The sequence below is a fragment of the Salvelinus namaycush genome, chromosome 19, assembly GCF_016432855.1.
Source record: "Salvelinus namaycush isolate Seneca chromosome 19, SaNama_1.0, whole genome shotgun sequence".
In the NCBI taxonomy this organism is placed as follows: domain Eukaryota; kingdom Metazoa; phylum Chordata; class Actinopteri; order Salmoniformes; family Salmonidae; genus Salvelinus; species Salvelinus namaycush.
The window spans coordinates 33,089,405-33,233,583 of NC_052325.1; the positions used below are offsets into that span (position 1 = coordinate 33,089,405).

At 40.6% G+C, this 144,179-nt stretch overlaps 2 protein-coding genes across 2 annotated transcripts; one reads left to right on the plus strand and one right to left on the minus strand.

Moving 5' to 3' along the window:
* Window positions 1–17,187: 17,187 nt before the first annotated feature.
* Window positions 17,188–44,769, plus strand: LOC120063809 (PTB domain-containing engulfment adapter protein 1-like). The gene is made up of 12 exons (XM_039014114.1): window positions 17,188–17,264; window positions 33,832–33,893; window positions 35,512–35,583; window positions 37,040–37,138; window positions 37,278–37,415; window positions 37,658–37,798; window positions 37,950–38,036; window positions 38,184–38,411; window positions 39,917–40,049; window positions 40,290–40,384; window positions 43,026–43,036; window positions 43,998–44,769. The coding sequence occupies exons 1-12, from the start codon at window positions 17,237–17,239 to the stop codon at window positions 44,017–44,019; spliced, it is 1,116 nt and encodes a 371-aa protein (XP_038870042.1). The 5' UTR covers window positions 17,188–17,236; the 3' UTR covers window positions 44,020–44,769.
* A 1,693-nt stretch (window positions 44,770–46,462) lies between these two features.
* LOC120064346 (collagen alpha-2(V) chain-like) lies at window positions 46,463–113,371 on the minus strand. The gene is made up of 53 exons (XM_039014861.1): window positions 113,133–113,371; window positions 70,619–70,843; window positions 70,373–70,392; window positions 70,206–70,271; window positions 69,819–69,872; window positions 66,688–66,780; window positions 65,348–65,425; window positions 65,089–65,133; window positions 64,940–64,993; window positions 64,529–64,582; window positions 64,355–64,408; window positions 64,205–64,258; window positions 64,045–64,098; window positions 63,667–63,711; window positions 61,627–61,680; window positions 60,883–60,927; window positions 60,747–60,800; window positions 60,427–60,525; window positions 60,298–60,342; window positions 60,059–60,157; window positions 58,088–58,141; window positions 57,775–57,882; window positions 57,471–57,524; window positions 57,268–57,366; window positions 57,135–57,188; window positions 56,746–56,844; window positions 56,588–56,641; window positions 56,429–56,482; window positions 56,195–56,248; window positions 55,984–56,037; window positions 55,794–55,838; window positions 55,585–55,683; window positions 55,375–55,482; window positions 55,054–55,107; window positions 54,586–54,639; window positions 54,446–54,499; window positions 54,278–54,331; window positions 53,711–53,818; window positions 53,562–53,615; window positions 53,367–53,420; window positions 53,003–53,164; window positions 52,540–52,647; window positions 52,311–52,418; window positions 51,345–51,398; window positions 51,100–51,207; window positions 50,797–50,850; window positions 50,384–50,491; window positions 50,095–50,148; window positions 49,889–49,996; window positions 49,419–49,719; window positions 48,988–49,169; window positions 48,321–48,563; window positions 46,463–47,326 (listed from the first exon to the last, which is right to left on the minus strand). Exons 1-53 carry the CDS (start codon window positions 113,221–113,223, stop codon window positions 47,180–47,182), a joined length of 4,488 nt encoding a protein of 1,495 aa, XP_038870789.1. The 5' UTR covers window positions 113,224–113,371; the 3' UTR covers window positions 46,463–47,179.
* Between the last annotated feature and the right edge of the window lie 30,808 nt (window positions 113,372–144,179).

Sequence of the window (144,179 nt, forward strand, 5' to 3'; positions counted from 1 at the left end):
TTGGATGCAACTCAGCATTCTTTGTCCTCCATACACGACGAGTTGAGTTTTTACCAAAAAGTTCTATTTTGGTTTCATCTGACCATATGACATTCTCCCAATCTTCTTCTGGATCATCCAAATGCTCTCTAGCAAACTTCAGACGGGCCTGGACATGTACTGGCTTAAGCAGGGGGACACGTCTGGCACTGTAGGATTTGAGTCCCTGGCGGCGTAGTGTGTTACTGATGGTAGGCTTTGTTACTTTGGTCCCAGCTCTCTGCAGGTCATTCACTAGGTCCCCCCGTGTGGTTCTGGGATTTTTGCTCACCGTTCTTGTGATCATTTTGACCCCACGGGGTGAGATCTTGCGTGGAGCCCCAGATCGAGGGAGATTATCAGTGGTCTTGTATGTCTTCCATTTCCTAATAATTGCTCCCACAGTTGATTTCTTCAAACCAAGCTGCTTACCTATTGCAGATTCAGTCTTCCCAGCCTGGTGCAGGTCTACAATTTTGTTTCTGGTGTCCTTTGACAGCTCTTTGGTCTTGGCCATAGTGGAGTTTGGAGTGTGACTGTTTGAGGTTGTGGACAGGCGTCGTTTATACTGATAACAAGTTCAAACAGGTGCCATTAATACAGGTAACGAGTGGAGGACAGAGGAGCCTCTTAAATAAGAAGTTACAGGTCTTGCTTGTTTGTAGGTGACCAAATACTTATTTTCCACCATAATTTGCAAATAAATTCATTACAAATCCTACAATGTGATTTTCTGGATTTTTTTCTTCTCATTTTGTCTGTCATAGTTGAAGTGTACCTATGATGAAAATTACAGGCCTCTCTCATCTTTTTAAGTGGGAGAACTTGCACAATTGGTGGCTGACTAAATACATTTTTGCCCCACTGTACATACAAAGTAACACAGTTACAAATTTAAGATGACAGAAGTTCAAATCAATTCAAATGAAATTTGATTTGTCACATGCGCCGAATACAACAGTTGTAGATCTTACAGTGAAATGCTTACTTACAAGCCTTTAAAACAATGCAGTTTTAAGAAAATACATATAAAAAAGTAAGAGATAAGAATAACTAATAATTTAAGAGCACCGGTAAATATCAATAGCGGGGCTATATACAGGGGGTACCGGTACAGAGTCAATGTGCAGGGGCACCGGTGTCGAGGCAATTGAGGTAATATGTATATGTAGATAGAGTTATTAAAGTGACTATGCATAGATAATAACAGAGTAGCAGCAGCATAGAAGGGGGGGGAAATGCAAATAGTCTGGGTAGCCATTTGATTAGCTGTTCAGGAGTCTTATGGCTTGGGGGTAGAAGCTGTTTAGAAGCCTCTTGGACCTAGACTTGGCGCTCCGGTACCGCTTGCCGTGCGGTATTAGAGAGAACAGTCTATGACTAGGGTGAATGGACTCTTTGACAATGTTTAGGGCCTTCCTCTGACACCGCCTGGTATAGAGGTCCTGGATGGCAGGAAGCTTGTCCCCGGTGATGTACTGGGCCGTACTCACTACCCTCTGTAATGCCTTGCGGTCGGAGGCCAAGCAGTTGCCATACCAGGCAGTGATACAATCCGTCAGAAAGCTCTCAATGGTGCAGCTGTAAAACCTTTTGAGGATCTGATGACCCGTGCCAAATCTTTTCAGTCTCCTGAGGGGGAATAGGTTTTGTCGTGCCCTCTTCACGACTGTCTTGGTGTGCTTGGACCATGTTAGTGTGTTGGTGATGTGGACACCAAGGAACTTGAAGCTCTCAACCTGCTCCACTACAGCCCATCGATGAGAATAGGGGCGTGCTCATTCCTCCTTTTCCTGTAGTCCACAATCATCTCCTTTGTCTTGATCACGTTGAGGGAGAGGTTGTTGTACTTGCACCACAAGGTCAGGTCTCTGACCTCCTCCCTTTAGGCTGTCTCATCGTTGTCGGTGATCAGGCCTAGCACTGTTGTGTCATCAGCAGACTTAATGATGGTGTTGGAGTTGTGCCTGGCCGTGCAGTCATGAGTGAACAGGGAGTACAGGAGGGGACTGAGCACGCACCCCTGAGGGGCCCCCATGTTGAGGATCAGCGTGGCAGATGTGTTGTTCCCTAACCTTACACCCTGGGGGCAGGCCGCCAGGAAGTCCAGGATCCAGTTGCAGAGGGAGGGGTTTAGTCCCAGGGTCCTTAGCTTAGTGATGAGCTTTGAGGGCACTATGGTGTTGAACGCTGAGCTGTAGTCAATGAATAGCATTCTCACAAAAGTGTTAATTTTTTTTGTGGAGTGCAATGGAGATTGCATCATCTGTGGATCTGTTGGTGCGGTATGCAAGTTGGAGTGGGTCTAGGTTTTCTGGGATAATGGTGTTGATGTGAGCCATGACCAGCCTTTCAGAGCATTTCATGGCTACAGACGTGAGTTCTACGGGTCAGTAGTCATTTAGGCAGGTTACCTTATTGTTCTTGGGCACAGGGACTATGGTGGTCTGCTTGAAACATGTTGGTATTACAGACTCAGACAGGAAGAGGTTGAAAATGTCAGTGAAGACATGTCATGCCCTGGCCATAGAGAGGTTTTTATTCTCTATTTTGGTTAGACCAGGGTGTTACTAGGGTGGGCATTCTAGTTTCTTTTTTTCTATGTTTTCTATTTCTTTGTTTTTTGGCCAGTGTGGTTCCCAATCAGAGACAGCTGTCTATCGTTGTCTCTGTTTGGGAATCATACTTAGGCAGCCTTTTTACCCACCTATGTTTTGTGGGTAGTTCTTTTCTGTTTAGTCTCTGTTACCTGACAGAACTGTTCGCTTTCGTTTTGTTACTTTGTTCGAGTGTTTTTTGATAATAAATAAAATCATAAACACTTTTCACGCTGCGCTTTGGTCCACTCCTTCCGACGACAGGCGTTACAAGACACTTGCCAGTTGGTCAGCGCATGCTCAGAGTACACTTCCTGGTAATTCGTCTTGCCTAGCGGCCTTTTGAATGTTGTCCTGTTTAAATGTCTTACTCTCATCGGCTGCGGAGAGCATGGTCACACAGTTGTTCGGAACAGCTTATGTCCTCATGCATGTTTCAGTGTTACTTGCCTCGATGTGAGCATATCATTTATTTAGCGTAGGCTCGTATCACTGGGCAGCTCTCGGCTGTGCTTCCTTTTGTAGTTTGTAATAGTTTGCATGCCCTGCCACATCCGACGAGCGTCAGAGCCGGTTAAGTATGATTTGGTCTTAGTCCTGTATTGACGCTTTGCCTGTTTGTTGGTTCGTCATAGGGCATAGCGGGATTTCTTATAAGCTTCCGGGATAGAATCCCGCTCCTTGAAAGCGGCAGGTCTAGCCTTTAGCTCAGTGCGAATGTTGCCTGTAATCCATGGCTTCTGGTTGGGGTATATACGTACAGTCACTGTGGGGCGGATGTCCTCGATGCACTTATTGATAAAGCCAGTGACTGATGTGGTGGCTCCTCAATGCCATCTTAAGAATCCAGGAACATATTCCAGTCTGTGCTAGCAAAACAGTCCTATAGTTTAGCATCTGCTTCATCTGACCACTTTTTATAGATTGAATCACTGGTGCTTCCTGCTTTAATTTTTGCTTGTACGCAGGAATCAGGAGGATAGAGTTATGGTCAGATTTGCCAAATGGAAGGCGAGGGAGAGCTTTGTACGCGTCTCTGTGTGTGGAGTAAAGGTGGTCTAGAATTTTTTCCCTCTGCACATGTAACATGCTGATTGAAATTAGGTAAAACAGATTTAAGTTTCCCTGCATTAAAGTCCCCGGCCACTAGGAGCGCCGCCCCTAGATGAGCGTTTTCCTGTTTGCTTATGGCGGAATACAGCTCATTGAGTGTGGTTTTAGTGCCAGCCTCGGTCTGTGGTGGTATGTGGACAGCTACGAAAAATACAGATGAAAACTCTCTAGGTAGATAGTGTGGTCTACTTATCATGAGATACTCTACCTCAGGCGAGCAAAACCTTGAGACTTCCTTAGATATCGTGCACCAGCTATTGTTTGCAAATATGTATAGGCCCCAGGCCCGTGTCTTACCAGAGGCTGCTGTTCTGTCCTGCCGATAGAGTGTATAAGCCACCAGTTATATGTTCTTAATGTCGCCGTTCAGCCACGACTCGGTGAAACATAAGATATTACAGTTTTTAATGTCCTGTTGGTATGATATACGTGCTTTCAGTTCGTCACATTTATTTTCCGGAGACTGACTGTTAGCTAGCGGGATGGATGGCTAGGGCAGATTAGCCACTCGTCGCCTGATCCTCACAAGGCACCCTGATCTCTTTCCGCGAAACCTCCGTTTCCTTTTCCAGCGAATCACGGGGATCTGGGCCTGGTCTGGTGTCTGTAATAGTGTATCCCTCCCGTCCGACTCATTAAAGAAGAACTCTTCGTCCAATTTGAGGTGAGTATTCCCAGTTTTGATGTCTTGAAGCTCTTTTTGGTCATAAGAGACGGTAGCAGCAACATTATGTACAAAACAAGTTACGAACAACGCGAAAAAACAAACAAAATAGCGTGGTTGGTTAAGAGCTGATAAAACAGCAGCCCTCCCCTCCGGCGCCATTTTCACAGTTCTGTTCCCATCTTGGGCAAAGGGTCGATCAAACCCATTATAATGACACTGCGATAGATGAAAATGTTCTCTCCCCGCATTTGGTTCACCTCCAGTCCAGGGTTCCCTCCTAAACTACTGCTAATTGCCAATTAGGTTTCCTCCTCACAGTGTTTACTTCTCTCACATTCCTCCCTCATTATGTTCCATAGCAGAGCAGCCAACTAGACAAATTATTCCATCAAGAAATAGCAGCCGATAACCCCTCCGCTACATCAACTCCATGTAATGGACACTAACATTCTCTGAGAATTCTGTATGCAGACCTACATTCAATTTCACTGTTCTGGAAGTGGTGGATTAGCCTTAAGCTTTGGACACAACAGCTGTGTATTGATATAATAAGACAGTCCCAGCAGATGGTGGTTTTGCCATTAACCATAAGATGTTTTGGATGTGGGGGAAACCAGTTGTTACGAGCATTCAGGACTGCTTATGCTGCTGGATCAGCATGCATGACCTTGGGACAGCTTGGGAATTGGCCCTGGGAAGTGGATGACTCTATCTGATTGGCTGTCATGTTTTATTGTTGGAGGGAGATGCAGCCAAATCCCTAGTGACCGTTGGATAAAGTAGTGTTTTCTAGTTTCTATCTAGACAATAAAACAGTGGTGAAAAGTACTTCAGTACAAATACTTTAAAGTACTACTTAAGTAGTTTTTGGGGCATCTGTACTTTACTATTTATATTTTTGACTACTTTTACTTTTACTCCACTACATTCCTGAAGAAATTAATGTACTTTTTATTCCATACATTTTCCCTAACACCCAAAAGGACTAGTTACATTTTGAATGCTAAGCAGGAAATTGTCTAATTTGTGCACTAATCAAGAGAACATCCCCAGTCATCCCTACTGCCTCTGATCTGGCAGATTCACTAAACACAAATGCTTTGTTTGTGTTTAGTGATGTCTGAGTGTTGAAGTGTGCCCATGGATATTCATAAATAAAGAAAATAAAGAAAATCGTGCATTCTGGTTTGCTTATTATAAGGAATTTGAAATGATTTATACTTTTACTTTGACTTTTGATACTTAAGAATATTTTAGAGATTATATTTACTGTTGTACTTAAGTACATTTAAAACCAAATACTTTTAGACTTTTACTCAAGTAGTATTTTACTGGGTGACTTTCTTTTTTACTTGAGTCATTATCTTTTAAGGTATCTTTACTTTTACTCAAGTATGACAATTGGGCACTTTTTCCACCACTGCAATAATACATGACACAGCGTATTATTTGAGCAACTCTATGACATGTGCAGAGGACTAGTGTTGGTTTGCGTTGCGAAGGACTAGTGTTGGTTAGCGTTGCGAAGGACTAGTGTTGGTATGTGTTGCGAAGGACTAGTGTTGGTTTGCGTTGCGAAGGACTAGTGTTGGTATGTGTTGCGAAGGACTAGTGTTGGTATGTGTTGCGAAGGACTAGTGTTGGTTTGCGTTGCGAAGGACTAGTGTTGGTATGTGTTGCGAAGGACTAGTGTTGGTTTGCGTTGCGAAGGACTAGTGTTGGTATGCGTTGCGAAGGACTAGTGTTGGTTTGCGTTGCGAAGGACTAGTGTTGGTATGCGTTGCGAAGGACTAGTGTTGGTTTGCGTTGCGAAGGACTAGTGTTGGTATGCGTTGCGAAGGACTAGTGTTGGTATGTGTTGCGAAGGACTAGTGTTGGTTTGCGTTGCAAAGGACTAGTGTTGGTATGTGTTGCGAAGGACTAGTGTTGGTTTGCGTTGCGAAGGACTAGTGTTGGTATGCGTTGCGAAGGACTAGTGTTGGTTAGCGTTGCGAAGGACTAGTGTTGGTATGTGTTGCGAAGGACTAGTGTTGGTATGCGTTGCGAAGGACTAGTGTTGGTTTGCGTTGCGAAGGACTAGTGTTGGTATGCGTTGCGAAGGACTAGTGTTGGTATGCGTTGCGAAGGACTAGTGTTGGTTTGCGTTGCGAAGGACTAGTGTTGGTATGCGTTGCGAAGGACTAGTGTTGGTATGCGTTACGAAGGACTAGTGTTGGTTTGCGTTGCGAAGGACTAGTGTTGGTATGTGTTGCGAAGGACTAGTGTTGGTTTGCGTTGCGAAGGACTAGTGTTGGTATGCGTTGCGAAGGACTAGTGTTGGTATGCGTTGCGAAGGACTAGTGTTGGTATGCGTTGCGAAGGACTAGTGTTGGTATGCGTTGCGAAGGACTAGTGTTGGTATGTGTTGCGAAGGACTAGTGTTGGTATGTGTTGCGAAGGACTAGTGTTGGTTTGCGTTGCGAAGGACTAGTGTTGGTATGTGTTGCGAAGGACTAGTGTTGGTTTGCGTTGTGAAGGACTAGTGTTGGTATGCGTTGCGAAGGACTAGTGTTGGTTTGCGTTGCGAAGGACTAGTGTTGGTATGCGTTGCGAAGGACTAGTGTTGGTTTGCGTTGCGAAGGACTAGTGTTGGTATGCGTTGCGAAGGACTAGTGTTGGTATGTGTTGCGAAGGACTAGTGTTGGTTTGCGTTGCAAAGGACTAGTGTTGGTATGTGTTGCGAAGGACTAGTGTTGGTTTGCGTTGCGAAGGACTAGTGTTGGTATGCGTTGCGAAGGACTAGTGTTGGTTAGCGTTGCGAAGGACTAGTGTTGGTATGCGTTGCGAAGGACTAGTGTTGGTATGTGTTGCGAAGGACTAGTGTTGGTTTGCGTTGCGAAGGACTAGTGTTGGTTAGCGTTGCGAAGAAGACCGCAGATATTTGAGTTTGCAGGACCACGCATACATAATGGTCCACAGCTTGTCTGTATGCACAATATCATTGTCTATGAAGTTTGATTTCAATACATTTTGTACAATTGAACAGAATCAACAGTTGGCTCAGCTGTCAAAAATGGTCTCCCTCCTAGTATTTATACTTTCATTTTGCTTGCTTTATGTAAGGACATGTTTTTCAAGAAGCATAGCCTGCATCCATGTAGAACTATAGTTAGAAAGACCGCGTGACTATAAGCTAGCTTTCCTTTTTCTGCTTTGTGTGCTCTAGTTTGTGACTGTGACATGAAGACCTAACACAACCTTTCCTGCCCTGTAGCACACCATGGTTTAAAACAAATGCTCAGCTGAAACAGCTGAAGCCTTACCTCAAAGATGTGCTTGCAGTTTTCAGGAAACGGCTGGCTTTGTTGACTTACGTGGAAGACTTAGACTGGGGGGTGGAAAACAAAATCAAAGCCCAAATGCTCCTGGTCACTTTATGTGGAAAATATGTACACAGGTTCCTGCATAAGAGTATAAAAACATGTTTGTTTGCTTTCTTAGTGTAGTAGAGTATTGTACAATGTAAACTGCTCAACCAAAATATATCTGCAGTTCACGAAATGTCTCCCGTGTCTGTGGTAAACCAAAGTGTAAACAGATGGTGAGTGTGTTTTATTGTTGTACCTGCGGTTGATGTCATGGCCATGCAACGTGTGATGACCGAGGGAGTGTACCAATGGGTTTCCTGACAACTGGCCTCTTATAACCAAAACATTGTTTGCACTCTAGAATTAGACTCAGCTAACATTTCCGGTCTTTATAAAAATGTATATTGTTTATTCGCCAGTTACACGACTCACACTTCGACTTAGACACTCTGGCCTTTCGAGCTGTCTAGAAAGCGAGACCTTGTCTTACAGGGCCGTACACAGACCTTTCAGGGGGCAGGTCCTCAAACTGAAAAAGGGCACCCCCAAAACGACTTTCATAATTCATATCTCGAAACGCAAAACATACCAATTGCCTCTGTAGCAAAAAAAAATACATTATGGAGCATAGGCATAATGACAACACACTCACTCATCACAAACTGTAAGTGTGCCTCTTAAGTTCATGATTGACGTCGGGAAAAGAGTGTGGGCTATCATCTGATCATTGATGTTGATGATTGATGTAAATTTGCTATTTAGCAGCTCAGTGTTTTGTTTTTACTGATTGTGATTTATCTTCAATGCTCTTAAATAATAACTTCATAATATAATATTTATAATCTTCTAACTTAAGATATATTGGCTGGCTGGCTGGCTAGTGGTTTGCGGGATATTTTAGAATATGATGGTTAGAGTCTAGACTACCAGTTTTGCTGCTGTCGACTGAAGAAGAGAAGGAGTTGGGTTGGAGCGAGCTCCTATCTGTCTTTCTGCCTCTCTCTGATGTGCGTATCAGCCAACCAGACTGATATTGATATTGATGATGATGTTAATCAAATGTTATGCTGCAGTGGCAGTAGGGCTGGGAATTGCCAGGGACCTCACAATACGATATTATCACAATACTTAGGTGCCGATATGATATGCTTTGTGATTCCTATGATTCTATATGTATTGCGTTTTGGTTCTGTGATTTTATTGCGATTCGATGTTCCAAACATATTGCTCACCATATTCCTGCTGCAGCAGGACAATTGACAGTCAAGAGAAAATTAATTTTGATCAGTCATGGAAATAAAAGTGCTGAAAACAAATTGGCTCCCTATTTAAAAAGAAGATGGAGAAGAAGCTATGAAGAAAAATACTAGAGTTTGTCCAACTAGTCCAAAAATAATAGTGCGATGCTTTCAAAACTATACGATATATCGCAAAAACATTGATCCCGATATGTAACTGTATCCACCATCACCATGTGGCAGTACTTAAAGCTGCAATATATAACTTTTTGGGCGACCTGACCAAATTCACATAGAAATGTATGTTATAGGTCTGTCATTCTCATTGAAAGCAAGTCTACGACGTGGTAGATCTGTTCTATTTGCACTATTCTATGCTTCCTGTTCTTAAGTTGAGTTTTTGTGTCTTTAACTTTCGGTTTTATACACCAGCTTCAAACAGCTGAAAATACAATATTTTTGGTTATGTAAAATATATTTCAGAGCGGTTTAGATCGTACACTTACCACATTTAGATGTGCACAGTATTCCAGATAGTAGCTCATATATAGGTCTTATTCGGGATAAGATGTTTACATGCAACTTTGATATCCCATTCACGAGTATCCCTGTATCCATGAATAAACAGAATATTCCTCATTTAAAAACATATTGTTAAATGGAATACTAACTGAAATACGGACACTGACTAAGCCTATACCTCTCACATGTAGCATAATATAAAAATAACTCCTATTGAAATTAGGAATTTCTTGCAGTGAAATTATACAACAAATGTTAGTTTTTTGTCCCGGTAAAAAGTGTGAAAAGTGGCAATCTTATACTGTAGTGTTGGGTGTAAATGTTATTTGGGTCATAGTCATTTATATTTTTACTCATAGATACAGTATTTTTGACTGTATCAGGGATATGTATGTGGTGAGACACTAAAGGTTCAGTTAATCATGAGATCTTTTAACTTTACAGAGAAGGTGCGTTGGTGTCAGCGGATCTTCTAATGGCTGTAAATTATTTCCATACGTGATCTTATACTTTGCAATGTGTTGAAGGGTCTCCACTTTGAGAGCTGGAAAATGTCTGCCGAAACCTTTTAACACTCTACCTCACCCCAGCTGTCCATACAAGATCGAAACATGAAATGATGGAGGGCGAAACAGAGAAAAGCGTTAGGAAAATAAAGTGTGAACAGTACCTCAGAATCCTGAGAACAGGTCTCTTCCTGTTTTAAATTGTACTCAGAAATCAGAGACCTGGGAACTCCCAGCCAAAACAATCATGGCAACACCTTGGGGCCTGTATTAAATCAAAACCAATACACAGGATTCGGGGGTAGATCAAATCCAACATTTTGTTCCCAAGAGCGAGAAGGCTTTTAACATGCAATTTTGTTTCTTTTTGTTTCACACTGTGAACTGGGTTTGTTTTCGAACCTGACTTGCTGTGCAAGAATTCCAGGAAACCTGGTTACCAGCTTTGATTGAATAAGGACCCTAATGTCAGATAGCCTGGACCTCTCAAAAATAAGAAACACAATGGTTTTTGGTCAATGGTGTTTGTTTGTCAGTTTCAGCGATGTGTTATCCTGCCTGATGAGCAGTTCATCTCCAAGCGTTGAATAAGACATGGAAGTGTCAGATTTCACAAAGGTATAGCACAGTTCAAGCTGCTAGGATCCACTGTTCCTACGCTTAAGTATTTCTACAGCCGCAGTGGAAACACTTTTTCACAGGATATTGTCTTCGCCAATTCTCAAAATGAAGCATTTTCTTTTGCTTTTTATAGATTCAGGGTTTCTTTTCAGGCTCATTACATGGTGATTTGAATATCTAAAGACAAAAAGATATTGGCATGTCTCTCCAAAAGTGATATAAGTCAAAGAGATTTACAGTTTGGACTGAAACCACTGGAATGTTATAGGTTACCTCTGGTATGTTTCCTCTTTCTTTAGGAAGCAGTTATTTTTGCTGACGTTTTTTTAACATCCTCCCAGAAAAGTTAGCAAAAAACTACTTTTGCATAAATTGTGGGTGGAGGTATTTTGACTCTGAAATCCAGCTATCGTGTTTCTGTAAAAAAGCCCTTGTTGGAGTTTTTCAAACCCATCATCTCCTCTACTGCAGTCCTGAATGTATCTCCATCTGGTCCACAGCTGAAAACTATTAGACTGTGCTTGAACTTCCTTCTTCTCAGTATTCCACACGGTTTCAAAGCAAGTAAGTCACTTTTATTTTGGTCCTGCCGCTTGGTCGTCTTTGCATGTTTCTGTAATACCACTCTAAAGCCACTCTCTTATTTTCATTCCTCTTGGCAACAGAGTAAAGGATTGCTGTGCCTGGTTTAGGTTCCCGGCTGATTCAACTGTGGAATGTTGGGTTAAATTAATAAACAGATTGTTTTGGCAATGTCTAACGTGTTGCGCTTAGCAAGCTAAATTCCAGAGTGGGTGAAAGCGAGTGTAGAAACAAAGAAGCATTGTTGTTTTCCGAGCGGCATTATGTTAGGGGACTGCATTATGTTAGGGGACTGCATTATGTTAGGGGACTGCATTATGTTAGGGGACTGCATTATGTTAGGGGACTGCATTATGTTAGGGGACTGCATTATGTTAGGGGACTGCAGTGCGTGTTTTCATCTCATGTCAAATGCTAGATGCCTTTCTATGCATATGGCTCAGATTAGCGGCTGCTAGAGAGGCTTTTATAGGGGACATCAACTTTTGGGTTTTTCAACTTTTTTTTTCTCCATAAGGTGTCACATGTTTTCACACTGCTTTTTGTTTGCGGGTTGCTTTTTGGGCATGAGAGATGACTTGTTCCTTGGGGTCAAAGTAGGTATATTTTGTTTCCCAAAAGTTTGTTTCCCAAGCTAAATTCAAACTGTTTGAGTTACTGGAGTTGAATTGCGCAACTGACAGCGTGTTTGTCTGAGCAAATGGCCAATGATAAACCTCGTTAATGAGTTTATGCCACGCTTAGTGAAACATTTGCTTATAAGTGTTTGCCTCATTATGTAGCAGTAATGCAAAATACATGCATTCTGGTATGTTATTAGTGTTGAAAGATTGAATTGATCGTTGTTGTTTTAGTCTTTCAAACATTGCGCTTTATATGTTTGCACATCTTTGCTCCCAACTAACTGTGTTGTACACTGATCGGAAGCTGTTTAGCCCCTAAAGTGTCAAGTGGCATTATTTATGTTCCATTTGCTTTGATAATCAGACCTGATGGTGTTTATTCACTACTGTAAGTGCGCCGAGGATCAGTGGTTCTTCAGATGCTTTTGGCCATGTGAGCGTATTGTAAACTATGGTCTTTGGCGTTCCTCGGGTGCAATCCATTCCTTCTCACTCTTAACACTCTCGGCTATAGGCTATGTTACAAGCATGCTCTCAGGGAATTTGAAACCTGAGCAACGGCCTGTGAGAATAAGCATTACTCAGACTGCCTGATTCTCCAGACGGCTGTGTATTACCGCAACCGTGGGCTCAAACATGCCTGACCTCGATGCTCACACAGTTGCACTGCAGATGGTAAATAGCAGTGGGGATGTTTGAGACTCTGTGCTAAGACTGGGGATACGGTTCTCCCAAGACAGGGTGAATCACCAGCCCAGGAAGCCATTAAAAAGAGCAAACACAGCTTCTGTCAATCATAAGGAGTGACATCACAGCCAGGCATACACAGTCCAACACTATAGTAAGAAAACATCCACTGTTAGAGGGTATTGCAGTCTGCTCCCCTATATTCCCTTAGTGGTTGCTGTTAGATATAGGCTAGCACTTAATTGTGCCTCTGGATAATTATATTTTGCAGTCAGTCTTTTGGAAGAAAGTTATTGCTTTGAATTGGGTTGACTGATATGATTCTGCTGAAATAGTGACTCCAATTGAGTGTCGGTCATGTGTATCTTAGTCCTGACGTATTCAAATGAAATGGTGTAGTAGTAGGCATTATAGGCAGTAATGCGGCAACATATTGGCATGAACAGACAGCCAACAAGGAAAGGGGGAGAAAAGGATATTGGCACTTGAATAGACAGATACAGCCACTTACTCCAGCTATCCATGGCACATTATTTTGACGGAGTTCTCACCTTTAATGACATAATACTGCAGTGTGACTTGGAAGAGTTTTGGGAAAAAGGGAATTAGGGCTCACACCATGCTGTAAGTGTGTGTTTGAATACACTGTAAAGTGTAGCCCAGTTCTTAATCAATTGACTTGAACTTGAATATAGCTTTATGCATGCTCAGTTTAGTGCACATTTTTATTTATTTATCGTGGAAGGGATACTTTAGGTTTAATTTGATTAGTTACGGTATTATAACGTGGTGCCCCAGGCCGTGAGTTGGTTTAAGGTTAATCCCTGAAACAAATGACTTCCTACAGAAGTAGGTCGAGGTGGAAGTTGTTATTATAGCTGTGGTCTATGGGTCTAAAGTCCTATTGGTTAAGATCATGATCAGGAGAGAGAAGGTACAGGGACAGCACTTAGGGAACACTTCCCCTTGAGCATTGGTCTACAGAGTAATCAATCCATACGCTCCAGTGAATGATACATATGGTTGTCCAGGTGTCCGCTGTTGATCGTAGTAGGCTGTTATTTAAAGGCCCAGTGCAGTCAAAATCATGATTTGCCTGTGTTTTATATATATCGCCACACTGAGGTTGGAATAATACTGTGAAATTGTAGAAATGTTGATAATGCCCTTTTAGTGTAAGAGCTGTTTGAAATGACCGCCTGAAATTACAGCCTGTTTTGGTGGGATGGAGTTTTGGCCTGCCTGGTGACATTCCCCTCCCCACTCAGAACACTCCCAATCAGTCCTAGCAAAATTCTTGCTTGAGAAATGTATCTTCGCTAAGAAGCTATTTTTGTTTCTTTTTGACCATTTTAATTTAAAACAATCACAGTAAGGTACTAAATTGTTACTCAGAAATTATTTAATTTCATATCGGAAACTCCAGATATTGAATGGCTGTTTCAATCTACCACTCCTAAATTAGACTAACCATAATGAATCATATTCCCCTGTTAATCAGGACATCACCTGCTTAAGGCCCTTAAAGACTGTGTAAAAAGCAGTTTTGGTACCATTTTCATCATGCTCGGGATGATATAAATAAGTGACTTGGCGCTAAGCCTATTGTTTATGTCTAACGTGTTGAGATGTGCAGAAAAGTTGCCCTGTCTCCCCTCAATTATGGACATGGCTGCTGTCCATGTTCATTTGACTCTGCATTGCTCTGAGGCGGGTACAATATTTGTCCGTAAAAAAACAAACACAAGCTGTCTTTTTAAGCAGCAAAGCTATTCTGTTTTGGCATACTGGTTTGGAAAAATCCCAATCGACACTCTATAGCTCATTTCAGTTGAACTTTGCCCCCTGAAGGACCCTTATAGATAGAAAGAAAACATCTCCCAACATCACAATGTGGTTTTAGATCTTTGTGAAATAAAGTTGTCTCTGTGAAAAATAAATCATAATAATTGCATGTCTAATTGCATCATCTTTTTGTCTATTTGACATTATCCATTTGACATTATCCTAGTATCCTTAGCTACATAGTTATTGTAGGAAGCTTGTTGCTATGTAATTACAGAAATTAAAGAGGTGTTGGTGCTATAGTTCTGTTTATGAAAGGAAAATAGTTTTAGTTTAATGTGGAGGAATCATGTTTCTCAGTGGCATGCTGAAGGTGTTACACAATAGTCAGTCAGAGCAGGCATTTCCATGTGGCGACTCACATAATGTCATATAATGTCATAACAATAAACTGTCAACCACATATAATACAGCATATCTTAAAGCTAGACTAATTGATATGGGTAATGCTAAATAGCTAATTTCAGTTTGTGAATTATATCTCTCAAATAGGACAGATAAGACATGGGAACACTTGCAATTGCTTTCTGTCATGTTTATGGATGAGTAATACTAAAGCTTTCGTCACAGTTTCCAGCTCACAGTTCACATCCGTTAACTTTGAGACTACTCTCTGCATGGAGTAAGGAAACATTACTGCTCTCTGATTTCTATCGCTATTAGCACATTTTATTATTGTACAACAGCTCAGTCTCTCAGGTCTGGTTGTCAAATAGCATGTTTGTGTTCTCTCTTCAGACTCCTGCGTTGCGTGAGCCCCAGTGTAGTTAGCACCACACCACTCTTTAAAAAGTAGCTCTGAAATCATAGACCTATTCACAGAGCTAGACATGTGATTTTCTCCCCCGCATGTAAGAGTCATTATATCCTGAATGTTGCAATGTTCCTCTGCATATGTCAGCGAATAAAAATGTCCTTTCTGAAGTTAGAGTTTGTCTCAACTTATGAAAAGAGAAATGCCTGGAACTACTGTCTTTAGCTGGACTATTGTAAGCATTTTTATATACAGTATATGTTACATATTATATCTGCTAGTGTCACAGAAGATGGTATAGCACGTGTTTTAGTATGTTCTTGGCCTGCTGCAGTGTCAAATAAAATACATCACCTTCAGGGCCTATACAGTACACTTACTCATCCTATGCAACCTCTGTTGAGCATCTGATTAAGGTTACTAAAGTATATGCCTGCCATGAACTCTTCAGTGTGATGCGTTACACACAATGGTCAGTGTCATCCTCATTGCAATGCATACAATTCACCATTGAAAGAGTACTGTAGCCCGATGCGACATTTTCCATCTAGAAAGGAAGGTCTCATCCTTCCGTTGTATCGAAAGGATACATAACAAAGACAGGAGCCTTAATTATTTTAAAGTGGACTTTTCATTCAAGTGGACATTTCAATTATATTGTTTTTATTGACAATGGCTCGTATGTCTGGACAATAAAGTAATTTGTATCCTTGGAACTCATCTGAGGTATTCCATTTGTTTCCTTAGCAGAAAATTTGGAAATTGGCCTTTGGAAGATACACCAGAACCAGAAATGATCAATAACCTACCTTAATGATCAACTCAATGCTTCCTCATCTCGTGATTCTCATGGTTTATCAGAATATATTTGAAGCACATATAGCCTACCTAATGAATAAAGAGTTAAATCAGTACTTCATTCTATTTAAGTTTTATCAGAGTGAGAGGTTTTGAAGGAGAAAAGATTTAAGGAAAATTAAGTGGAATTAGAAATGAGTTTCTACCTTTTTCTGAAATCACTTTAAAGCAAATGATAAATTGGCTTAGAAGGAACTTAATCACTATATATAAGGAAAGAGATAAAAAAAACAGCAACTGTCAAAATAATTGAGTCAACCTATTCTGAGGCAGAACTTACTTACTTGGCTATCTGTATGAGAGTTGGTTTTAGAATTTAAACCAAAAACAGTTGATAGCCTATGTGCTGTTAATGCCTTATTGCATGCATAATGTGTTGGCTGCTCACCTGATGTTTCTCACAACATCTTCATTGATACACTATGTTGGAGTTTTTTGGGGGGAGAGATTGCAAGGTTGCAACAAAACAATAAGGTTTCCTTCCTTCTTGCCATGTACCTTTGGTATTAAAAGGTGTCACTTGGTTGGGATTATCAGTGAATGGTCAGAGATAACATGTAGATAACCAAAGTGTGCCATGCCTATTCACTGTTCATACATGTATATCCAGCAGAGAATATGACAGCATATAACTCCGCTTTATGTGAAGGTTAAAACGGACTTTTCTGATATCAGAACTGATGTTTTGCTACAGTAATGCATCTACTTTGGTTTGATTTATTCAAGCAGCCATCGACAAGCATATATCGCCATTCTCCCAGGAAGATTAGACTGTAATGCAACATATTGTGGCTGAGAAAAATGTAAAAGTCTTAAAACCTTTTCCAGAAAATGGTCTCAAGCAATATTCACTGTTACTACGAAATCGACCAGCAGTAGTAGTCTTTGTCATGTTTGGTGTGCTAAATTGACAATGACAAATTATCCTACTAACAAGACTAGCCATAAAAAAAAATGGTCACCTCCCATACTCAGATGGTAAATCACTTTAACCCAAAGGTAAATACAACGTGTTTTACTGGTCGGTTTAGGTTTTCATTGGCGCATATTCTGACTGACTAAACATTAGCTTTCTGTGAGAGGGTGGGTTTCCTAAAGCAGAGGCTGACATCTGGCCAGTTGTTTAGTAAAATTTTCCAGGTTTTGTTTGTTGAAGGACTGAGGTTTTAAACGATTCTAAAACTCTGTTTTTTTCCCTCCTGAGGTGGAGTATTGGCAAATACACAGAAGGGACCACAAAGACGCAAGGTTTTCCAGTATGAACCGGGCCTTTAACAGGAAAAAAGGTAAGCACTCAGACAGATTTTAGTTCTGTTCCCCATCTGTAAAGCCCAGTTTCTCCACGCCGTCGCTCATATTATGATTGTGCATGTTCGGTGAGCTACTTGTTCTTATACCTGGAGATAACTACGTAATCTACATGTGCACTGTCGTACTGAAAATGTCTGACGCAACCACTGCGGTTTCGCGACAACAGCTTTACGTATTTGCCATCTGTCCTACCACTCCAACTCCCTCCACTCGCATGAATCAACAGACCCGGAAATGTCCAAAGACCCTGCTGGACAATTTTTGGGCCCAGGTGGCCCTGAGTGTTCATATGATATTTCAGTTTTAAAATTTACCTCAGCCCTGTCAGGCACCCATGAGGAGATAAAGACTTATCAGGTTAGGCAGATCTCTACTCCTGGTTCAGATTAGATTTCCCTTTCATGGACAATAATAAAATACAGCTTGGTGCTAAGGTGCTCCACTACTGCTGCTACTGTCCTTTTTTCATAGGTTTTACTTTCTCATGAATCTAAGTTGATACTTTGTCATATTTTAAACTCAGACTCTGGAGGGCACGTTTAGGGAGTCTGTTGAAAGATTGGGCATAACAGAGAAGTAATGGCTTCACAGCTGACACAGAAAGTAGTCAGTGAATTAGACACTGTGGCCCCGGTTACCATTCCCCATCTCTCGCACTGATGGGCCCACAAATGCTTCCATACATACTTGCACACAGTCCAGTTCTGTGTGATTGTAGAGAACTACAGAGGCGCATCCAGCCATCTGGCATAAAGAGGGCATTAAAGCCTTTTAAGCGAAGGACAAAGGTCCCTCCGAAACCTCCCCGAACACAACCAATATTTTCCACCAGACCGACACAGAACACAGGGCTTTTGGAGACAACCATTAATTACCAGAGCATTGCTCATAACTGATTAAGAATAGGGCTAGGTATGGAAACACAAAAGAGGATGACAGATCTAGTTGCTCTAAAGTTTCTTATCCAGATTATAATTTTATTTTCCAGGTCTCATTACGGTGCATGACTGTGCAGATTCATCGCTAGCTATTCATCAATATGTTGAGTCGATATTGTACTCTCAGCACGCATGCATTTGTAGTGGTTATTAAAAGCCTCCTGTTGAGATAGAATGTTTTAGCACAGATTCTTCATTTTACTCTTTAAACACTGGGACTTTCATCCTTTCACAATTGCATTTGGGAATTAGCATTATTGCATCTATATTTCTATAGACACTATATTACACTATATTTCTATAGTGTCCTATGAGCAAAGTTGCTGCAGACCCGTGTCAATCACTTTGTTATAATTAGTAGTTAGAAAATATTCTTTATTTCTTCTACGTTCCTTCATCCTATATTTATTCATTTGAACTGATGACAAAATGTGGTTGTAAAAAGAAAGAAAACTAAGTAAATTACTGTTCCTCATTCACCTTAATATGCAAGTTATTTGTTTGGTCTGTCTGGCTACATACTGAGCATAATTTTTGTCTGACGTTATCTTGCTGTTCCTATAAGGCATTGATGAATTCCAATTAGATTACTGCCTCTTTTCATACAGTGCCTTAAAGTATTCGCACCCCCTGACTTTTTCCATATTTTACAAAGTGGGATTAAAAGTGGATTTAAATGTCTTTTTTTGTCAAGGATACACATACACAAAATGCTGCAATGTCAAAGTGGAAGAAAAAGTATAACATTTGTAAAAAAAAATATATATATATACATGAAAAATAAAACACTAATATATCTTGATTAGATCAAATGTACAAATATAATTTTTAAATACAGGGCCTTCAGAAAGTATTCATACCCCTCGGCTTATTCCACATTTGTATGTGTTAGCCTGAATTAAAAATTTATTAAACCAGCGTTTCTTAAAGTATGGGTCACGACCCAAAGTGGATCGCGGACTTGTTAATGGTGGGTCGCGACGTAAATGTATAATTAATTAATGAATTACTGGAATTGATTTGGCCAAGCGCAACTGCGCTCTCGGTTTAGTGTGCTCTCTGTTTATCAGCGGTCTCTGCTCAGTTTGGGAGCTGCGCAAGTGGGAGAGGTAGATATAGATGCCCATGTGCTTCGCTGTTTACCGGATCTTTTTTCTGCAGTTTTCTTGAAGATCACTCCGCGACCCACACGCTGCAGCGATATCGTTCAAGCCACTGACTTGTTATTCCCACTCGCCATCACTCACCGCTGTCATGAAATGGACTCATGCTAGCCACAAGTTCTGACTGAGCTCAATCGTCATGAAACGCAAACACAGTGATGACTTTTTGTCTCTTTCATACAAACTTTGAGAAATAACGAGGAGCGCCCGTAATGTGTTTTGTGTGGGGAAGTGCTTAGTAATGATTCTCTCAAAACGAACAAATTAATAAAACGACACATCCTGACCAAACATCCAGGCACAACATGACAGTAAACCCAGGGAGTTCTTTCAGAACAGGGCAGAATGCTTCAGTGCTTTGCAAGTGGAAAAGTAAGTCAACTAGCAAGGCATTGTTGTCATTTTGTAACAGGTGATGATAAGCCGAAATAAGGGAGTACAGTCGTGACCAGAAGTTTTGAGAATGATACAAATTTTAATTTTCACTGCTGCTGCCGTTTGTATGATGGCAATTTGCATATACTCCAGAATGTTATGAAGAGTGTTCAAATTAATTGCAATTAATTGCAAAGTCCCTCTTTGCCATGCAAATGAACTGAACCCCCCCCAAAATATCCACTGCATTTCAGCCCTGCCACAAAAGGACCAGCTGACATCATGTCAGTGATTCTCTCGTTAACACAGGTGTGAGTGTTGACGAGGACAAGGCTGGAGATCACTCTGTCATGCTGATTGAGTTCGAATAACATACCGGAAGCTTCAAAAGGAGGGTGGTGCTTGGAATAATTGTTCTTCCTCTATCAACCATGGTTACCTGCAAGAAAACACGTGCCGTCATCATTGCGTTGCACAAAAAGTGCTCACAGGCAAGGATATTGCTGCCAGTAAGATTGCACTGAAATCAACCATTTATCGGATCATCAAGGAGAGCGGTTCAATTGTTGTACAGAAGGCTTCAGGGCGCCCAAGAAAGTCCAGAAAGCGTCAGGACCGTCTCCTAAAGTTGATTCGGCTGCAGGATCGGGGCACCACTAGTACAGAGCTTGCTCAGGAATGGCAGCAGGCAGGTGTGGGTGCATTTGCATGCACAGTGAGGCGAAGACTTTTGGAGGATGGCCTGGTGTCAAGAATGGCAGCAAAGAAGCCACTTCTCTGCAGGAAAAACATCAGGGACAGACTGATATTCTGCAAAAGGTACAGGGATTGGACTGCTGAGGACTGAGGTAAAGTCATTTTCTCTGATGAATCCCCTTTCCGATTGTTTGGGGTATCTGGAAAAACGCTTGTTCGGAGAAGACAAGGTGAGCGCTACCATCAGTCCTGTGTCATGCCAACAGTAAAGCATCCTGAGACCATTCATGTGTGGAGTTGCTTCTCAGCCAAGGGAGTGGACTCACTCACAATTTTGCCTAAGAACACAGCCATGAATAAAGAATGGTACCAACATATCCTCCAAGAGCAACTTCTCCCAACCACCCAGGAACAGTTTGGTGACGAACAACGCCTTTTCCAGCATGATGGAGCACCTTGCTATAAGGCAAAAGTGATAACTAAGTGGCTCGGGGAACAAAACATCGATATTTTGGGTCCATGGCCAGGAAACTCCCCAGACCTTAATCCCATTGAACTTGTGGTCAATCCTCAAGAGGCGGGTGGACAAACAAAAACCCACAAATTCTGCCAAACTCCAAGCATTGATTATGCAAGAATGGGCTGCCATCAGTCAGGATGTGGCCCAGAAGTTAATTGACAGCATGCCAGGGCGGATTGCAGAGGTCTTGAAAAAGAAGGTTCAACTCTGCAAATATTGATTCTTTGCACCAACTTCATGTAATTGTCAATAAAAGCCTTTGACACTTATGAAATGCTTGTAATTATACTTCAGTATTCCATAGTAACATCTGACAAAAATATCTAAAGACACTGAAGCAGCAAACTTTGTGAAAATTAATATTTGTGTCATTCTCAAAACTTTTGGCCACGACTGTACTATCTCTCATAGTAGTAGATGTGAGTTTTTCTTTCAAACAATTCCCTGGCTTTGTAATGTTACAGAGCTAATAGCTAACGTTAGCCAAAGCAAGCTAACTAGCTACTGATAGTGCAACCCTAAGAAATAGTACAGATGAATATGAAAAATTAAGTCTAGGTTGGAACTGTTGCTTTTATTCTGAACTGGAATAAACTGATTGAAGCTGATGCTTTTTGACACTCACACAGTTCAGGGTTGCTCATCTGCAGCAGGAAGCAGTCTCCTGCCTGACGGAGAAAGCAGTAGATGTTCTGATCCAGTTTGGCACCACGTACCTATGCAAGTCAGGGTTGGCATTTCCATGTGGTGGCTCACGTAATGTAAAATAATGTCACAACAATAAACTGTCAACCACATATAATACAGCATATCTTAAAGCTAGACTAATTGATATGGGTAATGCTAAATAGCTAATTTCAGTTTGTGAATTATATCTCTCAAATAGGACAGATAAGACATGGGAACACTTGCAATTGCTTTCTGTCATGTTTATGGATTAGTAATACTAAAGCTTTTGTTACAGTTTCCAGCTCACAGTTCACATCCATTAACTTTGAGACTACTCACACCCCTGAGTCAATACTTTGTAGAAACACCTTTGGCAGTGAGTGTTTTGGGCTAAGTCTCTATGGACTCACTGTGTATAGTAATAGTGTTTAAAAAAAAGCAGACATTGAATATTTTATTTTTATTTATTGAACCTTTATTCAACTGGGCAAGTCAGTTAAGAACACATTCGTATTTACAATGACGGCCTACCCTGGCCAAACCCTAACCCGATGACGCTGGGCCAATTGTGCGGCGCCCTATGGGACTCCAAGTCATGGCTGTTTGTGATACAGCCTGGAATCGAACCAGGGTCTGTAATGTTGTTTCTAGCACTGAGATGCAGTGCCTTAGACCGCTGCAACACTCGGGGAGTATCCCTTTGAGCGTGGTGAAGTTATTTAATACACCCAGTCACTACAAAGATTCAAGTGTCCTTCCTAACTCAGTTGCCGGAGAAGGAAACCCCTCAGGGATTTCACCATTAGATCAATGGTGACTTTAAAACAGTTACAGAGGTTATTGGCTGTGATTGGAGAAAACTGAGGATGAATCAACATTGTAGTTACTCCACAATACTAACCTAAATGACAGAGGGAAAAGAAGGAAGCCTGTACAGAATAGTACAGAATAATCCAGGTGTGCACAGCTTTTTGAGATTACCCAGAAAGACTCACAGCTGTAATCACTGCCAAAGGTGATTCTAACATGTATTGACTCAGGGGTGTGAATACTTATGTAAATTAGATATTTGTGCAACAATGGCCTATAGGTGGTGCTGTTATAAGCTGTTTCAAACCCTCATATCCACCGCCCGGTTTGACCTAGATACTTGTAAGTATGTAGGTGTCTTTCCTCATGCTTAACAAATTTGCCTCAAGGACCAATTAGAACCAATCTTGGACATTTTTGAAAACCTTTGAAAAACATATTCTCATGAACCATAAGTCCAAATAACACCAATTTGGTATGTAGGCCCATGGTACATCTCTTAACTTCGTTTGAGAAAAGCTAAGGGATTGGTTAAGAGATGGCTGAGTTATTGATAAATCAGGAAATCTGATTTTATGTGTCCATTTAAATCCTTTGTAAATTGACTCCATAATGGCCTATCAACTTGAAACATTTAGGGTCACCAAAGACATTACCATGAATAACCATGTTAAGTTTGGCATTAATATTTTTAAATGTAAGGAACTATTAACAGTTAACTTTTTTGACATAGTAAACCTAATGCTTAAAATAATCATATTAGATCTTCTCATGGACTAATAGTCAGATTCACTCCAAATTTGGTCTTTGGACACATCACAATAGTCCCTAAAGAGTTTGAGAAAATAACGTTGATGCATTTGAAGATGAAGTTAAATGCTAGAATATGCAAAAAATACTTATATTTTCTTCTCATGAAGAATTGCACCTAATGAAAGATAGTTCCTACACAATAGTGCTTGCTTTGTTATCCAACTGATCGTGTGTCCTTTCTGCCATCCTGTGAACCCCATTCATTGCTGCTCGCAGCTATATTTTCAAATAATATTTTCAAATACCTGGGTTAAATGCAGGGGAGTGTATTTGAATCAGTGTATTTGAGTATTTTCAAATACAATGTACTCTCCAAGTTTATTTCTAAATACATTAAAATACCTGGATACTTACTTCGAATTTACAGTGCCTTCGGAAACTATTCAGACCCCTTGACTTTTTCCACATTTTGTTACGTTACAGCCTTATTCTAATATTGATTAAATGTTTTTTTTTCTCATCAATCTACACACAATAGCCCATAATGACAAAGGAAAACTGGTTTTTAGAAATTTTTGATAATTTATTAAAAATAAACTGAAATATCACATTTACATAAGTATTCAGACCCTTTACTCAGTACTTTGTTGATGCACCTTTTGCAGCGATTACAGCATCAAGTCTTCTTGGGTATGATGCTACAAGCTTGGCACACCTGTATTTGGGGAGTTTCTTCCATTCTTCTCTGCAGATCCTCTAAAGCTCTATCAGGTTGGATGGGGAGTGTTATTGCACAGCTATTTTCAGGTCTCTCCAGAGATGTCAAATCAAATCAAAGTTTATTTGTCACGTGCGCCAAATACAACAGGTGTAGACCTTACAGTGAAATGCTTACTTACAGGCTCTAACCAATAGTGCAAAAAAAGGTGTCTGTGTGTGTGTGTGTGTAAAGAAATAAAACAACAGTTAAAAGACATTTGAAAATAACAGTAGCAAGGCTATATACAGACACCGGTTAGTCAGGCTTATTGAGGTAGTATGTGCATGTAGGTATGGTTAAAGTGACTATGCATATATGATGAACAGAGAGTAGCAGCAGCGTAAAAAGAGGGGTTGGGGGGGCACACAATGCAAATAGTCCGGAAACCATTTGGTTACCTATTCAGGAGTCTTATGGCTTGGGGATAAAAAGCCTTTTTGTCCTAGACTTGGCACTCCGGTACCGCTTGCCATCCGGTAGGAGAGAGAACAGTCTATGACTGGGGTGGCTGGGGTCTTTGACAATTTCTAGGGCCTTCCTCTGACACCACCTGGTGTAGAGGTCCTGGATGGCAGGCAGCTTTGCCCCAGTGATGTACTGGGCCGTACGCACTACCCTCTGAAGTGCCTTGCGGTCGGAGGCCGAGCAATTGCCGTACCAGGCAGTGATGCAACCGGTCAGGATGCTCTTGATGTTGCAGCTGTAGAACCTTTTGAGGATCTCAGGACCCATGCCAAAATTTTTAGTTAGTTTAGTTTCCTGAGCGGGAATAGGCTTTGTTGTGCCCTCTTCACGACTGTCTTGGTGTGTTTGGACCATTCTAGTTTGTTGTTGATGTGGACACCAAGGAACTTGAGGCTCTCAACCTGCTCAACCTGCTCCACTACAGATGTTCAATCGGGTTCAAGTCTGGGCTCTGGCTTGGCCACTCAAGGACATTCAGAGACTTGTCCAGAAGCCACTCATCAAATCAAATCAAATGTATTTATATAGCCCTTCTTACATCAGCTGATATCTCAAAGTGCTGTACAGAAACCCAGCCTAAAACCTCAAACAGCAATCAATGCAGATGTAGTGTGGTGGCTAGGAAAAACTCCCTAGAAAGGCCAAAATCTAGGAAGAAACCTAGAGAGGAACCAGGCTATGAGGGGTGGCCAGTCCTCTTCTGGCTGTGCCGGGTGGAGATTATAACAGAACATGGCCAAGATGTTCAAATGTTTATAAATGACCAGCATGGTCAAATTATAATAATCACAGTAGTTGTCGAGGGTGCAGCAAGTCAGCACCTCAGGAGTAAATGTCAGTTGGCTTTTCATAGCCGATCATTAAGAGTATCTCTACCGCTCCTGCGGTCTCTAGAGAGTTGAAAACAGCAGGTCTGGGACAGGTAGCACGTCCGGTGAACAGGTCAGGGTTCCATAGCCGCAGGCAGAACAGTCAACACTCATGTGTTGTTTTGGCTGTGTGCCTCGGGTTGTTGTCCTTTTGGAAAGTGAACCTTCACCCCAGTCTGAGGTCCTGAGCGCTCTGGAGCAGGTTTTCATCAAGAATCTCTCTGTACTTTGCTCCATTCATCTTTGCCTCAATCCTGACTAGTCTCCCAGTCCCCGCTGCTGAAAAACATTCCCACAGCATGATGCTGCCACCACCAAGCTTCACCGTAGGTATGGTCCTCCAGACGTGATGCTTGGCATTCAGGCCAAAGAGTTCAATCTTAGTTTCATCAGACTAGACAATCTTGTTTCTCATGGTCTGAGAGTCTTTAGGTACCTTTTGGCAAACTCCAAAAGGCTGTCATGTGCCTTTTACTGAGGAGTGGCCACTCTACCATAAACGCCTGATTGGTGGAGTGCTGCAGAGATTGTTGTGTTGCAGATATTTTTTGCTACCCTTCCCCAGATTTGTGCCTTTTAAAACCTTTTTTGCTTCATCATTATGGGGTATTGTGTGTAGATTGCTGATATGTTGTTTAAAAAAAAAAATCTAATTTAGAATAAGGCTGTAATATATCGAAATGTGTGAAATGTCAAGTGGTCTGAATACTTTCCGAAGGCACTCTATGTGAAAATATTTGAAGTAGTATTTGAACCCAGGCCTGGTGTCAATACAAGCAATTCCCACTGTTCAGACTGCGTTAAAATTAGGTTGTTTTAACTCATTGTATAATGCAGTATGTGTATGTATGAAAGACACCTAATTATCAAAGTAGTGCATGTGATTCATCAAACACATTGCAAGTGTTTTCAACGCTGGATACAGTACTGTATGTGCGTTTTTCTTTTAATCCTACATCCTTGACCATACCAGAATCAAATGGTAGGTTTGAAATTGCTATCCCCAAATAATAATAATGAAGTATGCAGATATCCCTTTAAACGGCATAAGCCGCATGTGGCTAACCCGGTCATGCTAACCTTAACCTTTAAACTAATGAGGTGCAAATTTAAATAATACACACATCTCTATGTCCACCAGCAACAATTTTCAGGGTATATGATTCTATCATCCATGCAAAGATTTCCTAAGACTTTGCAACTTTAAACTCAACAGGTAAAAATATACTTGTGCCTCCAAGTGAAACAGGCTATCCTGTAGTCACCAGGGGCCAGTGGCAAAGAGACACTTTTGTGTCTGATGATGACAGAGAAATAATTGGGTACAAATCTCTCTCGTCAATTTCTTTCCGGACTTGTGCATCCAATTACCAGTCACTGAACATTGAACGACAAGACTGCTGTGATTTAGAGATAAATGAAAGCAAGAGGATGTTTGGAATCACCAAGGAACCATAGTACATGTCTGGCTGCACAGTTATGTCCCGTTGTGAAGCCTTGTGTTCAACTGACCAAATGATTATGCTTATCAAACTATTTGATGTTTTTGTCATTGTAATACTAGTATCATTCTGGTACAGGTTTGGTTGACAATCTGGAGGTGACAACATGGGGGCCTTTATTTCTGTGTTTTGTTGAGTTGATCATATCTAGCAAGTGCTGCCATGAGGGGTTTTGATCATTTTTATCACCTATGTTTATTCCTGATGCCCGGAGATAAGACTGGGTGGTCTTGTGATGATGTTGGATGCAGCTTTCCTGGAGGAAGATGATCAAGGAGAGTTGGAGACTTGCAGAGCAGTAATAAAATAGAATGTACTGTACAGTCTTGGAAAAGTGTACAACAAAAGATAGGCTTTGGTGTATGTTGATGTTGTGCATAAGCATGCACGCATGCGCACACACACGCACACACACACACACACACACACACATACACACACATACACACACACACCACACATACACACACAAACACATGTCCATTTTCCAGGAAGGAAAATAATGTATATAGGCTAACTCAGAAATAGCTAAGATTTCAGTCCACAATTTGTTTTATTCAGCATTGATACTGTGAGTGGGGCAGTTTTGATCCTGATTCCATGTGCTATTCCACTTCTGAATTGGAATTGACTTCAGTCCTTGTAACAATGGGCTTTCCATATAGTGAATATAATGTCAAAATTATTCATGGTGCTCAGAGAATGACCTCCTTTGAAACAAGGGTCACATTATACTTATTAAAATATGTCAGTTTGACTTCCTCAAAGAGGCATCATAAGTGTTTGGATTGACCAGGAAATATATGTTTATGTAATCATCAATGCATTGGGAGTAAGGTATCAGGGCAGTCCACCAGATTGTTTTATATCCATTGAATGACAAGATGGGGAGGATTAGAAACAAAGAAATTAAATGTGAGATTGTGTACACTCGCAACAGTATTGGGGCATACTGTATATCAACTACTATTTCCCTTGATTTGTCATTTGGAGATCAACAGATGAACTCACTCGTGAAGAATTTGTTTTAGTGGTTACCAGAGGCTTTTCAATTTCGCTGGACCACCTTGGCAGTTAATATCCAGACAAACTGTAAACCAAAGTATCAGAGGTGCTAAACCATTTGAGTTTAGCTTAACTCATCTGACCAGCAGACAAATGAGGCAGCTGGACAAGTAATATAGGGAGCTGTGCCTTGTAAAAATTATTGACAACTATTATATGCTTGCTTTTTTATGGGGATGGAAGACTGATTGTACTAAATGTGTTTGGGGCCTGTTAAGTCCAATTTTATTTGGAATGCCATTCATCCCAGAGATGACAAAGTATACCTGTAGATACATGTCAGAGGTCATCTATAAAATTATTATATATTTTTTTTCAACAGAGCTGTTCCCTATAAACCATTTGGGTCATTCATTATACAGCTACTGTCTTTTCAAAAGCTGCTTTTTCTTTGACAGGGAAATTATTAATGAGCATCTCTCTGGAAATGGTTCCCTCAAAGGGCAGTGCCTTAATGTCTTGTGACACTTATGAATGTTACCTAGCCTATGACATTTCCCTTAGCTTTAGGTGTGAACCACTGCTTTTTGTCCAAGCACTACACAGTTGATTCAAATAAATAGGAAGTTTTGATTATTTAAATAGGGCAAAAAGCAAAATGTGCAACGGGGTGGGGGGGGGGGGGGGGTCATGACCAAATTTGGGGAAACCCTGAGAAAACGGACTTGACTAAGGGTCAAAGCAGCCATGCAAGCAGTGGTTCACATCTAAAGCTAAGGGAAATGTCATAGGCTAGGTAACATTTGTAAGTGTTACAATGACATTAAGACAGTGGGAACCATTTCCAGAGAGGAGAGATGCTCATTAATAATTTTCCTGTCAAAGAAAAAAAAAGGGGGGGGAGACCGAGTTTGGGGAAACCCTGAGAAAACGGACTTGACTAAGGGTTTGCAAACCCAGCAAACTCATTGTCAGTTTTGACTCGATAGAATGCAGTGTTGAATTACTGTTTCCTGCATTGAACAACCTTATCGAAGCGATTGTGCTGCAATCACTGTACCTATACAGTGTATGCTAATTAGGTTTAAGCTTACAAGGTGTTTTTAGAGGGCTTTCTCTTGATTGAGCAAATCAAAGTTGTGCTCTTCTCACTCTGACCTTTGAGTCTTCCTCTGGAAGGATGATGATGAGTAACCTTTGGGATAATGGAAGGCTTTACTCTTGTAGCTTCAACAAACAACATATGTTGAAAATGTCTAAATATGATTCAAAATGGCCTTGAGATCAGTGCAACATATATATAAAACCATTATTGACTGTTGAGACAAAATTCTCAGTATCTTCATTACCCTCAGGTGATGATGGTTGGAAATCTATGTGCAAAAGGAACACAAGGACGGTCTCCACTCTGTCCTATTCACTGGCAAATACGCTCCCCTCATTGTATTGCATTGTTGGAGGAGGTCCATTGTATTTTATTTTACCTTAATGTTTAACCATTTGTATCTGTCCGCTCCATTTAATTAAAACGGATATCTAGAGGCTTTAAATACTGCTGGAGGTATTTTAGACTTCAGTCCCCCGGAGCGTACTGATCGATCCAGCTGAACTCTAAACGAGACAAATGGGTGATTAATTGGACATTGTTTTGCTGTATGAGCCGAGTGCTGGCAATGGCTAGCCTGGCCCATGAGCGATGCATTGCTGCCGTCCCAGATAACATTACCTGTGTAATTCATTAAAGTGAATATATATAGAGAGGAGATAATGAGCTCAGGCTTGGGCTTGGTCTGTCTGGAACTCCAGAAGGCTTTACTACTAACTGTAGTTCTGAAAATGCACTTGTTTTAAGTTCACACAAAGCACTAGCTTTGATGTACTATTATTGTTTGATTACTTTCAAATACTTTGAAATATGTTTGATTGAGCGGGTCTGCAGTGCCAGATGGGCAGGGGTTGTACTATTTGGAAATTACAGTGGTGTCATTGTGACAGGCAAGCTCAATAAAGCACATCTAAAATATTTGAAAGAAAACAGATACTATTTTAATCCAGCTCTGTATTACTGTATCATATCTTTACTTGTGTGGTGCTGTATAGGCAGTCAAGCTAGCTATATGAATATGCTCAGTTAGTTTTTTTTTGTAGGAATGAAGCATTGAGATGCATCATCCCCTGTAGTCTCCATCAGGCACCTTTTTTGAAATGACATGTAAACTTAAAGCTGTCACTGATTCAGACTGTTTAGGACACACACGCCACATGAAACGGACCTTCAGACTCTCAGACGCATCCTCTCATGCCCACAGCGCTTTATTTCCCCCGTCAACTTGTTTCCCCCCGGTGCCAATCCATTTTTTGAGCGATTGTACAGTCCGCCTTTTGCAGCTTTATATCAAGTGGGCACGAGAGGTGGGGACGCCTCTGTTAATCAAGACTGGGTGCTGACGCATAGAAAAAGTGTCTGGGCTCCCTGCCTTCTCTGCTGCAGTGACTTCTGGACCTGCCCCAATTCATCATAGTTAGAACTTGGGGGGGGGGGGGGGGGGGTCGGTTCGGTTATAAAAAAATTATCACAGTTTTCGATTTCGGTTTCTATTTGAAAAATAATTACAACATTAAATGCATTATGAAATAAATACATCAAAAATATTTGAGCTTTTAAAAACCTGTCTGGGATAAGGGGCAGTATTTTCACGTCCGGATGAAAAGCGTGCCCAAAGTAAACTGCCTGCTACTCGGGCTCAGAAGCTAGGATATGCATATTATTAGATTTGCATAGAAAACACTCTGAAGTTTTTAAAACTGTTTGAATGATGTCTGTAAGTATAACAGAACTTATTTGGCAGGCGAAACCCCGAGGACAAACGATCCAGGAAATAAAACATTTGAGGTCACTCTCTTTTCAATGGGTTTTCATTGAGAATCTAGAATTTAAAGGCAATTGCTTGCAGTTCTTATCGCTTCCACTGGATGTTAACAGTCTTTAGAAAATGGTTGATGTTTTTCCTTTGTGAAATGAAGAAGTAGCCCTGTACAGAACGAGGGTCGAGGGAAGTGTATTGTTTGATGGAGCGGGCGACCTGAAAAGCACGCTCCACAATGTTTTCCTCCGGTATTGAACGCAGTTTATCCCGTCTTAAATTTTATCGATTATTTACGTAAAAATATACCTAAAGTTGTATTAGGAAAGTTGTTTGAAATGTTTGGACAAAGATTACAGGTAACTTATGAGATATTTTGTAGTCATGTTACGCGATTTGGAACCAGTGTTTTTCTGGATCAAACGCGCCAAATAAATGGACATTTTGGATATATAATGACGGAATTAATCGAACAAAATGATCATTTATGATGTTTATGGGACATATTGGAGTGCCAACAAAAGAAGATCTTCAAAGGTAAGGCATGAATTATCTTTATTTCTGAGTTTCGTGTCGCGCCTGGCGGGTTGAATTATGATTGTCTGTCTTTGTTTGATGGGGTGCTATCCTCAGATAATAGTATGGTTTGCTTTCGCCGTAAAGCCTTTTTGAAATCTGACACAGCGGCTGGATTAACAAGAAGTGTATCTTTAATCCTATGTATAACACTTGTTTCTTTCATCAATGTTTATGATGAGTATTTCTGTAATTTGATTTGGCTCTCTGCAATTTCAACGGATGTTACTTGAGACAATGCATTACTGAACATAACGCGTCAATTTAAACTGAGGTTTTTGGACATAAAGAGGGACTTTATTGAACAAAACAAACATTTATTGTGTAACATGGAGTCCTGGGAGTGCCACCAGATGAAGATCATCAAAGGTTAGTGATTCATTTCATCGCTATTTCTGACTTTTGTGAGCCCTCTCCTGGCTGGAAAATGTCTGTATGGTTTTGTGGCTAGGCGCTTTCCTAACATAATCGCATGGTGTGCTTTCGCCGTAAAGCCTTTTTGAAATCGGACAATGTGGCTGGATTAACAAGAAGTTAAGCTTTCATTTGGTGTATTGCACTTGTGAATGTAGGAAAGTTAAATATTTATAATATTTTCTTTTGAATTTCGCGCTCGGCCAATTCACAGGATGTTGTCGAAACGTTCCGCTAGCGGAATCCCTAGCCATAAAAGGTCCCAAAATAGTGAACATTCAATTGACAAAACATTGAAAACATTCCAGTGTCTCTGTCAGGTCCACATTGGGGAAACATCAATAGAAAAAGAGGAAGTTACTATAAAATAATAAAATATTTCAGTTGTGTATATTACGTAGTTTTTATTTGACGACTTTATTATTTTAAATATTTTTTGGTCATCTCATCTCTGCTCAGGCAGTAACAGCTTGTCAGGAGACAACCATCTAACGTTATCTCTGTGCTCCTAATACCATCTTTGGGTCCTACGTAGCTAGTATGCTGCAGAGCTGTCTTACAAAATAATTTGACTAGTTCTTCAAAGTACATAAGACATACTTTGAAGACTGCTTATTACCAACTACCAATCGGGTAGAGCAACTTCACAGACTGTCTCCATAACTTTCATTGTTGTGTTGTGTACATTCCTCTCACATGTGGTCTCTGTGTAGGCTATCAGTCTCTGTCCAATCAGGGAAGAACAGGCACAATGGATTATGGTCATTCTAGTTAATTGCCACGTTTCTGTGCTGAACTAGCTTGAATATTTCCCTAATGAAAACTACAACTCCCTTCAGCCCACCGACCTACATACCTCTTGTCTTAATTTATCTTGTGAAATATTTTATTTCTCTCTAGAGAAACGGCACATTGAGCTCACATAAGAACAAACTAAATGGAATTCAAGTAATTAAACCGACTTTGGTCAATTAGTTGTTTGATAACCAAAAATCCCCAGAAACTTTGATTAATCGCTCAGCACTACCCTGAGGCACTACCAGGAGATTGATCTCACTCATTCACTCTTTGATGATATGTAGTATGGTGGTTATGGATAGAGCTAGTGTTGTGTCACTGCTTAGCAGATGGGTCAGCTGTGTTGGTCAGAGATGTTGTGGCTATGGTATAGGTACTTTCATTCACATCATTGGCTTGTTGGGAAAGGTTCTATCTAAATGACCAGGCCTCCACAGGTTTAATGCTGTTCAAGGACACTTGCAGGTATACTTGTTTTGCGCTTCATTCAGACATACAGCCCCTCCAGAATTTATTCACACCCCTTACAGCCTGAATTTGGATTAAATTGAGATTTGTTTTCACTGGCCTACACACAATACCCCATAATGTCAAAGTGGAATTATGTTTTATTATGACAAATTAATAAAAAATTAAAAGCTGAAATGTCTTGAGTCAATAAGAATTCAACACCTTTGTTATGGCAAGACTAAATAAGTTCAGGAGTATACATTTGCTTAACAAATCACATAAGTTGCAAGGATTCACTCTATGTGCAATAATGGTGTTTAACATAATTTTGAATGACTACCTCATCACTGTACCCCACACATACAATTATTTGTAAGGCCCCCAGTTGAGCAGTGAATTTCAAACACAGATTCAACCACACAGACCAGGGAGGTTGTCCATTGCCTCACAAACAAGGGCACCTATTGGTAGGTCAGACATAAAAAAACAGACATTGGGTATCCCTTTGAGCATGGTGAAGTTATTAATTACACTTTGGATGGTGTATCAATACACCCAGTCACTACAAAGATACAGATGTACTTCCTAACTCAGTTCCTGGAGAGATTTAGATTTTGGAGCTTCAGAGGCTGAACCTCAGTTATGAATAATCGTCTTAAATAATTGTATTATTCGACTGCCTTTACAATGTAATTCCCATAACTTTAAGTTGGCCGTAGCTGTTTCCAAGGATGGTTAAAGTTACATTTCTTTATTTTGGATTTGTCTTAGATTCTCTTGATTCGTTCTTTATATATATATATATATTTAAAAAAAAAGAACTTTGATTTATATCAGTTTAAAAGATAAATGACTTTAAACACATTTGTTGTATTTTTAAGTGACACGAGACCCAACTGTGATATCTCTTTTCAGATAAATCCTGGATGCACACTCCAGAAGCTCTGGCAAAGCATTACATACCCTACAATGCCAAGGTACGTATCATGACCTCCCTTTCCAAAGCAATCAAGATCAAGTTCCCTCACAGGTTTTTGGAAGTTAGATGAAAAATACTTTTTACCTTTCACTGATTCAGATTGATGTTCAGCATACCACCATGCATACCTATTTACAGGTCTCACACCTAACCAAGGCTTTGAAAAAGTCATGTTTACTTGGGAATAGTTCTCTGATTGTTTTCTGTTATACAAAGTTTTTGACTTTGTCAAAAAATAAAACCCTTTCAATGAAGCTATTGAGTTTTTCCCTAGCTCTGAACAAGGTGTCTGCTTCACACTACAGTCAAAGAGTAAACACACACACAGGCAGCCTAGAAAAACTTCCTGACTGACTGCAAAGTAAACACAACAGTAGATTTTGACTGGAAACCCACAGACCGTTACAAAACAACTGATTTGTTTAGTCTTCTCTGTCTTTGTTATGCTGCACACATCTTAAAGGTAAACTCCCGGGAAGAGAGTCTCCCATCTAAAGGTGTTTTCTGCTCTACTTCACCCAAAGACTCCCCTCATATTGGAGGCAGAGCGCCTGTCGGTGAACATCCAGCAGCTCCCGAAATGTCTTATTGAAGTGAACCGAAAAAAGGCTAAAGTAGAAAGTCCAAACTGACACATCTGCTGCCGCTCAAGACTGGAACAGCAGAGAGGAGAGCAAACCTTACGTCAGGCAGTGGATGGGAGTGAGGTGCAGCAGAGAACAGTACCTGTGCCAATAACCTTCCCAAGATGATGGATCACCCCAGGCTGGGCTTAGACAGTGGAACAGCCTCTACAGTCCAGCAGAACAGAATGCATAGGTCAGGAACATCCCATGTAGCGTATCTGTCATTTGCTGCATCCACTTGCAGAACCCGGCTGCGCTCATATGTGTCCTTGAGTGCGGACAGCATTTGTCACGGCGGTGCAAATGCTGACACCATTTGAATACAGGCCCATCCGTCTTTCCGCTCTATTGATAGGAGGGTGAAGTGTCGTTTTTAGCACCGTTTGCCCAGATTTTTGGCATTGTTTGCCCATTGTGTACCCACTGTGTGTTCTGTAGTGGAATTAAATCATGAAGGAAGTAAGTGGATACAGTGTCAGAGACCAGTATATAGTATGGGCTGAACCATTGATGTCCATGGTTTGAATTTTTAAACAATTGTTGCATCTTATTATGTTGATGAATGAAGAATCTTAGGAAACCTTAAATTGCTGTATTATTTGATATTACTCCCCTTGTCATGTTGAAACAACCTGGTACCATTACATTGGGAAACACTAACGGGGAGAGTACAGAGTCTCCTTACTAAACCAGGCAAGCCATATTGAGAACAACTGTTTCTATGGACAGATGGAGTTTAGGTCTGAAGGTCCTTGGCTCCATCTGTTGGATAGCAGCAGTAGTGCTGCCCTTTTTGGGGGGGAGGGGCGAGATTCCTGCAAACCCCTCCTATAATCTGAAGCCTTTTTTTTCTCTTTTATACAGATATATAGAGACACTGTAAGGCATTCATATATACTTTAACAGTCTTATAGTGCATTGTGACTTAGTTCTGTATAGCTGTATGCCTAAAGTAAAGTGACACTTTATTATTTTCCCTTTTTATTCTAGTTTCTTGGAAACACAGAAGTTGATCAACCGAAAGGCACAGAGATTGTTAAAGATGCAGTTAGAAAGTTAAAGGTAAGTTAGCGATACACTTTTTTCCCCTTGGAAACCTGAATTAAAGCTGTATTACATCACTTTTTCATCTAGGGGTCATGGTGAGTATATAGACGGTCCCCGAAATTGGACCTCATTGGACAGAAAAGTGCACTCCAGGGCGGGCCTCTCTATGCCCACCAGCAACAGCTTAGAAGTTAGGTCAGTTTTGATTTCCACATGTTGATACCCTAAAACTCAGGATTTTGCGGTTAACTGTAATCAGATCAATTTAACCATACTGTACATTCTAGCCAGAATCAGATAAATGTAACCATACTGCACATTCTAGCCATAATTCAAGGTATACTAATAGCAACTATCTTCCAAGTTATACCTTCATTTTGAGGTCTGAGGATGTGAGAAGGAGCATGTAGCATGTTGTAGCCAGGAATTTACTATAGCATGAATCATAATTACTTAATAGTCTACTAAAAAAGACCACTACTTATAGCTAACCTCATTTTCGTAATCTTTAGAAATATAGTTTCCCCCAGCTAGAGTTCAGCCAGCTTTGCCGCCACCAATCTCCTTTGCTCTGCCTCGTTCTGCTCTCAGCATGTCAGCTAATCTGGTGTTTTCTTCTGTAATCATTTCAATTGTCAAACCATTCAAGGGGAAACTTATTTTCATACCCATCCACCCTTCTGTTACTTCGAGGTATTGAACACTTTGCTGTCAGGCTGTTCAGTGAATGGGTCATGATAGTTGAGTCATCATTGGCCATATCTTTGACCATTGGTCAATGCCAGACCCAATCGGTACAGCACACTCCAATTCACCCTGCCCCATCTCTCTTTTGATTCTTTCCTTTCTTTCTTTGTGTGCTTCTCCCTTTATTTTCTGAACCTTACCTTAACACCACTGCCAATGGATCTCAAGTGTGGAGTTCAGGTCAGACCAAGGTAAGATCATTGAATACAGTCTTATTTTGGGGATTCTGCCTCTTGGTATGTTGAACTCCACACTTGAAAGACTGTGATTATAGTATTTGTTTTCTTCTTTTTTCGCTCTCTCTCTGTTGTCTCCATATGTAAATGAAAGTGCTTTTGTCATATGGCCATAATCAGTCTAACTTGATTATAGGGTTTTCTGGACAGGTGAAACCATTTTATAGCATGAATGATCAGTCAGATTCATGTACTCAGAAAATGAGTGTGAAAAAAAGCTCTGATTGCACAATTTACATTCGTCCTAATTCAAATGAGTATTGCACTGTGTTGGAAGAATGCCATTTTCTAATTTACTTTGGATATCCTTTTTCGGTAAATGGGGCTGGTTATCATTATTTTATGATATCATGTTGATATCATGACTTTCACCACTTTCAATAAAAGGCTACACTTCAGAATGAGCTTGGGCAAGTTGGAGTACCATGACCATCAGACTGTAGCTTTGATAAGTGAATTCTAATGTTTCTACTCTCCCCTCTCTGCAGTTTCAAAGGCATATCAAGAAGTCAGAGGGACAGAAGACCCCGAAAGTGGAATTGCAAATATCCATTTATGGAGTAAAGATCTTAGATCCCAAGACAAAAGTATGTCCACATGACATGGATACTTTTAATAAGTGCTCCAAGTTTTTTTAATGCATATTATGGAAGCATTCGAGTGAAGGCCTATCAAGGAGGTATTGTTGTCTTAAACCGAAGCATTTGTGTTTCTTTTTATTTTCAGGATGTCCAATATAACTGCCAATTGCATAGGATATCCTTCTGTGCAGATGACAAGACAGATAAAAGGATATTCACCTTCATCTGTAAAGACTCAGAGTCAAACAAACACCTCTGCTACGTGTTTGACAGTGAGAAATGTGTAAGAAATACAAACTTTGAGAGTTAACAACTTGAGTTCATGTTCTATCTGTATAGATCCGGCTATATGTGACAATCACTAGTCAATTATGAAGATAATGACCTACAATTAAGAATTGTTTCTGGTGAATAATCGATGCAAATGTATAATTATGTTCAGAACAATTGTTCCTATGCAGTTCGAAATACCATTTTATAAGAAGTTTTGTACAAAAACTCATGGATGATGCTGTTGTCTTCCAGGCAGAGGAGATAACACTCACTATTGGCCAGGCATTCGACTTGGCCTACAAGAAGTTCCTTGAGTCTGGTGGAAAAGATGTGGAGACACGGAAACAGATAGGAACCTTACAGAAAAGAGTACGATTCAACTGTTGGACAAGTGTGATATGGGAGAGACTGTTCCTTCTTATGGGATAGGGATTGGATATACACTACACCCCCATTCAATAGTATTGATGATAACAGATTATATTTGTATTGAAGGTAGGCAGCTAAAGATCAATTCCAAAACAAGCATCCTTCTTTTTCACAGATTCAAGAACTGGAAACTGAAAATTCTGAGCTAAAGAAGCAGCTTTCGGATCTGGAGGAGCAGTTGATGATTGCTCCTGTACCACCAGTAAGAACTGCATGGACATCCTTTCCGGTCTCTAGACTTCCCTAAGTAACCCATAATACCCCAAACAAGATGTTTGTCATGTTCTGTGTGAACTAACTAGCCACTTTCAGTCTTCCACTAAATCTTCTGCATGCAATCTCTTCACAGCTGCTGCACATAAACTCTACTAATGAGGCCTACATGCTCTCAAGGCCCTCCTCGCTCTTCTGGTGTCATAATCTGACGTCCTTCTCGTGTCTTGAGATCTCCTCGGTCACACTCACCCCTATGAGCTCGCCAGAGTCCAACCTCTCAGCAGGGCTACTAACCCCTCCTCCGGCTAAATTCGCTCTCCTTCCAAAGACTGCCAACGGATGCAGCATCCCCCGACCTCGCGTACTGTACAACTACCTTTCTCCTCTTGCCTTTTATTTCATTCTTAATACATTTTTAGTTTTCTTGATTTTATTTCTTTCTTTTCTTATTAACAATAGTTCATTTTAACTCGTATACACTGAGTGTACAAAACATTAGGAACAATTGCTCTTTTCATGACATGACTGACCAGGTGAATCCAGGTGAAATCTATAATCCCTTTTTGATATCATTTGTTAAATCCACTTCAATTAGTGTAGATGAAGGGGAAGAGACAGGTTAAAGAAGGATTTTTAAGCCTTGAGACAATAATGAGACATGGATTGTGTATGTGTGCCATTCAGATGGTGAATGGGCAAGACAAAATATTTAAGTGCCTTTGAACGGAGTATGGTAGTAGGTGCCAGGCACACCAGTTTGAGTGTGTCAAGAACTGCAACGCTGCTGGGCTTTACACGCGCAACAGTTTCCCGTGTGTATCAAGAATGGTCCACCATCCAAAAGACATCCAGCCAACTTGACAAAACTGTGGGAAGCATTGGTCAACATGGGCCAGCATCCCTGTGGAATACTTTCAACACCTTGTAGGGTCCATGCCCCAATCAATTGAGGCTATTCTGAGGGCAAAAGGGGGTGCAACTCAATATTAGGAAGGTGTTCCTAATGTTTTTTATGCTCAGTGTATATTGTAGAGTAGACAATGCAGGTACATAAAGTATGCTCATTAATATTTCATCAACTTCTAAGTCTTATCTCAATAAGTTAGATTTTAAGTCAGACTGTAGTTCTAATATATCTTCATAACTCTGACTTCAGAATATACAATGAGCTTCAAAACTATTGGGACAGTCACACATTGTTGTTTTGGCTCTGTACTCCAATACTTTTGATTTGAAATGAGACAATGACTAGTGTCAGCTTTAATTTGAAGGTATTTTCATCCATATTGGGTGAACCATTTAGAAATTACAGGACTTTTTGTACATAGTCCTTTGTACATCAAAAGTATTTGTACAAATTCACTTATATGTATTAAAGTAATAAAAAGTTAAGTATTTGGTCCTATATTCATAGCGCACAATGACTACATCAAACTACAGTTGTTGGATGCATTTGCTGTTTGTTTTGGTTGTGTTTCAGATTATTTTGTGCCCAATAGAAATGAATGATAAATAATGTATTGTGTCATTTTGCAGTCACTTTTATTGTAAATAAGAATAGAATATGTTTCTAAACACTTGTACGTTCATGTGGATGCTACCATGATTACGGATAATCCTGAATAAATCGTGAATAATGATGAGTGAGAAAGTTACTGACGCACAAATATCATACCCCCCCCAAAAAAATATAACCTACCCGAATATTACAATGGTGAGAGGTTAGAGTATAGTGCTGGAGTACAGAGCCAGAACAACAAAACATTTGTCATTGTTCCCACTACTTTTGGAGCTCACTGTAGCTCAGAATAATGCTTATTTCATAAGGGACTAATTGGAATGAACCAATTCCCTCTACACTCACAGGCTGGCAGCATCTCCTTGAAACCCCAGACATCCACAGATGTTTTTGACATGGTTCCCTTCTCTGCTGTCACACCCCTGGTGCCAATACCCGCAAGCAACGGCACACCCCCTACAACATCTCCTTCAGACATGAGTGAGTACACTTCTCTGGTTACTTTACAGTTTCAGGATGACAGTGAGATTAAAATTAGAATTCAACCACACACAGAATAGGGGATAAAACACAGGTCGTGGTCATTAGGGAGAAAGTGTTTTGGTTACACTATGAGAACATAAACAATGCCTACATAATAAATATGTGTTACCAATGAAAGCCCATTTAAACACTACTACGTTGTGGCATCTCCAACAGTATCTTGTCTCTCCCTTACAGGTAAAGACCTTTTTGGTGCAGCACCTTTCGATCCGTTCACCTGTGGGCAAGCCGACTTCCCCCCGGACATCCAGTCCAAGCTGGACGAGATACAGGTGACTGCATGTCTGTGAATGATCTTAAGCTATTATAAAGGTTTGGAGAGTAGACCTTCGTCCTAGTAGCGGGGCCCCTACCCTCTCAAGTTGATATAGTAGGAGAAAAAACCCTTAAAAGATTTGGTTGAGTGCTAGAGAGCTCATATTTTTTTACGCCCATTCAGCATCCCTCTTAAGCCATAGACCCACCAATTTCTTTAAGAATTGACATGTACAGTTGAAGTCGGAATATTACATGCACTTAGGTTGGAGTCATTAAAACTCGTTTTTCAACCACTCCACAAATGTCTTGTTAACAAACTATAGTTTTGGCAAGTCGGTTGGGACATCTATTTTGTGCATGTCATTTTTCCAACAATTGTTTACAGACAAATTATTTCACTTATAATTCACTGTATCACATTTGTAGTGGGTCAGAAGTTTACATACAAGTTGACTGTGCCTTTAAACAGCTTGGACAATTCCAGAAAATGATCTCATGGCTTTAGAAGCTTCTGATAGGCTAATTGACATAATTTGAGTCAATTGGAGGGGTACCTGTGGATGTATTTCAAGGCCTACCTTCAAACTCAGTGCCTCTTTGCTTGACATCATGGGAAAATCAAAAGAAATCAGCCAAGACCTCAGAAACAAATTGTAGACCTCCACAAGTCTGGTTCATCCTTGGGAGCAATTTACAAACACCTGAATGTACCACGTTCATCTGTACAAACAATAGTATGCAAGTATAAACACCATGGGACCACGAAGCCGTCATACCGCTCAGGAAGGAGACGTCTTCTGTCTCCTAAAGATGAACGTACTTTGGTTTGAAAAGTGCAAATCAATCCCAGAACAACAGCAAAGGACCTTGTGAAGATGCTGGAGGAAACAGGTACAAAAGTATCTATATCCACAGTAAAACGAGTCCTATATCGACATAACCTGAAAGGCCGCTCAGCAAGGAAGAAGCCACTGCTCCAAAACCGCCATAAAAAAGCCAGACTACGGTTTGCAACTACACATGGGGACAAAGATCGTATTTTTTGGAGGGAGGGAGGGACTGGTGCACTTCACAAAATAGATGGCATCATGAGGGAGGAAAAGTATATGGATATATTGAAGCAATATCTCAAGACATCAGTCAGGAAGTTAAAGCTGGGTCCTCCAAATGGACAATGACTCCAAGCATACTTCCAAAGTTGTGGCAAAATGGCTTAAGGACAACAAAGTCAAGGTATTGGAGTGGCCATCACAAAGCTCTGACCTCAATCCTATAGAAAATGTGTGGGCAGAACTGAAAAAGCGTGTGAGGGCAAGGAGGCCTACAAACCTGACTCAGTTACACCAGCTCTGTCAGGAGGAATGGGCCAAAATTCACCCAACTTATTGTGAGAAGCCTGTTGGAAGGCTACCCGAAACTTTTGACCCAAGTTAAACATTTTAAATGCAACCAACTTGCTACCAAATATTAATTGAGTGTATGTAAACTTCTGACCCACTGGGAATGTGATGAAAGAAATAAAAGCTGAAATAAATCATTCTCTCTCCTATTATTCTGACATTTCACATTCTTAAAATAAATTGGTGATCCTAACTGACCTAAGACAGGGAATTTTTACTAGGATTAAATGTCAGGTATTGTGAAAAACTGAGTTTAAATGTATTTGGCTAAGGTCTATGTAAACTTCCGACTTCAACTGTAAATGCATGGCGAACCGTCAGCATGGTCAACTCCTCCATTATCTCAGCCAATCTCCCTATAAAGCTCTTTCTCCTTGGCTAAACTAGGCTCATGATTGATCTTTTTTATTCATATTTACAGATCCCATACAAGTTTGTAATTAAGGCACATGAAAGTTCACTTTTTCAAGTAGGCATTTCTGCAACAACAACAAAACGACGCTACTGTGAAGTAGGTACTAGCGTCATCTGCCCCCGTCGGGCAGGCATGTTACATTTATCATTTTAATCTAATCCTCATTCACTTCTCTATATTCCTTATGGGATATACTCTAAGTATTTTGTAACATCAGCCATGGGATTTTAGGGCTTGAGTGGAATATCATTCTATATTTTAGCTATTTCAAAGCAATTGTTACAAATTATTAGTTGTCACTGATTGATTACAGATGAAAAAAATTGTTGTCATCGAAGCAAAACAACAACTGTTAGTAGTTGTGTTAAGGATGCGTGAGTAATAATATTATATTATGTTCCATTTTATTGAATAGGCATGTTGGGCTTTTTTTAACACATTCTGTTGCACCACATGAATAGGTACTTTTGTTAATAACTGTCATTATCATAGTTGGAGCATATCCTATCTGTAATTACAAATACAATGTCAGTTTGAACCGCAATGCTCCCCGTCTTTTACATAAATGCCCATGCTGACTGACTGAAGCGTGGGGGTTGTTTTTATATTTCAAACTCTTTGTTTTATTTACAATTGCACTTTGGGAACCTAGCATCCAGATGCAAATTGCTATCTGCAAACCTTTACAATAACCTTTCTGCATGATTATGGGATTCTACTGTAGTTCCAGTAGGAGGCAATGGTTTGCTAGCATGCTGCTAAGCATCTCTTTCTTCTCCTTCCTGCCTTTTTCTGTCTTAACTATTGGTTTCCATATATTTTTTCCCCCTTTTGCTGCAGCGTCAGAGATGGTTTGTACCTTTACACTATTTTGACCCATAAGAGCCCTTCTTGTGGCTGCCGGTACTGTGACTGTGACCTTGTCATCGTGAATGAATGTGCATGTGTTCAGTTTGACTCTGTTGTATACTCTGCATACAGTCCGTCCGTGAAGTACACCCAGCAGGCTTTTTGAAACGTCACCCTTTCATAATGCTGTACACATCTATTGTATGGAGTTGAAGTTACATTTGCCTGTAAACAATGTGATTAATAGCATTAACCTTGTTTTAACTTGTATCAAGATGATGCATATGAGTTAAAAGCGGTTGGCTATGGAAGTTTTACTTTTCTCAGTCAGTCTCTTTTATTTGATCTTTCGTGTCAACAACAAAATATGAATAAATAACAAATCTGATCTAATACTGTGTTGGGTGTACTTGGCTGCAACTAGTATTATCTTTGTCCATCGTTTTGCAACTGAAAATGTGTGGCAAATGTGAAATTGCTTGTCAATCCGCTTCATCATATTTGTATTACTTGTTGTCTCTGGAACATTCTAGGGTAACATAGGGTCAGATTTATTCAAAGCCCTGTAGTTCTTATTTTCTACATCCATAGGTCAGACAGATTCTTGTGTACTTTGCGGTTTATATATGATGTTTCTACATTTATTTAGAGGGATTTGGACCAAAGCTTCCTCAGAACTTGTCATTTTTCGGACTGCTTCTGAAAAGGACTTGGGCATTCTAGATTTCATATCCCCTAACCATTATTTTGTAGACTTGGATGCATGCTATTTTGGATCAAACAAGAATAAAAACTTGGGGCCAGTATGACTCTTATGTACAGTGTCTTGGTTACAGTTTGCTGACTTTGAGAAACTTTGTTATTGATTATATTGACTACCTCCGTTTGTTATCTTTCCTCCTTTAGAGCAAGTTGACATGGGATAGATTCTTTCTAACAGCCGTTCTCCCCCTTGTTTTACAGGAGGGGTTCAAAATGGGACTAACCCTAGAGGGCACTGTCTTTTCTCCTGACCCACTAGACAGTCGCTGCTGATGCCAAGTAGACATGTTGCTTTTACATACTGTTAAATCATTTGTATTAAAAGTGCCAAAATTGGGTCTAAAATTCAAGATGCCAATGTTCTTCTCATCTTGAGGTTTATATGTATTTGCATTTGAATTTGGTTTTAGAATAATCAAAGGTATATTCAAATCTGATATAGAAAGCACTATTTTTGTAAGAACTCACATGGGAAGGAGTAGTTTTGAGACCTCTTGCTTGTACAGGCAATGATGGGTGTAAATAGTATGTCCAATGGTACCCTCTGTGGCCGAATTTTCTTATGTGTAGAATCAGTTTTATTGAATATACACCACTTAGAACGACGCTGTTACCACATTCTTATTTGTCTGTCAGACATGACTTGCTTATCATCAAGTCACAAGACACGTAAATGTAGTCAGTCTTGTATTAACACTCATATACCAAACTCTCAGCTTGCCCTTCATTTGACATATCTTCTATGTTCTTTTTACTCATATGTATCTTTAGTTAACTGAAATTCATTTATTCTGATAGTTTTGTCCGGACATCGGATTTAATAGTTTTATTGTCTTGTTAAACATTTATGTATGTATTGCCGTTTATTTACTTTCTTATGATATATATCAGTATCCTCTTGCACCAGAAAGCACTTTTGAAAACCTCTGTCCATATACAGTACTATATACTTGTTATTTTACTTTGTATGCAATATGACTTTGCTGTTACAGTTATTAAAGAAAACATTACGGCATCAATTATCAACACTCAATCATTTTTTTATGTTATACAATGAATAAACATGATTTGTTTTTGTAATTTTAAAATGTTATGCATTTAAAAATGTATATATTTGATATGTGAAAGTCTGCGAGATTAAGTGTGTTGGGTAACACTTTACATTCAATTTGTTACATAGTAATTTTGTAATGGTATTACTAAAGTGCTATGTAACAACATATTACAATGTTACTAGTGTAATTACAGCATTACTACAGAGGTATAAATAAAGGTAAAATAAAATAAAAAGTATAAGAAAAGTGCAAATTAACATATTAACATGTTGGGCATTCTGAATATGTACTGGGGGTGTTCAAGCATGGATCTCTACTGATGGATAGGCATCAAGAAGAAACGAGCCTATTGTTTGTTTTCTTGCTAGGTGGCATCACACTGACAGTAAGTAAGACCGTTTTTCAGTCGCTTGTATACATACTTATAAGACTTGATGAGCATATCAATTTAGGACATTCTTTCCTTCACTCTTATTAATTATGTATAAAGTATATCATACAGTATTATGCCAGCTTGATTTGAAGCTTCTGTACCCCATCAAGTACCAAGAGCTTGGGGTGAAGAGAGTTGTTGAAGCATGAAAGACAAAGGATAGTTTCGCTTTTTGAACACTTCCATTGGTCCTAACTTGTAAGCTTTGCCCTTTTGTGTGCTTACTGAAAAAATGAATTATATAGGTATAAACTGTTATAGTTGTAAGCATCAAAGGTGAGCTGCGGAAGATATTGTTCCAGCTTCCAGCAACATTCAATACTAAAGAATGACTTATAAACAAATAAACTTTGAAATGAAAACAAGCAGAACAAAATAATTTCAATATTTATTTCAGTGGATGGAACTGACTTGATTCCAGGATATCTTATTGATCTGCCTCGGAGATGGACCTATCAGCCACCAGAATATTTACAGTTTGGAAATATTTAATAAATACTATCATTATGGTAAGTTACCTCAAACAAAGAAATCAGAAAGTTGATGAAGGGGGAAAAAACGCAACTAAAAAGGGACATGAAGCAACAAGACAATGGACATAATACATTTATAATTACAAAGCTAAATATATGTTCAATCCACATGTAATCTGCCTTCAGCAATATTTAATTTATCTCTGTGCAAACAAATTACTTAGTAAATGCAGTCAGGCACAGCTTTACCTAAAAAGTAGGACCGTAGCTAATTAATGTGACAAGAAAAGAGCTTTGGGGATGGACAAGCTTTTTGTTTAATTTGTTGCACAGCAAAAATACATGAAGCAAATAGGCTTTCAAGGTCATCTTATTGAATGTCTCAAAAGCTGCTATAAAATAAAACTAAGAGAAAGTGACTTAAAGGGCAACATGCAGAAAAAACATTACGCACTTGTAGTGTTAAAATGATCATGAATTTAAAATATAACACACTCAAAGTTTTAAAATGACCACAAATTAAATTCTTCTTTCACAATCACCACACTTTTCAGGAGACACCGATTCCATCTCTCCATCTTTATTTTTAGCCGCAAACCCTATCATGTACCGTAGCTGGGAGAGGAGCACATGATCACCACTTACAGACAGCACCAAACCTGTGGCATCCCAGTTTGTGTCGACGAGGTAGCTAACACTGAGGAATCGACAGTCTGGTTCGATCTTTAATTTGTATTCAATGGAGTCAGTACAGAGTTGATAACTTGGATACAGACATCAGTTGTATTAAACTGTCTTTCAGTTCTGGAAAGAAAAAACAACAATGTATGCCAATGAAAGCATTTAGCTGAATTAATTTCCTCAATAGCACCATAAACATTCATTTGACATTGAAAACACTTTATACATTTTTTAAAAACGAATTATGTAAAACAAAAGGTTAGGAAATCTAAGAGGTGGAATATACCATTGTAGTTATATTCTTGCAGAATGAAGCTCTCATCTTACGAACAGCAGTTAATGACTACATTTTTGGTAAAGCATTCATATTTGTCAAGGACTTTTGGCAGCTTTTTATCTTCGTTCCATAAAACCTAATATTGTATCAATGCACTGGATCTTTGTACCTTGGCATGAACTAAATGTAATTACAGATGAAACATGCTCATACTATATTTCTCAAGTGCAAGCAAAGTTTCTAAATGTTGCTTGCTTACTCTTTATTTCTCCCAAACATTCATCTAACGTACACGGGGCGAAAACATATCGACTACGATGGGTAATGGTTGGAAAGGCACAATAAATATCTTGCTACGGGGCGAGAATAGTCCACCAGTACTTGTATGTACAAGGCTGATCGTGTCAGCTGTCAGTTCAAGAGTCTCTGGATTCTCTTCAATGCATCCCTGTTGTTGTTGGCTTTTATAGGAAGCAAACCGGCCCAATATCGATACCAAACTCCTGATTCGAACCACCGATGTCCACAGGGGCCATATCCATGATGGGTAGTCTGGCTGTTTTCTGTGTCCTGTACTCAAACACTGTCTTGCCCCATTTACCATTGGATTGCTTTAAAGAGAAAGAAATTACAACGGTTCAATTAAGATCTCAGAAAGTCACTGTTTCCAGTGAGGACCCACCCTTACCAAACAAATATTAACAAATCATGTGAAAAAACTTGGTTTTCAGACTACCACAGATGTGTGAAGTTTCACATGTATGTTTTTTCCGTCATGTGGAAACTCCCCCGCATATGAATAATTTTTTAGACTACGCTATGGATGCAAGGACTGACCATCCATCAAATTAAAATGATAGTTTTACCATGTTTTTAGGCTATACAGTGGTTGTTTACGTTTACTTTTACCAAATCATTCCCCTAGCCCAACAGTGGAAACATTGCTACTGCAATATGTTAACACCATCTTTTCACATGTGAGGAGAATAACATTATTTCAACCCTACATGTGAATCTGTAATTCCACATGTTAAAGTACGATTTTTAGATGTGGATTTTTCTTACATGTGAAACTGCAAAAAAAAAGTACTTTCACATGTGGAATTGCAAGTTCACATGTGAAAAACAATCACGTGGAAGATTTTCACATGTGAAAGTGTGATTTGCACATGTTTTTTAAAATGTGAAACAGCAAATGTTTTTCGTGTGATTTTTACGTGAAGTTTTTTCATGTGAAAATGCAGTTACACATGAGAAAGTGAGATTTTCACGTGAATGTTTTTCACATGTACTGCTGCATATCCTATTTTCACATGTGAAAGTTTTTAACATGTGAAACTGCAAATTTCACATGTAAAACTGCAATTCACGTGTGAGGTGAAAGCATGTTATTCTCTTCGCATGTGAACTCTAATTTTAATAAATGTGAAAATATGGTTTCACATGTGAAATTTAAGCTCAACATGTGAAAACAGCTATTTCACATGTGGAAATACAATTTCAAATGTGAAACTGCAAATTTGACATGTTTTTTTGTAAGTAAAGATTGAAATGTTTCAGGAACCAAACTTAAACTGCCACAAAACATCTATAGAAAATACTCACTCCACAACTGTCCTCCACCACGGTGTATCTGAAGCGGTTGTTTCCCTCTGCCTTGAGCTCCAGGTCATTCGACCCCTTGAGGATGACTGCTTTCTTTAGGTTCCCAGTCACCTCATCCTTGTAGCCCACTGTGTTCTTGCAGTGGTAGGTGATGGTCTGAGAAGCCTCTTTGGAGAGCAGACGGATGAATGTCATCTGAACGGTGACCGAGTTGGCAGGTTGATCTTTGTTACCATAGGTGAACTGCAAAAACACAAAAAGAGAAAACAAAACAGTGGCAAATGATGAACTCACTTTTCAGATACATTTCAATATGATGTTATCAGCAGTTATCGGTCAGGTCGTAGTTATGTACATGTGTCACATTTACATAGCAAATATTATCTGTGATTGTCAAATGTGTGTCTATTACTAGATTTAGTCTTCAGACTTGCTTTACAAAGAAAGTATTTTTCCTCAGTAATACCGCACTACCATTTCAAATACTTTTATCCCATAATTTTGGTGGAATGCATGGAAGCAGAATTCCCACAGACTTCCGAAATTAAACCACTGAAGGGGAACATTTTGAATACCCAGTGATCCAACAGGTCCCAGAGCAGTTTCCTTTCTAATTAGAACGCTAATCACAGTAATAAATTATTATTGTGGTGAAAAATTGTCTTACTTGTGTTCCTCTATTGATATCAGCTCCAAACCACACAGGCTTCTTCCTTGAGGTGTTCCACCATACTTTCTTAGGTATGCTGGCGGGGTTGGCCGAGATGCAGGTCTCTCCAGTCTCCATATTACAATGTACTTTGATAGCATCCTCTGAGCTTCCTTGGTTTGGATCAACCCAGTATTCACCTGGAATAGAGAAAGAGAGTATTGTCCCACAATTGTCCCATCTGCCCTGGTCTATTGACTTCTTTTACTAAAGATATGTTTCTAATGTGATTTAGGCATCCTTAGGGGTAGAGGTTTTGCCAAAATACACACCACCCCACATCACATGAAGCAATGGCTGCATGATAAGACATGGTCTGAATACTGAAAAACTACAACAAAAGAACACCTCATTGATGTACTTCCCACCTCATGGAAACAACAACTCACCGCTTTTCTTCAGTGGGTAGCATTGCTTCAAGTCCTCACAGGTCCTGGCCGGGTGCTTCCTGCTGCCGTCGGGACTTTTCATGCTGTCGATCTGGCTGCTGAGGGCCTTCAGAGTGGCCTGAACACCTGGATCCAGCTGCTGAGTGGCATTGCTGTTGGGCAGAGCCTCATCCTCATTGAACTCTGGAAGAGGGGGTCCAGCATCATAGTCATGCATGCCGCCAAATAGGTCATCCATGGCAGCTGTGGGGGGTCCGGGAGGCCCTGGAGGACCATTGGGACCAGGCTCTCCGGGAGGTCCCTGCAAACCAAAGAGTTATGGTAAATAGAGAGTAATTACAAGGTGTGAACAAATTAAGTGTTTTGACATTGTGTGCCAAATGTTAATGATGTTTGTGCTGACTTCCCAGGAAATGTCCATATCAGTTGTCCATGTAGGTGAAACGGTTTTGAAGTGGAAATTTACATGCCTCAGGTCCGATTTCGCCACTAATTCCACGGGTTCCAGGAGGTCCCATTGGTCCAGGTTGTCCGATGTACCCTTCTTTTCCTGGGGGTCCAACTGGTCCAGGGGGTCCCTATTATATCATACCATGATGAAGATCCATTATAATGAAATAAATACATTATGGTTGACAACATGGACCATCATTTAACAGTCTGATATGATACCTACTCTTTGACCGCTTGGTCCGATGATTCCTGATGCTCCCTGCTCTCCTGTTGTACCCTAAAAATAAAGGAGTAAATTATGAATACTGAGATTGATATCAACTTTAAAGGGTACACATACACTCATTGTTAAAAACATTAAGGACACCAGCTCTTTCCATGACATAGACTGACCAGGTGAATCCAGGTGAAAGCTATTGTGCAACTCGATATTAGGAAGGTGTCCTTAATGTTTTGTACACTCAGTGTATATAAGTTCTACTCAATTAAAGATAAGTATTGATTTGACATACAGGTGGTCCAGGTAGACCCTGCAAACCGGTGAAACCTCTGTGTCCTTTCTGTCCTCTCTCTCCATGGACTCCGAGTTCACCCTTATCACCCCTTGGTCCTTGTGGTCCCTGTTGTTTAGAACGACACCATGCAATCACATTTTATGGGACGCCCAATGAAAAACGAGAAAGCTCATTTCTGTTTGTGGTTACGTGTCACCATACAAATATGCAATGGGCAGTTCTCACATGAGTCAAGCCTAATGCTTTAGTAGTCAAAACCACAGCGTGCTGTGTTTTCATTTCTGTGACTGCTCATTTCTATTTGGACATTGAATATGTTTGACCATAAAAAAACATTTATTGGTGGTTTAGGCATTAAAGTAAAAGGAAATGATAACCATTGATCATGTATATGTGTATGATGGTCTTACCGTTAACCCTCTCTTTCCTGCTGAACCAGGTGGACCGTTTGGTCCTCTGGAACCCTGTGTATGAATAGGATACCAACATGAGTTAACTAGATATATATATTATTTTATGTTTATTTAACCTTTATTTAACGAGGCAAGTCAGTTAAGAACAAATTCTTATTTACAATGACAGCCTTATGTCTGTATATAAGGAACATGTACACATTGTCAGGACCCTTTTCTTTTTCTATCTTATCTAATCTTGGGATTCTCATGTATTGACAAGGAAATTCCTTACATAAATGAAAAGGGCATATTACGTACAGCGTCTCCTCTCTTTCCAGAACCACCGGTGGCACCGACTGGACCTGGAGTTCCTGGTTGTCCTGGGGTCCCAACCAGACCCTCTGGACCATGGTCCCCTCGATCTCCCTGTTGAAATCATCGAAATCAGAACCTTTAAATGTATATGCTACAGAAGGTTGTAAGACATTTGTCTTGCTGTTTCAACACGGTTGGTCAAGCACCATAAACAATACGAGACATTCTGGACACATTGTTGCACTTACCCTTTGACCAATGACTCCACCTTTGCCTGGCGGCCCATCAGATCCAGCAGGACCCTGGAGGAAAACAACATATTGTGAATAAATACTGTAACCTGTACGAAATATGTGAGGAATAATCAAAGAGGGGCTATGCGTTCTATGGAAAATAATGAACAACGTGGAAGGTGTGTTCCATGGCGCGCTGGCGGACTGGAACAACCTTCCACGGAGTTGCATTGTTTTGATTATTCCTTTTATACCATGGCTATAATTTAACATATTTGCCGCTACAAATATGTTCATTTGCATTTAGAAATGTGAACATCCACTAAAGTAGCTAGCAAATTTACTATATATTTCTACAGTAGTTGCCTTGGTAACCAAACAAACAGACTTGCTAGTTTAGCTAACCAAACCATCAGTCCTTGCATGCTATTATGAAAATCGAATTCAACAATGCCAATAATGTTTTAAATGTGACTTTTGCTTTCAAAAGTAGCTCAAATAGAAAATGTAAGAATGAACTATAGCCATTGAATTCTACCGTGCTGATATACCGTGCGTTATAGAGAATTATAAACTGGGTGGTTCTAGCCCTGAACGCTGATTGGCAGACAGCTATGGTATATCAGACTGTATACCACGCGTATGACAAAACATTTATTTTTACTGCTCTATTTACGTTGGTAACCAGTTTATAAAAGCAATAACGCACCTCAGGCGTTTGTGGTATATGGCCTCGGGGGTTTGTGGTATACTCCGCGTTGTGTCGTGCGAAAGAACAACCCTTAGCCGTGGTATATTGGCCATATACCACACCACCTTGTGCCTTATTGCTTAAATAATGCACGCTCTAGAATTCCCTTTTAGCCAATCAGAAATGAGTATTCGACAATGCCATGGTATAAACTATCTTACTGCTAGCAACAAGAGGACAAATAGTGAAGTGAAAAGTTTTGGCGAAAAAAAACGTAAGGGGAAACTTACATCGGGACCAGGATCACCACGAGGTCCGTTGGCACCAGGAGAACCGATTGGGCCAGTGGGGCCTTTGTCTCCCCCAGGTCCTGCAGTCCCCTGTTTTCCTGGAGGACCCTACAAACACCACAGGGACAATGGAATCATGAGGAGCACTGTGTAACATGCAATGTGGAAGCAGCTCAGATTGCGGACACATTAGTGGGATTCAAAAAAATGTGTAGAAATCAGAACATACTGCTGGTCCTGGAAGTCCCAGCATTCCACGCTCTCCCCTCTGACCAGGAAGACCCACAATGCCTCTCTGTCCTGTTGTTCCGGCTGGACCTGGAGGTCCATCAGGACCCTGTGGAAACAAATCCAGTTGATATTGTCTAGATATTGCTATGTAACAGGGTTATGGTCGATCCAATTCAACAAGACTCAAACTCCAAATTCAGTTCAGTTCATGAATTGGATGATTCCTGATATTTTTGTTGAGTTTTGTTTTTCTTATTTCAATTCATATCCTGACTTAATGGATAAACTATTATACAGCAATGTGTTTCTGTACAAACAGTTCCTGAGCTGTACTTTTATGTTCTAACCCGGCAAGAACACATCCGATCCAACTTATCAAGGACTTGGTGATGTGCAGCCCTTGGGATTCTCCCAGGAATGGAATGAGAAACATTGTTATTCAGCAAAACGTAATAGTTTACCGTGGGTCCATCTTCCCCAGAGTCTCCTTTGTCTCCTGAGCCCCCGGCTGGTCCTGGGGGGCCTCTTTCTCCTTGTCTTCCAGGGGATCCATTCTCTCCACGAAGGCCAGGAGGACCCTCTTTCCCAGGGGAACCAAGGGGTCCGGCCTCTCCAACTGGACCCTGTTACAAAGAGAATGTTGTTTTGTTACTGTTGTTGTTATTCTTTATCTCTGAGAATAATATGAAGTGTGTAAGTAACGGGTGATCAGTGGTTATAATTTTTGTATTCAATAGTGATTGGCATATTGAAATGATAGCTGGTGGCTACTTCCAAATTGATACATTAACCAATAGAACCAATAGTGGTTTGATGACTACTTACAGTTGAGCCTGGTGGTCCAACCCTGCCTGCAGATCCAGGGAAACCAGTGGGGCCCTAAGAGTGAAAAGATGAGAAGATCCACATGGTTACTATTCATTACATGGTTATATACTATCTGTACCACGTGTCAATACCTGGGCACAATTCGGTCACAGTCCCAAGAGGCTTTGGTCATAATTCATAACATGAACTTACAGGTGCACCCTGGGTTCCTCTTCCACCCTTCAGTCCAGCCACACCGACAATACCCTACGGAGAGATGAAGATTGCTGAATGAGATAGTTCCTCCTGTTTAGTCTGTTGTCTGATAATGTAGCACAAGATAATGTAGCTTGTTAACTCACAGGAGGTCCATGGGATCCAGCCAAGCCCTGAGGCCCTGGAGAACCAGCATCACCCTTCTGACCAGGCTCTCCAGGCTCCCCCTTGACTCCTGGTTGACCATCGGGTCCCTGTATAAGAACAATAACACAACAAGCATGAGAGCTGGAAACAGCCCAAATTCACTACTTTTCTTACTAGAAAGCACAAAAGGGGGTCTAAGAATATGAGATTATGAAAAGCATTATAGAAATTGTACAAATTATTATTATAGTTATTACAACATGATACACTGATATGATATGCAGTACAGATGTAGGATCTTAATTTGAGCCACTTTTCTACAGCAGGAAAATAATTCTGCAGCAAGAGGAAATGTGAATAATTATGTGTATTATAATTCATGGACATTTCTGTAGGGGTTGATACAATTTTCACAAGGGAAAATGTATCGCAGGAAGGTTCTCCTGCAACAGGGGGATCAAATTAATATCCTACATCTGTATGACATGAATTGTTATGATCACTATGACTCAAAGAAAATCTGTTTGTCGTCTCATAGGCATGGGTTACAGAAAATAATGACTTACGGGTGGTCCACCAAACCCAACAGGACCAATAGGACCAGGTTCACCACGGGGTCCCTGGTGGAACAGAATATAAATCTAGCATTACAATGCCATAATACCTGATATGATCATTTCAAGGTAAATGTGTCATTGTATACTTTAATACTCAATGTCCAGTTGTCCACTCACAGGCATAGCTCTTGATCCATGAGGCCCGGGAGGACCTTTAGGTCCAGCTTCTCCCTGCAATTACAACAAGTTTTAGTTCTACCGTAACAACAAAAGATGAACTAACTAATAATTTTAGCTTTGGCAAACTATGTCTTTACTTTTTCACCGCTAGGTCCATTGGGTCCGGGTGGGCCGAGAGGACCAGGAAGACCCTGAGGTGAGAGAACATATTTTTAGGGGAAATACATTCATACAATTTTTGACTTGAACAGACAATTGTTTCTCTGACAGAATATGCAGCAACATGTTTCCAAGCTGACTCTTACTGTAACACTCCCCTGTAAAATAACTCATCCATTATAAAAAAGTGTCTTTTTTTTTTACAACCCTTAAGGTCAGAACTTTTCCTGTTCTGATACAATCACTGCATGCCAGCAGTGCTTGCCAACTGTATGAATAAGCTTGGTGAGAACCTGGGGCAAGCACTTTTCAAATGAGACAAATCTGCTTTCTGTCTTCACATGATCAAGACACAAAACTATTTGTCTTAGGCCAAAATAAGAAATGACAAAATGTGTGTTAGTGTTACATTGAAGTGAAAGAAGTCACGTGTAAATTTGACTCACTCTTGCGCCATCATTTCCAGGTGTACCTTCTGATCCCTTCTCTCCACCAGACCCCTAAATGATGGAGAATGTCAAATGTGAAAATCCGACAGTTAATATTATTTATTGTGTTATCATATATATACACAATTGTTTACTTCAGTCCCCATTAGCTACTTGTTATTTCAACAATAGCTACTTCTTGGGCTCCACACAAAAGAAACGGTAGAAAACAATCTTATAAATACAGCAGACGGAAACAAAGACACTGAGATAAATATACATAATCTCCCATGGATATGATAGGATGAGAAGCTGATGATGTAGTGTGTGAATACTTACTCTGTCACCTTTAGGCCCAGGAGAACCAGAGATCCCTCTCTCGCCAGGCATCCCCTGAAGACCAGGAGGGCCTAGGTCACCAAGACTACCAGTGGGACCAGGACTACCCTTTGGAGAGAAAAAAGCAATGGGTTCATATTCCTATCCAATACACATAACCCTCCATAGTGGCTCCATATTACTATATCTCTATACATGGACAACAAATACCTTTGGTCCATCGGGTCCTGGTGCTCCGGGGATTCCCTTGGCTCCAGCCAAACCGTGAGGTCCGAGTTCTCCTCTCTCCCCTGGGATTCCACGCTCTCCCTGTTAGACACAAAATGTCTGTCAGTCATGCTGTGTCTACTGCAATACTACATTGTATATATGTGCAATATATTCCATATATATTGATATTAGTAAAATGATCAATGTACCCTTGGTCCAATCTGGCCAACAGCACCTCCTTCTCCAGGGATACCCTAAACAAGAGAAAGAAATTCATACTCCATCGTCATGATGTCACAAATGAGTATTGCATCCCAAGAAATAGAGGATCTACAGTATTTATCTCATTAGATATAAACTTCAGCTAATTCAAACAGTGCAAGTGTTCATGAAACTCACCAGATCACCTGGTTTTCCTGACTCTCCAGGAGGGCCTGGGGGTCCAGGTAATCCCTAATACACAAAAGCATATACACTTTAGATGACGACAACAGTGCCCAGTTGATTCAATCATCCCGTATGAGTTACAATCTTTGTTGCCACTTTCAGTGAGCAACTGCTGCTAGTGAACATCATCCATGCATCTATGACAAAATCCAGAATGACCTACCTGGAAACCATTCACTCCAGGTGGTCCCTGTTCTCCTCTTTCACCTGCAACGCCCTTCAGACAAAGAGAGAATCAACATTTGTTGAACATGAAGAGTATGTTATGAGAGAGTATACTTTACAAATCAGATGTGCAGTGGCGTTACATAATATTGACTGATAGGAAAATGCTGTACCAAAATGTCAGTACGAGATATGAGTCATAACGACAATCAGAGACAAACAGTTGACTTACCGGAGGGCCAGCGGGACCGGCAGGGCCAACTTCCCCATCTTTCCCAGGGGGACCCTAGAAAGGAAGTCATCATTAGTAAACGTCCTCATGAACACAAGTTTCCCCATAAACATGTATGAGGGCAGAGGTAATTTAGTGCTCATTGACATCCGTACTCACTCTTTGTCCTGCCACTCCCAGAGATCCTTGTTCGCCTGTCTTCCCTGGGTCTCCCTATGATTTGAAAAGACAAGAAGTCATTCAAGTAATCATGAGGAGAAAGGAAAAGTTTGAAAGCAAGACATCTTGAGAAGGTTAGCACTTCTAAAGTTCCTTACGTTAAAGCCCTTTGGTCCAGGTGTTCCCATGGTTCCTGCAGGACCCCTGGTTCCAATCGACCCTGCTGGTCCTGGGCGGCCATCTTCTCCTGCTGGACCCTTCAGACAGAGGGCACGAAAACAACTCTTACCTCTGGCCTTTCATTCAGTGCTATGACTACTGATACCAATGGTCAAACTCGAAAATAGGTATTCTCCGGTCATTGATCACCTGACAAATAGCCTGTTGGTCTAAACCTTGTTTGTGTATCACTGAAAGCATTAATTTAAGAACACTTGTTGGAGAGGTGGCAATCACTGAGTGCATTACCTTTTTCTCTACAGTTGTTATTTTTTGTTCAGCTCTGACCTAAATTGGATGTGTGTAGACACTCTTTTGTCAACCTTACCAGTGGTCCTGGTTTGCCCTCTGCTCCCTGGACTCCTGGAGTGCCAGTCAGACCCTGCAAAACAGACAAAATGATGAGCTTCAGAAACAAAGACAACAATCTTGGAAAGCTATTCATGATATCTTCACATTACCCGTGCGCCTGGGAGGCCAGGTTCGCCAGTGCGCCCGGGATCCCCTCCGGAACCTTTAGGCCCAGATATGCCAGAAGGTCCACGATCTCCTTGAGCACCCTTCAGGAGAAACATATTAGTGAATTATGTTCGGGATGGGGCTCCTGTCCTAAGAATCCAGTCTAATGACCACCGATGTAGCTGTAATAGATCTCTGTCTGTACCTTAGGTCCAGGTAATCCATCAGCACCAGGGAAACCTCTGTTACCAGGAGACCCCTGCAATACAAATGCCCATCCATATATGAAATGAAGACACATACGATATACCAAGATTACATCTATGACACAATATATTTTCTGCATAGGGTTGAGGATATCAATGTCAGCTAAATCAATTGGATTATGAACTGGGATAAATTTGAGATGGACGACTGAAATCCATCGTGAGAAGTCATAAGTTATAGTCACTGACCTAAATCCTAATCATCTAGAAGTGTTCAGTAATAGGGGCCAACGGTAGACTCACCCTCTCACCAACAGGACCGAGTGGTCCTAGTGAGCCAGAGTCACCCCGAGTTCCTCTCTTTCCCTCCTCCCCCTGCGGCCCGATTACTCCTTGGGAACCAGGGGGACCCTATGAATCAAAACAAACTATATTTAACATTTGTTTAACCATCTCAATACACTTTGCTCCATTTATGACAGTGTCTGAATTTCATTCAATGGGAAATAATGAGCATTTAGACATCCAAGTATTGTACAATATAACAAGTACTGTACATAATAGCATAAATATTGTACATATTCTCTGTGAATGGTCACATATTATTTAGGCTTACAGGTTCTCCTTTGGGTCCGGCCTCTCCTTTGTACCCAGCTATACCAACATCTCCCTGAAAAAAAGATGAGAGCCATAAATATACTGTATCACTATAGTAACATTTTATTCTGCACCTGAGATAATGAATAATGTATCATAAAATGAAAATCAATATTACCATCTTGTCAATCAGTCAAACAATTGTTCTGCAGTAATGGTACATTAGTTAGGTGATCTGGGCCATATTATCTGTGCTTTGATAAAGTCACGCATGCATGTCATAACATTGACAGTGTATGTATACATCTACAGTGGGGCAAAAAAGTATTTAGTCAGCCACCAATTGTGCAAGTTCTCCCACTTAGAAAGATGAGAGAGGCCTGTAATTTTCATCATAGGTAAACTTCAACTATGACAGACAAAATGAGGGGGAAAAATCCAGAAAACCACATTGTAGGATTTTTAATGAATTTATTTGCAAATTATGGTGGAAAATAAGTATTTGGTCACCTACAAACAAGCAAGATTTCTGGCTCTCACAGACCTGTAACTTCTTCTTTAAGAGGCTCCTCTGTCCTCCACTCGTTACCTGTATTAATGGCACCTGTTTGAACTTGTTATCAGTATAAAAGACACCTGTCCACAACCTCAAACAGTCACACTCCAAACTCCACTATGGCCAAGACCAAAGAGCTGTCAAAGGACACCAGAAACAAAATTGTAGACCTGCACCAGGCTGGGAAGACTGAATCTGCAATAGGTAAGCAGCTTGGTTTGAAGAAATCAACTGTGGGAGCAATTATTAGGAAATGGAAGACATACAAGACCACTGATAATCTCCCTCGATCTGGGGCTCCACGCAAGATCTCACCCCGTGGGGTCAAAATGATCACAAGAACGGTGAGCAAAAATCCCAGAACCACACGGGGGGACCTAGTGAATGACCTGCAGAGAGCTGGGACCAAAGTAACAAAGCCTACCATCAGTAACACACTACGCCGCCAGGGACTCAAATCCTACAGTGCCAGACGTGTCCCCCCGCTTAAGCCAGTACATGTCCAGGCCCGTCTGAAGTTTGCTAGAGAGCATTTGGATGATCCAGAAGAAGATTGGGAGAATGTCATATGGTCAGATGAAACCAAAATAGAACTTTTTGGTAAAAACTCAACTCGTCGTGTATGGAGGACAAAGAATGCTGAGTTGCATCCAAAGAACACCATACCTACTGTGAAGCATGGGGGTGGAAACATCATGCTTTGGGGCTGTTTTTCTGCAAAGGGACCAGGACGACTGATCCGTGTAAAGGAAAGAATGAATGGGGCCATGTATCGTGAGATTTTGAGTGAAAACCTCCTTCCATCAGCAAGGGCATTGAAGATGAAACGTGGCTGGGTCTTTCAGCATGACAATGATCCCAAACACACCGCCCGGGCAACGAAGGAGTGGCTTCGTAAGAAGCATTTCAAGGTCCTGGAGTGGCCTAGCCAGTCTCCAGATCTCAACCCCATAGAAAATCTTTGGAGGGAGTTGAAAGTCCGTGTTGCCCAGCAACAGCCCCAAAACATCACTGCTCTAGAGGAGATCTGCATGGAGGAATGGGCCAAAATACCAGCAACAGTGTGTGAAAACCTTGTGAAGACTTACAGAAAACGTTTGACCTCTGTCATTGCCAACAAAGGGTATATAACAAAGTATTGAGATAAACTTTTGTTATTGACCAAATACTTATTTTCCACCATAATTTGCTAATAAATTCATAAAAAATCCTACAATGTGATTTTCTGGATTTTTTTCTTCTAATTTTGTCTGTCATAGTTGAAGTGTACCTATGATGAAAATTACAGGCCTCTCTCATCTTTTTAAGTGGAGAACTTGCACAATTGGTGGCTGACTAAATGCTTTTTTGCCCCACTGTATATGGTACATGAATGAAAGGACCTCCCATGAGTAGAAAATTACTTCTATACAAAGTAAACGGACGCCACATTACCAGTTGACCTTTGATCCCAGGCTGTCCAGTGCTTCCCTGAGGTCCGGGTGGACCATGGGGGCCGAGGTGACCCCCGGGACCCTGCACACCCATAGTACCCTACAAAACAACAGGAATATCTCTCAATAGACATCAATCTTGATCGTATGAATCTAGCTATGCTATGTGATAATACAATTATGTTGATAATACAATTATGTTGAAAATTAGGGGGACTAGATTCATGATAATATACGTACCACTGGACCCTTAGTACCTGGGCCCCCGTCTGTTCCTGAAGGACCCTAAATATAGCAAATATATCATATTAAAAGTACAGCACAATGATGTTTAACAAAGAGAGTAGGTGTTATAAATAAGACCCTTACTTGTTGGCCAGTTGATCCTGCCCTGCCTTGGTGTCCTGTCTCGCCCCTCTGTCCCTGTTGCCCCTCGGGCCCCCGCACTCCTGTGGCACCAGGTTGGCCCTGGAGAATAGAAACAGAAATCCTCATTAGTTCATTTTATGTACATAGAGTAGTCCTACATTACCTTATTAGTTAGCTATATACTGCATGTTATTAGGTTGCATTTACAACATTTTGCATACACTGCTACATATACAGCCTCGGAAGTTACTATTTAAATCACATTGATTTGAACATGTATTGAATACTTAATGTTCTACTTGATAGTCTACAGTACTTGCCTTCATTCCTGGAATTCCTGGATAACCTGGGGGACCATTGATACCTAATGGACCCTGCAAGTATAATACCAGAAAATTGAATTAACGAATAGCTCAAATGCTGTATTATATTAGTAGCAACTGCAGGCCAACTTACCATCGGACCAGATTTACCAATGTTCCCAGGAGGACCTTTCATTCCCTACAATCCAAAAAATAAAATAATTATTGGATTCACACAGAATACAGTCTACAATTACAATTCTTGTAAAGACATGCATCGGAAATGTGTATCGTGTGCACTTGTCAAATACATAATATATATTTGAAAAAATAATTGAGGACTTGTAATGGTGTGAGTGGATGTAACAATATCTTGTTATTTTGAGTCATTACATTTATACTCTTGTATATAAAAATGAGCAATACAATTGAGAATGATATTAACCTTAAGATCTAAGTAACATAATAAAAAAAATGTCCATCAAAATCCGACAGTTTAAGCTAGAGATACTTTTTGCATGGGCTGCGTCTCAAGGATCCACCGCATCCACCTATGTCGGCCTTCTGCATCTGCTTTGGAAGGTGGTCGAGCTAAAGTGGTGTTTGTCAGACCATGAGACATCCCGAAAATCGGTCTTCTCACTAAAACGTCTGTGGCGTCCCAACAGACCACTCTATAGATGAGACTCTCACAAACACGATGGTGTTCTTCATTTTGCTCTACGACCCCACAAGCCCCACGGGACTCGTCTAAAGTCGGTAATGCTGATGTGCCAGCTTCTGTCTGTAGCGTCTGAACCGTTTGGGCTATGAACTGAAATGAACCCACTGTCGAAAGAGGAAACTCTCACGAACAAGATGGTGTTAACCCCCCAACTTTAAGTGTTCTCATTCTTACCGGCACTCCATTTGCGCCTAAGCGACCTCTCTCCCCAAGCATGCCTCTAGGGCCCTAAAAGGAGCAATTAATCATGATTACTTTTAGTGTGGCAGAGCAATAAATATATGAATGTATTGACAAAATTACCATTAAGCAATAAACATATAAATGTGTTGAAGTTGAAAATAGGTGTTAATTGGCAGAGTTGATACACTAGGAATAGTCCTGCAAATAACAAAAGATGCTACAAACAGTCCCATGTTATTATTATACTTTTATTTATATGGGGGATCAACTGAGACCAATGTCTCATTTGCAGTAGAGCCCTGTTTTCAATACAAAGAAAAAAAACACACATACAGTGCATTCGGAAAGTATTCAGACCACTTGACTTTTTCCACTGTTTTTACATTACAGCCTTATTCTAAAATTGATGACATTTTCTTCTCTCATCAATCTACACCCAGTTCCCCATAATGACAAAGCAAAAACAGGTTTTTGTTTCTACAACTTGACCAGGCCATGAGGTCGAAGGAATTGTTCGTAGAGCTCCGAGACAGGATTGTGTCGAGGCACAGATCTGGGGAAGGGTACCAAAAAATGTCTCCTGCATTGAAGGTCCCCAAGAACACAGTGGCCTCCATCATTCATAAATGGAAGAAGTTTGGAACCACCAAGACTCTTCCTAGAGCTGGCCGCCCGGCCAAACTGAGCAGTCGGGGGAGAAGAGCCTTGGTCAGTGAGGTGACCAAGAACCCAATGTTTGCTCTGAAAGAGCTCCAGAGTTCCTCTGTGGCGATGGGAGAACCTTCCAGGACAACCTTCTCTGCAGCACTCCACCAATCAGGCCTTTATGGTAGAGTGGCCAGACAGAAGCCACTCCTCAGTAATAGGCACATGACAGCCCGGTTGGAGTTTGCCAAAAGGCACCTAAAGGCTCTCAGACCACGAGAAACAAGATTATCTGCTCTGATGAAACCAAGATTGAACTCTTTGGCCTGAATGCCAAGCGTCATGTCTGGAGGAAACCTGGCAGCATGGTGGTGGCAGCATCATGCCGTGGGGATGTTTTTCAGCGGCAGGGACCATTTAGGATAGAGGGAAAGATGAATGGAGCAAAGTACAGAGAGATCCTTGGTGAAAACCTGCCCCAGAGCGCTCAGGACCTCAGACTGGGGCGAAGGTTCACCTTCCAACAGGACAACGACCCTAAGCACACAGTCAAGACAATGCAGGAGTGGATTCGGGACAAGTCTCTGAATGTCCTTGAGTGGCCCAGCCAGAGCCCGGACTTAAATCCGATCGAACATCTCTGGAGAGACCTGAAAATAGTTGTGCAGCAATGCTCCCCATCCAACCTGACAGAGCATGAGAGGATCTGCAGAGAAGAATGGGAGAAACTCCCCAAATACAGGTGTGCCAAGCTTGTAGCGTCATACCCAAGAAGACTTGAGCCTGTAATCGCTGCCAAAGGTGCTTCAACAAAGTACTGAGTAAAGGGTCGGAATACTTCCGTAAATGTAATATTCCATTTGTTCATTTTTAATACATTTGCATAAGTAAAAAAAACAACTGTCTTTGCTTTGTCATTATGCGGTATTGTGTGTAGATTGATGAGGAAAAAAATCTATTGAATCCATTTTAGAATAAAATAAAAATTGTAATAATTCATGAATTTAAGTATACCTGTTAGTTAAGCACATTGCACTGTTTATTTTAGACAGCTGAAAGAAATCTATCCAAAGGTTATGTACAGTACAGGCATGGCTCCTCATCATGGGCTGCATCCATATAGTGCCTTTCAATGCTTGTCTCCTTTCATTCTTCTTCACTACACTATGAAGAATCTAGACTGGTCAAAGCTAACACTAGGTAGGCATCCACCATTTTGCTTTAACCTATCTTATCTTTTGTGAACTGTGCAGACGGAGAGGAGTCTTCCAAAGAACCAATAGATCCTTATCAATAAAACATCACAATAAGGTTCAGTGCATTTTGTCAGTGACTGCATAAGTTGCTAGTACACAATACTGTACATTTGAAATATTTTCCACTTACCATAGGGCCAGGTGTGCCAATCGGACCAGTGGGACCTAATGCACCCTAAGAGATCAATTACAAAAACATTGCATTCATCAATACATGCTTTTCAAAACTTTACAGTATGCATATACGTAATATCTACTGAACAAAAATATAAACACAACATGTAAAGTGTTGGTCCCATGTTTCATGAGCTAAAATAAAACATCCCTGAAATTGTCCATACGCAGAAAAAGCTTATTTCTCTCAGATTTTTGTATATTATAGACTCATCTATATAATATCTATATGAATATCACTGTCATATCATGACAGGAAATGACTATGATGTCAATATGAATCATAAAAACATAGTGAGTGAGTTATAGATATAACATCATATAGATGCTGTACCTTAGATCCTACAGTTCCAGTTTCACCTCTTAGACCCATTGGACCTGCGTGACCCTGAAACAACAAAGTGTTATTTCTCCATTAGTGGACAATAATGGCGTGACACATGAGTTCACAGTGAGGTTCTTTGAATGTTTGTTGGGGGGGGGGTCATACTTACTCTATGGCCTTTCAATCCAGGAGGCCCAGGTGTCCCTGGAAATCCTCGAGCTCCCTGAAATACATGGTATTTTAGTACAGTTTCAATACAGTATTCCAGTCATTTTAGTCATCATTTCAAGTTGAACACTTCCATTGATATATAACTTACCGCTGATCCAGGGAATCCCATCTCTCCCGAATTTCCTGATTTTCCTCCTTCTCCCTAGGATGACATCATAATAAAAGAGTAACATGGCCATTACCACTAGCCCACTAAAACCATGTCTTTGATATGCAGGGTGGCGTCAGTACTCCGGCTGAACAGAGATGAGTGTTTACTCACGTCTTCACCCGGCTTTCCCGGTGGCCCTTCAGGTCCCCTTTGTCCAGATGTACCCTACAACAGAAGAGAATTATAAGACCTTGTATAAAGGGGTTATACATGCTTATGACAAGTCCTACAATGCATTAGAACTGCATCATCATTTATTATACCTGTCTGCTTTATGAAAAGTGTGACCAGGAGATGAAATAGTCAACATAAACAGTTGCATAGAAATTGTGTCCACAACAATGTATGCCTTCTGACATTCTACAGTCTGTCAGTTTTGTGTTGTTTAAGAAGATGAATGTGACTACTGTGGTGCCAACATGATTCAAGGTGTTATCCTCATAGACACATTGTTGAGAATTGTTGCAACAAACAGGGAACACCTGACTAGAAACATGACATGTGACAAGGAGAATGTCATACCATGTGACCTGGATCACCGACTTCCCCATGGGGTCCTTGCGGTCCAGCATGGCCCTGAGAGAGAGAGTGAGAGAGAGAGAGGTTGGTGAACGGCTAACTCCAAATAGAGTTGTTTGAAATGATTTCTTCATGGGTTGCTTTTAACTTACAGGGTTTCCATTTGGCCCAGGAGGTCCTCTTGCTCCTGCCTCCCCCTAAAACACAGATGACATCAATGCACTCACAATCATTATTGGTAAAAAAGTATGGCCCCACAGACTCAACAAATAGTTGTTTCAAACATACATTAACATCATTAAGATAAAAACATTTGCTACATCACAAAAGTTTAATTATCCAAGCCATAGCAAAGAAATATGGCACAAGAGACTTAAGTGACCCAAGATAGTGTCACTGCACCCTTCTTACACTAGTTCCTTGCACCATGGCCGTTTGGCCGGCAGATTTCTCATCCCCAAAGCCTCCAGCCATCTGAGCTCCCAGTCCCTGGAGAAACAGAACCGTGATTTAGAGTATTGGAAATGCAATCTGCAACTCAGGGAACACTCAGCATCTCAATGGGACAGCTAACAGTCAGGGGGGCTGTCCTGTCCCCATACAATGTTTCTCAATAGGTGATAATCAATCTGCTAATGTTTTATGGTTAGGTTCGTTCATGCCCCCCCCCGATCCCATTATCACCTCCCCCCACCCCACTCCTCTACTTCACGCCTGGTATCAACTGCTGCCTCATTAGTCAGGTGAAGCTTCCTGCCATCCAGGATCTTTATACCAGGCGTTGTCAGAGGAAGGCCCTAAAAATTGTCAAAAACTCCAGCCACCCTAGTCATAGACTGTTCTCTCTGCTAACGCATGGCAAGTGGTACCGGAGTGCCAAGTCTTGGTCCAAAAGGCTTCTTAACAGCTTCTACCCCAAAGCCATTAAATATCTGAACAGCTAATGAAATGGCTACCCAGACTATTTGTATCCCCCCTCCCCACCCCCGCTACACTGCTGCTACTCTCTGTTTATTATCTATGCATAGTCTCTACCTACATGTACATATTACCTCAATTACCTTGACTAACCTGTGCCCCCGCACATTGACTCTGTACCGGTATCCTCTGTATATAGCCTCGCTACTGTTATTTTAATGCTGCTCTTTAATTATTAGTTATTTAAAATTTTTCTTATCTATTTTTTACTTAACACTTATTTTTCTTAAAACTGCATTGTTGGTTAAGGGCTTGTAAGTAAGCATTTTCTCTGTTGTATTCTGCACATGTGACAAATAAACATTTGATTTGATGCAGTCAGTCTCTCCTCAACTCTTAGCCAATAGAGACTGGCATGTATTGTATTTATATTAGCCCTCTGATTACAATGAAGAGCAAGACGTGACTCTGTTCTGGGTCAAACAAGGACATTCCTAAGTGACCCCAAACTTTTGAACGGTAGTGTATATTTAAGCAATAAGGCACGAGGGGGTGTGGTATATGGCCAATTTACCACGGCTAAGGGCTGTTCTTCAGCATAACACAACGTGGAGTGCCTGGATACACCCCTTAGTAGTGGTATTTTGGCCATATACCACAAACCCCAGTGCCTTATTGCTATTATAAAGTGGTTACCGTAATTGAGCAGTAAAAATAAATGTTTTGTCATACCCGTGTAATACCACAGCTGTCAGCCAATCAGCATTCACGGCCACCCAGTTTATAATTCACATTATACATTGTTTATGAGGGGTGGATATTGTGGTACTTACCCCTGGTGGACCCTGGTTTCCTGCAGGTCCGGGTTCTCCTGGATTTCCAGGCACACCAGGCTCTCCGTCATATCCTGCTGCTCCACGTAGCCCCTTCAATTAGATAATGTCATGTTAATATAAACAGAACGAAGCAAAGCATTACAGGTTCATACGGTGTCATTCATTATGTGCCAAATCATAACTTGACGTGAGACCTACATTTCTGCTCAAATCATGTATTGATATCAGTGAGACTTGAGTTACGGATCTCCATTTAGGTTTAGTAATATATGTGTAGACATTCATATTGCCTTCTGGTTCTAAAGCATGTTTTCTAGTTGATATGCAATGACAGTGGATGATGAAAATGGCCACAAATGAGAGAGAAAATGATTACAGCGTATGCTGGACAAAACCGATAAATTGAATCAAGGGTGTTAAACATAATATGAGAGGCAGACCAGCAACATATGTCATAAATCATAAAGACTAATGTTGTTTTGCTCAATAAGATTCTGCTTAATGTATGCCCTCAATATGATCAGCATTCCAATGAGGGCAGCATATACATTCATCATTTATGTTTTTGTTGTGTACTGAATTTAAACAAAATACATACGTTTGCGGAATGGGTCTATCGGAATGTTTTCTAATGCTAATGTATTGTCCAGTTTTGTTTGCGCAATCTCTTGATCATCAAGACATAATTCATCAAAGAGACAAATCTCCAGAAAGTGCACAGCACATCAACTTGAACTATCTTCAAGTCATGTAGTCGCCATTATCTTTGAAGACATTGTATTATATTTAAGCATGACAATGAAAGCCATTCATAAATTAATCCATCTAATTCTATTATAGTTATCACATAAAGTAGTTGCTTCTCTGAAATATTCTAATTCAATAGTGACTAAGTAGTAAGTTTATTATCATGTCTCAGCTTGATTAGCCTCAAGAAAAAAATTAAGGCTATGCTATACTTTAAAAAAAGGCTTGAGGGGGTGTGGTATATGGCCAACATACCACGGCTAAGGCCTGTTCTTATGCACAACGCAAAGCGGAGTGCCTGGATAGAGCCCTTAGCCGTGGTATATTGGCCATATACCACAAACCCCTGAGATATCTTATTGCTATTATAAACTGGTTACTAATGTAATTAGAGCAGTAAAAATAAATGTTTTGTCATACCAGTGGTATACAGGCTGATATATCACGGATATGAGGTCATGAGCGCTCTGGAGCAGGTTTCATCAAGGATTTCTCTGAACTTTGCTCCATTCATCTTTCCCTTGATCCTGACTAGTCTTCCAGTCCCTGTCGCTGAAAAACATCCCCACAGAATGATGCTGCCACCACCATGCTTCACGGTAGCGATGTTGCTAGGTTTCCTCCAGATGTGACGCTTGGCATTCAGGCCAAAGAGTTCAATCTTGGTTTCATCATTTAGGTGCCTTTTGGCAAACTCCAAGCGGGCTGTCTTGTGCCTATTACTGAGGAGTGGCTTCTGTCTGGCCACTCTACCATAAAGGCCTGATTGGTGGAGTGCTGCAGAGATGGTTGTCCTTCTGAAAGGTTCTCCCATCTCCACAGAGAAACTCTGGAGCTCTGTAAGAGTGACCATCGGGTTCTTGGTCACCTCACTGACCAAGGCCCTTCTCCCCCGACTGCTCAGTTTGGCCAGGCATCCAGCTCTAGGAAGAGTCGTGGTGGTTCCAAACTTCTTCCATTTAAGAATGATGGAGGCCACTGTGTTCTTGGGGACCTTCAATGCTACAGAAATGTTTTGGTACCCTTCCCCAGATCTGTGCCTCGACACAATCCTGTCTCGGAGCTCAACAGACAATTCCTTCGACCTTATCTCAGCTCACTGGTCACCATAGCAACACCCACCCATAGCACACGCTCCAGCAGATATATTTCACTGGTCATCCTCAAAGCCAACACCTGCTTTGGCCGCCTTTCCTTCCAGTTCTCTGCTGCCAATGACTGGAACCAATTGCAAAAATCACTGAAGTTGGAGACTTATATCTCCCTCACTAACTTTAAGCATCAGCTGTCAGAGCAGCTTACCGATCACTACAGCTGTACACAGCCCATCTGTAAATAGCCCATCCAACCAACTACCTACCTCATCCCATATTTGTTTTTGTTTTTCTGCTATTTTGCACACCAGTATTTCTACTTGCACATCCTCATCTGCACATCTATCACTCCAGTGTCAATTGCTTAATTGTAATTACTTTGCCACTATTGCCTATTTATTCCCTTACCTCCTTCTCTTCTTTTGCACACACCGTATACAGATTTTTCTATTGTGTTATTGTGTTTGTTTATCCCATGTGTAACTCTGTGTTGTTGTTTTTGTCACACTGCTTTGCTTTATCTTGGCCAGGTTGCAGTTGTAAATGAGAACTTGTTCTCAACTAGCCTACCTGGTTAAATAAAGGTGAAAAAAAAATACATTTAAAAAATGGCTTGGTTTTTGCTCTGACATGCACTGTCAACTGTGGGACCTTATATGTGTCTTTCCAAATCATGTCCAATCAATTGAAATGATCACAGGTGGACTCCAATCAAGTAAATGCGTGTCAAGGATGATCAATGGAAACAGGATGCATCTGAGCTCAATTTCGAGTCTCAAAGCAAAGGGACTGAATACGTATGTAAGTAAGGTATTTCTGTTTTTTTTTTATTTATACATTTGCTAAATGTTCTAAAAACCTGTTTTTGCTTTGTCATTATGCAGTATTTTGTGTAGATTGATATGAAAAAAAGTTATTTAATCCATTTTAGAATAAGGATGTGGAAAAAGTCAAGGGTTCTGCATACTTTCTGAATGCACTTTACCTCAAACGTCTTTCCCAAATCAATCAACATTTTTATATAACAGTCACTGTGTTGACTGCACAGGTGGGTCCACATGGATCATACTACTTCTGAGGTGCTGTCACATAAAAGGGATGGGTAATCACACTATTGTTTTAGTCCCAGGACAAGGAATGATAAAGGATTTGAGATTTGGCAAAGATCCAGTTTGAATCAAAACGCTTTTTTTTGTCAATGTGCCAATGGAAATAATTATGCAGTACAGAACTCAAGCTTTGCTAAAGCATAATGGATTTGCTCTGTGAGTCATGTTTGGAACGTACAGGTCTTCCTTTCTGTCCTCGGTCCCCTCTGAATCCTGGCGATCCGGGAGGCCCCTGTTTTAGGACAAACAGATGAAAAATTCACAATAGCGTAGACACAATAATGTTCCTCCATAAAGCCCATGATAATATCATTACTATGGAAACAGAGTAAAGTCATTCCGGATGCTCTGTCAAGTACAGTTGTACTACACAGGAATGCTTTCAGGTCAAGTTAAAGGTAACTGTTCTCTTCTGCCATCTAGTGTCGACTCAAAGAGTTTTACAAAATCAACAGTTAAAGCTATATGCACCAATAAAGCTGTATGTTGTTGAATCGCAACAAAGTTCCATATCATAAACTCAATTTATAATAGACTTTGAAAACAAAGTGACCTATAAGCTTACCATAGGCCCAGGACGACCTCTGATCCCAGTCACCTGTGGTACTTCTCCAGGTTCTCCTTTCTGACCCTACAAACGAAGAGCAAGAAGACAGACATTGCTCCACCGTTTAAATTCAAGTAGTAATACGATATTATAAAGATGTATCACAATGATATACTAAAGCTTACCCTGTAGACTCTGCCACCATCTGAAAATGACAGAACATAACAGACATAAAGAATCATGTCACAAAAGCATCTAGTCTACGGAGTGGAGTTAATTCTTATTTTCTTCATAGCGAAGCACTGGGTTCACACGTAGTTACATTAGTAGTTACACATTCATGAACAGTTCACACTGGGTTCTCTCGTAAGAAATGTTTTTCATGACTTGGGGTCACAACAAATTTTAGGTCACGCTTTCTAACCACTCACCGGGTCTGCCATTGCCACTGGTGTCTGAGCCACCCTCGCTCTGGCAGATGGGACAGCACTCGCCCTCGGGGATGGTCACCTTCTCACAGTTGGACAGCTCATCGCACTGGATCTCATCGCACAGGACGGAGCCGCTGTCGCACACGCAGATCCGACATGGCTCTGGTTTCCAAATGTCTCGGTTGGTGTACACCTGGCCGTCGACCGTGCAGCCCGCGTCATCTCCTGTGGAAGGCGGGACCGACAGGACAGGTCAGACAAAGGTCAGAGGTCAGCCATGGAAAGTCAAACTTAATGCCCCCCTTCCTAAAAATATTTTCTGAATGCCAGGATATAAAATGAAACAAAATAATGGCAATAGGAAAAAGAAAACTCATGCTCTACAGAAGTGGACGACAAAAAATATTAAATACTTAGGATGCTTAATAAGTGACAACAAACAACAAATATATAAAGATAACTTTATCCCATTTCTCAACAACATTAAAGCAGATCTAATTGAATGGAACATACCAAGAGTGTGCAAGGCTGTCATCAAGGAAAAGGGTGGCTATTTGAAGAATCTCAAATCTCAAATATATTCTGATTTGTTTAACACATATGTGTTATTTCATCGTTTTAATGTCTTCACTCTCATTCTACAATGTAGAAAATAGTCAAAATAAAGAAAAACCCTTGAATGAGTAGTGTAGATGTTCTAAAACATTTGAACGGTAGTGTATATGGAGACTTTAGTGACAAAAATAAGAGGTTACATATATGCAATTAAAAAAAAAAGTTTCCTGATCTTTCTTAAATCTCTTAGATATAGGATAGACACATAAGAACAAACTTCCTTTTGGGTCTATCTGTTGTTTCATGTACTTCATCTGTTAATTGATGCATTTATATGGTCTAATAACAGTAAGGTCAAATAAATGTTTTCATCAAATCATTTTTGTATATATTTTTTTGATACGTCAAGAGGTCTTAAAATTCAAAATCAAATAGCAAAAATATCCTTGGTATGACCGTCTTAAAACAATTCCATATAACTTAGTAGTATTTTGGACTGACCAATGTAGATATTTTCAAATAAATGCAACTTGAGTTTCATATCACAGTTTTATTTGAAATCTTTTGGACATCAGAGCAATCTTAAGGGGATCCTATTTTATTCAGAAAATGATATTCATATGATAGTTAAGATATAAAAAACCTTGCAGAGAGCATATCCAACTGACAATCTCTTTGAAAAAATATAAACTTTTGGCACTAATACTAAAAATAACTGATATTGCACAAGATGGAGGGAATGTTGGAATATACTGTATCTAACAAAATTACAGCGAAAATGTAAGCTTAATCCAGTATAAACTAATGTGTAGAACTGAAGAGACAAAATGCACAAATTCTACAGTACAACGGCAGAGTCATGTCTGAAGTGACAATAATGCATCCATTATTTGTCCGCGGTCAAACGACCACCCCTCATCACTGTCAAACTCTCCCTAAAACACTTCTTCTAATCGACCTGGCCTGGGTATCCTGGAAGGATATTGACCTCATCCTGTCAGTTGAGGATGCCTGGTATAAATAAGCATGCCCCTTTCAAAAAATGTAGAACTAAGAACAGATATAGCCCGTGGTTCACTCCAGACCTGACTGCCCTCGACCAGCACAAAAACATCCTGTGGCGTATTGAACTAGCATCGAATAGTCCCCGCGATATGCAACTTTTCAGGGAAGTCAGGAACCAATACACACAGTCAGTTAGGAAAGAAAAGGCTAGCTTTTCAAACAGAAATTTGCATCCTGTAGCTCTAACTCCAAAAATTTCTGGGACACTAAAGTCCATGGAGAATAAGAGCACCTCCTCCCAGCTGCCCACTGCACTGAGGCTAGGTAACACTGTCACCACCGATAAATCCACGATAATCGAGAATTTCAAAAAGCATTTCTCTACGGCTGGCCATGATTTCCTCCTGGCTACCCCAACCCCGGCCAACAGCTCCTCACCCCCCACAGCTACTTGCCCAAGACTCCACAGCTTCTCCTTCACCCAAATCCAGATAGCAGATGTTCTGAAAGAGCTGCAAAACATGGACCCGTACAAATCAGCTGGGCTAGACAATCTGGACCCTCTATTTCTAAAATGATCAGCCGCCATTGTTGCAACCCCTATTACTAGTCTGTTCAACCTCTCTTTCATATCGTCCGAGATTCCTAAAGATTGGAAAGCTGCCGCGGTCATCCCCCTCTTCAAAGGGGGTGACACTCTAGACCCAAACTGTTACAGACCTATATCCATCCTGCCCTGCCTTTCTAAAGTCTTCGAAAGCCAAGTTAACAAACAGATCACTGACTATTTCGAATCCCACTGTACCTTCTCCGCTGTGCAATCCGGTATCCGAGCTGGTCACGGGTGCACCTCAGCCGCGCTCAAGGTATTAAATGATATCATAACCACCATCGATAAAAGACAGTACTGTGCAGCCATCTTCATCGACCTGGCCAAGACTTTCGACTCTGTCAATCACCACATTCTTATCGGCAGACTCAACAGCCTTGGTTTCTCAAATGACTGCCTCGCCTGGTTCACCAACTACTTCTCAGATAGAGTTCAGTGTGTCAAATCGGAGGGTCTGTTGTCCGGACCTCTGGCAGTCTCTATGGGGGTACCACAGGATTCAATTCTCGGGCCGACTCTTTTAATTGTATATATCAATGATGTCGCTCTTGCTGCGGGTGATTCCTTGATCCACCTCTACGCAGACAACACCATTCTGTATACATCTGGCCCTTCGTTGGACACTGTGTTAACAAACCTCCAAAAGAGCTTCAATGCCATACAACACTCCTTGCCCTCTAACTGCTCTTAAATGCTAGTAAAACTAAATGCATGCTCTTCAACCGATCGCTGCCTGCACCCGCCCGCACGACTAGCATCACTACTCTGGACGGTTCTGACTTAGAATATGTGGACAACCACAAATACCTAGGTGTCTGGACTGTAAAGTCTCCTTCCAGACTCACATTAAGCATCTCCAATCCAAAATTAAATCTAGAATCGGCTTCCTATTTCGCAACAAAGCCTCCTTCACTCATGCTGCCAAACATACCCTCGTAAAACTGACTATCCTACCGATCCTCGACTTTGGCGATGCCATTTACAAAATATCCTCCAACACTCTACTCAGCAAGCTGGATGCAGTCTATCACAGTGCCATCCGTTTTGTCACCAAAGCCCCATATACCACCTACCACTGCAACCTGTATGCTCTCGCCGGTTGGCCCTCACTACATATTCGTCACCAGACCCACTGGCTCCAGGTCATCTATAAGTCTTTGCTAGGTAAAGCTCCGCCTTATCTCAGCTCACTGGTCACCATAACAACACCCACCCGTAGCACGCGCTCCAGCAGGTCTATCTCACTGGTCATCCCCCAAGTCAACAGCCACTTTGGCTGCCTTTCCTTCCAGTTCTCTGCTGACAATGACTGGAGCGAATTGCAAAAATCGCTGAAGTTGGAGACTTATATCTCCCTCACTAACTTTAATCATCAGCTATATGAGCAGCTTACCGATCGCTGCAGCTGTACACAGCCCATTTGTAAATAGCCCACCCAACTACCTACCTCATCCCCATATTGTTTTTATTTACTTTTTTGCTCTTTTGCACACCAGTATTTCTACTTGCACATCATCATCTGCACATCTATCACTTCAGTGTTAATTTGCTAAATTGTAATTACCTCGCTACTATTGCCTATTTATTGCCTTACCTCCTTACTCCATTTGCACACACTGTATACTGATTTTTCTATTGTGTTATTGACTGTACTTTTGTTTATCCTATGTGTAACTCTGTGTTGTTTTTATCGCACTGATTTGCTTTATCTTGGCCAGGTCGCAGTTGTAAATGAGAACTTGTTCTCAACTGGTTAAATAAAGGTGAAATAAAGAATCCATGCCTTCTGGGAATGCTATAATATCCAAAAGTTATGGGTAGAGTTAGAATAGTTGGCTGTCAGAAGTATTACAATGTAAATGTAATTTTTATCCACCTGTCTGCATAATTTCAAGATATGGCATATGAGGGAGCAGTGAGAAACCTCATGGGATGGACTATACTTTTCCCATCAATCATCTTGAAAAAATGCATACTTAAAAATTGGAAATCAACCAATCCTCCATCGTTAACACAATGGAAAGGTCAAATCCTTTATTATCTAAATGTAGAAAGTGGATGGGCGACAGAGAGAAACAAAACAGTGCAGTTTGAGGCCATCTGGCGGAGAGCGATGCAGGCCCTGGAGATGGGAAGGTGAGTATGGGGGTCTGGGTAGGTGTGATGTCGTTGATGTTTGTGTGTGTCTGTGTGTTGTCATTTGTATGTGTATGTTTTGTATTTTTAAAGAAATATAAATAAAAAATATTATCTAAAAAAGTCAAAGTGAGTAACTCAAAGGAACTTTGATGGTAAAGAGCATATTAGGGAGATCTGCTTTCTGTGTAAAAATGTATGAGAACAGGGACAGGAAGAAATTGAACGCTCAAAATTACACCACTGCTCTTGAAATTCACTTTAAAGATTATGTGGTGTCATTTTTCATTTTTACAATATGTTATAGCTAAATGCTACAAATCATGGCACAGAGGATGGCACAGAGAGATGGCACAGAGGATACCCAGTTCTGGGTTACTATTTTAAGATAGGCTAGATGTTAAATGTTGAAAAAGAGAAAGTAACATGAAGACACTCGAGCAAAGCCCTGGTTAAATGTTATACTTCAGACATGTTCTCATAGCTCACTTCCTATTAGCTTTATAATAGATTACAGGTTTCCTCCCTAGACCTTGACATCGCTAAACCTTCTGATTTCTTTGCTATCATGCAGTATCACTGACAACAAAATTAACACAAACCCAATTGGACACTTTAAACACAGAAGAGTTAATGCAGGGCCTCCTGAGGGGCGCAGTGGTCTAAGGCACTGCATCGCAGTGCTTGAGGCATCACTACAGACCCGGGTTCGATCCCAGACTGTGTCACAACCGACCGTGACCAGGAGTCCCATAAGGCGGCGCACAATTGGCCCAGCATCGTTCGGGTTAGGGGGCTTTCCTTGGCTCATCGTGCTCTAGCAACTCCTTGTGGCAGGCCGAGCGCCTGCAGGCTTACTCAGTTGTCAGTTGAGCAATGTTTCCTCTGACACATTGGTGGAGCTGGCTTCTGGGTTAAGTGGGCGGGGTTAAGAAGCGCAGTTTGGCAGGTCATGATTCAGAGGACGCATGACTTGACATTTGCCCCTCCCGAGCCCATTGGGGAGTTGCAGCGATGAGACACGACTGTAATTTGATATCATGAAATTGGGGAGAAAAAAGGGGGTAAAAAAAAGAACAAATAATAAATCAACAACAGTTAACTGTAACGGTGTGTTAAGCATTAATGTGGAACATATCTTTTCCATTAGGTACTGGATAAAATCTCAGTTCAACTGCAGGGAAAAGAGGGTTCTGGAAAAGGTGACTGTCGGTTATAGTAAAATCGCCCCACTGTCAGACATTAGCTAATTTCCTCCAAACTAATTCCTCTAAAGCTTGACTTACAGGAAAAAAGAAAGACCCAGACACCAATGAAAAATGTCTCTGCATGCAGTTGAAGTCGGAAGTTTAAAGACACCTTAGCCAAATACATTTAAACTCAGTTTTTCACAATTTAACATTTAATCCGAGTAAACATTCTCTGTCTTAGATCAGTTCGGATCACCACTTTATTTTAAGAATGTGAAATGTCAGAATAATTGGAGAGAGAATGATTTATTTCATCTTTTATTTCTTTCATCGCATTCCCAGTGGGTCAGAAGTTTACATACACTCAATTAGTATTTGGTAGCATTGCCTTTAAATTGTATAATTTGGGTCAAACGTTTCGGGTAGCCTTCCACAAGCTTCCCACAATAAGTTGGGTGAATATTGGCCCATTCCTCCTGACAGAGCTGGTGTAACTGAATCAGGTGTGTAGGCCTCCTTGCTCTCACACGCTTTTTCAGCTCTGCCCACACATTTTCTATGGGATTGAGGTCAGGGCTTTGTGATGGCCACTTCAATACCTTGACTTTGTTGTCCTTAAGCCATTTTGCCACAACTTTGGAAGTATGCTTGGGGTCGTTGTGCATTTGGAAGACTCATTTGCGACCAAGCTTTAACTTCCTGACTGATGTCTTGAGATGTTGCTTCAATATATCCACATCATTTTCCTCCCTCATGATGCCATCTATTCTGTGAAGTGCACCAGTCCCTCCTGCAGCAAAGCACCCCCACAACATGATGCTGCCACCCCCGTGCTTCAAGTTTGGGATGGTGTTCTTCGGCTTGCAAGCCTCCCCTCCCCCTTTTTCCTCCAAACATAACGATGGTCATTATGGCCAAACAGTTCTATTTTTGTAACGTCAGACCAGAGGACATTTCCTCAAAAAGTATGATCTTTGTCCCCATGTGCAGTTGCAAACCGTAGTCTGGCTCTTTTATGGCGGTTTTGGAGCAGTGGCTCTTCCTTGCTGAGCGGCCTTTCAGGTTATGTCGATATAGGACTTGTTTTACTGTGGATATAGATACTTTTTTGCCTGTTTCCTCCAGCATCTTCACTAGGTCCTTTGCTGTTGTTCTGGGATTGATTTGCACTTTTCGCACCAAAGTACGTTCATCTCTGGCAGACAGAACGCATCTCCTTCCTGAGCGGTATGACGGCTGCGTGGTCCCATGGTGTTTACACTTGCATACTATTGTTTGTACAGATGAATGTGGTACCTTCAGGCATTTGGAAATTGCTTGAAGGATGAACCAGACTTGTGGAGGTCTACAATTTTTTTTCTGAGGTCTTGGCTGATTTCTTTTGATTTTCCCATGATGTCTAGCAAAGAGGCACTGAGTTTGAAGGTAGGCCTTGAAATACATCCACAGGTACACCTCCAATTGACTCAAATTATCTCAATTAGCCTATCAGAAGCTTATAAAGCCATGACATAATTTCCTGGAATTTTCCAAGCTGTTTAAAGGCACAGTCAACTTAGTGTATGTAAACTTCTGACACACTGGAATAGTGATACAGTGAATTATAAGTGAAATAATCTGTCTGTAAACAATTGTTGGAAAATGTACTTGTGTCATGCACAAAATAGATGTCCTAACCGACTTGCCAAAACTATAGTTTGTTAAAATACATTTGTGGAGTGGTTAAAAAGCTTGAGTTCTGTACTGCATAATTATTTCCATTGGCACATTGACAAAAAAAAGCATTTTGATTCAAACTGGATCTTTGCCAAATCTCAAATCCTTTATCATTCCTTGTCCTGGGACTAAAGCAGTAGTGTGATTACCCATCCCTTTTATGTGACAGCCCCTCCGAAGTAGTATGATCCATGTGGACCCACCTGTCCAGTCAACACAGTGACTGTTACATAAAAATGTTGATTGATTTGGGAAAGACGTTTGAGGTAAAGTGCATTCGGAAAGTACTCAGACCCCTTGACTTTCTCCACATTTTGTTACGTTACAGCCTTATTCTGACAATACCCTATAATGACAAAGCAAACTTTTTTGCAAATGTATTAAAAATAAAAAACTGAAGTATCACACTTAAATAACTATTCAGACCCTTTACTCAGTACTTTGTTGAAGCACCATTGGCAGCGATTACAATCTCAAGTCTTCCTGGGTATGACGCTACAAGCTTGGGACACATATATTTGGGGAGTTTCTCACATTCTTCTATGCAGATCCTCTCCAGTTCTGTCAGGTTGGATGGGGAGCTTTGCTGCACAGCTATTTTCAGGTCTCTCTAGCGATGTTCGATCTGGTTCAATTTCGGGCTCTAGCTGGTCCACTCAAGGACATTCAGAGCCACTCCTGCTTTGTCTTGGCGAAGGTGAACCTTTGACCTAGTCTGAGGTTCTGAGCGCTCTGGAACAGGTTTTCATCAAGGATCTATCTGTACTTTGCTCTGTTCATCTTTCTCTCGACCCTGACTAGTCTCCCAGTCCCTGCCGCTGAAAAACATCCCCACAGCATGATGCTGCTGCCACCACCATGCTTCACCGTAGGTATGGGGCCATGTTTCCTCCAGACGTGACGCTTGGCAATCAATGGAGTTAATCTTGGTTTCATCAGATCAGAGAATCTTGTTTCTCATGGTCTGAGTCCTTTAGGTTCCTTATTGCAAACTTTGTGCCTTTTACTGAGGAGTGGCTTCTGTCTGGCCACTGTACCATAAAGGCGTGATTGGTGGACTGCTGCAGAGATGGCTGTCCTTCTGGAAGGTTCTCCCATCTCCACAGAAGAACTCTGAAGCTCTGTCAGAGTGATCATCTGGTTCTTGGTCACTTCCCTGACCAAGGCCCTTCTCCCCCGATTGCTCAGTTTGGCCAGGCGGCCAGCTCTAGGAAGTCTTGTTCGTTCCAAACTTCTTCCATTTAAGAATGATGGAGGCCACTGTGTTCTTGGGGGCCTTCAATGCTGCATAACTTTTTTTGGTACCCTTCCCAGATCTGTGCCTTGACACAAGCCTGTCTCGGAGCTCTACGGACAATTCCTTCAACCTCATGGCATGGTTTTTGCTCTGACATGCACTGTCAACTGTGAGTCCTTATATAGACAGCTGTGTGCCTTTCCAAATCATGTCATATCACTTGAATTTACCACAGATGGACTCCAATCAAGTTGTCGAAACATCTCAAGGATGATCAATGGAAACAGGATACACCTGAGCTCAATTTAGTCTCATAGCAAAGGGTATGAATACTTATGTAAATAAGGTATTTCTGTTTTTATTTTTAATACATTTGCAAAAATGTCAAAAAAACTGTTTTTGCTTTTTCATTATGTGGTATTGTGTGTAGATTGATGAGGAAAAAATATAATTTAATCAATTTTAGAATAAGGCTGTACCGTAACAAAATGTGGAAAATGTCAAGGGGTCTGAATACTTTCCGAATTTACTGTATAACATAAAAATATGACATTTTTATTACACTCTACATTTTGAATTCTTATGTGAATTTACAACACATCTTCATGGGTTTACCTCATTTACCTACTCCAAAGGCAGCAGAGAGTAGGCTATATCAAGAAAAGTTCCCATACGTTTTAACACAATTTATCCACAGTTACAACCAAATACTTATTCATTATGATTAATCTTTTTATCTACTTAATTATTTATTGAACTTCAATTCTACCAGGTAAGTAAGTTGACTGAGAAGAACACATTCTCATTTACAGCTAAACCTGATGAAGAGATGCAGGGGGAAGGAGAGTGGTTGTACTGTACTGTAAGCTGCATTAGCATGTCTAGGTAATCATGATAATTGACAAAAAAAACAAGCTAATTTATCAAAGAGCTAAGTAGTGTAAGCTCATGGAGTAGAAGTGACATGCAGATCCTTTACCTGTTACCATTGTAAACACCAGGTGGCACCCCTGAGCTTCATAGGTAACCCCTTGACAAGAACACACCTCACAGACTGGTCAGTGCCAGACTGACAGTGGAACATGTCTACCAGCCCAACAGCTCTTACAAGATACTACTTTTATAGCGTTCAAATGTTTCCATTTATTCAAATGTTTCCATGTATATATTTTCTTCAGTGAAACCTGTGCTGTGAGGTCTGACTGGTTGGAAACAGACTGAGCAGTCGGCTATGTCATCACTTTGGCATTGTGGGGATAATGGCTCATTCCAGATAAGCTAATCTTCTAAATGAACCATGTGTTAGTTCACTCCACAACATATACAAAATGACCACAGGCAGAGTTTTCCCTGAAATCAGACTTCCTAAAATGGATGCCGTAGACCATGACCAAAATTTAACAAAAGTATGAAAAAATGATGACAAAAACTATACACAAAAATATCATCCTGGAATATTTGGTTCACCAGGATCTTATTTTCTATATTGGAGGGAGATAAAGTGTGTGAAAGAGTCTGACTTTACAGTGCTGTGCTGACTACTCAGCAAAGAGAAGAGAGAACAGATAAGGAGAAACTAAAACTCTTATTCTGGGAACTGGATCAAACAAAAGCAAATAAGTCCATGATAACCGCGTAGAAAGCCTGTGGGAGGATGTTACTGATACCATCAATCACTTTTGCCTTAACAAGGCACAATGAGGACCATATGGCTATCCCGGCACAGCCAGAAGAGGACTGGCCACCCCTCATAGCCTGGTTCCTCTCTAGGTTTCTTCCTAGGTTTTGGCCTTTCTAGGGAGTTTTTCCTAGCCACCGTGCTTCTACACCTGCATTGCTTGCTGTTTGGGGTTTTAGGCTGGATTTCTGTACAGCACTTTGAGATATCAGCTGATGTACGAAGGGCTATATAAATACATTTGATTTGATTTGATTTGATCTCAAATTAGAAGGAACTACAGTCTTGTCCAGCTACAATATGGCGTGATCAAATATACTGTAAGTAAATTTAAGTGATTGACTGTGGCAGAATTAAAGGTTTTTCCCATGCCCCAATGAATGTCTGTGGTTATGAGTCATGCCGCCCCCATCAGCCGCCACACACAGCAACCCCCCACCGACACCCACCCTTATGTCTCAGAAAGCCGTATGGCGGTGGTGGTGGAACACTCCCCCTCCGTGGCAGCGTTGATCCGTAGAGCCTGTCCTCCACCATGTCTCCATTCTTTATCTGTGGACCTCTCTGTGGAACCAGTTCTTCACTCTACACTAGTCTAGGCTACTTAATAAACAGTAGATAGGCCCTCAGGAAAGTTTCTAGGTTGTCCATGTTCTAAACATTTGATGAGTCTAAAAAGTCCCGGGATGGGTTAAGTTGCTTGCTAAAAGCTCTGCTGTCCTGCCTCCAAGTACCATCCATAACTAAAGCCGGGACTTTCGTCAATGAAAACCAGTTTCCAGGCTATTGCTCTGTGAGAATGCACATTTGGAATAATTGAATCAATAAAACACTGGAACAAACAAAGAAGAAAATCATCTTCATATGAATTCATACATCAAACATGTTTTTGCAAACCACAATGACATTTTTGTTGTTGTTGCCGTAACTGACTTTGATTGAAAAGGTCTTGGTTTGGATTCCTGTCCCCATGTATTTACTGTGTTTCTGTAACCTTGCAGATGTATTGTTATTATTTGTGGCAGATTAAAATTGACTACTGTCACGTAGGACATTTCACATCAGCTATATACAATATGCACATAGTTTGATTTAGTTCGCTTTTCTGAAACTCTCCCACAGAAAGTATTGCGCAACTGGAGAAGTGGCGGCCTGGCTTATTATAGGTTACGCTCATTGTGTAGTGTCACAAATATGACAGAAATGTAGCCAATAGTTATAATCAATGACATTTAAGCTATGGAGCCTGTAAGAGTCTTTAATAGCCTAGTTGTGCTCATCCTGTCGAGCTGATTGGTGAGTGTTGGTAGGTGCAAAAAAGGATACACTCGTATGTTGTAGTGGGGCCCATTTTTTTCTGTGTTTTAAAACAATAGTTGTTGATGTGTACATTTCAGAACCATTTTGTACATCTGAATAGCAGTTTGACCAATCTACCTTGTTTTATTTGAGCGCTAAAGCAATACTTTTTGTGCACCCCCCATTGATTTAAAATACCCTCTCAGACATGTCATCCTGGAGCCAGGCCTACTTGTGCCCTCATAAACGCTCTTTGCGAGTGCACCCAGCAGCATTGGGTTGACTCTTGCAGGTAGGATGAAAACAACTACATTGACCATGATCCTTTGCTTGTTATGGACACTTTCACCATGATCCTTAGTGATTTTTTGGTACCATTCAGCCCCATTCAGCAATATGGCATGCTTCAAATTCAAATACTTCCAGCTTCATGTGCCATCAAGGGTTTTCCATAGGAATACGTGGATGATGTCAGCGCTATCACTATCTAAGCTGACATGTTGAACACACCGCTCACATTACATGCGCGAGTGTTGTAAAATAAATGTACACATACATGTTATTCAATCCAAACTGCCCGTACGCGTCAATGAGCGTTTGCGTAGCCAGACTCTAAAATAGAACTTGGTTCTATGTATGATGCGTGATGCGCTGCAAGTCCTGCCTCTCCTGTCACCTCATTGGTTTTTAGGAGCATCTACCCACGTGGGTGATTGAAAGATCAACTGAGGTCCACTCTCCAGTCCAGTTGGTGGTGGTAAGACACCTTAAAGTTGGTTGCCAACTGCCATATAAAGTCCACAGAAGAAGAAGAAGAAGAAGAAAAAGATTACTAGAAACTAACTATGTTTCCCCTTTTATCTATGGATTAATTGTTGAGATCACACGATAGAGATCACACAATTTCTACAAAGATCCAGAAAAAGGACCTTGTGCATTTTAGGTGAAATAACATCCCAATGTTTACATCCCAGGACAAATTAGCTAGCAACAGACAAAATCGTGCGTGCCCGGTCTAGTCAGTGCAGAGCTTGGAAAATGCAACCCCCTCCCCCCTCTCCTCTCAGCTTAATTCATTGCAGGTTCCATACTTTCCTCGAACAGGTAAAAACCTGCTAACAGTGAAAAAACATGCTGCCCCCCTTTTGTGGAGTTCGTCTGAATACTAGTGTATTTCCCACTAGTATTCTCACTCAGACGGACCACTCCTGTTTGAGAACATGGACTTTCTCTAGGTTACTGAGAATGACAGAATGTTTAGTTGTGTTCTTAGTAAGACTCCCTAGACTGTTAAACTACCTCAGGGGGAACAAAAGCCAGATAAAGCTTACTACAAGCTCTATGGAGACGCAAGATTCGGAGCGTAGCAATGTATTTTTTGTCACAAAAGGTGATCCTTGAAATCCAGAATTCAACATACTTTTGTATTACCTGAAAATTGAGACTCGTCGTATCATTCATTCCACAGCCGTGGGGGGCAGTGTTGTTGCTTGGTTCCTTGATCTGATCAATAGGCTTTATAGGCTATTCATCAAAGTAGTCTGTTTTGCATTGATAACCAAATATAATCTCAGCGACTGTTCAAACTGTAAACCAAACAAGAATCCATCCAAAAAGGTATTTTTTTAAAGTAAAAACGAATGATTCCAGGCTATTGTGAAATGGTTGAACCTGCTGTAGCCAACTAGCTAGCCATGTTTTTTCTTTCTCCGTGACCAATACATGATGACGTTCTATTTGTAGCTGATATGGTAATTAATACACAAGCAGCATATCAAACTGGGATAATGTTTAAGGTTACACCAGCAAGTATAAGAATATTTTCCACAGCATATTATTTTATTATACATCTGATTATTTCACATGGAGATGTGGGAAGCTAATAAGGCTAGATAGCTTGCTATATTTTTAGCCAGGCTAAAGCCAGGTAGCCAGGCTGCCATCTAGCTACTACTGGCAAGGGAAGGGAAACACCATATTCACGCCACTTCGATACTGAAGTGAATTTTTCTTAGCAGTGTAGGGAAACTTATGCAGCAGGCTAGGATAATTAATGTAGCAGGTTAGGAGACTATGGTTAAGGTTAGGGTGAGGGAACATTCTCTCCTAACCTGTTAAGAAAATCACTTTGTATCGAAGTGGCGTGAAAAGTGTGTCCCAGCAAGGGAAGGCGACTCTTCCGTGTGTTCACAAAATGAAATGACAAAAAAAATAAACTTTGCTATCACCCCCTTGTGAATGGGAGTGGGACTGGTGAGGATATCATGTTGCCAAAAGGTGTCCGCTGCTCCAAAAATCCCACTCCACCCACGCACATGCACGTAGATCAATGGAGCGGAGCTTGTAGTAACCTTAAAAGTGAACCGCAGCATCCAAACTTGAATGATGTCAAACATCTATGATCAAATTCCAGTGAATCTAGCAGAAGGTGAAAATTAATGGGTACTTCATGGATTTTCCTTGGCTAATGTGGAAATACTCATAACACGTTGTGTTTGGGGAGTAGACTATTGCAGCCAGAAGTGTAAAGGTTACAAAATGACCTGATGGAAACAATGAGTCATTTAAACTCAACTCTCTCTTTCCCAAAAGCAAAAAAAACTCAATGCCAGCCAAACTGTTTCAGATAGTAGGCTTACGCTTGTTCAAATAGCAAGATGTCCTGAATGCTCTGTCAGGTGTCAGACACATCCAAAAGCAGCCTAATCCTTTTGATATGACTTAGTCATTTTATTATTGTTTGTTTTCTATGTAGGCCTGAACAGATCTTCCATTTGGGAAGACCAGAGTGTTCCTGCTGACAGTGTTGATCCTGTAGGAATACTGTCAGCTTTTTCCAGGTCATGCTGATGAGTTACAGATGCTGGGTGGCTTTGCGGCTGCTGTGGTGCCTGCTGTGGTGCCTGCTTTGAACCCTTTGGTGTCAGAGCCTACATAAATCTCCCAGTTCCTCCTCCCCTTTGACGCCCTCCTGTCAATGGTTCACTGAGAAAGCTATCCAGGACAATGATTGGTCACACACAACTGGGTCACTATTGTGTCTATGAAGCTTAATGAAGGCTTCCTAACCCTTTTTAACACCTAGGTAGATGTTTCACAAATAATTTATAAGCAAATGCCATAAAGGGCGATATGACAGGTCCTTACACCTGGCATTATTGCCACGTAGCAGACGGCGTATTATGTGTGCAGCTTTTGAAGGCTTCATTAAGCCTTTTTATAAAACAGGTGGGACTAATCCTGGAAGCTGATTGGTTAAAATCAAATTTCATCCGGTGTCTATTCCACAAGTTACCACCGGCTAAAGCGATGACGTTGAAATGCCTATTTACTCTATTCCATCTCACTGTACAATCCACTGTCTCATCAGCCCAGCCAGGCAATTTAATAAACTTGATCCCCACTGTAAAAAGCATCTAGACATTATCTCCCATTTCATTTAGACTAGCAATTGGTTTTCAGTAGCAAATATTTGTATAAACCTTGCTGTCTATCTCCCTGACATTTGCAACATTGTTTAAATATTGCATTTCAATCTCCAGCTGTCCCATAGTAATGAATGTGTAGGGGTCGGGACTCGGGACGAGTCAGATAGGCAGGCAGCTTTTCTCAGCCAGTCGAAATCATGAATCAGCATAATTTTTATGAATATATACAAAGAAACGGCAAAGAAAACAAGTCAAACTAAACGAGATGCAGTTAGTTTGCAGTCTTTCCAGCTTCAGTTTGAAGTGATTGTGTTAGCTGTGATGTTGGCTAGCTCTGAACAACAGTGTCCTGATGAGAGAGCACATTTCTATGCCAGGTGAAATATCGCATCATTAGCTCATTGTTATGGATGTATTCAAATATATGTCACTAGAAAACAGCTTAAACAAATGCAAATGCAGCTACTTTGCTGTTATTCTGGATGCAGTGTTTGACGTGACTGTAAGTTAGCTGTAGTTGGCTTGCTAGCAAGCAAGGGATAAGAACATTGCCAGTCAGTATGGCAATAGAACATTTAGAACGAACAACTGGATACAGAACAAAAAATACTTAACAACTGGGTAGCATCTCTGGCAACCGAACCGATAGAATGAAACACCAGCTGGCTTGGGTAGCAACCCTAGATTTGTGTTGGGGCTATATCTTGTGGAAAAATGAAATAGTATGATTAAATTCATACAAATAATTTTTTTTAATGAAAATATGTCAATCATTATTTGAATATGTTGGTAACCCGTTGTATAAAAGTGATAATGCCCTCGAAGCCGGTGTTTGGAGGATATATTGGCACGGTTTGCCGGTCCTCGACTTTGCCTCGGGCCTATATATCCTCCAAACACCGGCTTCTCTGGGATTATCACTTAAATGACATACAGTGGGGAGAACAAGTATTTGATACAATGCTGATTTTGCAGGTTTTCCTACTTACAAAGCATGTAGAGGTCTGTAATTTTTATCATAGGTACACTTCAACTGCGAGAGACTGAATCTTAAACAAAAATCCAGAAAATCACATTGTATGATTTTTAAGTAATTAATTTGCATTTTATTGCATGACATAAGTATTTGATACATCAGAAAAGCAGAACTTAATATTTGGTACAGAAACCTTTGTTTGCAATTACAGAGATCATAGGTTTCCTGTAGTTCTTGACCAGATTTGCACACACTGCAGCAGGGATTTTGGCCCACTCCTCCATACAGACCTTCTCCAGATCCTTCAGGTTTCGGGGCTGTCGCTGGGCAATACGGACTTTCAGCTCCCTCCAAAGATTTTCTATTGGGTTCAGGTCTGGAGACTGGCTAGGCCACTCCAGGACCTTGAGATGCTTCTTACGGAGCCACTCCTTAGTTGCCCTGGCTGTGTGTTTCGGGTCGTTGTCATGCTGGAAGACCCAGCCACGACCCATCTTCAATGCTCTTACTGAGGGAAGGAGGTTGTTGACCAAGATCTCGCGATACATGGCCCCATTCATCCTCCCCTCAATACGGTGCAGTCGTCCTGTCCCCTTTGCAGAAAAGCATCCCCAAAGAATGATGTTTCTACCTCCATGCTTCACGGTTGGGATGGTTATCTTGGGGTTGTACTTATCCTTCTTCTTCCTCCAAACACGGCGAGTGGAGTTTAGACCAAAAAGCTCTATTTTTGTCTCATCAGACCACATGACCTTCTCCCATTCCTCCTCTGGATCATCTAGATTGTCATTGGCAAACTTCAGACGGGCCTGGACATGCGCTGGCTTGAGCAGGGGGACCTTGCGTGCGCTGCAGGATTTTAATCCATGACGGAATAGTGTGTTACTAATGGTTTTCTTTGAGACTGTGGTCCCAGCTCTCTTCAGGTCATTGACCAGGTCCTGCCGTGTGGTTCTGGGCTGATCCCTCACCTTCCCTATGATCATTGATGCCCCACGAGGTGAGATCTTGCATGGAGCCCCAGACCGAGGGTGTTTGACCGTCATCTTGAACTTCTTCCATTTTCTAATAATTGCGCCAACAGTTGTTGCCTTCTCACCAAGCTGCTTGCCTATTGTCCTGTAGCCTACCCCAGCCTTGTGCAGGTCTACAATTTCATCCCTGATGTCCTAACACAGCTCTCTGGTCTTGGCCATTGTGGAGAGGTTGGAGTCTGTTTGATTGAGTGTGTGGACAGGTGTCTTTTATACAGGTAACGAGTTCAAACAGGTGCAGTTAATACAGGTAATGAGTGGAGAACAGGAGGGCTTCTTAAAGAAAAACGAACAGGTCTGTGAGAGCCGGAATTCTTACTGGTTGGTAGGTGATCAAATACTTATGTCATGCAATAAAATGCAAATTAATTACTTAAAAATCATACAATGTGATTTTCTGGATTTTTGTTTTAGATTCCTTCTCTCACAGTTGAAGTGTACCTATGATAAAAATTACAGACCTCTACCTGCTTTGTAAGTAGGAAAACCTGCAAAATCGGCAGTGTATCAAATACTTGTTCTCCCCACTGTATACCGTGTGTAGTGTGACCTAAAACTGCCTTTGCATTTTCAGTGTTGAAATTGGTGTTAAGGACTCCGAAATGTCTTGTCAGCAACTAGTTACTACAAAGTGTCAGTTCAAAGTGAATGTAAACCCTATGATACCTGGCCCTCTGTGCTTTGTTAGGGGTGTCCAGAGGAGTTGCCTCCCTTCAGAAGGTTATAAACAACATTATTTCATATTCCAAAGTTGTGAGGTATGAGAGCTGGGGATTATAGGCAAACCTTGTTGGCACAACAGAACACTGTTGCTTCTGGTTTGAACACGCACTTCACCTTCCCTTCCATTCCATAAACAAGGTTAGGCTGGGGTAGGGATGGGGAGTGAAATTAATAAGTAGCTGATTACATGCCTGTGCTTCTTTTTCTTCTGGAGCTGTCTCCGACGGTCGGGGCTTCCTTTAAAGAAAAATGAAACCCTCGAGTGGTTCCAACCATGTTTGCCTGGGAGGATGCAGTCATTCTAAATTACTCTTATCCCCCTTCTACTGACTACTAGTTTTCAATTGTCTTTGTTCCACAGAGCTCGTCTGTGGTCAAGTACCGTCTACACTGCAGGCCTGGGTTTAAATAGCATTGAAATCTAACAATTACTTGTGTTTTGCTTCATTGAGCTTGCCTGGGAAAAATTGCATAGTCCTAAAAGCGCAAACCCTGCCTCCAGGCAGGCTCAAAGAAACGGTCGAAGACTTAAAAATCTTAGAAATCATTTAAATACGATTTGAACCCAGGTTTGCCACACTGAGATGTCCCTCTTAATTAGATGCAGAATATTTACAGTAATTCTATGGTGTTCAAGGAAGGCTTGAGTAACTATAATATGTGGAAAACGTATTTATTCGGCTATAACATATACTTATACTGGATTAAAAATACAGCCCTAGCAAGCCAGAACAGAAAGTAATGGCGCCTGGGGAAGGTTATGGGATAAGATCAGTATGGTAATTAATCCTTCACATAATCATATCAAACATGACTGGAAGCTACAGTAACAAGCTAGGTTTTCTCTTTTGCACGACTAGCTTTCTGCAAAATGCAGTGAGTTTAGACCAATGTACAGCAAACCATCCAACTGCAAACCAGTAGTGCTCAAAAGGGAGAATAGTAATAGCTACATATGTACACACTTCTACTAGCAAGGCACAACAATATGCCAGTTACTGAAAATAATAACATTTTCAAGTCATCAACTTGACTTCAACCTTATCTGGCCATGTGGTTTACCTCACGATGGCATTTGGCTTGCTCTGTAACTGTGTATGGTTTGTGTGTTTGCTTTTTTCCCTTTCAGATGAATTACAGCGCTCTGACCACAAAGCCAATGATGTTGAACATATAACATATCATTTATGGTATTATAACACACCTGGCACATAAAAACAGGCATGAAGAAGAATTCCAGGTCAAAGTATATATTTTATCTCTATGTTAAAGCACCTATTAAACGCTCCTTAACCTGAACCAGCTGTGCTATACTTTGCATGTCTATTACTGTAATCAATTTCCATTTCACTCCAAAGTGGTCTTAAATGGCATATCTTACAATTTGTGAGATAAATGTGCATGTCATTTCTAGACAGAATCAACAAAACAGCACTTGCACTATCTATAGGTCGAGTGTGAGGCAAGTTAGTCTATGTTACGGGCCTAATATCTCCTGTGTGTATAGTGTTTACAATTGTCATATCATCATTTGCATACATTTTTTGGTGTGTAAACTAAGCATATACAGGTACAACATGCTCTTTGGTTTCCACAGGTGTAGACTACCTGTTTCATTTGTAACCATGTGTTATCTCTACAGTGTTCGGGCTAGCAGTAAAACATGTGGTTTCCACATCCTCTCAGGTGGTGTCCAATAGTACACTCGATCAAACCAAGCAGAACATGTTGACACCCTTTAAGTGTAGCTGGGCACATTTTCTCTCTTTGTGAATACATACAGGCTATCCTGTAACATACCTTCTGAATCAAACTCAGATACATTACAATCCAGAAGTTCTCTGTCTCTGGTGTTTAATTCATTTGGTGTCAATTGAGCCTCATAGACTGCAAGCACCAATCAACAGACACAATGTACACCTTATAAACCAATAACAAGCACCTCATTGACTATGACACAGCTGAAATGAACTTCCTCATTACTTCGATAGTGATTTCAAGCTCAATTTCTTCCTTCCATCTTCCATGCATGAGAACCCAGCCAGTCCATACATCACACCAGGTTCATATATATTAGGGCATGTAATAGACTTTTTTTTTTTTAACGTTTTTTTACGTTTTGGAACAGAACATTTAAATTAATGTTTCTTATTGGAGGTAGTTCCTCCCAGTTAATTTCTTCCACTTTAATGCCAAATGAGGACAACCCACAATGCAAAGGAAACTTTGCATGGTGACCTACAACATTCCAGTTTACCAGCCTGCACTTTAACAAATCCACAAGGTCACGGGATCCTGGTGTTTTATATCAACTAAGTGCATATCCAGATGTGGGAGAATAAACTCTCTGCTCTACAGCGAGGAGGAGGAACAGTAAGGGGATGTCTACCGCGATGTTGCCCATATTTTTTACATAAAAAATAGAGTGAGAGTAAATGTTTGATATAAATGGAGATCTTAACAGAAACAACTCACTGAAACAACTCACTGAAACACTCACTGAAACAACTCACTGAAACACTCACTGAAACAACTCACTGAAACAACTCACTGAAACAACTCACTGAAACAACTTACTGAAACAACTCACTGAAACAACTCACTGAAACAACTCACTGAAACAACTCACTGAAACACTCACTGAAACAACTCACTGAAACAACTCACTGAAACAACTCACTGAAACACTCACTGAAACAACTCACTGAAACAACTTACTGAAACAACTCACTGAAACAACTCACTGAAACACTCACTGAAACAACTCACTGAAACAACTCACTGAAACACTCACTGAAACAACTCACTGAAACAACTCACTGAAACAACTCACTGAAACAACTCACTGAAACAACTCACTGAAACACTCACTGAAACAACTCACTGAAACAACTCACTGAAACAACTCACTGAAACAACTCACTGAAACAACTCACTGAAACAACTCACTGAAACAACTCACTGAACTTGAACAACTGAGGGGGATAGAAGCATAAATCTATATGATTTAATCATTAAAAGATAATCATGTCTTCACTTGATCCTTCCCTAACAACTCCACCTATAACAGTCTCTTTCTACAGCATATAGTTTGTCATCTGTCCTATTTTAAATGTCAGTTGGGAAGTCATTATGGCTACCAGGGATTATTATTTAGCAACATCCCAATGTCTTTAGTTGATATACAGTAGAAACATAAAAAATAAATATAATGAATATGCACTACCAGCACCATGTCATCAGGCTGAGGGTGATATCATTCTAAATGACGCAATAACACTCAATGGCTAAGAAAACATGTCAGTCATGGGAACTGATGTCTCACCTCCTAGGATATAATATGTCAACTGACACCAAACAAAATGGCTCACATGCTACCCAGAAACATCAGTGACAATATCCACTAGGAAAAGTAAACAATCACCGGCGTGTTTATAACAGAGCAGCAGCTCTTGCAACTCATCCCTCAAGAAAACTGCTCACCTGTCTTCAATTAGGCCTACTTCTACAATAGGGTTTTTCAGATCATTGGCCTCCCTGAACTAAGAACATAGTAATTACTGTGTAATTAGCATCTAATTGATGCTTGGGATAAAACCAATTCTAGGTTTTTACAGTGGTAATGCTGCTCCAGCTGACCTCAAACCCTCTTTATGCATGCCACAAAGCAGACAACAAATCAGAGTTTTTAAAAACTTTTTCAAAGGACTTGATTTGTTTACAGAGCTGTCTAAGTTTCTGTGTGGATTCGTAATTGTCCTTCTCTGGAACGGAGAACTACAACTGCAGAGAATGTACTCAAGCTGGACCTCTATCTGGCTATACTTCTTAAACCTTGAATAAGCTAAACTCCAGTTGAAAGATGAAATCACATGTTCGATCATAATCATAATTTTTTGAGGGACAGACTTTGAGCTGTTGTATGTGGCATCGTATATATGTAATGGGAAACATCCCTGGGCTATTGAATATATACTTCCACCACCTTTCGTTTGACCCGTAGGCGCAATAATTAAATAATGCCATATTCTCTCCCTAGCGAGGGAAACATCCTTGCCTGGTGTTTCCTAATGCTAATTATCTTGATCTCGCTCTCTCTTTCTCTTCCTCTTTTCCAATCCATCTCTCTTTGTTTGTAAGGTCTGAAAGCTAGCAGAGCTGATGCAGCTGGTTTGCAATGACACTGACTTACATTACAGTGTGTTGATCAGAACAGCCTAGGGCAAGGCAAAGATGTGGTCTAAATATTTACATCTCACGACTGCACCGCAGATTTGCGTACTTTAGTCATGCATGTTCATGCACTTCATTCATGCACTTTAGTCATGCACAGTCTAGAAATGAATGGGAATTTGTTCACAGCAAATTCTCCAGTGTTAAATCAACACGTTTCATTCATTAAATTAACACTGGAATAGTGTTAAATTAACACACTACTTGGTGTAAAGCCTTATTTCCTGGTGCCTTGCCTTTCGAGTGAATTGCAGAGTTACTACCAATGATTGTATTTGTTAGTGACAGAGACATGGCTGTTGCGTTCATCCATTTTCAGTCCTATGGACTTCACCGAGTTAGATCCTAAGTGAATATGTCATCATTAAAATGTTATTATTGAACACGTTACAATGTATTTCATAAGGCCTTATTTTAAAGGCCTACACTCTAAACATAACAATTAACTCTGTAAGTGTTTAATTAACACTCATTGGTGTAAAATAACCCCAGTGTTGGTGTTAATAACAACAGTTGAACCAAAACCACACCAATCATATTTCACAGCATGCTCTATTGCAGGTTGATTTTTAAGAATTGTTTGTTTCAATATCTATGTTTTGGGATTTACATTGACTGATTCATTAATCTATGCTTCTCCAATCTAAATGACATACATTTTCTAAACTAATCCAATATGTTACTTGGACTTATTGCATCCGTTACTGAAATGGTGTTCCAGTTTAGATGCTTTAGCTAGTCTCATATTTCAGTCTTCTCAATGCTGGCAGTCTTGCTGAATGCAGGTTGCGGGTGATTAAAAATTATCAAGTTTGGATATCCTCTCTCTGGCTGGATTTCAGTAGGAATTACACATCACTTTGCAAGACATGACAGATTGCGTGAATAACCCGAATAACCTGACCCAAACGTGGGTTAATTTAACCATCAATTGGGGTTTTGCTCACTTTCATGCTGGGTTGACCAAGCAACTGGGTTTTATTTATGTAATCCATAGGTTATTTTCAGGAGGTGTGGCTTATTACGAGAGTGGTTTTAGTTATTTTTGGCCACCCGTGAGAGTAAATGTAATTACTGTTGATCATGTTAGGTTCGTACACACCGATGTAAAATTTTCCTTGAATATTATTGAAAATTACATACTTTAATACAAAAATACTGAATTACCATTATTATATAAATATTGCACCAAAGTGGTTACTATTCCATGAGGGATTTCAAATTGGAATCTGTATAGGCTTTTAAGGAACTCATACACTACTGTAAGCTTTATTAAAGCTACGAAATTGTCCGTGTTCAGCCGTAACATGTGATAACAATTCTACTGACAGATGAATCAGAATGACATTTACTTTCCCGGCTCGACAAAAATACATTTACCGATATCGAGGCCCCTACTAAGCCAAACATCCGGTCTTCTGAGCTGACCCGCTTGGTCATATCTCAATAACCCAGCATTAAAAACTACCCAACTAAGTGACCCATTGTCTGCAACCTAGCTGTTGAGTCATCCAAACAGTCCAGTATATTACATTTTATAATTATAATAACATATGAATGATAACATATTCACTTAGGACTGAAAATGGATGTATGAAAAAAGCATTTCTCTGTCACTAACAAATTCAGTCACTCGACAATTCACTCGAAAGGCAAAGCACTCTAGGAAATATGCAAATGAAGGTTTGCAGTAAGCAGTGTGTTAATTCAACACTGTTCAGTGTTAATTTAACACTGGGGAATATGTTGTGTAGGAATTCTGACCAAAACTCATGGAGGAAGAAGGAAGAAGAGATAGAAGGCAGTTTGCAAGAACAACAACCCTTTATCTAGGGATAGCCCCCCTTGCCTCCGGTGACATCACTCAAACTAAAGCCTGGGGTGGGGGAGTGACATAATGTATGGTTTTCACTTTATTAGTAAATGGACCCCTTCAAGTTTACGGCGTCCTACAGTATATCTCTGTTAAACGTGGAGACAGCTCTAGAGCAGTCAAAATAATGTTATTATAGATACAGAGTAGACTCCAAATTGCTCTCTTTAAAATACTAGCATACACTTGGTGCTTACATTACTTTTGCGTTAAAACAATACTTGAACGGATTCTGTAATTGCAGTATCCAACATAGCATAAAGATGCAGTACATGTTCTCACTTCCCAGTAGTGAGACCCAAAATGTTGACTCGAATCAGCCTCAATAAATACATAATACATAAAACAAGGATTTAACATTTCATTTCATGTTTTGAGAGCAAATCAAGTCATAATTTAAATGTTGAAGTCAAATCACAAACACAATGGCTTTGAGTTCTAGGATGGATGAGTGAGAGCTGTGGGTGGAACATTTTAAACTATATGTTCTACTGACCTCTTGATAGTGAAAGTAAGGTAAAAAAGCGACATGAAAGTTACATTCCAAACATACTCACTTAAATAGAACTGCCTGAAAGGAGGCCAGGAAATGTCTCTTTTCCTCTCCTCTTATGAAAAGTAAAAAAATATTCTTAACTGTAAAGTTTGCATTCAATCAATCAATATATTCAATCAATATATTCAATATATTCATATACTCTGTCAATATAATGTATTACTGCCAAACTTTGAATTCATTCTTGGCAAGTTGTCTCCACTTTTTTTGCTGCAGCTCCTCCCTTCTATCAGGAGCCATTGCATATTTTCTGACTATGTCATCAGCAGCTGTGTGAGCTTCAACAATTCTAAAATGTCTGGTCTGCATTCAGAGTAGGGTGGACCTTTTCCCATTAGGAAACAAGTATGTTCTTCAGTTTTAAAGGGAGAGTTCATCCATATCTCCTTTTAGAAATATACCTAATTACATGGATAACCAGTAATACATCCTATTGATGCTGAGGTACAGTATATACACCAAAATGGTTGACTCACCCACTCACAATAGCATTAACATTGTTGCAATCAAAACAACATGATTGGTATGCCCATAATGTCATGCTCCAAATGGTATGCTTAAATCAAACAGAATGCTTGAACTCTAGATTATAGAATCTAAGTAATACATCCTCTTAACACATATCTGCATTACCATGTGTCCTCGTACACAATATCCCCTAGAGACGTAGACACAAAATAAATGTTTCCTTTATCTCTCCAAGGTTTTACAGGGGGATAAACGACTGTGGATATGAATAGCCCATCCCAGAGAGCAAACACGGAACTCTTCCAGAGGAAATTCCGCTGTGACAGGGCTTCCTGTGATGGAGCTAGCCCAGCCTGTGGGGAGGAGACTGGGCTGAGAGAGAAGGAATCTGCCATGGATAAAATGTGCTACACAGAGCTATCCCACCACATATCCACGCACGCATGGATGCACACACAAGCACAGCCCCCCCAACCCAACCTTAACTCCCACCTCTAACCCTAATTGTAACCCTAACCCCTAAATAGCCTTTTTCCTTGTGGGAACAAGCGAAATGTCTGAATTTTCCTTGTTTTACTATCCTTGTGAGGACTTCTAGTCCACACAAAAATAGTAAACCACACACACACGCACACACGCACACACGCACACACACATATCTGTTTTACTATCTTTGTGGGGACTTAACAATTGATTCCCATTTAAAATGCTATTTTCCCAAACCCCTAACCCTAACCCTAACCCTAACCCTAACCCTTAACCATAACCCCAACCATAACCCTAACCTGAACTCCTAACCCTAAACTCAACCCTATGTCTTAACCCTTACCCTAATACCCTAACGCTAATTGTAGCCCTAACCCTAATTGTAACCCTACACCTAACCCCTAAACCTAAAATAGACTTTTTCCTTGTGGGAACCAGTGAAATGTCTGAATGATCCTTGTATTACTATCCTTGTGAGGACTTATGGTCCCCACAAGGATAATAAAACCAAACACACACACCCACCTTAATAACCTGCCAACACACATAACTGGGGATGGAAAAGACAGCATGACCATGTCTTCAGTCAGACAAAACCATTAAAACCAGATATCAAGTACTTTAGTGGCCTCACTGAGTCTGGGTGGGTAAATAAAGATTTGTATGACTGGAGCCAGAAACCCTGTACGGTTGTGTAGATGCCGTGTTAACTAGAGATCATCCACGGCCTATTAAGCATTGCTTGAACGGAAAATGTAAATAGTTTGTCTTTTCACAATGGCAATTACGAGGCAATTTTGCAAGCAATTGTTCCCCACAGAAAACACATGTGGAACCGCTTTCAGCACCGCACACATTCACAGCATCCAGAAGCTGCACTCAATAATACTTCACTCACTGAGCCTTTTTTTTTGCCAGTAAATGACTGCTTTCAGATGTTTGATCACTGAAAACAGCCATCAATCTTTCTTAATAGCTGTTGTATAGGTTAATAAGTCTATGTCATGTGGTTAAATGTCACATCTGATGTATAATATGTCATATAAAGTAGTTATAATATGACATCTCTGCATAAGAAAAGGCAACACAGCCTGTGAGGTTTTCAAAGTTATTAAACAAACCAAACGTATCGGTTAACAGCCCGGCTCTTTCAAATCATAGCAACTCTGGTGAAATCATCCAGTTTAGTTTCCTAGTACCCATGACTCACAGTGAAACTTGCAGACATTTCCATGGCCAGACATTCCCACTGGTCTGGCTTACTGTGTAGTCTGCTTGTTGGGAGATGCTGTAGTCTGCTTGCAGGAAATTAGCTCTAAAACTGAATTTTTTTCTCTCTGCCCCATGGCAATATATGTAGAATTGCAGGAAATTTGCTTTAAAACAGCTATAAAACATCCACCAAGAACTACCCAGATTCAAACTGGCAGCATGCTAAACTGGTCAGTGTTGATTTTTTTAGTGTAACATTTCTAGTGAAATTAACACTCTTTGGTGTAAAATAACACCCAGTGTTGGTTTTAATAACCAGAGTTATTGTTTTACACTTTGGAAAGTAAAACAGTCCCATCAAAACAACTCCCATCATTATCATATTCCCCAACATGCTCCACTGCATTTTTTGGGTGGGGGGGATATCTGTGTTTTTGCATGTAAATTGATTGATTAATCTTATGCAACACAAAAATAAATAACATTCATTTTCTAAACTAATCCAAACAGTTAGTTAAATATATTTTGCCCGTTACTGAAATGGTTGTTCCAGTTTAAATGGTTTATGTCTTCTTATCAACTTTCTGAATGCAGGTTGCAGGTGAAAAGAACTTCCAACTGTTGGATATCCTAACTCCGGGTGAATTCCAGTTGGAATTACACAGCAGCATAATGTGACTTGCAGGCCTGATGTGGCCTGTAAACCAGTAGTTTACTAACACCACTGTTTTACATACAATTTAGCCAATCAAAGTAAGACCTGGTGTAGGTATCATCAAGTTACAGTTTAATGATAGCATTTGCCTTGGTACTCATTTGGTGAAAGACATAAGAAGTCCATAACCATTTTTCTGTCACTAACAAATACAGCCATGAGTGGAAACTCTAAAATTCACTCTGAAAGAAAAGGCACCCTGTGAAATATGCAAATTCAGTTTTTCACCATAAAGTGTTAAAACAACATCCCCCCAAAATACTGATATAAAGGTTCATTTCCCAACACCTTGAGAGTTACAACTCACAACACTGAAAAGTGTCATTGGTATATGGATTAACACTGTAAGAAAGTACATGAGTGTTAAGAGCACAACACTGCTTAGTGTTGATTTCAAATATGAACATAGCTAAAATATACATTTCATAACACCTAGACCAATATAAACACTAAGAAAGTGTTAATTTTATAGAAGATACATGTAGCATTTTAGCATTGTAATTTCAGAAAACGTCCATAATATATCTCCAGTAATAGTAGAATGATAGTGTTTCACAATAACTTTTTGGGCCAATACAAAATCGTAATCTAAAATGCAAATTTCTGTTTCACAACTGCACCTTCCCTCACTTACATTTGCATCAATATAAGGTGTGGTCATCTACTCCTCGAGCACAACTAACAATGGCATACTGGGGCAAGCAAATAGAGAATGATAGAGGCCTCTAGTGGCCAAAAGGCTTCCACCATTTTAATGTAGTCAACTCGGTGGGGCTTCCAACTTCATTAGCTGATCTCTCCTGGTGACCCTGTTGGAGTCATGTCCAACTGGAAAATTGACATCTTTAAAATGGAGATAACCTCAATGGCGCTGCCATTTCTGTCACGAATGCTATAATGGCACAGATACAAAAGATGAGGGAAGACGACGCCTTGCTCCTAACTGATTGTGTTTTTATGTTCGTTTTTTTTCGTTGTTTGTAACTTATTTTGTAACTTATTTTGTATATAATGTTGCTGCTACCATCTCTTATGACCAAAAATAACTTCTGGACATCAGAACAGCGAACAGCTTTTTTTTCCTTTAACGAGTTCGACGAGCCCGACGTGAACAACATACTGCTTTCCCGGGAACAGGCCCAAATCCCCATCATTTGCGTGAAGAGACGACAGAGAAAAAGAAGACAGAGGTCGGGCTGCCTTCTAAGAATTCGTAGGCGATGGAATAAACCCCCTCTGCCCTCCGTTCTACTAGCTAACGTGCAATTATTGGAAAATAAAATCGACGACCTATGAGGAAGATTAAACTACCAACGGGACATTAAGAACTGTAATATCTTATACTTCATGGAGTCGTGGCTGAACGACGACATTATCAACATACAGCTGGCTGGTTATATACGCTGTATCGGCAGGATAGAACAGCGGCGTCTGGTAAGACGAGGGGTGGCGGACTATGCATATACAGTGGGGAGAACAAGTATTTGAATCACTGCCGATTTTGCAGGTTTTCCTACTTACAAAGCATGTAGAGGTCTGTAATTTTTTATCATAGGTACACTTCAACTGTGAGAGACGGAATCTAAAACAAAAATCCAGAAAATCACATTGTATGATTTTTAAGTAATTAATTTGCATTTTATTGCATGACATAAGTACACTGCTCAAAAAAATAAAGGGAACACTTAAACAACACAATGTAACTCCAAGTCAATCACACTTCTGTGAAATCAAACTGTCCACTTAGGAAGCAACACTGATTGACAATAAATTTCACATGCTGTTGTGCAAATGGAATAGACAAAAGGTGGAAAGTAAAGGCAATTAGCAAGACACCCTCAATAAAGGAGTGATTCTGCAGGTGGTGACCACAGACCACTTCTCAGTTCCTATGCTTCCTGGCTGATGTTTTGGTCACTTTTGAATGCTGGCGGTGCTCTCACTCTAGTGGTAGCATGAGACGGAGTCTACAACCCACACAAGTGGCTCAGGTAGTGCAGCTCATCCAGGATGGCACATCAATGCGAGCTGTGGCAAGAAGGTTTGCTGTGTCTGTCAGCGTAGTGTCCAGAGCATGGAGGCGCTACCAGGAGACAGGCCAGTACATCAGGAGACGTGGAGGAGGCCGTAGGAGGGCAACAACCCAGCAGCAGGACCGCTACCTCCGCCTTTGAGCAGGAGGAGCACTGCCAGAGCCCTGCAAAATGACCTCCAGCAGGCCACAAATGTGCACAAAAATTGTTTAAGTGTTCCCTTTATTCTTTTGAGCAGTGTATTTGAATCATCAGAAAAGCAGAACTTAATATTTGGTACAGAAACCTTTGTATGATTTTGGGGTGCAAAGGAGCAAGATAAATAAATAAATACAGTATGGGGATGAGGTAGGTAGATAGATGGGCTGTTTACAGATGGGCTATGTACAGGTGCAGTGATCTGTGAGCTGCTCTGACAGCTGGTGCTTAAAGCTAGTGAGGGAGATATGAGTCTCCAGCTTCAGAGATTTTTGCAGTTCGTTCCAGTCATTGGCAGCAGGGAACTGGAAGGAAAGACGACCAAAGGAGGAATTGGCTTTGGGGGTGATCAATGAGATATACCTGCTGGAGTGCGTGCTACGAGTGGGTGCTGCTATAGTGACCAGTGAGCTGAGATAAGGTGGGGCTTGACCTAGCAGAGACTTGTAGATAACCTGTAGCCAGTGGGTTTGGCGACGAGTATGAAGCGAGGGCCAAACCCACTGGAGCATACAGGTCGCAATGGTGGGTAGTGTATGGGGCTTTGGTGACAAAACGGATGGCACTGTGATAGATTGCATCCAGTTTGTTGAGTAGAGTGTTGGAGGCTATTTTATAGATGATATCACTGAAGTCGAGGATCGGTAGGATGATCAGTTTTACGAAGGTATGTTTAGCAACATGAGTGACGGGTGCTTTGTTGCAATATAGGAAGCCGATTCTAGATTTAATTTTGGATTGGAGATGCTTAATGTGAGTCTGGAAGGAGAGTTTACAGTCTAGCCAGACACCCAGGTATTTGTAGTTGTCCACGTCTTCTAAGTCAGAGCCGTCCAGAGTAGTGATGCTGGACGGGCGAGCAGGTGCGGGCAGTGATCAATTGAATAGCATGCATTTAGTTTTACTTGCGTTTAAGAGCAGTTGCAGGCCACGGAAAGAGAGTTGTATGGCATTGAAGCTCGACTGGAGGTTAGTTAACACAGTGTCCAAAGAGGGGCCAGAAGTATACAGAATGGTGTCATCTGCGTAGAGGTGGATCAGAGAATCACCAGCAGCAAGAGCAACATCGTTGATGTATACAGAGAAGAGAGTCGGCCCATTAATGCTAGTTAGTGCTAAGAGGGCCACCAGAGGGCGTCTTTGAGAAGAATTTGATAGCCTTCAATAGTTGCTGTACTAGAGAATTTTTTGTAAGAACATAGTATATGGGACTGATTTTAAGAAATTTTGCTTAATTAATTTGATTAATATTATGGTGTTTCTATTCCAAGAAATACAAAAAACCCTTTGGGTTTCCATTAGGATGGAATGGAAGATACGGCGCTGTACAATGTGACTGTCGGGAGTAGACTACAGTACTTGGCTATTTAGCTAAAGAATTCCTGTGTCATGCGGGAGACTGTGGTTCAATTCCTTAATGGGGAGGAAGGAGTAGGCTGCACTTGTAAATAAGAATTTGTTCTTAACTGACTCGCCTACCCAAATGGAGATTCAGTGAAAATAACAATCTCATTGATTTATCAAGACCAGTCCCCATGCTTGTCTCAGAGCAGCACAAAATGGTGCTGAAATAGTTGACCACACGCGGGTAGGCTATTGCTTCAAATCTTATTGCTTCTAACTTCAATTTGCTTTTTAAATAAATAGACCTACACCACTTTTAACAGCATATTACTCAACACTAATCAGACTCATGTGACCTATGGTAGGCCTACAGTATATTGAAAAATATGACGTGCCTCTCCGCCAATAATTACATATAGAGGATTGGAGGATATTTCTGTAATTCAGTGAACTTTAATCCCTTAGTAATTCGTTATGAATCCATAACTAAATAAACATCGGCATTTTGAAAGAGTATTTTTATCATTGTTTTATTAACGAAAGCATAAAGATGCCATCATTAGTTACATTGTTTTAGATTTAACATGCAGATTGGCAATAAGCCCCTTAAAGTGTTGCTCTGTGCTACCCAGTGTGGCAGGGTGGGGGTCCACCCCCCCCTTCCCCATGGGCTAGGTCAGTCTTCTGTGCGCGGCTCTGCGGCCCATACCGTGCCCCCTGCTCTCACGCCTTGAACCTTGCGGACTTTCCGTGGATACAGCTGGAGAACTGCAAGGCAATCCCATTGTGCGCGACTCGGGTGCCATGACCAATATGACCAATATATATTGTCCTGCTAATAATAACAGGGTTAATAATATATCTGTGAGAATATCCAAGGGGCTTTTATATAATTCTAAATTAATAATAATAATAATTGCTTTGTTTAAAAATATATATATATTTTGGAGATGATTTTGTTTTCAAATAACGTAAAATGAGTGAGAAATAGCCAATTTTTGAACATGGGGTGAGACATTGTTACTAACTTGTAAATAAATAAAGCCAGTTTATTATTTAGAATGATTTATTTCTGTTTTTAGAGGGAGGGAAACCAAAAACCTACAGTCATCTCATGGGTCTACCAGTCGAGGCCAGCACAGGTATTGAACTAGCATCTGCAGCAACACAGCTTGCTCTGTTATGCAGTCTCTTAGACCATTGCGCCACTCAGGTGGTGTACAACATGACTGGTCGGGTGTGAGCTACATAATACTGAAGTTGTGCACAATTATCAGTTTCTATTTAGGTTTATGTCGCCCATACATTGTCAGTTAGAGACACAGTAGGACCCAAAAGCATAATCATTGCTCTAACTCCCCCTTGCCTTGGTCTGGAGCAATGAAGTGGTGACGCAGGGTACCGTACTAAACCACAAATTACCTCTAAGTACCGCAGCATACTCGCAAAACCTTTAGTTGAGCAACCACTGTAGAGTTTTCATCTGTATTTTTCATAGCTGTCTACTTACCACCATAGACCGATGCTGGCACTAAGACCACACTCAATGTGCTATAGTCCACCATACGCAAACAGGAAAATGCTCATCCAGAGGCGGCGCTCCTAGTGGTCGGGGACTTTAATGCAGGGAAAACTTAAATCTGTTTTACCAAATTTCTATCAGCATGTTAAATATGCAACCAGAGAGAAAAAAACTCTACACCGCCTTTACTCCACACACAGAGATGTGTACAAAGCTCTGACCATAATTCTATCCTCCTGATTCCTCCTGACAAGCAAAAATTAAACCAGGAAGCACCAGTGAGTCGGTCAATAAAAAAGTGGTCAGATTGAACAGATGCTAAGCTACAGGACTGTTTTGCAAGCACAGCCTGGAATATTTTTTCCGAAGCAAAGAGGAGTACACCACATCAGTCATTGGCTTTATCAATAAGTGCATCGATGACGTTGTCCCTACAGTGACCGTACGTACATACCCCAACCAGAAGCCATGGATTACAGGCATTCGCACTGAGCTAAAGGCTAGAGCTGCCGCTTTCAAGGAGCGGTCTCTAACCCGGAAGCTTATAAGAAATCCCTCTATGCCCTCCGACGACCATCAAACAGGCAAAGTGTCAATACAGGACTAATATCGAATCGTCAATAACCAGTGGTTTAAAGTACTTAAGTAAAAATACTTTAAAGTACTACTTAAGTCGTTTTTTGGGGGGGTATCTATACTTTACTTAACTTTTTATATTTTGTACAACTTTTACTTTTATTCCACTACATTCCTAAAGAAAATGATGTACTTTCTACTCCATACATTTCCCTGACACCCAACAGTACTCTTTACATTTTGAATGCTTAGCAGGGCAGGAAACTGGTTAAATTCACACATCTGATCACCCCTACTGTATCTGTTCTGGCGGACTCACTAACACAAATGCTTAATTTGTAAATTATGTCTGAGTGTTGGAGTGTGCCCCTGACTATCTGTCAATTTAAAAACAAGAAAATCGTGCTGCCTGGTTTGCTTAATATAAGGAATTTGAAATTATATATATTTTTACCTTTGATACTTAAGCATACTTTAGAAATTACATTTACATTTGATACTTAAATATATTTAAAAACAAATAATTTTAGACTTTTACTCACGAAGTATTTTACTGGCTGACTTTCACTTTTACTTGAGTCATTTTCTATTAAGGTATCTTTACTTTTGTTCAAGTATGAAAATGTGATACTTTTCCCACCACTGTCAATAACAAATATATCATTTTTAAGGCTGTTTGAAGTTGGTGGACGAAACTGAAAGTAAAATAATCTCCACCATGGTCCATACTAGATAGAATTCTTGGGATGTAATCAAGATGGTCCGTGCTATCTGGGGTCCTTGGGATGTCGGATAGCACTAACCTTTCCTCTGTATTGCTGGGAAATGGGATACGGGGGACAGAGGAGAGTTGTTTATATTTAGCTTTAGTGTTGTTGCAATTCACCTAGCTTCCACATGGGTGAGACATTCTACATGTAGCGCCTTTAACACTCCTGGTGTTGAATCCTGTTTATTTAATTTAAATTGCTGTGTAGTTTTGCAGAATCTAAATTCCCTTATTATTGAGTCTTTAGAGAACTGATACACATGTATATCTGATACACCATCTCCCCAAAGAATGATCTCTCATGCCTTGTATGAGTGTGTGTGTGTGTTTGTGCATGTGCATATGTGCATGCGTGCATCATTACAGATGTAGGATCTTAATTTGACCTATATCTCAGCAACAAGTGATCAAATTAAGATCGTACATTTGTACATTCATGATTATGTGTATGAGGTAGTGTCATTCAGTAACAGTTAATCAACTAACAAATCCATTGTATAGTAATGAGAGCCAGAAATGGATATAAAATCCCTTTTTTGTCACCACATCTGATATAATCTACATGTCACAGCACTCAGTACTTGACTCTGTGCTGAGTCTGAAATGGATCTGCTTTGCCTACCATATGAGTGTAATTGCGAGGAACATTACAGAAACGGTCATACTTGGAACTGGCAGAGAAATAAAGTATTCTGGACCATTATGGTACCTAACATTATGGTACCTAACAACAGACAGTGTTGTAACTTTAATGGGTTACAGAGTTAATGTTTAAGTTAATTCATCGAGCTCTATCTAAAGATATTTGTAATTGTATTAGAATTTGTGTGTTGGAGATTGAGAGAACTACATACATATTTTGTACTGGTTAGTATTGAATTAGGCTTTTGACTGCAAGTTCCAGAATGCCTTGCGACAGGAAGTAGAGAGAGAACGCGCTAGTTAAGTGCAATTGACAGGTGATTATCCTGATCTTTCCGCTAGCAACTCATTATTCCTTGTTCTGTAGAATCTAAAGTTTGTAAATGTAAGTATTATTACTAAAAGAAGCTTTCATATCAAACCCGACGTCCCGAGTCATTACTTTGAAGATAGTTATTCTATAGACAGACAACCTACCAGAACCTTAGCAGTCAGTAGTAGTATAGTAGACACAGAACAGTTGGAATCCTTGGCTTGACTCAATGCCAAGGAATTCTCTGAACATATGTGTTCCAAATCACCCGAAACTTCCATTCAGCAAATGTTCTGGTTCTGGTATTTGACCAGGAACTCTAGAATCATGCAATCTGTATCGCAATATTTTTTCCATGGCAAAAATGAAAACACGAAGCAAACCTTACTCTGGTCCTTTAAAAACCTGCTATATGTAAAATGTTGTGCACTATAGCTTGGAAAATAAATAAATGTGACTCTGAATGACAAAATAGTTTGTTTCCAACATTAGGGCTGTTTTCCTAAATCTTCATGTTTTGCTTCCTTGCCATGAAATTGATTGCGATACTGGTATCGTCCCGACCCTAATTATGTTGTCTATATAGCTCTTTGGGTCTCAAAGTCATGCAAACAGAGTTTACATTTGATGTCAACATTAGCAAATTAGCCAACATAATAGTGCTTCAGTCATATATTTGCCATGCTAACTGACAACATTGGAACCCTTTTCACTTGAGCCAGTAAACTTTCACCTGTGAAAAAATTAGATCATGCCCTACATAGGCAAGAAAACAGACGAGCAACTGGCACCCGATTTAAATCGTTGAATGGAGTTGTTAAGGCCAATAAAATGAATACTCAAATATTGAGCAAACATGGCGGACAAGCTAAGTTTAAAGGGAGATAACACATATCAGACTGTCTGACTTCCATTCGACTTCCATTCCTTTATTCATTAGTCATATACTGTGTCATGGACCTGACTGAGCCACTAGATGTTCTTCTGGGTAAGTGCTCTGCAGAGGCTGGTGGGAGGAGCTATAGGAGGATGTGCTCATTGTAATGGCTGGAATGGAATTAATCGAATGGAGTCAAATGTGGTTTCCATATGTGTGATATGTTTAAAACAGAGGAGGTTGGTGGCAACTTAATTGGGGAAGACGGGCTCGTGGTAATGCCTGGAGTGGAATAAGTGGAATGGTAGCAAACATGTTTTCAATGTGTCTGATGCCATTCCATTCGCGCCGTTCAAGCCATTATTATGAGCCGTCCTTCCCTCAGCAGCCTCCACTGATTTAAAACTGTTCCATGTTGACACACGAGAGGAGGACCATGCACATGGAAGGAACCTACCTCTAACCCCAGTCAGCTGTCAATCACGTTTCCTACACAACAAGAGCATGGAACCTAAACATGACCACCATAACCATTGCCACCTACTAGTCTTTGCAGGCAGCAACCATAGACCTTAACCACAGAATCAAGCCTAGAATTTAGGTTTGTGCAGGCCACATGTACTCAAACATCGGGCAGCACATGGCTCGCAGAAGGCACAGTACAGACAAGAACCTATAGGAAACGACTTCTGACATCATACAGTCAGTATCTAACGAGTATAACTGTATATCAACAAGGTTTAATAATTGCACTGATCAATTCAGGAAAGTATATGTTTAGTTGTGCTGCAGAACTGGGTTCAAATAGTGTCTAAAATATTTGACTTCTGCCTGAGTGCCAGATGGGCACTTTTGGGACTATTCTATTGGTTTCATTATGCCAGGCTCAACCAAACACAGCTAAACAAATACTGTTTTAACCCAGGTATGTAGTGCTGACTCATTACCTGGGTCTCAAGCATTGAACCTGCATGGCAGAACCTCCCATAATGTGACATGACATGTCATGAAATTGGACAATTTAAACCAATTACGCAGGCTTTGAAATGGTCACCAGGGGACAAATAAAGAACACGCTTAGTGGAAGAGAACAGTATATTTAAGACTGCCAACCTCCAGTGGATCAACTCCAGAGGGCAGACACCCCTCCTGATCTCCTCTGACAAAATACAACCAGCTGTATAAACATTCAAAACCTGCAAAGGCAACTCAAAACGACAGACGCACACCATTTGCCAGCCAGTTTGTGTTCATGAACGAAGCAGGTGCTAACAGACCATCTTGTCTGGACAGGTTGTTGAATGGATCACAGAGACGATTCAGAACGAAGTGCCATTCAGAGCTGACGCAACATGTGCAAAATGGATGATTTCTCACTTTAAAACAGTGGAGGCTTGGGGGCTGGAAAGAAGAGAGGGGGCTCCCTCCCTTAAGCAATGAACCTACATATCCACAAGCCATACCTTGACACACCACATCTTACATCAGCTCTATAACTTCCTCCCCAGCCTCCCTCCTTTCAGCCAATGCTTGTTTTAATACTTTCCAAATACTGCCAAAGCAACTATTTTAACATCTGGAAATCATCCCCCCTCCACCCCACCGTTTGCTGACTGCCGTCATTTGGTTTATAAGTAGTGGCCTCTTGGGCACGAGCTGCATTAAAAATCTATCTGCTCCGTCAGTCTGTGGTGCCACTGAGTCATCCAGGTTCAATGCCATGGGCTATCATGCTAGGCAGTTGATAAAACAAGGATATCTGGCACTCTGGTTGAGATATAACCTACAAAGTACAATCTGGATTTATTTTAGTCCAACACGGGGAATAAAAGATGCATGTAATCAAGTCATATGGCAAAAATACAGCACATGGTTCTAATCAGTGTCGTGTCTGGTGGACCTGGTTGAATTCAAGTTTGGACATTTAGTGTTTGCTGAGAAAACCGTCCATTTGATGCAATGTAACTGATGTGGCAATAACACCTGGAACCGATTTGCGAGTCAAAGTTACCTCATAGAGTATAGGTTTTTTGATTCAGTATACCAGCTTTGTTTGCCTGTTGCAAATTACCCGCAGAGAGAGAGAGAAAGTATCTCTTTGTCTCTTTGGCATTTGTCCTAAATAAATACCAAAAGGTTCACAAAAAAAGAACAAAATCTAGTATAAAGACGTTTATAAGTAAATAAAAATAAGGTTCGACAAGGGTTAAAATGGTTTAATGTAAAAAGTGAAGTCCCTTTGATGTACAGTGTTAAGTGGCCATCTTTGAAAATGTTTTGCAGGCGTATCAGTCTGCCCTTTGGGAGGGAGAGTGTTCACACACTAACATATTCTTGAATGGTTTCTCACAGCTCTACTGCTGGGCACGAACTGCTGCTTTTGGTTACTTGGGACAGTGATCCTTGCACAGTATATACTCAGAAAAAGACTAACAGGACATATTGTATTGTGCCAGTAAAGATCTACCTGTCAGAGAAACGATGTTGTGTTTTGTTTGCATGTGTGTGCCAAGTTTTGACCACTCGTTTGTCACAAGACTATTAAGAGTTTGAGACCCTTCAGCAAGCAAACTTCCAACAAGCGCATACACATACAGTATGACATTAATCTAAACTGTAAAACTCAATTTAACATTTGGATTTCAAACATTTGCTCTAAACATGTTTCCAGCCTTCAAAGGTTAATCTTGAACTCTCCCAAATTCTTTCCAAGTCTCCCCCTCCTCTCAGAAATCTAGCCAGTTTTTTTATATATTTTTTTACTTTAAAACCCTCCACCATCTTCCTCTTCATGGTTACAGTCTTTTTTTCCAGAACAGATAAATATTACTGTTATATACCTATTACTCACTTTCATCAACATTCAACCACACCCAATTTCAAGTTGCCATTTTCTCCATATAAAATCTAAATTAAACCCAGTCACACTGCATATTATAGATGAGGTCATATATGCTTACTAAACTGAAAACAAATCTTGGAATATTTGTACAATACATTTACACTTTTGACAAAGAGCCTTTAAAATGTGCAAAAGAGCACAATGAATCTTTGAGTGTGTCTAGAGTTTTCCTCAGTAACACCTCAACATATTCAGCAGCTCCTTGCTGTCACCACATTAGAGACTTTATTTTTCATAAAATCTTTATATAATTGCAATACACAGATCTTAATTTAAGTCAGTTTCACACAGCAGGAAAATAATCCTGCAGAAACAGGAAATGTGAAGTGTTATGTGGATTATAATTACAGTGGCTTGCGAATGTATTCACCCCCTTGGCATTTTTCCTTACAACCTGGAATTAAAATAGATTTTGGGGGGGATTTGTATCATTTGACGTACACAACATGCCTACCACTTTGAAGAGGCAAAATATTTTTGATTGTGAAACAAACAAGAAATTAGAAAAAAAAACAGAAAATTTGAGCGTGAATAACTATTCACCCCCAAAAGTCAATACTTTGTAGAGCCACCTTTTGCAGCCATTACAGCTGCAAGTCTCTTGGGGTAAGTCTCTATAAGCTTGACACATCTAGCCACTGCGATTTTTGCCTATTCTTCAAGGCAAAACTGCTCCAGCTCCTTCAAGTTGGATGGGTTCCGCTGGTGTACAGTAATCTTTAAGTCATACCACAGATTCTCAGTTGGATTGAGGTCTAGGCTTTGACTAGGCCATTCCAAGACATTTAACATTTTCCCCTTAAACCACTCAAGTGTTGCTTTAACAGTATGCTTAGGGTCATTTTCCTGCTGGAGGGTGAACCTCCGTCCCAGTCTCAAATCTGTGGAAGACTGAAACAGGTTTCCCTCAAGAATTTCCCTGTATTTAGCGCCATCCATCCTTCCTTCAATTCTGACCAGTTTCCCAGTCCCTGCCGATGGAAAAACATCCCCACAGCATGATGCTGCCACCACCATGCTTCACTGTGGGGATGGTGTTCTCGGGGTGATGAGAGGTGTTGTGTTTGCACCAGACATAGCGTTTTCCTTGATGGCCAAAAAGCTCAATTTTAGTCTCATCTGACCAGAGTACCTTCTTCCATATGTTTGTGGAGTCTCCCCCTACTTTTTTCTTTAAACAACAGCTTTATTCTGGCCACTCTTCTGTAAAGCCAAGCTCTGTGGAGTGTATGGCTTAAAGTGGTCCTATGGACAGATACTCCAAGCTCTGCTGTGGAGTGTTGTAGCTCCTTCAGGGTTATCTTTGGTCTCTTTGTTGCCTCTCTGATTAATGCCCTCCTTGCCTGGTCCGTGAGTTTTGGTGGGCGGCCCTCTCTTGGCAGGTTTGTTGTGGTGCCATATTCTTTCCATTTTTTTTATAATGGATTTAATGGTGCTCCGTGGGATGTTCTAAGTTCATGATTTTTTTTTATAACCCAACCCTGATCTGTACTTCTCCACAACTTTGTCCCTGACCTGTTTGGAGAGCTCCTTGGTCTTCATGATGCCGCTTACTTGGTGGCGCCCCTTGCTTAGTGGTGTTGCAGACTCTGGGGCCTTTCAGAACAGGTGTATCTATACTGAGATCATGTGACAGATCATGTGACTATTAAATTGTACACAGGTGGACTTTATTTTACTAATTATGTGACTTCTGAAGGTAATTGGTTGCACCATCATATTATCATATGCACCATCATATTTAGGGGCTTCATAGCAAAAGGGGTGAATACACATGCACAAACCACTTTTCAGTTTTTTATTTTTAATATTTTTTTTGAACCAGTAATTTTTTTTATTTCACTTCACCAATTTGGACTATTTTGTGTATGTCCATTAGGTGGAATCCAAATAAAAATCAATTTAAATTACAGGTTGTAATGCAACAAAATAGGATAAACGCCAATGGGGCTGAATACTTTTGCAAGGCACTGTAACTTACATGTTTTGGAGGGGTTGATACGTTTTTCATTAGGGCAAATCAAGTCTGACATTTTTAAGTAGAAATTGCAAACTTTAGAAGCCTTTTTAAACCTTGAATGCACTACAACTTTTCATTTCTAGCTGTGCAGGAAAATTCCTACAACAACAGTATGACCAAATTAAGGTACAGCATCTGTAGTCTTGTTCTGATTCAGAGTTTCAAACAGAGTTTGATGGGTTCTTGAAATGACAAAGTTCTAAATACAGGAATTTGTTGCTGACGTTCTAAGGACTCATAAACACTTTGGAAAATAGGATGGCTATACCTTCCTGCTCATAATGATGTAAAGTGGCTTAGATTGTAATCCATTCAACACTGACCAACTCTCTATACTTAATAGTAATTTAATGATAGCCATATACTAAAACATCCCTCAAAAACAGTTGACTCCTTTTTGACTTAGTTGCAAGAATTTGAGTCAACATTCTGCTGCTTTGACAGGAATACATCTTTTATGGTCTTTTCCCTGGGCTGACATAATTTGTCAATGTTCTGTGGGAACATGAGTTCAAGTTCTCAGTGCCTTGTTTCATATGGACAAATATGGAAACCCTGGCATCCACCGAGAGCAGAGAGGAAAACGATAGACCCTCTGGGACTAGTGCTCTGAAATCAAATAAAATGTGAGGAACATAATTTTCCTCTGAGGAGGAGTCATCACCAGTCGTCCATTTTGAAGAGGCATTAGGTCAGGGGCCCTACTTAAATATGGCATATTTCAAGAGTATTGGATTTATTTTCCCATCTTGTCAGGCTTCATAGTTGGCCATATATTCCTATAATAGCTAAAGTAATACATACTATGGAAGAGATGGCTCTATAGCAACATTGTTTTCATAACGGTAATTAACTCAACATAAAATGTGCCGACATGTCGAACATCATTGCGCTTTATACATACACAGACGTAAAACAGGCATTTTAAAGTTCCTGTTCATTCCACCACAAGGGGGCTCCCTATCTAGGTTACACCTGTGTCATGTTTTGGGTGAATTACTTTTAAAAAAAATCTAATATATACAGTATCTATGGGTACTTGGAAAACAAACTCCAATTGAGCTTAAGCTACAAATCAAACATATTGTTCTGACAGCTCACAGAGCTGAAATCAGGAGCCACTCAAGCGCCACAAAGATCCTTTTCAGTAGCCTGCTTTATGGTTTTCCCCTCATGACATCATACAATGAACAATATTCCATGACATCATAACATTTAAAAAACATGACGTCACTACAACAATAACACTCAGCTCTGGGTTTTTAAGTGCTGGGTCGCTAGTCTGTAGGCTACCTATAGAGAGCTCCAATGACTCTGCATTAGAATGCAAGCTGTGTTCCATCCAAGACGCATGGTGTTGAAATAGTCTAGGCAGATGTAGAATGAAGAGACACAAATCTGGTTGCTGGTAACACTTAATGAACAAGAGATGAGGAATAAAGTTAGTCCTCTGGCACTTTTTTTCTCTCTCAGGGCTTTCTTCTGGCACCTTAGAGTAACATGTAACATCACTGGCAATCACTGACATACTGTATGTCCATACAGGACAGTACAGTATATGATTGAGAGCTGATTTGCCACTTTAAGATAATCCACACTATAGTTACTCTCATCCAAAACTGGAATACATTTTTGAGATCCTGCCAGCTAAGGTCTGTGCCAATCATCCTTTACAGAAATGTATCTTACATGTTCCATGCCTTCACTGTGTCCTCAGCTGCTATCCATTAGAATGTAAAAAAGAACCCACCCCTCCAAAGAAAGGTAAAGGTGAAAATTCTATTTGTCATGTCCTTGCTATCTACTTTGGCAAAAACAGATCCAATTCAATAAACATTTTTTTTCTTCTATTTGGAAACAACAACAAAAAACACAAATTATTCTGTATAATGAAAAGTGCATTACAAATGTAGTACACTATTATTATTATTTATGCTTTATGTTTTGTTTAATTGTTATCTGTATTTAGCAGAACACACTCCAGAACTACCTTAACATCCAACAATTTGAACCAAATGAGGCTCTTCACAGATAAATGTTCAAATTCAACAACAGAAAAATCATATCAATTCCTAATCCAACAAGCTCATGTTTAAAGTTCAACTCATCGTGGAACCAGCAGCCACACTCTTAATGCTATACCAATCAGCAGTTATTTGTTCAAATAAACAAGCAGGGATGTACTTACCACTGTTTCCGTCCTGGCATTTCACAAACAAAACCTGAGCCACTGAGACAACCAGAAAAAGGCAAATCCTTGAATGCACAAAGCTCATCATGTCTACAAGAAAGACATGGGCTCTACTTGTGCACAAAGTGGGAAAAAAAGGGATGAGAAATGCCCAGGTTATCACTGTACCATGTAGCCAGAGAACACTTCCAATAAGCAGTGAGCAAGGCAGACCCAACCCAGACTGCACGAGTGCTTTTTTTGGGTAGTTACAGCTTTAAGTGAGAAGAATGCTGGCAACCCTAATTTTCCTCCCCCTTTTGTCAGACCTCTCTCATAACCATCCAATCACAGGCATTTGTGGCTCTGAAAACTACACCCTTGTTCCCATCTTTCGAATCATAATTTTTTGTTACTTGAACAACAAGATCAGAATTAGAGCAAAGATGAGAAGAAACAGATAAGAAAAGCTTTGTTTGTTTAAAACTGTCACTGATTTGCTCTTCCCCACCCCCTCCCTGGAGTGGTTGCTAAGCAGGACTGTTAAAGTGCTGTTTTATTGTCTTCAAGGCACCAAACTTAGCAGGGGCTGAAAGGCAACGTTTTATTAGAAGAATAAGAATAGAGTTCATGGCACATTGTCGAAAGGTGATAGGAAATCTGAACAGAAAACATGTAATAACGTTGTTTAAATGCTCTTAGGCAGGTCCTTTGACTTTGATTGATGGGCCCTCAGAAATGAAAGGAATGACAGTTTGATTCTCCTTTTACAATAACAGCAGCCAATGCAGACTCGCCAGAAAAGGCTAACATCCGGTTTTCAGGGATACAGCATTTTCCCCTGAAAAGCTGAAGTAGGAACTCCACTCAAGAGTCTTTCTATGCCTGCTATGTTAGGTTATAATATCAACGTAGAGTAGGTGGCAGAGCAGCTGTATCCAATATGGAACTCAGAAGGCTCAGCAATTTACAGAAGCGATAGGGGAAGGGGAAGCCTTGTCAATTTGTCACACAACCTTATGGAGCAAGAGAATAATTTCATTGCTCTGGAAAGCCTCTGCCATATTGCTTTCACCTATTTGATTCCTTCAGATCTGCAAACCTCAAAGAGGGAGGGACTGGAGGGAGTAGTCTCTTGAGACAGCCTTAGTTTATTTGGTTCTGAGTGCTGAGATTAGGAGGGAGGAAATATTTCTGGACCAGGCCTGGAATCAAACGAGCATATTACACTTGCATTTGGTAGAGCCTCTTCTTTCAGATTCAAGACAAACCTGTAGTAACCTTTCCAGGAATTAGCATAACTTGGAGAGGAGCTATGATCATTCCTAGGCAATTTGTTCTTAAACTCATTATTTGTTTAACTCAGAGGAAGTTTTCATGGGACCCAATGACCATCAATTCAGGGTAAAATATTGTCCCCATGGAGTTTGTTCATTTAAATTTGAAAATGGAAAGGTTTTTTTGATTCACTTTCTGTGACAAACTATATTTACTGTAAAATGTCTACTGTGGTTTTCAGGAGCTGAACAGATGTGAATAAGATTTTCAGCACTCGGTTAAGTGTCTTGAGTCGAGAGAGGAGTGAGGTGCTGGAATATGCTGTCAGCAAGACATACTTTGTTCTGAAGTTCAACAGTTATGTCTTACCTGTGTATGTGTTCTCAATACACATAACCGATCACAGAATGTGGATTAATCCATTGACATAACAATGCAAGGGTTGTGTTCAGTATGTCGAAAACGTGAAATGGGGAGGTACTACCTGAACTCGTCCAATAAGAACACATATTTTCATTATTTGTTTCAACATTTTTTGCCACAATGAACCCTACTGAACAGGACCAGGATTTTAAGCGATAGAGAGGCGTCTACATCTGAAGTTGACATTTAAAGTCCTTTTGACGTAACATCTCAAACCCATGAAATGGGTCACATACTGTACAGTTGAAGTCGGAAGATTACATACACCTTAGCCAAATACATTTAAACTCAGTTTTTCACAATTTCTGACATTTAGATCTAGTAAAAATACCCTGTCTTAGGTCAGTTAGGATCACCACTTTATTTTAAGAATGTGAAATGTCAGAATAATAGTAGAGAGAATTATTTATTACAGCTTTCATTTCTTTCATCACATTCCAAGTGGGTCAGACGTTTACATAGAGTCAATTAGTATTTGGTAGCATTGCCTTTAAATTGTTTAACTTGGATCAAACTTTTTGGGTAGCCTTCCACAAGCTTCCCACAATAAATTGGGTGAATTTTAACCCATTCCTCCTGACAGAGCTGGTGTAACTGAGTCAGGTTTGTAAGCCTCCTTCCTCGCTCACGCTTTTTCAGTTCTGCCCACAAATGTTCTATAGGATTGAGGTCAGGGCTTTGTGATGGCAAACTCCAATAGCTTGACTTTGTTGTCCTTAAGCCATTTTGCCACAACTTTGGAAGTATGCTTGGAGTCATTGTCCATTTGGAGGACCCATTTGCGACCAAGCTTTAACTTCCTGACTGATGTCTTGAGATGTTGCTTCAATATATCCACAGAATTTTACCTCCTCATGATGCCATCTATTTTGTGAAGTGCACCAGTCCCTCCTGCAGCAAAGCACCCCCACAACATGATATTGCCACCCCCGTCCTTTACGGTTGGGATGGTGTTCTTCGGCTTGCAAGCCTCCCCCTTTTTCCTCCAAACATAACGATGGTCATTATGGCCACACAGTTCTATTTTTGTTTCATCAGACCAGAGGACATTTCTCCAAAAAGTATGATCTTTGTCCCCATGTGCAGATGCAAACCGTAGTCTGGCTTTTTTATGGTGGTTTTGGAGCATTGGCTTCTTCTTTGCTGAGCGGCCTTTCAGGTTATTTCGATATAGGACTCATTTTACTGTGGATATAGATACTTTTGTGCCTGTTTCCTCCAGCATCTTCACAAGGTCCTTTGCTGTTGTTCTGGGATTGATTTGCACTTTTCGCACCAAAGTACGTTCATCTCTGGCAGACAGAACGCATCTCCTTCCTGAGCGGTATGACGGCTGCGTGGTCCCATGTTGTTTATACTTGCACAGTATTGCTTGTACAGATGAACGTGGTACCTTCAGGCGTTTGTAAATTGCTCCCAAGGATGAACCAGACTTGTGGAGGTCTACAATTTTTTTTCTGAGGTCTCGGCTGATTTGTTTTATATTATCCCATGATGTCAAGCAAAGAGGCACTGAGTTTGAAGGTAGGCCTTGAAATCCATACACAGGTACACCTCCAATTGACTCAAATTATGTCAATTAGCCTATCAGAAGCTTATAAAGCCATGTCATCATTTTCTGGAATTTTCCACGCTGTTTGAAGGTACAGTCAATTTAGTGTATGTAAACTTCTGACCCACTGGAATTGTGATACAGTGAATTATAAGTGAAATAATCTGTCTGTAAACAATGTTGGAAAAATGACTTGTGTCATAAGTAGATGTCCTAACCGACTCTCCAAAACTATACTTTGTTAACAAGAAATTTGTGGAGTGGTTGAAAACGAGTTTTAATGACTCCAACCTAAGTGTATGTAAACTTCCGTTTTCAACTGTATGTGTAACAGTTCCTCTGTCACAATCACACTTCAGACTCCTGGCTGTGTTGTACGTTGTGGGTAGTTAATGAGAGGAAAGAGCATTGGACTGTGTTCTCAAAGTGCAGAAAGCATCAGGTGATTTACTTGCCATCAGGACTGGATGCGTGGTGAACCACTGGGACTGTGGCGGAAGTAGAGGAGAAAGGCAGCTGTTATAGGCCTGTCATCAGAGAAGGTTGCCAGAGGGAGGCTATATTGTAGCTGCACAGGGAGCAGACATTAGCATGAATCATGGCCTGTCTCCCCTCCTTGTCTATGTTCCTGGCTGTCTGGCAATGGATTGCTGAAAGTAAGGCAAATGCTTAAAATAATTTTTTTGACCCCTTTTGATGAAAAAGTACAAAGATGTTAAATTAATGTCTGTGTAAGTGTATGTGCCTGAATGTCTGTCTGTCTACCTGTCTCGCACTGGGGAATAACTGGTGGAATCAACGTTGTTTCCACGTCATTTCAACACAACAAATCAATGTGATGACGTTGAATCAAACTGATTGGATTCGCAGAAAGTCATCAACGTTAGGGAATTTCATATTTATTTCATCCAAAACAATGACATGGTGACATTTTTTATTGAATTCACGTTAGTTGAAAACTCAACTAAATGTAAATCAAAACTAGTCATTGAACTGACATCTGTGCCCAGTGTGCTGTCTCTCTCTCTTGTCTGTCAATATTAGCATCTCTGCTGGATGTCTTTATAATTAATTGTAAAGCTAGTTGGAAGCTTTACATTGCCTTCATATTGTACATACCCCTTGACCTTTTCCACGTTGTGCTACCTGAATTCCAAATGGATTACATTTTATTGTTTTGTCACCCATCTACACACAATACCCCATAATGACAAAATGAAAACATGTTTGTACATTAAAAAAACCTAGTATTACAAATGAAATACAGTATCTCATTTACATAGATACTCACACCCCTGAGTCAATACTTTTGTAGATGCACGTTTGGCAGGGATTACAGCTGTGAGTCTTTCTGGGTAAGTCTAAGAGCTTTCCACACCTGGAGTGTGCAACATAGCCCATTTTTATTTTCAAAATTCTTCAAGGTCTGTTGAATTGGTTGTTGATTTTCAGGTCTTGCCATAGACTTAAGTCAAAACTGTAACTCGGCCACTCGGGAACATTCATTGTCTTCTTGGTAAGGAACTCCAGTGTAGATTTGGCCTTGTGTTTTACGTTATTGTCCTGCTGAAAGGGGAATTCATCTCCCAGTGTCTGGTGGAAAGCAGACTTAACCAGGTTTGCCTCTAGGATTTAGCCTGTGCTTAGCTCCACTCCAATTATTTTTTTATTCTGAAAAACTCCCCAGTCCTTAACGATTACAAGCATACCCATAACATGATGCAATATGGAGAGTGGTACTACGTAATGTGTTGTATTGGAGTTGCCCAAAACATAACACTTTGTATTCAGGAAAAAATGTAATTGCTTTCCTACATTTTTTGCAGTTTTACTTTGGTGCCTAGTTGGAATATTTTAATTCTTTACAGGCTTCCTTCTTTTCACTCTGTCAATTAGGTTAGTATTGTGGAGTAACTACAATGTTGTCTATTCATCCTCAGTTTTCACCTGTCACAGCCATTAAACTCTGTAAATGTTTTAAAGTCACCATTGGCCTCATGGTGAAATCCCTGAGCGGTTTCCTTCCTTCCTGGAAACGGCGTTAGGAAGGGTGCATGCATTTTTGTAGTGACTGGGTGTATTGAAATACCACCCAAAGTGTAATTAATAACTTCACCTTGCTAAAAGGGATATTCAATGTCTGGATTTTTACCCATGTACCAATAGTTGCCCTTCTTTGCGAGGTATGTACTCCCTGTATATAGCCTTGTTATTGTTATTATATTGTGTTACATTTTATTATTTTTTACTTTTGTTTATTTGGTCAACATTTTCTTGACTCTTTCCTGAACTGCACTGTTGGGTAAGGGCTTTTAAGTAAGCATTTCACGGTAAAGTCTACACGAATTTGAGAGTGGTTACATTTCTCCAGCCCATCCCTAAGCTGTCTATCTAAAAACGTGGCGGGGTGCCCGCTTTGTTGTTGTTTGAACAACAGATTGCCCCATTCAAATGTAGAGGTGCCACTCTCACAATCCCAGGCCTCTTCTTTGTAGGGGGCAGCATGATTGGTATTTGCCCATAATACAGTCTCTTTCACAACTCTTTTTATCACAAGTACAGCACAGTAGAGTGCTTTGCACAACCTGTCATGCTCAATGAAAAATACAGGCCTTGCATTTTTTTCTGGACATTGTTCCAACAGGTTTTCCTTCTACTGTATATTGTATTGACATGGACTGTTTGCTCCTGTGGGACGACTCTAGGGACTATTTACATACAGTGCCTTCAGAAAGTATTCACACACCTTGACTTTTTCCACATTTTGTTGTGTTACAGCCTGCATTTAAAATATATCTAATTGAGATATGTTGTAACTGGCCTACAAACAATACCCCTTAATGTCAATTTCTTTACTAATGAATACAAAATGGAGTCAATAAGTATTCAAACCCTTTGGCAAGCTTAAAAAAGTTCAGAAGTAAGCATTTGCTTAACAAGTCACATAATACATTGCATGGATTCACTCTGTGTGCAATAATAGTGTTTAACATGACCTTTTAATGACTACCTCATCTCTGTACCCCACAGATACAACTCTCTGTAAGGTCCCTACAGCCGAGCAGTGAATTTCATACACAGATTCAACCACAAAGACCAGGGAGGTTTTCATACAGGTACCGGGTCAATGTGCGGGGGTACAGGTTAGTCGAGCTAATTTGTACATGGAGGTAGGGGTGAAGTGACTAATGTGGCTATGAATGCAAGGACTGACTCACTATCCATGAGTTAAAAAGTATGGTTTTAACCATGTTTTGAGGCTATACAGTGTTTGTTTACAATTACATCTTGGGATATTTAAACCCATATAGCAGTCCTAGGCAATAACTATAATGCATCTTTGCATTCTCCTTTATTATTTTCTCAAAAATCCCTGTCCTTTCCTTATAAGAGAACAGTGTTAGGTAACATAAAATCACTTTCCATTACCAACTTGAAAAAACGAGTTATGTGGAAATAATAGTGTGTGCTGAAAACAATAGATAACACTAACAATACTTTAGGCCAACAAATTGTTGTCTAAGGAAGAGCTTTGGCCATACTAGCTTCACCCATCCAGTCTTCACAGATAGATTAGGGAAGCATTATATGAAAACTATGATAGGGCTCGACTTGCATCCATTCTTGATCTGAATCCTGAATCCTGATCTGAACCGCCCCTAAAAGTAGAATACCAATGGTAATAGCGGGAGAAACCATTTAATTCCATTGGTTGTTCTACAATCTAGCACCTCCCCTTACTGTAAGTAAGCTCCAAGATGGAGGAAGATTGAGCACCTGTTTACCAACCTAAAGATTTCTGGAGAAAGATGATTCCTCCCAAAACTGTTTTTCTTAAAAGATGTCCTAAAATGTTACGTTTTTGACTTTCTTTGTTTTCTTTACTGTGACAAACTACATTAAAACATTTTATTGCAGTGGGGTAAATCCGGGTCACAGAGTGTTTCTTGGTAGTCTTAAACAAATCCACTTTGAAAAAAAGTATATTCTTCACAAAAATGGTTATGGTCTTAAAAAAAATAAACACCTTTACCATGTCAGATATAGAGTTGAAATGTCGAACATTTTTAGTTTGAATCCCAATGTTACACTTTATATACATCTCAATAGACTGAAATATAACAAAACTGTTTGACATAAAAACACTGGATTTCCGGTGGGCTTTTTGAAAGAATGTTAATTAATTCAAAAATTATTAATAATATTAATAACATTCCACCCTTGAGGCCATGAATGGAGATTTGGTCATTTGACTGCAGGAAAGGTATGTGAGAATGTATGTTCCTGCTGTAAGATGTATCTTCAATCCTAGGAACATAAATTCCATACTTCCTTCCAAGAAATGGTTGACTCATGTGGATCAAATGTTAGGGAATTTTATAGTGGGCTTCTTTGCTAGAGGCGAAACAACTTTAGACTCAGCTAGGCGACCTGAATGGAGAATGGAAATAATTAGCTAGGTCTCCAAGGGAACGCCTGCCAAATATTGCTATAAACAATTTCTCAAACCAGAGCTAACACACCATCATGAAGTGAATTATTCCCACACTTTTGTGGCAGTCTACTACCAAGACACCAGCATTGTTTCCAAGTTAGCAAAAAATGTTTTTCAAAGTTTCTTTTGACTCCTGTTTTCTCCTTCACATGCATTATGTTGGGCAGAGGATTTATACAGCAGATGGAAGACATATGTACAGGAAATACACTGTCTTCGGAAAGTAAATCAGACCCCTTGACTTTTTCCAAAATTTGCTACGTTTCAGCCTTAATCGAAAATGGGTTAAATAAAACATTTTCCTCAGCAATCTCCACACAATACCCCATAATGAGAAAGCGAAAACAGTTTTTTTAGAAATGTTCGCACATTTATAAAAAAAGACAAAACAAAAGACAATACCTTATTTACAATAGTATTCAGACACGTTGCTATGAGACACGAAATTGAGCTCAGGTGCATCATGTTTGCATTGATCATAATTGTGACATTTCTACAACTTGACTGAAGTCCACTTTCCAATTTGGAAAGGCACACAACTGTCTATAAAAGGTCCCACAGTTGACAGTGCATGTCAGAGCAAAAACGAAGCCATGAGGTCGAAGGAATTGTCTGTAGAAACCCGAGAAAGGATTGTGTCGAGGCATAGATCTGGAGAAGGGTACCAAAAATGTTCTGCAGCATTGAAGGTCCCCAAGAACACAGTTGCCTCCATCATTCTTAAATGGAATAAGTTTGGAACCACCAACACTCTTCCTAGAGCTGGCCGCCCGGCCAAACTGAGCAATCGGGGGAGAATGGCCTTGCTCAGGGAGGTGACCTAGAATCTGATTGTGATTCTGACAGAGCTCTAGAGTTCCTCTGTGGAGATGGGAGAACCTTCCAGAAGGACAACCATCTCAGCAGCACTCCACCAATCAGGCTTTTATCGTAGAATGGCCAGACAGACGCCACTCCTCAGTAAAAGGCACATGACAGCCCGCTTGGATTTTGCCAAAATGCTCTCAGACCATGAGACACAAGATTCTCTGGTCTGAAGAAACCAAGATTGAACTCTTCTCCTGAATGCAAAGCGTCACGTCTGGAGGAAATCTGGCACCATCCCTACGGTGAAGCATGGTGTTGGCAGCATCATGCTGTGGGAGATGTTTTTCAGCGACAGGGACTGGGAGACTAGTCAAGATCAAGGCCAAAATGAACAGAGCAAAGAACAGAGAGATCCTTGATAAAAACCTGCTCCAGAGCGCTCAGGACCTCAGACTGGGGCGAAGATTCACTGTCCAACAGGACAACAACCCTAAGCACACAGCCAAGACAACATAAGAGTGGCTTCAGGACAAGTCTCTGAATGTCCTTGAGTGGCCAGAGCCCAGACTTGAACCCCATCGAACATCTCTGGAGAAACCTGAAAGTAGCTGTGCAGCAACTCTCCCCATCCGACCATACAGAGTTTGAGAGGCTCTGCAGAGAAGAATGGGAGAAACTCCGCAAATACAGGTGTGCCAAGCTTGTAGTGTCATACCCAATAAGACTCGAGGCTGTAGTTGCTTCCAAAGGTGCTTCAACAAAGTACTGAGTAAAGGGTCTGAGTACTTATCTAAATGGGATATTTCAAATATGTCTAGAAACCTGTTTTTGCTTTGTCATTATAGGATGTTGTGTGTAGATTGATGAGGGGAAAAAACTATTTAATCATTTTTAGAATAAGTCTGTAACGTAACAAAATGTGGAAAAAGTCAAGGGGTCTGAATACTTTCCGAAGGCCCTGTATATACCCGTAACCAACTTTTTACTACATTATTGTCAAATGGTCTTTGCAGAGTGCATACCCTATCCTTTGTAAAATGTGTAATGGTGTCAGGATTAGAGCAGTTACTCATATTCCATTTCTATCACCCCGTTTCTTAAACTTTTAAATTAAACATTCTCTTTCTGTGACAAATGCTAACATGTAAAAAAAAATCGGTTTCAGGGAAAAACAGTCTCTCCTTGCAGCAAGGATTGTAGGATTGGTAATTCTCCATGGTAATGTAAGCTGTGAGCATAATTCCTATGGAGGAAACCTCCCTCATGCTATCTCCTGCCTGTAACAACCCCCTCCACAACAACACCAGGTTCACAGAAACAGTTCTATACACGGCCGAGCTGCCCTGCCAACAAGACCATAATCGCTTTCCCTCTTTCAACGGGAAGTTTCAAGGGTCTTGTTCATCTGCGAAAGACATCTACCTCCTTAACCCGGAGGACCTGTGTGGCCAATAAATGACTGAACAAAAACAGAAGATACCCGGAAGAAGGTGTTTTATAGGAGGAGAGAAATACATTTTCAAGGTGCTCCTGTTTATACTCATTGGTTTGTATCTAAGTAAAGATAAACCACAACATTTTTGGGGAGTCTCCCATACATTTTTTGTACCTGTATGTTCTTACTTTTCCCAATATCTTTAAACTATGGAGGCCCTAAGGCGCAAAGTAAATGAATGTGGCAGGTTTTAATTCATGTCATGTTTCACACAAAGTTCTCACGAAAGTAGCGAACTATACATGCAAGATTCCTACACATATGAATGATTCTAAAAAAAGAACATGCACAAAGTTCAGAATTAACCAATATTATTGTAAACATGAAACCGTGACCTGCGTTTCCCATTGTAATTGATGAAGATGAAAATGGTTTTCTGCCTCATTGGCTGCTTTGATCATGTAATTTGAAACCCATCCATTATGTTGCTTTTATCCCCTGGCAGGCATGTTTCTGTTAGGCATGTGTTCAGGGGAAGCCCCCCAAGCCCTTCAGGGCCCACATATGAACACCTCCTGCTTCAGTGAACCCAGCGTTGACTTACAATTCCCCAATGAGAAATTAATACTTCCTTCTAAACTTTCCTCCTGAACCGAGGCGCAACTTCCTGCGCATTTTCAGCAATTCATGAACCATCAAACTGTTCTTAAACTAACTGCCACTTGTTCGTGGGCTTAAAAAAATAATAATTGGGGATTCTGTCATATGTTGCTACGGATAATGATTTATTTTCAAAGAGCAAGTTAACTGTCAATATTATGTTTGTTTTTTATGTAATTTAAAAAATATATTTTATATATATTTTTTACCGTTAATAGGTTAGTGGTAAGTGTATTTCTAAACACCCAAATAGTCCCCCTTGGATATTCATCTTAAACTGCAATTAAGTTCATGGAATTGCTGTATACAAAGTAGGTAGCCTACAGTACGTGAGTCTCCTCTGACCTGAGGTCTGACCTGTCTGTTTCTCGTGCTCTCCTCCTATTCGCTCACACTGACCACAATGATTCTTTAATGGTGATGAACAACCCTAAACAGATTTTCATGGTGCTGTTGGAGCCCTTGAAGCGCATCCAAACAGGACTTCTCAAACAGACCGGACACTAAGGCTGTATGCAGTGACAGATGAGGAAATCTTAGTGCATTTTTGTTCATCTTAGTTTATCTTAATTAACTTAATCCTATGTCTATGTTGAACTATACATGCAATATTCCTACATATACGAATGATTCGGGGGGAAAAAAGAACATGCATAAAGAATATCAGTCCTCAATTATAAGAGAAGACATGGTTCCTCCAAAAGATCATGAAAAGATCAAAGAATACCTTCATCAATCATGAACTGAAAGTTTTAGGGAAACTGGACTAAAGGTAGTACAATGCAGAACTAATACATTAAGGCTGAAAATGAGAGCTGCGCAAAATGTCTTAGTTTGACGAACATAAAAGCACAGAAGAGACTGGTTCAAATGCTTACGTAGCTAAACTTCAGAACCACATGTACAAATTGTTTTACATGGTTGTAGGGAAATTATTTGCATCTTGTGGAAAATTTGAGGAGAGTTGGAACCACTGAGTATGACTCACTGCCCAGCTATTAGAGGGGGGATGGAGGGCCGTCCAGGTCTTTCCATGCTGGACTGAGACCTTTGTTTAATTTCCAGACAGTGTAGGCTCGAGGAGCGAAACCATAATGCAGTCTAGTCAGGAGGCTCGAGGAGCGAAACCATAATGCAGTCTAGTCAGGAGGCTCGAGGAGCGAAACCATAATGTAGTCTAGTCAGGAGGCTCGAGGAGCGAAACCATAATGCAGTCTAGTCAGGAGGCTCGAGGAGGGAAACCATAATGTAGTCTAGTCAGGAGGCTCGAGGAGGGAAACCATATTGCAGTCTAGTCAGGAGGCTCGAGGAGGGAAACCATAATGCAGTCTAGTCAGGAGGCTCGAGGAGCGAAACCATAATGCAGTCTAGTCAGGAGGCTCGAGGAGCGAAACCATAATGCAGTCTAGTCAGGAGGCTCGAGGAGCGAAACCATAATGTAGTCTAGTCAGGAGGCTCGAGGAGCGAAACCATAATGCAGTCTAGTCAGGAGGCTCGAGGAGCGAAACCATAATGCAGTCTAGTCAGGAGGCTCGAGGAGGGAAACCATATTGCAGTCTAGTCAGGAGGCTCGAGGAGGGAAACCATAATGCAGTCTAGTCAGGAGGCTCGAGGAGCGAAACCATAATGCAGTCTAGTCAGGAGGCTCGAGGAGGGAAACCATATTGCAGTCTAGTCAGGAGGCTCGAGGAGGGAAACCATATTGCAGTCTAGTCAGGAGGCTCGAGGAGGGAAACCATAATGCAGTCTAGTCAGGAGGCTCGAGGAGGGAAACCATAATGCAGTCTAGTCAGGAGGCTCGAGGAGGGAAACCATATTGCAGTCTAGTCAGGAGGCTCGAGGAGGGAAACCATAATGCAGTCTAGTCAGGAGGCTCGAGGAGCGAAACCATAATGCAGTCTAGTCAGGAGGCTCGAGGAGGGAAACCATATTGCAGTCTAGTCAGGAGGCTCGAGGAGGGAAACCATAATGCAGTCTAGTCAGGAGGCTCGAGGAGGGAAACCATAATGCAGTCTAGTCAGGAGGCTCGAGGAGGGAAACCATAATGCAGTCTAGTCAGGAGGCTCGAGGAGGGAAACCATATTGCAGTCTAGTCAGGAGGCTCGAGGAGGGAAACCATATTGCAGTCTAGTCAGGAGGCTCGAGGAGCGAAACCATAATGCAGTCTAGTCAGGAGGCTCGAGGAGCGAAACCATAATGCAGTCTAGTCAGGAGGCTCGAGGAGCGAAACCATAATGCAGTCTAGTCAGGAGGCTCGAGGAGCGAAACCATATTGCAGTCTAGTCAGGAGGCTCGAGGAGGGAAACCATATTGCAGTCTAGTCAGGAGGCTCGAGGAGGGAAACCATATTGCAGTCTAGTCAGGAGGCTCGAGGAGCGAAACCATAATGCAGTCTAGTCAGGAGGCTCGAGGAGCGAAACCATAATGCTGGGCAAAAGAACATGACTCTTCAGGGTTCTTTGACTCAGAGATCGGGGTTAGCACTAAGCTACAGCTAAAGCTAGGCCTGTACATAGGGGTGTACATATTCTGCATTATGTAGGATGTACAGTATAATAAGCAGGACAACTTTTGTCACTGCCTTCCAGCTCAAGCACTAGCCCAGTCTTGCTAAATGTATAACACATGCTATGCTAGCCTTATCACACAGTCGTATAAGTCAAGGAGCATGACATGCAAGAAAATAGATATTGGAAATATCTTTGAGAAAAAAATGGATGATACATTGCAAAGAAACCTTTATTGTAGTAAAAAATCTATACATAATCTTTTACTTTTGACAGAATTATGATAGTTGGTCTTTGTCACTCCAGCCAATATTTTATTGAGGAACATGATTGTCTCAGGGGAGTAAGACATGTGGAGTATCATCATGTTTTGTGAGACAGACGAGACAGTGCATGGCTCACATATGCAGAGCAACAGACTGGGAAATGTTGACTACCGCTCCAGTCTCAGGAACTCAACCAAAACTTTGCTGAGATTTCTGGTGGGTTCACCACAAGGCATATTACCAGTGGTGTAAAGTATTTCAGTAAAAATACTTGAAAGTACTACTTAAGTAGTTTTTTGGGGTATCTGTACTTTACTTTACATTACTATTTATAATTTTGACATTTTTATGTTTACTTCACTACATTCCTAAAGAAAATGATGTACTTTTTACTCCATACAGTTTCCCTGTACTTGTTACATTTTGAATGCTTAGCAGGACAGGAAAATTGTCTAATTCACACACTTATCAAGAGAACATCCCTGGTCATCCCTACTGCGTCTGATCTGGCGGACTCACTAAATACATGCTTTGTTTGTAAATAACGTCTGAGTGTCAGAGCATTCCCCTGGCTATCCGTAAATGGTTTGCTTAATATAAGGAATTGAAAATTATTTATATTTTTTACTTTTGATACTAAGGTATATTTTAGAAATTGCATTTACTTTTGATACTTTAGTATATTTAAAACCAAATACTTTAAGACTTTTACTCAAGTAGAATTTTACTGGGTGACTTTCACTTTTACTTGAGTCATTTTCTATTAAGGTATCTTTACTTTTACTCAAGTATGACAATTTGGTACTTTTTGCTCAGTTGAAACACAAGTATTTCCACAAGCTTGATATAGAAAAACTACATTTGTCATGCCCTGATCTGTTTCACCTGCCCTTGTGATTGTCTCCAACCCTCCAGGTGTCGCTTATTTTCCCCAGTGTAGTTATCCCTGTGTTCCCTGTCTCTGTGCCAGTTCGTCTTGTACGTTTCCAAGTCAACCAGTGGGTTTCCCGTTCTCCTGCTTGTTGCATTCTCATTTTTCTAGTCCTCCCGGTTTTGACCCTTGCCTGTTTCTGGACTTTGTACCCGCCTGCCTGACCATTCTGACTGCCTTGACCACAAGCCTGTCTGCCACTCTGTACCTCCTGGACTCTGATCTGGTTTAGACCTTTTTGCCTGTCCACGACCATTCTCTTGCCTACCCCTTTGGATTAATAAACATTGTAAGACTCCAACCATCTGCGTCCTGTGTCTGCATTTGGGTCTCGCCTTGATAACATTTTACCTTCACTTTTCTAAATACCAGGCAATTAAGAAGAAAACAGCAACAACCATGACACAGCAGTGAATCAGTACACATACAGTATGTAGGCCTACAATATGAACTATTCTGAAACAGTATCACTTGTTAGTGTTTTAAGCAGGAGACTGTTACTTTCATTAAAAAAACTTGCTAAAAACTATTCATGGAAAGCAGGAATGAACATGTTTTTGAGTTCTAGCGGGGGATTTAATAAAGGCTTAACACACTTTGAATGTCCTCAAGGCTTCCAATAGAATTGTCAGAGACTGTTAGGAAATTGGCAAGCAACCTATCTGTTTTCTGTTTACTGATATTTGACAGGGGACTGACTTGACTTGAATAGTTGAAGAAATACTCAAGTTCATATCCTTCAACTTAATCTGACACTAAACCCTAGAGGAGAAAAGACTAACCATGCAGAAAGGATTTTGACAATGATAGATGGTCATGATGGGACCAAAAGCACTGCTATGGTATTTGACTTCATACAGATGTAGGATCTTAATTTGATCACCCTGTTGCAGGAGAACTTTCCTGCAATGCAAGAAATGTAAAACTTGTAGTGTCTTTGAGGTTGAACATTTTTGCAATTTTCACTTAGAAATTTCAGACTTGAAAAATGTATCAACTCCTACAAATTATAATCCATATTTCCTGTCTCTTCAGGATTATTTTCCTGCTGTAGCAAACTGGCTCAAATTAAGTTCCCATATATGTACTGCAACAACGCCCGATCTTTGAATAGTAAAGTTGTAAGTTTCTCAGCGTACACATCACAGACAAACTGAAATTGTCCACCCTCACAGACAGTGTGGTGAAGGCGGCGCCTCTTCAACCTCAGGAGGCTGAAGAAATTTGGCTAGTCACCTAAAACCCTCACAAACTTTTACAGATGCACAATTGAGAGCATCCTGTTGGGCTGTATCACCGCCTGGTACGGCAACTGCACCGCCCACAACCACAAGGCTCTCCAGAGAGTGGCGCGGTCTGCATAACGCATCACCGGGGGTAAACTACCTGCCCTACAGGACACCTACAGCACCCAATGTCACATTAAGGCCAAAAATATCACGAAGGACAACAACCACCCGAGCAACTGGCTGTTCACCCCATTACCATCCAGAAGGCGAGGTCAGTACAGGTGCATCAAATCTGGGACTGAAAAACAGCTTCTGTCTCAAGGCCATCAGACTGTTAAACAGCCATCACTAACACAGAGAGGCTGCTGCCTACATACAGACTCGAAATCATTGGCCACTTTAATAAATGGATCACTAGTCACTTTAATAATGCCACTTTAATAATGTTTACATATCTTACATACTCATCTCATATGTATATACTTTATTTTATACCATCTATTGCATCTTGCCTATGCCACTCGGTAATCGCTCATCCATATATTTATATGTACATATTCTTATTCCATCTCTTTAGATTTGTGTGTATTAGCTGGTTGTTGTGGAATTGTTAGATTACTTGTTAGATATTACTGCACTGTCGGAACTAGAGGCACAACACTCGCATTAACATCTGCAAACCATGTGCGTGTGACCAATAAAATTGGATTTGATTTGATTTTAGTAACTTTTCTCTTTAAGAGGCTTAAGTCACTTTTCAAACAGAAAAGTAAATCAATGAAGATTTGTGAACATAGGCAATTCTGTGACAAATACCATTCTAAACCACCCCAAGAGGGTATGCAGGCCCAAGTCTGAGGATGGATATTTTTTTCTCTTAATTTCCTGAAACAAATTACTTTCCCAAAAAGGCACACAAATTACACAAAAAAAATAATACAATCTCTATTGCCTCAGTAATGGCAGAGGTTTGAGTGATTTGCTTTGATCCCAGCCCATACACAGACTATCCTGCTCTTCTATTCTGAAGAACTGGGAGCAATTAGGCTTTTTTGGCATAGTGACAAACATTGTGTTCCTCCAAACCCAAGTGGCCACAAGTTGAGGAAGAATTCTGCAGATGCAGAAAATCTTAAGGCTTCACGAAACTGTGGTAATAAAGCCATATCTCCTTACATTAGACAATGAGGTCAAATCCAAACTCCAGGGTTCCTGGGAACTTTCACTGGCAGAGGATTCTCTGCCCTCTAAACCAAAACCTTAGGCTAAATCTTATTGTATAGTTTACACTCCTCCAAAAAGCCAGGATAATCACTAAGTATAAAACTAATGTGCATGCAGCTGATGTCAAACTTTTAGAGCAGGGCCATGTGAGTGAGCTCCTTTTTTCCATAGAAGCGAGAAAAAAAAAAGTTGATTCCAGATGCTTCCACAGATACATTAGTCAGCCCCATGTGTCCAGTGAGAGGGGGGTACCCTATCCTACAATCCACAATGGAATGTGCCAGTGTGGTTTATCATGTCTGTGAGTCACGAGGAACCAAGATCTATTATTTCCTTCGGAAAAAGTAATGAACAAGTTACTGGTAACTTTACACTGGTAAAGTTACCAGTAACCCAGGCTACCTTACATATGCATATGTAACATTTACCCAGAAAAGAAAGTACTAAATAAATCAGTGAATATGTGGTGAAATACTGGAGCATTGTGAGCTGGACTACTTTTTCATAAAATCCTGTCTAGGTAAAGTATTCTTTCCTAGGGTGGTTGGAAAAGCCATAACTCCTTGTGACATCACCTTGATTGCTGCTGCAAAGTGGAGCTGATTGATAGAAGGATAGATGGACGGAGAGGGAAAGCAGAGCCTCGGAAGGTTATGTTACAAATAGCTGATAGGTGAGTAATGACAGCTCGATACAACATTATTTATATAATGTTGCCAGGGCTGTGATTGCTACAGGTAAAGTATTTGCTGTGTTGCTAACTGCCTGCCTGCCTGCCTGCAGAGAGATTTGTGTGCGTGTCTTGTCATTGGTCTTATTTTTGTTCCGAGGTGCTGTTGATGTGCCACTTCACGGAATCAAATCCAAATCATAAATCACAGCGCTCGCCTACCTAGAGACATCCATTTGATCTTTGGTTTTATTTAGCTCCTTTTGAATCCCTTCCCCTTGAGTCCGCTTAATTCAAGATTGAGCACATCCATGTGTTTCTTGTTTCCTTCAATACTAGCTGTGCTTGGCACCCATCACACCTCCTATTCCATGCTTTCACGGTGGGAATCACACATGCGGAAATGATCCGTTCACCTACTCTGCGTCTCACAAAAACATAGCGGTTGGACTCATCAGATCTCAGGACAGATTTCCACCGGTCTAATGTCCAATGTTTGTGTTTCTTCGCACAATCAAGTCTTCTTATTATTGGGATCCTTTAGTAGTGGTTTCGTTGTAGCCATTTGACCATGAAGGCATGATTCATGCAGTCTCCTCTGAACAGTTAATGTTGAGTTGTGTCTGTTACTTGAACTCTGAAGTGTTTATTTGGGCTGCAATTTCTTAGGCTGGTAACTCTAATGGATTTATCCTCTGCAGCAGAGGTACCTTTGAGTCTTCATTTCATGAGGCGGTCCTCATGAGAGCCAGTTTCATCATAGCATTTGATGGTTTTTGCGACTGCGCTTGAATAAACTTTCAGTGTCTTAAAGTAATGATGGACTGTCGTTTCTCTTTGCTTATTTGAGCTGTTCTTGTTGTAATATGGACTTGGTCTTTTATCAAATAGCACTATCTTCTGTATACCATCCCTACCTTGTCACAACAAAACTGATTGGCTCAAACGCATTATGGAGGAAAGAAATTCCATAAATTAACTTTTAACAAGGCACACCTGTTAATTGAAATGCATTCCAGGTGACTACCTCATGAACCTGTTTGAGAGAACGCCAAGAGTGTGCAAAGCAGTCATCAAGGCAAAGGGTGGTTACTTTGAAGAATCTAAAATCTAAAATATATTTTGATTTGTTTAACACTTTTTTGGTTAATACATATGTGTTATTTCATAGTTTTGATGTCTTCATTATTATTATACAATGTAGAAAATAGTCAAAATAAAGAACAACCCTGAGTAGATGTGTCCAAACTTTTGACTGGTACTGTATCTTTAGGGCAAATCAAGTCAGGAAATTACAGATTGAGAAGCCTTTTTAAACTTTGAATACAATACAAGTTTGCATTTCCTAGAAAATTCCTGCAACAACAGGATGATTAAATTAAGATATGGCATCTCCCTTATAGAAAAAACACGATTTCACATGTTTTGCGCATGTAAAATTTGATTTGACATGTGAAATTTCATATGTGAAATCATGTGAAACAATGTGGTTTTGGAACACTTCACATGATGATATTTCACATGAAGTTTCACGTGGAAATATTTCAGGAGATTTCACAGGTGATGCCCTGCAAACAAAAATGTGTTGTTAGGATGTCCCCGGAACGTCACACATCTCCAGTGTTTCCAATGTACATACTGTATTTGACACACTTTGACACACTTTTGACACACTTTGACATACATGATGTATGTCTATTTATACAGTAGTTAATATCCTCACAACCTGTTGGTTTACGGCATTCCAGTCTTCCTGCTACTGTGTGGCTGTGGCTGTGTCAATAACACATTTCACCTTTATTCCTACACTTTGGACTTCAAAGTAAATCTCAGCTTTGTTAAAAATACACTCAAGAAAAACAATAATATTTATCATAGTGATTCAGGAGTAACACTAAAACAGAATAATATGCCCCATCAACGTTAGACAACTATACAGAAAATCCCTCAAATTCTTGAAATAAGTAAATGACATCAATGATCAGAGAATAGTCAGATTAACTGATAAAGATCAGCCTACCCCAAATCCAGAGGTTGTGAGTTCAAATCCCAGGTGGAGTCATATTGAAAAGCCAGTGATCATGTCAAATGTAAACACATTGAATTAAGATGTTTACGCTATATTAGATGAACAGCGTACCACTTACCTTAAAACCCCCATACCATTTCATTACTACCCTTACAACACAACATGTGAAATCACATTTTCACATGTGAAATAGGCCTAGCTGTTTTCACATGTTGAGCACAAATGAGACACATGTGAGGTCAGTTGTTCACATGTGAAACCATATGTTCACATTTACAGTGCCTTCAGAAAGTATTCACACCCCTTGACTTATTCCACATTTTGTTGTGTTACAACCTGAATTCAAATCAAATCAAATCAAATGTATTTATATAGCCCTTCGTACATCAGCTAATATCTCGAAGTGCTGTACAGAAACCCAGCCTAAAACCCCAAACAGCAAGCAATGCAGGTGTAGAAGCACGGTGGCAAGGAAAAACTCCCTAGAAAGGCCAAAACCTAGGAAGAAACCTAGAGAGGAACCAGGCTATGAGGGGTGGCCAGTCCTCTTCTGGCTGTGCCGGGTGGAGATTATAACAGAACATGGCCAAGATGTTCAAATGTTCATAAATGACCAGCATGTCAAATAATAATAATCACAGTAGTTTTCGAGGGTGTAGCAAATCAGCACCTCAGGAGTAAATGTCAGTTGGCTTTTCATAGCCGATCATTAAGAGTATCTCTACCGCTCCTGCGGTCTCTAGAGAGTTGAAAACAGCAGGTCTGGGACAGGTAGCACGTCCGGTGGACAGGTCAGGGTTCCATAGCCGCAGGCAGAACAGTTGAAACTGGAACAGCAGCAAGGCCAGGTGGACTGGGGACAGCAAGGAGTCATCATGCCCGGTAGTCCTGACGCATGGTCCTAGGGCTCAGGTCCTCCGAGAGAGAGAAAGAAAGAGAGAAGGAGAGAATTAGAGAGAGCATACTTAAATTCACACAGGACACCGGATAAGACAGGAGAAGTACTCCAGATATAACAAACTGACCCTAGCCCCCCGACACATAAACTACTGCAGCATAAATACTGGAGGCTGAGACAGGAGGGGTCAGGAGACACTGTGGCCCCATCCGATGATACCCCCGGACAGTGCCAAACAGGAAGGATATAACCCCACCCACTTTGCCAAAGCACAGCCCCCGCACCACTAGAGGGATATCTTCAACCACCAACTTACAATCCTGAGACAAGGCCGAGTATAGCCCACAAAGATCTCCGCCACGGCACAAACCATGGGGGGGCGCCAACCCAGACAGGAAGATCACGTCAGTGACTCAACCCACTCAAGTGACGCACCCCTCCTAGGGACGGCATGAAAAGAGCACTAGTAAGCCAGTGACTCAGCCCCTGTAATAGGGTTAGAGGCAGAGAATCCCAGTGGAGAGAGGGGAACCGGCCAGGCAGAGACAGCAAGGGCGGTTCGTTGCTCCAGAGCCTTTCCGTTCACCTTCACACTCCTGGGCCAGACTACACTCAATCATATGACCTACTGAAGAGATAAGTCTTCAGTAAAGACTTAAAGGTTGAGACCGAGTCTGCGTCTCTCACATGGGTAGGCAGACCATTCCATAAAAATGGAGTTTCTATTGGAGAAAGCCCTGCCTCCAGCTGTTTGCTTAGAAATTTTAGGGACAATTAGGAGGCCTGCGTCTTGTGACCGTAGCGTACGTGTAGGTATGTACGGCAGGACCAACTCGGAAAGATAGGTAGGAGCAAGGCCATGTAACGCTTTTGTAGGTTAACAGTAAAATCTTGCTGGCAATCAGCCAATCAGCCCTTGCCTTAACAGGAAGCCAGTGTAGGGAAGCTAGCACTGGAGTAATATGATCAAATTTTTGGTTCTAGTCAGGATTCTAGCAGCCGTATTTAGCACTAACTGAAGTTTATTTAGTGCTTTATCCGGGTAGCCGGAAAGTAGAGCATTGCAGTAGTCTAACCTAGAAGTAACAAAGCATGGACTAATTTTTCTGCATCATTTTTGGACAGAAAGTTTCTGCTTTTTGCAATGTTACGTAGATGGAAAAAAGCTGTCCTTGAAACAGTGATGATATGTTCGTCAAAAGAGAGATCAGGGTCCAGAGTAACGCCGAGGTCCTTCACAGTTTTATTTGAGACGACTTTACAACCATCAAGATCTATTGTCAGATTCAACAGAAGATCTCTTTGTTTCTTGGGACCTAGAACAAGCATCTCTGTTTTGTCCGAGTTTAAAAGTAGAACGTTTTCAGCCATCCACTTCCTTATGTCTGAAACACAGGCTTCTAGCGAGGGCAATTTTGGGGCTTCACCATGTTTCATTTAAATGTACAGCTGTGTGTCATCCGCATAGCAGTGAAAGTTAACATTATGTTTTCGAATGACATCCCCAAGAGGTAAAATATATAGTGAAAACAATAGCGGTCCTAAAACGGAACCTTGAGGAACACCGAAATGTACAGTTGATTTGTCAGAGGACAAACCATTCACAGAGACAAACTGATATCTTTCCGACAGATAAGATCTAAACCAGGCCAGAACTTGTCCGTGTAGACCAATTTGGGTTTCCAATCTCTCCAAAAGAATGTGGTGATCGATGGTATCAAAAGCAGCACTAAGGTCTAGTAGCACGAGGACAGATGCAGAGCCTCGGTCTGACGCCATTAAAAGGTAATTTACCACCTTCACAAGTGCAGTCTCAGTGCTATGATGGGGTCTAAAACCAGACTGAAGCATTTCGTATACATTGTTTGTCTTCAGGAAGGCAGTGAGTTGCCGCGCAACAGCTTTTTCTAAAATTTTTGAGAGGAATGGAAGATTTGATATAGGCCGATAGTTTTTTTATATTTTCTGGGTCAAGGTTTGGCTTTTTCAAGAGAGGCTTTATTACTGCCACTTTTAGTGAGTTTGGTACACATCCGGTGGATAGAGAGCCGTTTATTATGTTCATCATAGGAGGGCCAAGCACAGGAAGCAGATCTTTCAGTAGTTTAGTTGGAATAGGATCCAGTATGCAGCTTGAAGGTTTAGAGGCCATGATTATTTTCATCATTGTGTCAAGAGATATAGTACTAAAACACTTACGTGTCTCTCTTGATCCTAGGTCCTGGCAGAGTTGTGCAGACTCAGGACAGCTGAGCTTTGGAGGAATACGCAGATTTAAAGAGGAGTCCGTAATTTGCTTTCTAATGATCATGATCTTTTCCTCAAAGAAGTTCATGAATTTATTACTGCTGAAGTGAAGGGCCATCCTCACTTGAGGAATGCTGCTTTTTAGTTAGCTTTGCGACAGTATCAAAAAGACATTTTGGATTGTTCTTATTTCCCTCAATTAAGTTGGAAAAGTAGGATGATCGAGCAGCAGTGAGGGCTCTTCGATACTGCACGGTACTGTCTTTCCAAGCTAGTCGGAAGACTTCCAGTTTGGTGTGGCGCCATTTCCATTCCAATTTTCTGGAACCTTGCTTCAGAGCTCGGATATTTTCTGTATACCAGGGAGCTAGTTTCTTATGACAAATGTTTTTAGTTTTTATGGGTGCAACTGCATCTAGGGTATAGCGCAAGGTTAAATTGAGTTCCTCAGTTAGGTGGTTAACTGATTTTTGTCCTCTGACGTCCTTGGGTAGGCAGAAGGAGTCTGGAAGGGCATCAAGGAATCTTTGTGTTGTCTGAGAATTTATAGCACGACTTTTGATGCTCCTTGGTTTGGGTCTGAGCAGATTATTTGTTGCGATTGCAAACGTAATAAAATGGTGGTCTGATAGTCCAGGATTATGAGGAAAAACATTAAGATCTACAACATTTATTCCATGGGACAAAACTAGGTCCAGAGTATGACTGTGGCAGTGAGTAGGTCCAGAGACATGTTGGACAAAACGATGGCTCCAAAAGCCTTTTGGAGTGGGTCTGTGGACTTTTCCATGTGAATATTAAAATCACCAAAAATGTGAATATTATCTGCTATGACTACAAGGTCCGATAGGAATTCAGGGAACTTAGTGAGGAACGCTGTATATGGCCCAGGAGGCCTGTAAACAGTAGCAATGAAAAGTGATTGAGTAGGCTGCATAGATTTCATGACTAGAAGCTCAAAAGACGAAAACTTCATCATTTTTTTTTTGTAAATTGAAATTTGCTATCCTAAATGTTAGCAACACCTCCGCCTCTGCAGGATGCACGGGGGATATGGTCACTAGTGTAACCAGGAGGTGAGGCCTCATTTAACACAGTAAATTCATCAGGCTTAAGCCATGTTTCAGTCAGGCCAATCACATCAAGATTATGATCAGTGATTAGTTCATTGACTATAACTGCCTTTGAAGTGAGTGATCTAACATTAAGTAGCCCTATTTTGAGATGTGAGGTATCACGATCTCTTTCAATAATGGCAGGAATGGAGGAGGTCTTTATCCTAGTGAGATTGCTAAGGCGAACACCGCCATGTTTAGTTTTGCCCAACCTAGGTCGAGGCACAGACACAGTCTCAATGGGGATAGCTGAGCTGACTACACTGACTATGCTAGTGGCAGACTCCACTAATCTGGCTAACAGCCTGCTGCCTGGCCTGCACCCTATTTCATTGTGGAGCTAGAGGAGTTAGAGCCCTGTCTATGTTGGTAGATAAGATGAGAGCACCCCTCCAGCTAGGATGGAGTCCGTCACTCCTCAGCAGGTCAGGCTTGGTCCTGTTTGTGGGTGAGTCCCAGAAAGAGGGCCAATTATCTACAAATTCTATCTTTTGGGAAGGGCAGAAAACAGTTTTCAACCAGCGATTGAGTTGTGAGACTCTGCTGTAGAGCTCATCACTCCCCCTAACTGGGAGGGGGCCAGAGACAATTACTCGATGCCGACACATCTTTCTAGCTGATTTACACGCTGAAGCTATGTTGCGCTTGGTGACCTCTGACTGTTTCATCCTAACATCGTTGGTGCCGACGTGGATAACAATATCTCTATACTCTCTACACTCGCCAGTTTTAATTTTAGCCAGCACCATCTTCAGATTAGCCTTAACGTCGGTAGCCCTGCCCCCTGGTAAACAGTGTATGATCGCTGGGTGATTCGTTTTAAGTCTAATACTGCGGGTAACGGAGTCGCCAATGACTAGGGTTTTCAATTTGTCAGAGCTAATGGTGGGAAGCTTCGGCGTCTCAGACCCCGTAACGGGAGGAGTAGAGACAAGAGAAGACTCGGCCTCAGACTCCGACTCGCTACTTAATGGGGAAAACCGGTTGAAAGTTTCTGTCGGCTGAATGAGCGACACCAGTTGAGCAATCCTACAGCATTTCCCTCCAGAAGCCATGAGAAAGTTGTCCGGCTGCGGGGACTGTGCGGGGGGATTTATACTACTATCTGTACTTACTGGTGGCAAAGACACTGTTTCATCCTTTCCTACACTGAAATTACCCTTGCCTAACGATTGCGTCTGAAGCTGGGCTTGCAGCACAGCTATCCTCGCCATAAGGCGATCGTTCTCCTGTATATTATGAGTAAAGTGACTGCAATTAGAAGGCATCATGTTAATGTTACTACTTAGCTTCGGCTGTTGAAGGTTCTGACGAACCATGTCCAGATGAAAAAGTTGAATGAGGGAAAAACGTTGTGAGGGAAAAACTAAAAATATAAACGGTAATTAAAAAGTAAAAACCGTAAAGTTTTCAGCTAGCAAAGTAAGGTTGGCAACAAAACGCACAGCAACACGTCTGCAAGTTTGATTAATTGATTAAATGTATGTTTTTTTGTCAACCATCTACACACAATTCCCCATTCCCCACAATGACAAAGTGAAAACATGTTTTTAGATTGTTTTGCACATTTATTGAAAATGAAATACTGAAATATCACATTTACATAAAACTTCTTTGGGCTAGGTGTGCCGCTAGCGCCCCACCTCGACAACATCGGTGAAATTCAAAATACAAAAATTGTAATATGAAACATTCATGAACATACTAGTGTCCTACATCATTTCAAAGCTTAACTTCTTGTTAATCCAACCACGTTGTCAGATTTTAAAAAGGCTTTACAGCGAAAGCATACCATGCGATTATCTGAGAACAGCGTTCGCATACACCAGCATTAAAAACATTTTCCAAACCAGCAGAGGCGTCACAAAAATCTGAAATAGCGATAAAATAAATCACTTACCTTTGAAGATTTTCCTCTGTTTGCAATCCCAAGGGTCCCAGCTACACAAAAAATGGTTGCTTTGTTCGATAAAGTCCTTCTTTCTATCCAAAAAAGTCAGTTTAGTTGGCGCGTTTGATTCAGTAATCCACCAGTTCCAATTGTTCAACACGCAGACAAAGGAATCCCAAAAGTTACCAATAAACTTCGTTCAAACAAGTCAAACAACATTTTTAATCAATCCTCAGGTACCCTAATATGAAAATAAACAATACAATTTAAGACGGAATGTAGTATGTTCAATACCTCATGGTGGTTTCCTTCCTCTACGGCAACTGAGTTGGGAAGGACGTCTGTATCTTTGTAGCGACTGGGTGTATTTATACACCATCCAAAGTGTAATTAATAACTTCACCATGCTCAAAGGGATATTCAATGTCTGCTTTCCCCCATCTACCAATAGGTGCCCTTCTTTATGAGGCATTGGAAACCTCCCTGGTCTTTGTGGTTGTTTCTGTGTTTGATATTCACTGCTCGACTGAGGGAGCCCACATTTAATTGTATTAGTAGAGTACAGAGATGAGGTAGTCATTCCAAAATCATGTTAAACACTATTATTGCACACAGTGAGTCCATGTAACTTTTTATCTGACTTTTTACTCCTGAATTTGTTTAGGCTTGCCATAACAAAAGGTTTGAATACTTATTTACTCAAAACATTTCAGCTTTTCGTTTTTAAATAATGTGTGAACATTTCTAAAAACATAATTCCACTTTGACATTATGGGGTATTGTGTGTATGCCAGTGACAAAAAAAAGAAAGTGTAATCCATTTTATATTCAGGGTGTAACACAACAAACTGTGGAAATAGTCAAGGGCTGTGAATACTTTCTGAAGGCAATGTATTCAATTTAGAGTTCACATGTTAACACCAAATTTTTCAAGTGTAAATAATAGCATGTTTTGACCTCACATGTGAATTGTGAAAACCTAACCCTCACATGTGGAACTGCATTTTCATATGTAAAAGTTTTAAACGTGAAAATCTAATTTGCACTTTCACATGTGAGAAACATTCATGTGAATATCTAATTTGCACTTTCACATGTGAGAAACATTCATGTGAAAATCGAATTTGCAGTTTTAAATGTGAAAAACTTTTGAATGTTGTCACGTGCAGTTTCATGGTGTCACAATTTTTCATCCCATGTCACATTTATTTCACATGAGATCGTGTTTTCAGATGTGCTCAAATGTTTTCACGTGTTGTTTTATGTTATCACTTTGCTTTTACATGTTGACGCATGTTTTCACATTAACTTCACATAAGATCACGTGATCACATGATGTGATTCATGTGATTTTTCAATAAGGGCTATACTTCTAACCTACTTTTGTTTTGTCAATCCACAGATGTGTAACTCACAATAACAATCCATAATAACCGACAAAGCTTTTAGAAATATTAACAAGTAAGTGGTGGAAAAGCCCCCCCCCCCTTTTTTCTCCCTCTGGCCTTCTCTGGAGTAGACTTGCACAGGGGACGTGGTGGGGAGTGGGAAAGTGGAAATGCTAGAGGATGGGAGGGACAATGACCTCAGCACTGAGATCTGTTCACCACATTAGGCTAGGAGGCCGGAGAGACTGAGAGGCTGGGCTAATTATCTAGTTTCCTGGAGCCACGGAGGGAGCAGAGGCCCTGGCCTGGCCTCATGGGCTGAAAAGTGGTGAAGGTTTACACCACTGGGTGGTACTGAAATTTTGAGTCAGAGTTAACTTTCTTTTAGGAGAAGATTTGGGGGTGGGGGAGGTAGGAATTCCCCCTGTCAGGGCTGATTTACTGATTTACTTTAGCCTTCAGACACCAACGGGTTTTTGTCAATGCTTATTAAATGTTGTAAATGTTATATCTTTACTGTCTTCACAATGAAATGAAATGTCCTTTGGACCAACTGAATATTGAACTGCATCAGGGAAGATACATGATGTGAACACAACAACAATAGCCGTTGAAAGGACAGCACATTTTAAATTCCGGTAATTACAAAGGTTCAACTGAGTCATCTGTCTAACATTTGTTTGACATTCTGTGGTCTAGAGGAAGCCTTGAGCTGATTATAAATCCTCTGATGTGGCCTTCACTTCGAACAGTACCACCAAAAGCATTCCCAAGTCTAGACGATAAGCTAAACAATAGATTTTAACTGCAATACAATGTACCAACTTCAAACCATTCCCTGACAGTGTGTACTTTGATATTTTCCCTCAAAGCAGCCTGGTCTGATAGACTAGATGTAACATAGTAAATGTAAATCCGGGACACTCAAATTAGCATGATATGTAAAGCTTGGAAGGGTTACACAAGACAGATGGTTACTTAACCCTTTAACCTAACTACTAAACTTACCCCCTAAACTCTAGCTTAGGTAACGTTAGCCAGCTAGCTAACATTAGCCACCTTGCTAGAATACGTAACATATCATACTTTGAGAAAATGTGTAACATATAGTACGTTTTGCAAATCTGTAACATATTCTACATTTGGAAATTTGTAACATATGAGTTGTAATTCAAAACATATACAAAATGGGTGATGGACATCCACAAATTTTTACATACCATATGAAAATTACCATATCATAATACATTTAGTGTCTTCGATTTACATACAAAATAATACGAAATGCTCTGAGACCAGGTTGCTCAAAGATGTGTTGGTGTACGCAATAGATGGAACTGCTCTTAGCCTGACAAAGGCTGGGTGAAGCTATTATAATATTTCCTGTCTAGTGTGAAGGCATTCAAATAAAAGAGCACTCCTCCAGATGTGGGACATGTTGGAAGGTAGGTGGGTTAGAGATAAAGCCTTCAAAGGTCTAGTCTGAAGAGGATACATGTTAGTGTAAAATCAAATTGCGACTCTTCACAATAACAGAAAATCATATAGCTTAGAAAGGTTCCAGCAAACCTGGAACATTCACCAAACATTATCTAAGATCCCCATTAAGTTCTATTTATGGTCTAGATAGAGTGTTTTTTTATAACAAAATGTTTTTCAGAAAATGTTAGCTAAGACACAGGTAACTGACAAAATAATGGAAACACTTGAGTAAGTTAGAGATATAAAGTATATTGAAAGCAAGTGCTCCCACACATGGTTTCTGAGTTAATTAAGCAATTAACATCCCATCATGCTTAGGGCAGGCCATTATTTTGTCTACCATGGCTATGCACACATAGGATGACAATGCCCCCATCCACAGGGCACAAGTGATCACTGAATGGTTTGATAAGCAAGAAAATGATATAAGCCAAATGCAATGGCTCTCTCAGTCACCAGAACTCAACACAATTATACCCAATTGGTAGATTCTGGAGTGGCACCTGAAACAGCGTTTTCCACCACCCTAAACAAAACACCAAATTATGGAATTCCTCGTGGAAGAATGGTGTCGCATGCCTCCAATAGTGTTCCAGCCACTTGTAGAATCTGCGCCAAGGTGTATTGAACGTGTTCTTGTTCGTGGTGGCCCAACACCCTATTTAGACACTTTATGTTAGTGTTATCTTTATTTTGGCAGTTACCTAGCTACTCTAACTTGATTGATAGCCTGAAATGACTTCTTGGTAGATAATTATGAGGTTGGAAGATTGGGAAAGTACCTGGTCTAGCTAAAGCAAACTTCATACAATTTCTTGGTGGCTAGTAGTATTACAGAGAAACAACAACCACCATATTATTTAAACAAACATTGAACATCTCATTCCAACATCATGGGCATTAATATGGAGTTGGTCCCCCCTTTGCTGCTATAACAGCCTCCACTTTTCTGGGAAGGCTTTCCACTTGATGTTGGAACATTGCTGCGGGTACTTGCTTCCATTCAGCCTCAAGAGCATTAGTGAGGTCGGGCACTGATGTTGGGCGATTAGGCCTGGCTCGCAGTTGGTGTTCCAATTCACCCCAAAGGTGTTTGATGGGGTTGAGGTCAGGGCTCTGTGCAGGCCAGTCAAGTTCTTCGTCACCTATCTCGACAAACCATTTCTGTATGGACTTCGCTTTGTGCACGGGGACATTGTCATGCTGAAACAGGAAAGGGTCTTCCCAAACTGTTGCCACAAAGTTGGAAGCACAGAATCATCTCGAATGTCATTGTATGCTGTAGCGTTATGTTTTCCCTTAACTGGAACTAAGGGGCCTAGCTCGAACCATGAAAAACAGCCCCAGGCCATTATTCCTCCCCCACCAAACTTTACAGTTGGCACTATGCATTGGGGCAGGTAGCGTTCTCCTGGCATCCGCCAAATGCAGATTCGTCCGTCGGACTGCCAGATGGTGAGTTCTCACTCCAGAGAACTGCTCCAGAGTCTAATGGCGGCGAGCTTTACACCACACATGCTTGACATTGTGCATGGTGATCTTAGGCTTGGCCATGCTCGGCCATGGAAACCCATTTAATGTAGCTCCTAACGAACAGTTATTGTGCTGACATCGCTTCCAGAGGCAGTTTGGAACTCGGCAGTGAGTGTTGCAACCGAGGACAGACAATTTTTACGCAGTACGCGCTTCAGCACCCGCCGGTCCCGTTCTGTAAGCTTGTGTGGCCTCCCACTTTGTGGCTGAGCCTTTGTTGCCCCTAGACATTTCCATTTCACAATACAGCACTTACAGTTGACCAGGGCAGCTCTAGCAGGGCAGACATTTGACAAACTGACTTGTTAGAAAGGTGGCATCCTATGACGGTGTCACGTTGAAAGTCACTGAGCCCTTCAGTAAGGCCTTTCTACTGCCAATGTTTGTCTATGCAGATTGCATGGCTAAGTGCTCGATTTTATACACCTGTCAGCAAAGGGTGTGGCTGAAATAGCCAAATCCACTCATTTGAAGCGGTGTCCACATACACTATATATACAAAAGTATCTCTTGTCATATCCCCACAATGCTCCCATAACCTAAATATATGTTTTTGGAACTTTTAAAGAGCATAAAACATGTTCTGCAAACGTTATTGCAACATCAGGCTAATGTTTTTTCAACCTAGTATCAGCACAACTGGATAGTTTTTGTGTTTTGGGAACACATCTTGTCATGTCCCCACAATGTTACCACAACCTACAGAAATGTGTTAGGAACTTGTAAAGAACATGTGTTCTGGGAATGTTCTTGTAACATCAGATGAATGATTTTTGCACCATAAATGAAACATTGTATATAATAATCTGCACATCTGGACATTTTTGTGTTTTGGGAACATACTATATATTGTGTTATGTCCCCACAATGTTCCCACTAGACCAGTGGTCACCAACATTTTTGAGTCAAGATAATTTTTTCTGTCAAAAAGCAAGCCAAGATCTGCCGCTTAGATTTTTTTTTTACATCAATTTAAGAAAAACAGCTTTGTAAAAATGAGGTTTG

Coding starts and splice junctions, on each gene's coding strand:
- LOC120063809 (XM_039014114.1), top strand. CDS start 17,237: ATGAACCGGGCCTTTAACAGGAAAAAAG. Junction 38,412..39,916: donor GCAGCATCCCCCGACCTCGC/GTACTGTACAAC, acceptor CTACACTCACAG/GCTGGCAGCATCTCCTTGAA. Junction 40,050..40,289: donor AACATCTCCTTCAGACATGA/GTGAGTACACTT, acceptor TCTCCCTTACAG/GTAAAGACCTTTTTGGTGCA.
- LOC120064346 (XM_039014861.1), bottom strand. CDS start 113,223: ATGATGAGCTTTGTGCATTCAAGGATTTGCCTTTTTCTGGTTGTCTCA. Junction 56,845..57,134: donor AGGGCAAACCAGGACCACTG/GTAAGGTTGACA, acceptor CTCTGTCTGAAG/GGTCCAGCAGGAGAAGATGG. Junction 49,720..49,888: donor GTGGCGAAATCGGACCTGAG/GCATGTAAATTT, acceptor TTTGGTTTGCAG/GGACCTCCCGGAGAGCCTGG.